At 39.4% G+C, this 121,093-nt stretch overlaps 12 protein-coding genes and 2 pseudogenes across 16 annotated transcripts in view; 7 read left to right on the forward strand and 7 right to left on the reverse strand.

The window, feature by feature from the left end:
* LOC116298211 (N-alpha-acetyltransferase 20) overlaps positions 1 to 3,195 on the forward strand; it is a 4,869-nt gene extending 1,674 nt beyond the window's left edge. The window contains exons 3-6 of the mRNA XM_089034718.1: positions 82 to 172; positions 1,756 to 1,891; positions 2,328 to 2,464; positions 2,987 to 3,195. Of these exons, the coding sequence (XP_088890844.1) occupies positions 82 to 172; positions 1,756 to 1,891; positions 2,328 to 2,464; positions 2,987 to 3,072 (450 nt within the window). The 3' untranslated portion in view covers positions 3,073 to 3,195. The remainder of the gene's footprint in view (positions 1 to 81; positions 173 to 1,755; positions 1,892 to 2,327; positions 2,465 to 2,986) is intronic.
* Positions 3,196 to 15,712: 12,517 nt separating this feature from the next.
* On the reverse strand, positions 15,713 to 17,760 carry LOC116297842 (uncharacterized). The gene is made up of 3 exons (XM_031706149.2): positions 17,673 to 17,760; positions 16,637 to 16,804; positions 15,713 to 16,327 (listed from the first exon to the last, which is right to left on the reverse strand). The coding sequence occupies exons 2-3, from the start codon at positions 16,751 to 16,753 to the stop codon at positions 16,133 to 16,135; spliced, it is 312 nt and encodes a 103-aa protein (XP_031562009.1). The 5' UTR covers positions 16,754 to 16,804; positions 17,673 to 17,760; the 3' UTR covers positions 15,713 to 16,132.
* LOC116297839 (copine-3-like) lies at positions 16,976 to 24,498 on the forward strand (annotated as a pseudogene). The gene is made up of 16 exons (XR_016120413.1): positions 16,976 to 17,363; positions 18,156 to 18,335; positions 18,814 to 18,882; positions 19,256 to 19,330; positions 19,463 to 19,546; positions 19,665 to 19,754; positions 19,897 to 19,989; positions 20,329 to 20,415; positions 21,037 to 21,096; positions 21,240 to 21,373; positions 21,843 to 21,897; positions 22,020 to 22,071; positions 22,473 to 22,606; positions 22,822 to 22,985; positions 23,532 to 23,601; positions 23,852 to 24,498. The product of XR_016120413.1 is annotated as a copine-3-like (transcript).
* A 503-nt stretch (positions 24,499 to 25,001) lies between these two features.
* Positions 25,002 to 29,920, reverse strand: LOC116297841 (1-acylglycerol-3-phosphate O-acyltransferase ABHD5). Its single transcript, XM_031706148.1, has 5 exons — positions 29,777 to 29,920; positions 29,547 to 29,647; positions 28,051 to 28,578; positions 27,340 to 27,454; positions 25,002 to 27,115 (listed from the first exon to the last, which is right to left on the reverse strand). Exons 1-5 carry the CDS (start codon positions 29,821 to 29,823, stop codon positions 26,800 to 26,802), a joined length of 1,107 nt encoding a protein of 368 aa, XP_031562008.1. The 5' UTR covers positions 29,824 to 29,920; the 3' UTR covers positions 25,002 to 26,799.
* A 596-nt stretch (positions 29,921 to 30,516) lies between these two features.
* Positions 30,517 to 32,422, forward strand: LOC116297844 (guanine nucleotide exchange factor MSS4). Its single transcript, XM_031706152.1, has 2 exons — positions 30,517 to 30,803; positions 31,842 to 32,422. Exons 1-2 carry the CDS (start codon positions 30,630 to 30,632, stop codon positions 32,082 to 32,084), a joined length of 417 nt encoding a protein of 138 aa, XP_031562012.1. The 5' UTR covers positions 30,517 to 30,629; the 3' UTR covers positions 32,085 to 32,422.
* Positions 32,423 to 35,615: 3,193 nt separating this feature from the next.
* On the forward strand, positions 35,616 to 36,486 carry LOC148909411 (uncharacterized). The gene has a single exon (XM_089034565.1). It carries the CDS (start codon positions 35,764 to 35,766, stop codon positions 36,235 to 36,237), a length of 474 nt encoding a protein of 157 aa, XP_088890691.1. The 5' UTR covers positions 35,616 to 35,763; the 3' UTR covers positions 36,238 to 36,486.
* Positions 36,487 to 50,398: 13,912 nt separating this feature from the next.
* On the reverse strand, positions 50,399 to 64,342 carry LOC116297843 (rhophilin-2-B). Its single transcript, XM_031706150.2, has 19 exons — positions 64,123 to 64,342; positions 63,615 to 63,745; positions 60,505 to 60,633; positions 59,571 to 59,649; positions 59,066 to 59,143; positions 58,434 to 58,558; positions 57,847 to 57,901; positions 57,373 to 57,426; positions 57,192 to 57,249; positions 56,799 to 56,890; positions 55,960 to 56,049; positions 55,145 to 55,234; positions 54,619 to 54,685; positions 54,162 to 54,251; positions 53,611 to 53,708; positions 53,431 to 53,527; positions 52,271 to 52,347; positions 51,727 to 51,873; positions 50,399 to 51,611 (listed from the first exon to the last, which is right to left on the reverse strand). Exons 1-19 carry the CDS (start codon positions 64,231 to 64,233, stop codon positions 51,258 to 51,260), a joined length of 2,022 nt encoding a protein of 673 aa, XP_031562010.2. The 5' UTR covers positions 64,234 to 64,342; the 3' UTR covers positions 50,399 to 51,257.
* A 1,452-nt stretch (positions 64,343 to 65,794) lies between these two features.
* LOC116297845 (GEL complex subunit OPTI-like) lies at positions 65,795 to 68,350 on the reverse strand. Its single transcript, XM_031706153.2, has 4 exons — positions 68,149 to 68,350; positions 67,805 to 67,908; positions 67,012 to 67,141; positions 65,795 to 66,508 (listed from the first exon to the last, which is right to left on the reverse strand). The coding sequence occupies exons 1-4, from the start codon at positions 68,254 to 68,256 to the stop codon at positions 66,470 to 66,472; spliced, it is 381 nt and encodes a 126-aa protein (XP_031562013.1). The 5' UTR covers positions 68,257 to 68,350; the 3' UTR covers positions 65,795 to 66,469.
* Positions 68,351 to 68,384: 34 nt separating this feature from the next.
* Positions 68,385 to 71,515, forward strand: LOC116297837 (large ribosomal subunit protein eL13). Of its 2 annotated transcripts, none has more exons than XM_031706145.2 (4): positions 68,385 to 68,457; positions 69,605 to 69,873; positions 70,733 to 70,906; positions 71,263 to 71,515. In XM_031706145.2, the coding sequence occupies exons 2-4, from the start codon at positions 69,628 to 69,630 to the stop codon at positions 71,476 to 71,478; spliced, it is 636 nt and encodes a 211-aa protein (XP_031562005.1). In that variant the 5' UTR covers positions 68,385 to 68,457; positions 69,605 to 69,627; the 3' UTR covers positions 71,479 to 71,515. The 2 variants fall into 2 exon arrangements, with proteins under 2 accessions (XP_031562005.1, XP_031562006.1); XM_031706146.2 differs by having other exon boundaries at positions 68,409 to 68,542.
* A 1,099-nt stretch (positions 71,516 to 72,614) lies between these two features.
* On the reverse strand, positions 72,615 to 99,181 carry LOC116297846 (protein disulfide-isomerase TMX3). The gene is made up of 17 exons (XM_031706154.2): positions 99,115 to 99,181; positions 98,994 to 99,042; positions 97,857 to 97,896; positions 96,969 to 97,086; positions 96,219 to 96,264; positions 95,779 to 95,859; positions 95,365 to 95,473; positions 95,207 to 95,284; positions 94,446 to 94,509; positions 93,989 to 94,096; positions 93,482 to 93,542; positions 93,168 to 93,221; positions 92,492 to 92,548; positions 92,126 to 92,267; positions 91,606 to 91,644; positions 73,837 to 73,866; positions 72,615 to 73,700 (listed from the first exon to the last, which is right to left on the reverse strand). The coding sequence occupies exons 1-17, from the start codon at positions 99,164 to 99,166 to the stop codon at positions 73,461 to 73,463; spliced, it is 1,368 nt and encodes a 455-aa protein (XP_031562014.2). The 5' UTR covers positions 99,167 to 99,181; the 3' UTR covers positions 72,615 to 73,460.
* Positions 99,182 to 99,837: 656 nt separating this feature from the next.
* Positions 99,838 to 103,983, reverse strand: LOC116297862 (dermatan-sulfate epimerase-like protein). Its single transcript, XM_031706177.2, has one exon. The coding sequence runs from the start codon at positions 103,760 to 103,762 to the stop codon at positions 100,256 to 100,258; it is 3,507 nt and encodes a 1,168-aa protein (XP_031562037.1). The 5' UTR covers positions 103,763 to 103,983; the 3' UTR covers positions 99,838 to 100,255.
* A 1,355-nt stretch (positions 103,984 to 105,338) lies between these two features.
* Positions 105,339 to 117,296, forward strand: LOC116297827 (E3 ubiquitin-protein ligase ZNRF2). 2 transcript variants are annotated; one of them, XM_031706133.2, is made up of 6 exons: positions 105,339 to 105,813; positions 105,991 to 106,086; positions 113,446 to 113,505; positions 113,856 to 113,901; positions 114,907 to 114,975; positions 115,058 to 117,296. In XM_031706133.2, the coding sequence occupies exons 1-5, from the start codon at positions 105,516 to 105,518 to the stop codon at positions 114,959 to 114,961; spliced, it is 555 nt and encodes a 184-aa protein (XP_031561993.1). In that variant the 5' UTR covers positions 105,339 to 105,515; the 3' UTR covers positions 114,962 to 114,975; positions 115,058 to 117,296. The 2 variants fall into 2 exon arrangements, with proteins under 2 accessions (XP_031561993.1, XP_031561994.1); XM_031706134.2 differs by having other exon boundaries at positions 115,639 to 117,296.
* LOC148909412 (uncharacterized) lies at positions 107,037 to 109,599 on the forward strand. Its single transcript, XM_089033881.1, has 2 exons — positions 107,037 to 107,975; positions 108,299 to 109,599. The coding sequence occupies exons 1-2, from the start codon at positions 107,761 to 107,763 to the stop codon at positions 108,714 to 108,716; spliced, it is 633 nt and encodes a 210-aa protein (XP_088890007.1). The 5' UTR covers positions 107,037 to 107,760; the 3' UTR covers positions 108,717 to 109,599.
* On the reverse strand, positions 108,861 to 112,656 carry LOC148909413 (uncharacterized; annotated as a pseudogene). Its single transcript, XR_016120372.1, has 2 exons — positions 112,288 to 112,656; positions 108,861 to 111,877 (listed from the first exon to the last, which is right to left on the reverse strand). The product of XR_016120372.1 is annotated as an uncharacterized LOC148909413 (transcript).
* Positions 117,297 to 121,093: the final 3,797 nt, after the last annotated feature.

Here is a 121,093-nt window from a genome sequence, read left to right on the forward strand (position 1 = left end):
CAGGTCGCACATCAACTATTTAATAGTATTAATTACAGCAATAATACTTCTTGATAAGTAAAAAACCTTGACTTATTCAAGTATGGCTTAGCATTTTACCTTCAGTACATGGCACACTGGCCAGAATACTTCCAAGTTATTGAATCACCATCTGGAAAAATCATGGGATATAGTAAGTGTACGAGACTCTTGTCTAGAATCATGATATGATGGATGATCATTCTTGACCCAAAGCCTTCTCAGCTTTCTAACAAAAAATTTAAGGCTCTGGTAACACACAAATCAACCGTTAATTTTATTGGTTTGAATTTTTTGCATAATCATCAGTTTCGGATTTGCTGATTTTACAGTCAACGGTTGATAATGGTAATTGAACTGAGTGGAGTGCAATTTGGTCTGAAATCAAACGCGCGATTACAAAATCGCACGACCGCGTAGCGGGAGTGCGATTTGTAATTGCAAGTTTGATTTCAGACCAAAATTGCACGACACGAAGTTCAATTACCACTTTATTATATCCATTTTGAAATCTTTTTTGAAAAAGACGTTTTTTCCAGTTAAACCGACATGACTTACAATCTATAAGCAGTCGATTCAAACATGCTGTCAAGAGAACTTGTTTATACTGATCGAGCAATGATTCTCATTTTGAAAACCAACACTTTCAATCCAAAACTAAAATGAATTTATATCGGACCAAAAGGCATTACATGTATTAAGAATCTCTTACTTACATTAAATAACAAGACAATCCTGCCCAAAAGGGTTGTAATGAACTGGCTGTTGTCCATATTACAGCCAATGCTCACTGCTTGTGTTTTTACGATTTCTGTTCAACATGTTAAGATCACACTTTTGTGCCGAGAAAACAGCAAAAATCAAAGGTTGTTTAGTCCTTCGGTTGTCCTTAAGAAGTCACTTAGCTCAGCAAAAATCTTCTTCTTAAGAAAAACTTCTTTTAATGACTGTATTTTCGATGTGTTGTTATGCTTTACAGATTGAAAAGGAAACCACTTTCCACGATCAATCGCCAAGAAGTCACATTCAAAAGATGCCGATTGCATTTTCTCCCACTGCTTTTCGCTGTAATATCTTCAACTTACTTAAGCAGTTACTTTACGAAGATGCTTTTGACGATTTTAAGTGATCAGTTGGTCTTTTTAAGTCCTTTTTACGGCTTTTTAATTCTTTTTTTAAGACTTTTGACGGTAAAATCGTTCTTCAGAAAAAATTATTTGAGCCGTGGCTCTTTTTTTTCGCAAGAAGCGGTGAGCTCAACACTAAGATGGATTCCTTGACATAATTGGCTAGAAAATGACATGTCTCTCTTGTGATTGGTTCATATCAGTTGATGTGCAAAATCGTGCAATTTAGAGCTCAAAATCGTGCAATTTATGCTGAAATCACTGCTGCAGGGAACCAATCAGATTGCAGGATTTGCTTGTGATTTCAAAATGGATGTAATAAATGCTGAAATCACTGCTGTAGGGAACCAATCAGATTGCAGGATTTGCTTGTGATTTCAAAATGGATGTAATAAAAATTTAAATACTTTACCACACATGTGAGGGTCTCACTAAATTGCTAATTTTTTCAGAATGTTAATCAAAGACAAATAAACTGTTCCATAAACAATGAATAAATAAGCTTGATTGTTTTTCTTTTGAAGAAAAATAACGGTTTGAATTCATACCAGAAGTCAGAATAAGTGGAGCATGCGTATATCTGATTCCTTAACTATATTCTCTTATACAGTCATGGGTAAAGCAGAAGGCGACAGCTCTAAAGACCAATGGCATGGTCATGTGACTGCACTCAGTGTGGAACCAGAATCAAGAAGACTAGGGATAGCAGCAAAATTGATGTCAAGCCTGGAAAACATATCTGAAAAGTAAGTCTGAAATGAGATGGAAGTGGCATGATTAATAGGTTTTAATTGGGAGAATGTCCCATTCATATTATCTTCCCATTTGCATCTAGTTGGTGGGAAGAAGAGGACACAGATATCTTCCAGTTCTTTCTGTTCTTGCTTGCTTGCCTTCTTCCTTCCTTCCTTCCTCCCTCCCTCCCTCCCTCCCTCCCTCCCTCCCTCCCTTCCTTATTTTCTTGCTGTTCTGTTCATCCCTCTGTCTATATTTTCTCTTCTTTCTCTCTTTCACTTAATTTATTTCCATTCATTAACAACGAACCTCAGTTCTCTGAGATATTGAACATGATGCATTGTGGTCTAGCTTGGGTACAAACATCATTATTTTGTTCATCAATGTCACAATGCATCGTCTTTGTAAAAGGGCTATACACTTAATTAACTATACATATTATTTCAGGAAAGAAGCCTTCTTTGTGGATCTTTTTGTTCGAGTGTCTAACCATGTAGCAGTAGATATGTACAAAAAGTTAGGTTACATTGTATACCGTACCGTACTGGACTACTACTCAGGGGACCCAGATGAGAATGCTTATGGTAAGATTAATTCACTTGTGTTGTGAACAACAGGGCACAGTTGTACGAAGGGTGGATAGCTCTATCTGATGGATAAATCCTGCCATCCAATAAATTTATCTAACCAAAAACCAACAAAAATAGAAGACCCAAAAAATAAAAAGCAAGAAAAAATAGGAATAATGGGTGAGTGATTCTTAAAAATGCTACAATATGCAGATGACAAGTGGTCTTCATTTAATCAAAAAACATTTACACGCAGTTTTAAAGCGAAAGGAGATAGATGAGCGGACCTTAAGCTTTTATGTGCTCCCCCCTGGTTACGGCCCTGCGACCAACGTAGTTTCATTTTAATATTGGGATGTAAAGCACAAGCTTTGAGTTAGAAATGTGATTTTTCGCATATTTGAGCCATAAAACATAACAGCTCAAAAATTCCTTTTAGTCTCATATCGCCTGTTTCAGATCTCTGACCGACAGCGTCTTTTTAAATAGGTAACGGTGTATATGTATTTATTAAGACTTGGCTTTTGTGTTCCACAGATATGAGGAAAGCTCTTTCAAGAGACAGAGACAAAAAGTCAGTGATACCGCTAAAGGACCCTGTTAGACCAGAAGACATTGAATGATAACCATCATAATAGACATTGTGATAAATATTTTGTTTATGAATAAAAAAATAAATATTAATAAACCTTGACAAAAAGTTTTTCTGATATATTTTACTAGTCATTAAAGAATTCATTGTTGTAGATGGAAGTAATTTTTTTTGCTGATTATAAGTTTTTCCCAGCCATTCTCTTTTCTTTTCCTTTCCTTTCCTTTTCGTTTCGTTTCGCAACGCGCTTGGGCCATAAGGCAGTGAGGGAAAAACTCGGTACACAAGGGCGGATCCAGGGTTTTTTTGAAGGGGGGTCTCATGGGTAAATTTTGTGGGCAAAGGAATCCCAGTCGCATTTTTACCACAGGAAGCCCATTTGACCTCAGGAATGACAGGGGGGTCGCGACCCCCCCGACCCTCCCCCTGGATCCGCCCTTGGTACATAACTTACGGTATGGCCCTCGCTTGATTCGCTTGCGCACTTAGGACCACCTTTCTTCATTCAAATTTACCCGATAAAAAAACTAGTTAGTTTTATTATTCGTAAATTTAGGACCATACTTCCAGACATCGAATGCTGAACCGTCGTATGGCAGCGCGAAGCATTTACGGCTAGGCCGGAGATTTCGACCCCGACACCGCTATCCCTGGATTTACAGACTGATCAGGAAGCTCGGCCGAAGCCTAAGGGAGAGGTTAGTCGGCCCCTAGACCGTAGATGATTAACCCCTTGCTATGACCAGCAGACCCAAAATTCAGACTTATGTTGCTGATGACTTAGCCTTCATGACCATGTCTTTCCATGTGGGATGCCTTTTAAAAGCCTAGACGCGACCTGTATTTACACGCAGACTCAGTTGAGGTCAGTGACAATCAAAATTGAGGCTTTATATGACTGGGATCTTGTCGATGAAGCTCAGGATAGGTATAATTTTTTCTCCCGACTTCAAAACAGAGGTGTGTATATCCAAGCAACGGCGGATCGGTGGGTCTTACCGACCGAATAAGCCTTTTCATAGTTTAACAATCGATTCCACTGCGCATGCGATTTTATCCCGAATTTCTCACCTTCTTTTGTTTAATTAAGAACAAAAGAAGGTTTAGACAAAAGAAGGTAGAAATTTGGGATAAAATCGCATGCGCAGTGGAATCGATTCTTAAACTGTGAAAAGGCTTATTGATTATGATTTTGACTTGATTTTCGAGCGTGGTTTATTACGATCCATTGACGGCATAACTTCAATTCATATAGGATTTGATTATGATTTTGATTCAGGGCCGTAACTGGGGGGGAGCACAGGGTGCACGTGCAACCCCCCCATAAAAGCTTAAAGTCCGCTCATCCATCTCCTTTTTTTTTCTTTTGGTTCTGCTTTCTTAAAAGAAACGATCAATGGTCCGATTTTATTCGATGTGCACCCTCCCTGTAAAAGTTCTGGTTACAGCCCTGTGACTTGATTTTCGAGCGTGGTTTATTACGATCCATTGACGGCATAACTTCAATTCATATAGGATTTGATTATGATTTTGATTCAGGGCCGTAACTGGGGGGGAGCACAGGGTGCACGTGCAACCCCCCCATAAAAGCTTAAAGTCCGCTCATCCATCTCCCTTTTTTTTTCTTTTGGTTCTGCTTTCTTAAAAGAAACGATCAATGGTCCGATTTTATTCGATGTGCACCCTCCCTGTAAAAGTTCTGGTTACGGCCCTGTGACTTGATTTTCGAGCGTAGTTTATTACGATCCATTGACTTTTGATAACGGCAATTCATATAGGATTTGATTAAGATTTTGACTTGATTTTCGAGCGTGGTTTATTACGATCCATTGACTTTTGATAACGGCAATTCATATAGGATTTGATTATGATTTTGACTTGTGATTACGAATCGTACGAACGGATAATTGGATTGAAAGTCTTGTTGGTGGTGACTGACGTTTCGACGACTTGATCGAGCAGAAGTCATCTTCAGAGTCCATTGAGAAAACGAGAGACAGTGTATGGTATTTATTCCTCTCATGGTCGTAACCACGGGGAGCACAGGGTGCACGTGCACCCCCATAAATTAAAGCTTAAGGTCCGCTCATTAATATTATCTCCTTTTGCTTTAAAATTGCATGTAAATCAGTGTCTCTTGATTAAATTAAGACCACATTGCAGCTGCATACTGTAGGATATTTAAGAACCACCCACATTTTGGTTCTGCTTTTTTGGTTACCTTTTTTTTTTGGTTCTGCAAATCTGTGCCTGTGCACCTCCCCAGCAAGATCCCTGGTTACGCCACTACCTCTGGTTCGGTTCATAATGTAAACGGTAATTAGTCGGTATTGTTATGTAAAGATGCGTGGGTGTTATCACAAGTCACAGTCTTTTGTTTGAGGTAGTAAATGAGTCTTTTGTAAGTTGCCGGTAATTGTTGACTTCTGTTAATCGGTTTTTATTCTAAGTTTGCATACAAGCTTTCAAGTGTAAGGCGCAGGGGCGTAGCGAGGACCTAGGAGCTGGGGGGGGGGGGGGGGGGGGGGGTACTGATCCAAAATAAGAAAAAAATTCAAATTCCCACGTGCAGATTCCAGGCTCTGACCGGGTTCGCAGTGCACAGGTAGCCCGTCCGGATAACTTCATATAAATTCGCACTTTTGTAGGTTGTAATAATTTATTTTCCTCTTTCGTTTCGGTTTAATATGTTTTATTTGTTGTTATTCTTTTTTCAAAAATTTTTTTTTTAAATTTTGGGGGGCACGTGCCCCCCCGTGCCCCCCCCCCTCGCTACGCTACTGGTAAGGCGTTGATGGTAGTTGGTGCTATACGTAATACATGCATGCAGCAGAGTACCAGTCAATGTCGTGTCCAGTATTCTTGTGATGTTCAGCGATGTGACCGTGTCCGCGCCGTGTTTGTGTCCGCGCCATGTTTGTGTCCGCGCCGTGTTTGTGTTCGTGCTGTGTTTTGGGTAATTGATTAGATGGAGAGTAAATTCTCGCTCAATGTGATTGGACTGGAAGAGCCGTGACCTTGGCATGACCATGACCGTGTTAAAAGATTGTGATACGAGAAGCACAACCTTTAAGTTAGAAATGTAATTTTTGGCATTTTATGGTAGTGGTAGTGGTTGGGTGGTAGTGGTAGTGGTAGTGATGGTGGTAGTGGTTGGGTGTCAGTGGTAGTCATGGTGGTAGTGGTTGGGTGTCAGTGGTAGTGATGGTGGTAGTGGTTGGGTGGTCAGTGGTAGTGATGGTGGTAGTGGTTGGGTGATAGTGGTTGGGTGGGCAATGGTAGTGATGGTGGTAGTGGTTGGGTGGTAGTGGTTGGGTGATAGTGGTTGGGTGGTAGTGGTTGGGTGGTAGTGTTGGGTGGTAGTGGTTGGGTGGTAGTGGTTGGGTGGTAAGTGGTTGGGTGGTAGTGGTTGGGTGGTCAGTGGTAGTTGATGGTGGTAGTGGGTTGGGTGGTAGTGATGTGGTAGTGTTGGTTGGTAGTGGTGGTGGTAGTGGTTGGGTGGTAGTTGGTTGTGTGGTAGGGGTTGGGTGGGTAGTGGTTGGGTGGTCGTGGTTGGGTGGTAGTGGTTGGGTGGGTAAGTGGTTGGGTGGTAGTGGGTTGGGGTGGTAAGTGGTTGGGTGGTCAGTGGTAGTGATGGTGGTAGTGATGGTGGTAGTGGTTGGGTGGTAGTGGTATTGGGTGGCAGTGGTTGGGTGGTAGGGGTTGGGTGGTAGTGGTTGGGGGTGGTCATTGGGTGGTATGATGTTGTATGGTGTTGGTGGTAGTGTCATTGGGTTGGTAAGTGGTTGGGTGGCAAGTGGTTGGGTGGTAGTGGTGGGGTGGTCAATGGTAGTGATGGTGGTAGTGGTTGGGTGGCAGTGGTTGGCGTGGGGTAAGTGGTGGGTGGTCAATGGTAGTGATGGTGGTTGGGTGGTCAAGTGGTTACGTGAGTTTGTGTAGTGGTTGGTGGTAGTGGTTGGGTGGTACTGTTTGGGTGGTAGTCTCATATCGACTTTTTCAGAATAACAGGTATTGTAAGTTGGTCAATCTTTGGACCCTCTCCCCCTTATCCCCTCCCCCCCTTTCCCTCCGCTCGGTCCATGTCCGTCCATGGATAACTTATAACTTACCGTCGGCTCGCTTAATTCGCATGCGCACTTAGGACTACCTTTCTTCAAAATTTATTTTCATAAACGTTTACCCGATAAGAAAACTGCAGTCACACCTGTCTATAACAGTCACCCTTGGGAAATGGCAAATGACCGTTATAGACAGGTGACCGTTACATAAAGGTTTTCCTTCAATACTAATGACAGTTGATGAATAACGTTTTTATTGGGTGATATCAGTTCTATTAACAAAAACAAATAAAAGAACACAACATTGTGACAAAATTTCCCAAGGGATGCTCGTGGAATACATTTACAGTGTGATTTGTAAAAGTAGACAAAAGTACAATTGAATAAAGTTTTTTTTATGATTTTCTAATGGATTGGTCGTTAACTCAATATGGTGACCGTTACACAGGTAAGATTTACAGTGAATGTATGGCAAGATTTTCGGGGGAATTGCCAAGTGACCGTAATATACAGGGTGACCGCTATATACAAGTTTGACTGTAGTTAGTTTTTATTATTAATTAATTAAGGACCATACTTCCAGACATCGAGTGCTGAACCGTCGTATGGCAGCGCGACGCATTTAAGGCTACGCCGGAGATTTCGACCCCGACACCGCTATCCCTGGATTTACAGACTGATCAGGAAGCTCGGCCGAAGCCTAAGGGAGAGGTTAGTCGGCCCCTAGACCGCAGATGATTAACCCCTTTTTGTTTTAGCTTTGCACCAGTGTCCCAAGATGTGCAAAAGGGACAGCATGGTGGTCTTTAGCAAGGGGGGGTCCTACACGGACGCCAGAGACACGCCGGGGTAATGAGCCCCGCCCCCCATGTAGACCTACACACTACAGATTACTACAATAAACACTAATACAAAAAGATAATCAAAACATCATTTACATATAGAGTATCATCCTGGTCTACCTAGGATTATACTCATCAAAACACTTCATAGGTATATTCAAACGAACACAACGTTTTCCCTTGCATAAACGTTACACAAGTACAAGTGAAAAGAAGACAAAGAAAACTACTTTTAGGCTGACCAGGTTATAACAGTAATATCCGGAGAAAACTTTCCCAAAACATTCCAGGATCTGTTGAAAAAAACGCCTTGATTTTCGACTAACCGAACGTTTAGAGTAACAGAGCAGATGGATATTAAGTCGTTTCACAACCTTTGCTTTAACCACAGAGGCAACAGGGAGAGTACCTTCAAAGCAATACTCATTCCTAGCCAACCACACAAAGTACTTCAACAGATTAAGAAAATAGGAAAAAACAGGTGGAATAATCTGCCGTTCATGATTGTCATATCCAAATAGCATATGACGAGATTGAAGGGATGACGCCAAGGGAGTAACACGCAGAAATAAGGTCTGAGCCCATAGCAACAGTTCTTGCATGAGGTTACATTCAAAGAATAAATGAACTGGAGTTTCCAAAGGATGTCCACAAAAGCATGAAGGATCAGCAATGTTCATACCAAACTTGACAAGTCGATCACAGGTATAGAGCACTCCATGGCAAATCTTCCACGATAGATCACGAACTTGACGATCCAAAGGCATAATGTTCACTTGTGACCATGTGTCTGTCCAATAGAGCTCGCCAAAGATTGGGCGAAATTTCAGAACGCAATTAGGAAGCATAACATTCCTTTCAATGATATTTGAATAAACAGATTTTGTAGTAAGAGATGAGATAGACAATGCACTACCATCAGAGGACCGCAGAATAGCAAAAGTTTTCAATTGAACTGAGAAATGGCCACCGACGTATGCCCAAGCATCTAAAAGTGAGGCATAAAAATCCGGTAGTAAATGAGAAGGATAATATGCAGGATATGAAAGAACAGAACGTAAATCATCACCAAATACTTTCTCCACAAAAAAGGAGAAGAAAGCACACCATTTCGATGGGGACAGGGCCCACCGCTTTATCCACTGACAATGAAGTGCGCGCACCTTTGATTGTATATCAATTAAACCAAACCCACCTTGAGTGGTGGATTGGAAAAGAACGTTTTGTGACACCAAATGCTTTTTCCCCCGACCAAAAAAAAATCCAAAGTACACTTGGAAGCTTGCGCCAAGACCCAGTTTGGCATGGCTAGTACTGAGGCACAAAAGAATAGACCTGCCATGCCAAGTGCATTCAGGACAAGAGCCTTACCAGAATAGGAAAGATTACGATGTTTCCAAGAATCTAGTACACTAGAAAGTTTGTTTAAGCGACCATCCCAATTTGGATGAGAGACATCATCATTTCCTAAACATGTGCCAAGACAAGGAATACTGTCTGAAGACCACTGCAAGTCAATGGGAGGATCACTACGACCTCTCCAAGAGCCTGCCCAAAGCCCTTTAGATTTCTCTTTATTAATCTTAGCCCCAGATGCCTTTTCATATTCCTCATAGATGGAGCAAGACAGTGGATATTTCATCGTCATCTGTACATAACAGGGTCGTGTCATCAGCGTATTGGGAAATAAGTGCTGGTTCATAATCAGGGTGCGGAAGAACCAAACCTCTTAAATAGATTGACGCACGGATACGACACGCTAAAGATTCGGCAATCAGTACGTAAAGGGGCGCTGACAGTGGACAACCTTGTCTTACACCCCTCGATAAATTTATAAAAGGTGTAAAGAAGCCATTTACCAATACCGAAGACTGAGGTCCAGTATAGAACAAGCGTACCCACGAGCAAAAGGAAGGTCCAAACCCCATGCCTTCAAGGACTCTGAGCATGTAGGACCATTCCACCCTGTCAAAAGCTTTTTCCTGATCCAAAGACAATAAGGCCAGAGGTGAATTAGTTATTTTGCCATATGTAACAGCATCTTGAAGAAGCCTGATGTTTTCACCAATAAATCTGCCAGGTACCGAACAGGTCTGGTCAGGAGATACAACATAAGCGAATCACTTTTCGTAGACGGCCCGCGATTGATCTTGAAGCTACCTTGTAGTCTGTACATAATAGGGAGATGGGACGCCAGTTTTTCATCAAAAATCTATCTCCCTTTTTATATGAGAGCGTTATAATCCCTCTCCTCTGAGAAACTGATAGTACACCACACCTAAAGGCATGATTAAGTACAGCTACCAGGTCCTTTCCAATGAGATCCCAAAACTTTAGATAAAATTCTTTGGGAAGACCATCAAAACCAGGCGTTTTACCTGACGGCATCCCCTCAAGAGCCTCAAGACATTCCTTCATGGTCAAAGGACCCTCACACACATCTTTCACTTCTAAAGGAATTCTACGTTCCAAGTTAGAAATAAAATCATCTGCAATGGTTTCATCAGTTTCTTGTGAAGTAAATAAACCCTTGTAAAAAGAGAACCAAGCCTGCCTCAAATTCTCAGGATCAGAAACGTATTGATCATTGCTATCTAGAATAAGATCAATCATTTTGTTGGCCCTATTCTTCTTTCCCATACGGAAGAAAAAGGAAGTGGATCTCTCACCCTCTTCAGTCCATTTGGTACGAGCTCTTATTTCTGCCGCCTTGGCTGCCTCTCGATCAAACAATTCTAATTCATTGAGTACACTATGGTATTGATTTAGAACAGAGAGATCTCCCCCATCTACCAGAACTTTTAATGATCTTGCTTGAGCTTCCAAGGAATGCCTGGATGCCCGTCGTTTGAAAGATAACTTGGAACAAAACCTAGTGGTGGCTTGTTGGATCTTTCTTTTACCTATATCCCACCAAACAAGCAATGACGTACATGACTCTTTCTGAGGTTGCCAGGACTTCCATAAGTCCCTTACGAGCTCCACGTATGCATCGTTATCCAAAATACTAACATTGAGTTTCCAAAAATAAGGGCCTCTGGGTGGAACTTCAGGCAATATGAAATCAAGGAAAACAGCAGAGTGATCAGAATGCGGACAAGGTAAAATACTACACTCAGAAACATGAGGAACAAAACGCAATGGAAGTCCGATCATATCAATGCGGGACGCAGCCATGCCATTAGTACTGATATAAGTAAATTCTTGGGTTCTAGGATGACAGTGCCTCCAAATGTCAATCAAGCGATTTTCATGGAATAAGATGGGAAGGACAGTAACACTGTCATAACTAGCAGGTAGTACAGAATTAAAGATCGACGATCCAGAATAGGTGTAAAAACCGTATTGAAATCCCCTAAGAGGAGAATGTCAGACGTAGGATCAAGCCTATCATTTACTTGTGTCAAAAAACCATCTCTTTCAGGATTGTGATTGGGAGCATACAGGGAGACGATAGAAACTTTGCAAGAGTCATATTGGACATCTAAATAAGTGAAGCGGCCATTGATACCCGAGTACTGTTTAAGTACAGAAAAGGGAGAGGCACGCTTTAACAAAATTGCAGTACCACCAGAATGCTTTGTGTTGAAATCTCCAAAAGCTAGATAAGGAGAATTATCAAACCAAAACAATATCAGGCGGGCGAGATAAGGAAGACAGCCAAAAAAATAAATGTTGTTCTTTTCACATACTCTCGCAGACCATTTATGTTTATAGTGAGAGCCCTCATTTTAAACAAAAATCAACAAGCATTTATGATAGTTTCAATATTCTGAATAACTGCTTATTAATAAACCATCAATTTCAACATTTTCAATAATCATAACATTATTTGTAACATTATTCATATAACACATGACATTACGTAAACAATTCATACTTCAATACAAATCCTTCAATATATGATTAGAAATATAGATAACTATATAAATACGCAAGAAAAATTAGGGTTTCTTTTTAGAACGTTGAGTAATAACCTCCTTTGGATCCACAGATCTTTTGAGGTTACGTAAATTAGTAAAGCAAATGTCCATCCCTTCAGCAGGTTTTCCTTCGTCGTGTTTTGTTTGACCATATGACTAAATGAAGGAGAGGACAAAGATGTTCCCAAGGAAATTGAAGAGTTAGAATCACACGACAGAGATAGTACTTCAACATTTTGAAGAGAATCCTGAGAAGAAGGATTAGGAAAAAGCGGTTGCGAAGAAATAACTTCTGAGGAGGAATCCTTTTGCAAAGAAGAACGCAAATCTGTAGGTTCCTGTACAACTTCAGTGATCACACCTGACTGAGATATATTTTCTGTCAACTCTTGAGACTCCTCTGGGAGAGAAAGAGCAGGATGTTGCGGAAAGTCCTGTCCTTCTGGACGATCTATAGCGAACGAGGGGGTTCAATAAGATCCTTCGAGCAAGCATAAGAATGGTGACCTTGCGCACCACAGCGGTTGCAGACACCTTTTAGGGGACATCTTGTATTTGAATGTCCCCACCAGTTGCATGAGAAGCAACATAATGGTTGACTACGGTATCTAATGTGAGCAATAAACGGGTCCAAAAGAACACTCGTAGGAATATGCTCATTTAATGTCACAAAAAGCCGTCTATCTCCAGTTTCGAAGCCAAACTTGTCTAAATTTCTCACCACTTGATTTACGCTCCCATATTTTTCAAAGTATTCCTTGATGTCGTCATCCTCCACCTCACAAGGGAGGTTTGAAACCGTCACAACTTGTTGAGGTGATTCAACCCCATTGAAAAAGCAAAAACAGCCCCTAATATAGATTCCTTTCGTAATAACTGTTCCCTTTGTCTATGAGATTCCTCCTTAAACGTTACTCTACAAGAATAACCTGTATTAGACACCTGAACACATTTTATGGCAGTACGCAATTCATTCCCAAGAACTTTTCCAATGGCCGCAATAATTTCATCCCTGGTAACCGGCTGTCTAAGCCTCTGTAATTGACGTGGAAGCCCTAATTCTAATGTATTTGGCCTATGTACAGAGAACATATTTGACCAAAAAATAATATACCAAAATATTAATAATCAGTGCCCTTGAAGGAAATATTCCTAGGTTGTCGAAGTAGGACAAACCTAGTGAATAATCCAACAGGGGGAGGAGGATACAACTCCAGCTCTTGACTTCAGAAATCTTGATTCTTGAGTCTTGAGAATCTTGAGCCTTGAATCTTGAACTGTGAATCTCAGATCTTGGACTTGAATTTCTACACCGACTTGTAAAGAAAAACTTCACCAACTATCGGCAATCGTGAGCTTACTTGCAAAAGATGATTAACCCCTTGCTATGACCAGCAAACTCAAAGTTTCGATTGTGACGCTGATGGGTTTGAGTGCATACTCATTCCTTTCCATGTGGGATGCGATCAATAAACTGTAGACGTTTTGAGTCTTACCGTTTTGCAATCATACGTAATCTACTCTAACGAAATGAACTATTTTGGTGAAATTTAGAATGAAATCCTTGTGCGCCACTACACAGGCAAAAAGAAAAGGCGAAAGACAAATGAAGGCAACAGTAGTCGAAAGAAGCAGGAAGTTAGTATTCTGTTCGGTTTGTGCAAGACGAAGTTTGGGTAGGTAAACACGAAATGTCCCACCGCCAGAGAACAAACGCGGCTGGATGAGGGGATATTGGGAGTATGGTGAGTATGGTAAGTATGGTGAGGTGGGGAGCCAAATATGGAATAAATGACTTACTTGTTTATCGTGAAGAGAAACGAACGTTTTCCAATGGCTACGCTGAAATTCGTACACCTTCAGGAATCAAGGTCAGACCGTTTTATCATACAATATGACAAAAATACATAAATGATAAGTTGTCTTATAGTTAATTAAAGTTAATTAAAGTTGGAGGTCACGGTTCGCTGAAATTTGGTTGGTTTAAACAATAGACCCTTTTCAAGTTCCAAATTACTGCTGTGTTTCTTGATTACAGATTCATTTGCTCAGGCTAAGCCTTGATTTTGTGAAGAATATTCACGTTTTCCAGTCAAGGTCCGTCAACTTTCAAAGCGTTCGTATTGTTGAACTTGTGCTTTCTTTACTTTACCGTTGGTATTTGCGAGTAATTAGACACTGATTCGAGGCTTAGTCTGAGCAAATGAGTCTGTAATCAAGAAACACAGCGGTAATTTGGAACTCGAAAAGGGTCTATTGTAAATCATTAAAAAGGTGGTCCTTTTTAATTTCGTGAACCGCCATACTCAAAATCGTAGATCGGCCCATGGGTTTATGACATGGTACTGATGGTTTTCAACCATTCCCAAGAGAATTAAATAACAAAAGACACGGCGGCCATGCTGGAGGATATGACAATAGAATTAATTGACAATTCTTTTGTTAAGTTCCTCCAACATGGCCGCCGTGAAAACCATCAATTGAAATACTTAATTATTTGGGAAATTATACACTGTTTTCTACTTTTTACTAACCTGTAATAACTTTTTTTGCTGTCGATTCAAGAGTGTAGGAATGTCCATAAAATACTCTTCAACTTCAGGTTTCATCTAAAAGACATGCGAATCGATCATAAAATTTAGTATTCTTTTGAAAATGATATCAACCAATCTTGACGCCATTTAAAAATGGTCTAAAGAACGCATCTATAGGCACTGTATATATCGTATGTAAGCAAGGGCCAACGATTTTTGTCGATGTTACTAATGTACAAATCTGCTTCCAATGATCCCACCCAATATAAATCCAATCCTCATATATATGGGTATACACAGGCATCCCGGAGAAGAGATTTTAGATTGAGCTGGGAAAGGGGTGAGTTATTACACTGATTGAGGAAACAGCGATGTCCAACGTTATTGCCCCAGTTTCGAATTATTTTTGTGAATAGGGAAGACTGAAATTCATGGTATCAAGCAAGCGAAGAAATCAATACCTACCTGAGATGTTAGCATAATCGATTTGCAGGGATTCTTACAAAGCTTGCAGGTTTCGGGGTTTTCTGGAAAATATGTAAGTATAACATAACTTTCGTAAATGTGTAAGTTGTGCACGTAAACGACACTAGTATTCACAAACCTTTTATGCATTCTTCACAAAATAAGTGTCCACAATTTGTTAGGTAAAACCTCCTATTACCGGGCTTGGAACAGCAAGAGTTACATCGAACCCAACCAGACATGTTATCTGATTATTTCAAATACTTGCTGTACTAGAAGGAGAAGAATGCTTTGTATGGAAGAACAAAAATAAAGTAGCTTGTCTTCGAAAAATGAAATGAACTCTTAACCACCAACTTTTTCAACTCAAAGCTTAATACCTTGTACACTTTAGTGTTTTCTACGTTGACACGGCTTACTTGGCGTAAGAAAACTACGGCCACGGTGAAAGAATCCAGCTTCAATTCATGGCAAAATTCCTTCACTATTCACAATAAATTCTTATAATATATAACGTTAAATATTTAGGTTTTTAGTATATATTTTTCAGCTTACAAATCATAACCTGCCGAGGATGGCTTCCCGAAGGAAAAACATGGCGGAATTTGAACCAAGGAACGCGCGCGCGTCTAGAAAATCAAGAAATGGCGGGAAAACGACTCCTATATCACGTGCCTTAAATTACACAGGCAACCCAATCATTTTTATAGCGTGAAATTGTACAAAATATTTTTGCACAAAATTATCTAGGATTTTTGATGTTTCTTAATTAATTAAGATTTATTCTTCATTATATGTTCCACTTTATATTTTATTCTATATTGCTACATTATTAAGAATGTGATACGATTTATGTCAGAGAAAATGCTTTATTTTGTACAAAACTCAAATATAATAATAATAAGCCATTCATTTTTGCAGAGCAGATATTTAATCCTATTTCGTGTATGATTAATCATAACCATGCATGCTGTGTGCAACAGATGTATTCAGTTGTATAATGACTAAGTATTTATCCAGAAAGATCTTAATGTGTCTGTAAACATCTTCCAAAAACACGCAAGTCTTTTAGGGCAGAGGGAATTAATTACATTATGGAAAATCCTGCATATATCCTTGATTACAGTCAATGCCATGCCTTGCAAATCTTCACTGACTTGTATAAAATCGGTGCTATCTCAGAACATTGTTTATCATATTGTTTCCTTTTCTTTTCTTCATCAAGTCAGGCATTAAGTATGTCTCTTTAATGATAAACATCTTGGCAAGTTATTCTCTATTATCTTGGATTTTAACCTCTCCTGTTTCTGGATCAACAACTTTTTGTGCTTTTTCCACAATTTCTTCAACATGAAATGACTTCATCTTGCTCAAGGGTCTACATTCTTTGATTCTAACAAGATCTCCTCTTGTGCATTCATTTTCCTCGTCATGTGCAAAGTAGACCTTCCTTTTATTCCAATACTGCAAAATGAATAAAAGCATTACTAGGTAAAAAAACCTAAGACCGTTTAGCTGTAGTGTGGGTTTCCTGTGGTAATGCTGTTTTGTGATCAGCTGTGGATGACTGCAAAATATCTCCTCTTAGTAGAATCTCCTAAGAACATGAAAATCATACTAGCTAAATCTTATAAAGATGACTCAAATATTTGAGTTAACTTATTATGCACGTGTGAACCAAGACTGGTTTAAAGAGTTTGACATTCAAAAAATAATAACAATAAACATTTCAAATTAAATATAACCATTAGAATACGAAATATAGACTCTTACCTTTTTAATAACGGGATGTAAGACCATCCTAGTGACCAAAACCTTAGCAGTTTTGTCCATTTTTGTTCCGATCACTGTCCCCAAGAACTGCGCCATCTTGGATTCCTTTATACTCATGGGATTCACCGCAGCCCTGTGTCATGTGGGCTCAGCTCAAGTAGTTTCGATCTAAAAAAATTTTTTCCCGCAAAATCAAGTACTTGAGATTCAACCTTTTATTAACAGCTCTGATTTTAAAGTGCTTTTTTCCAAAAGACTTTCTATAACATTTCTTTAAAAATTATTGGGAAATATTTTAATGTAAGTCCGCTGAAAAGAGGAACCGTGGACCCACATCACAGTGCCTTCCTTTCCAAAACATATTCGTTTTCTGTTTCGAAAACTGACAGCCTTTTTTTAAAGATTACTCTCATTTTCAAAACACTAAACACCCTCTAAGTGGTTGATTTAGAGCTGGACAAGGAAGTCTCTCCCAGATCGATCCTTGTCAAGTCTGTGTCTGCTCTTGTATGAGGTTTAAACTTTCATAAATCAGTCAAGCACTTCCTTTTCCAAGATGCAAGCAACACCTCCTTATCCAGTTACGCCTTCAGCACCAACTGAAACACAGTGCGTCTCTCAAGTACAGCTTAATATATCTTGTAAGAATCTGCTCGACAAGGATGTTATGTCGAAATCTGATCCAATGTGTGTCGTGATGCTCTTCAAGGACAACAGATGGGAGGAGGTGCGTACTTAACACTTATGGCTTATTATGTAAACTTAAGGTTAAATGAATTTTTGCAGCTCGATTGTACTTCAAAACTATTTAAAAAAAGATTTTATCCCTAATATTTTTTGTTTTTATCATTTTTAATTTGAAGATGAATACCTCCTATTATCAACTGATGGACGAATCCAAATTACTATATCTTATTAGAAACTAATATTTTACAACCACCACCACTCCCCGTAAGGGCTCTCCCTTATTAGGTTCCCTCCCCATGCACTATCACTATATTCTATATTTACAACATACAATACTTGATCAACTCACATGTTGATTTTTAAGGAGGGAGGAAACTGGAGAACCTGGAGAAACTCCTTGTAGCAAGGGAAAGAACAACACATGAAACAAACTCAACTCACATGTGATCTGGTCTGAGCCAATTAGGCTTGAACCAGGACCACAGCAGTGAGAGGCAAGGGATAAACCCCTATGCCACCCCTGCTACCATTTAAAAAAAAATCAACAACCCTCCCTTTATTCAAAGGAATAAAATATCAAAGCCCTATCTGTCATTTGTCAGTTTTCTTCGGTGACATGAGAACATTGGATAATTTGAATGAAAATACTGATGACCCTCCCTTTTATGCTGTGTAAAAACTTGATGGCCCTTGTGTGAATTCCTTTCCCCACCCTTTTAACAGTTCTGCTAAAAATTATGCTGCTAAAAAATATTCTACTACGGTTATATACAAAATTACAGATTAAAAAAAAAAAATTAATTAAGGATCTTTGTATGATGATCCACTGCAGATTGGAAGGACTGAAAGAGTGGAAAATTCTCTAAACCCTAATTTCTCCAAAGCTGTTTTGGTAGATTATTTATTTGAAGAGCTGCAGAAGTTAAAGTTTAAGATGTATGACATTGATAGTCCAAAAGGTAGTTTAAAAAATGCTGATTTCTTGGGTGAAATGGACTGTACTTTGGGACAGGTAAGCCATGCATGGTTTCCCATGCACACTTGATTAATCTGAAATCACATTAAAATCATTAATTTCATTTTCGAGCATGTTTTTTTAATGTAATTATGCCATATTTTATTATATAGTCCCTTGCTAATTAGTGCTCTCTATACCATCTGCATAGTATGCTACAGCTGTTCCTCTCTCCGCGTGCTACAGTACCTCAAATTATCCAGGTTTTTGTTAGTCCAAGACATCCCAGCCCCACTTACTTTACTTGCTTTCAACTTATGACTTCTGGCGACTCATATATATCCATGTACAAAGGGCTCAAAATAACTGCAAGCCAAAATTGGTACTTGTCTGGTCAGAAGCTCCTAAGGCTGGTCCTCTTGAAAGGTCATCATGTCCACCTATTGAGCAGCTGTGATTTTTGGCCCTACGTGTACAGTATAGAAGTTTTCCTCCAAATTTCATTCACCTAATTGTCAGTCTTTGATATTTCTAGTTAGTTTCATCTGCTACATACACTCAACTTTTAAAGATTCCTTCAGGAAAACCAGCTGGATCCATAACTGTGAGTACGACCACTGTTATATTACTGTTATATTTACTTTACATGTTTCTGTTACCTAGACAACCATTGGGATATACAAAGGCACTTGGGTTTTCACCCATCATTTATACTTATTCCATATTCATCAATGTTTTTTTGGATTGATGGAAATGACAAGAAACCACTTCTTTTCTAGGTTAACGTTGCAGAAACTTATTTTATAAACTGAGATAGTTTTTAGCCATATGCAACTTAATAGTCATTGTTAATCTTATAATGGGACCCATTTTAAGGGTAATTAAGGGTTACCTGCTACCCTAAACTCCCGCCATCTTGTTTTACAATATCAGTACTAATAATATTAATGATATTAATGATTAAACATCATCTATAGATAACAGCAGAAGAGGTTTCTGGGAGTGCTGATGAAGTCCAAATGACATTTAGGGCAAGCAAGTTGGATAAAAAAGTAAATGTTTATCTATATTTCATATAATTATATAGCATACTTGTCACATTATGACTTATAAATTAGATAAAATGAACATATACTTAACAGCTTTTTTTTAAAAAAGGATCTACAATGTGTTAATTTTCATAGGATTTCTTTGGGAAATCAGATCCATACTTGGAGTTTTCTAGAGCCAAAGAAGATGGAAGTTTTGTTGTGGTTCACAGAACAGAGGTACAGTATATTTGTACATGTAGCTCACTACTTAAAACTACTCATTAGATTTAATTAAACTACCTTTATTATCATTACTAAACGCCTTTGCTGATGGCCACATGGTTTTAACTTTCAGGTAGTGCAAAACAATCTGAACCCAAGGTGGAGGGAAATCAAAATTCCTGTCAGACAGCTGTGCAATAATGATTATGATAGAATAATCAAGGTTTGAAACTTACAGTAAATTAATTGACATTATTAATTAAAGCTATTGATGTTGGTATGTACCCTTTTATTTTTAAGTTTTAACTAACTGGAGTACTTACCATAATTAACAAGTTCTAACTAGCTTTGTTGTATAACACTAGATAACTTGCTATGACTGGGATAGTGATGGCTCACATGATCTGATAGGATCATTCACTACGAATTTGAGAGAAATGAGCAGCATGACTTCAGAGGTACTACACAATTTGTATCATTTTATATTGGGTGTCCGGTGGTTTTCTTAAGGTATCCCAACAGTATAGAGTGTTTTCATGTGATGTCACAGCGGACATTATGTGGTACCAAAACAATACACTTTCTATCCTCTGGGAATTGAACTCTATTTTTATGCAAATACTGTGCAGAAAGTTTCTATTATTTATGGCTGCCTTCTCACGTAAGTGAAAACGCTCTCTTGGGGAAAGGTTACTGTGACTACAGAAATTAAATCAATGTTATTTCTTGTGACAAGAAACAAACTTTATGTATTTTTTCTGTTCTTAATATCTTAAAACTTGGTTTTGATTTCACAGCTCCAGTGGCCTTGCATTAATGAGAATAAACAAAGGAAAAAGAAATCATACAAGAACTCTGGTATTGTTTTTCTCTCATCTTGCAAGGTAATGAAAGCATTGGAATGTCAAAATTAATGCAATTAGTATATCTAGAATCTCCCCAGAATTTCCATGAGCAGTCATCAAATTAAGGGCTTGAATCAACTAAGGAAGCCATCAATTCTCTCCAGCATAATTTAATTATGGAACTGGAAGTATATTTTATTTATTTAATAGTTCCTCATTTTCATCATTCTTCCATATTGTCGTTGTTCCACGTTCCTTAACCCTTTGCCAAAAATGTTCGCATGGGTGATGTGCACTGCTAATGCGTCGCCTCTCATCAAGCAACCTGGGTTCAATTTGCTAGCCTAAACAACAACAACACCTTCTACAATGACAACAACAACAACACCTTCTACAATGACAACAACAACAACACCTTCTACAATGACAACAACAACAACACCTTCTACAATGACAACAACAATGACAACACCTTCTGCAATGACAACAACAGCAACACATTCTACAATGACAACAACAACAACAACAACAACAACACCTTCTGCAATGATAACAACAGCAACAATGATACATTTCACAATGACACTGCTCCTTTGTTTTTGGTTATTGCACACATGTTGGTATCAATGATTTCATTGTACATGCTGTTGATGTCTATAGGTCATCAGATTACCTTCATTTCTGGATTTTATTAAAGGAGGATGTCAGCTAAATTTTACAGTGAGTAGAAATGTATTTCTTTGTATTTCATTCCAATCTGACTATTAATCAGAGTATATATCAATGTCATTCCTGCCAGGATTGGGGTAGGGGGCTAAATTTTAACCATTCATTAATTATTTGAACAACTTCATCTGAATTAGGTTGCAATAGATTTTACAGCATCAAATGGTAATCCAACACTTCCCACATCACTGCATTACATGAATCCCTATGCACCCAATGAATACATGCAAGCTCTGATGGCAGTGGGAGAGATCATACAGGATTATGACAGGTATGATTTGAGTTGGGTAGATAGGGGATGGATGGATAGATGAGTGGATGAGTGGATGGGTGGATAGGTAGATTAGATGAGTGGATGGGTGGGTGGATAGAATGATAGGTAGTTTAGATGAGTAGATGAGTGGATGGGTGGGTGGATAGAATGATAGGTAGTTTAGATGAGTGGATGGGTGGGTGGATAGAATAATAGTTAGATTAGATGTGAGTAGATGAGTGGATGGGTAAGTGGATAGAATAATAGGTAGAAAGTGTGATGGGTGGTTGCGTTATTGAAAATTGATTTATTTGTTGATGGGTGATAGTTTGGGTGGATAAATTGATTGGTGCTTGAATAAGTGGATGGGTGTAGTGGATGGGTGAGTTAAGGCATGTTAAAGCACTTATGAGTGATCAAAGAAAAATGTGGCTAAGCAAAGGACAACAATCAGTCTTATGTTTTCATCTGTTTTGTACAATTTCAGTGACAAACTATTTCCTTCTTTTGGATTTGGTGCAAAAATTCCCCCAGAAAACCAAGTATGTAAACTCGAATATTTTTGGGATAACTACCATTATGTATAGAAACAATATTGCAATTGTTTTACCTTTAAAAATAGCTATATTATCTTTAAAAATAGTATTTCCTTTTTTATAAATAGGTGTCCCATCAGTTTGCATTGAATTTCAACCACACTAACCCATATTGCCAAGGTAATCGTACTAGAGAAAATATGTTGAGACCTTTTTTAATCTCATCCCTACCTCCAACAAGATTTTCATAATTTTGCCTTTATATTAGCACCTCACAATTTTTACTTTTAAATGTGTAGTTCCAGAAATTATCCACAACCTTCCCTTCCCCCCTAGCAATTTTCAAGGGGTGGGGATGTCAGAGAAAGAACAAAATTACAAAGTTTGTATGGTAGAAGAAAATTGGAATTTCCTGGGGTAGGGGGTTCCAAAATCCTCCTTTGGGGGCATGGGGATTGATAACCATGTCAGCTGATCAAAAAGTAGTCATGATCACCCCGGCCCCCTGACTCTTTTTGCCTAAACTCTGGGACTATCTTGAACTAGTTTGCACATTCTTTGTTGCAATTTTTCTGATACAGGTCTCTAAGGTATAATTCAAGCATATCAAAGCAGCGTGTCTTGTATTACACTGTATGGACCAACCAACATCTCACCAATCATCAATAATGTCGCCTTGTTTGCAAGAACTGCTTCTCACACACCGCAAGCAACTGTGAGTAACTTAGAAACCATCACTATGTCGTTACCTTTTTTCCATATCTTACAGCCTCACTCCCCATAACAGGCTCTTCCTTGAGTTTCACTCCACATGCACTAACACTATATTATGCACAGTCACTAATTACAACACTCTACACCCAATTCATTCATTTAACTGCTACATGGTCCACTTTACTCACTCAACTCACGTGTTGATTTCATTTCCAGAATTATTATATCCTACTCATTCTTACTGATGGTGTGATAACAGACATGGATCAGGCTAAAGAAGCGATTGTCGAAGCCTCGTCGTTACCCATGTCAATCATAATAGTTGGTGTCGGAGGAGCAGACTTCCAGATGATGGAAGAACTTGATAGTGATGAAGGATTGTAAGTCATTTTTTTATCGTCTGGGATAAATAAGAGTATACCAGGTCATACATATACAATAGACCTAGTCCACTGTGTTCCCATTTTAGACAATGTGTCATTCCCTAGAGTATTTTTCTTCGTTTAACGTTTGCACATAAAAAACACCTGAATATATGGATACAACTCAAGCAAAGAATCTTATTCTCAAGAGTGACACATGGTCTTCAGGAAATGGGCAAAATATTACAAGCAAATGGATTTAGTCCATATTATGGCAGTCGCAGTGTCTTCTATGCCTGACGATATGAACTTGATGGATGGCAGCAGGTGCTTTATAGAATGTGCATGAGGTGTGGTTGTCTTGAAGCTTAACCTTCTTAAGTGATCAGCTGCCAATTTTCAGCCAAACCTTTTCCCACTTTACCAAATTTTAAAACCAATATCTTTAAAATGTAGCAAGTAACCGATACAGTGATAGTAAACAATAAATGCCCTTTTATAACAATTTTCAACATGTATACAAAGCAGTCTCAAAACCCATTTTGAATAATTTTTTTCCATCAGGTTGAGATCAAGAGGAAGGGTGGCTCAAAGGGATATTGTACAATTTGTTCCATACAGGAAGTTTAAAAATGTAAGTATCAAAACTAAGATAATCAACTAATTTATACTCATTGGAGGGTTTGTAAGGCATCAAACAATGGCTGAAGTCAAAATTGGACTTGATGTGTTCATACATTTACTGTATAACATTTATACATACAGTATTTTTTATGAAGTCCAAACTCAACTTGGAGCCATTGTTTGTGGTTTCTCAAGCGAACGCAGCAAAGGTGTAATTCCATTTCTTCAATAAAAGTTACGCATTACATATTCACTTTCAGTATTCCTCTGCACAGCTCAGCTCAGCAGCTCTCGCTAAAGAGGTCCTGGCAGAGGTGCCGCAACAGTTGACAGAATATTACAGGGCAAGAAATATCCTTCCAGGACAGGCAATGGGACCACCTCCATGAAGTGTCGTCAGAACATGACGTATATATACTTACGCCATGGTCAAATGTCTAAACACTTGGCAAAGACTTAATAAGTAGATAATTTTTTTTTACACCTAAATTTTAATGAATCCTCAGTGAAACTTTAGAGTAGGCTCAGATGTCTAACATTATTTGGGAGAGTATCACGGGAGAGTATCACGAAACCTTGAGGGCTGCAAATGTGAACATACTATTTAGGTTTCTGTTTCCATAGCAACCCAAGATGCACTATGCTAACTTCTCACGTTTTGGTTTCCATCAATCAAATGTTAAACAATCTGGGTTAGTCGTTTGATTTAAATGAGTTAAAAAACCAAGACGTTTGGTTTAAAAAACCCAAGGAAGTTGTTGAGGTCACAAACAAAGAAAAGTAAAGGAAGATTACTCATGGACTTATTGAGACTTATTGAGAAATTTTAAAAATACTGGATGTAAAATTGTAATATCAGTAGGGCTAATACGTCAAACAGTACCAAATTATTTAATTTTTGCAATAAATAGCACAAAATCATACAATCTCTATTGTTTTCTATTGTTTCATCAGTACTATTAATTTAGTACTAATTATTGCTAGTTTAGTAGAATGAAGTCACTAAACCCGTGAAATAGATATTAGACTAATACAGGTTAGTAGACCCTAATGCTCCCATTTCAAGTTCACCTTTGCTCAGTCTTAGCCTTGATTGTGTACGAATGTGTTCTTTTCTTTTACTAAGGTGCATTGTATAGTAAGCAATGTATGTACTACAGAACAATACAAGATGATTAAGATTGCACAGGTTTTGGTTGAATAGCTGAATATTTTAATGTACAACTTACTGAGACTAAGGCTGTGAGCAACGAGAACTCAAAATTGTAGTAGTCCATTGTTTTCTTTTGTGTCTGTTTGACTAATATTACACGTTGACTAACATTTTTTATTTCATGGGTTAAATGCCTTCACTCTACTATTTTATGGATTTAATGTTTCTACCCTATTATACAAACAATATACAAGACCAATAATTAAGTGGAAAATTTAATTGTTGTTAAATCTCAATATTTTAAAATCAATTACAATTCATTAATTTACAGTAAATAATTACAAACTGAATACCAATTGCATGGCTTTTGCTATAAACAATATGAGCCCCAAATTGGTTTTGGTAGGTTTTTAGCTTGGCAACAGCACACCATTAAACCTTTTATATCCTAGAGTGCAAATCATATATCAGCTGAGAAATAGTACTATTAAACTAATTAGTACATAATAGCACCAATAAAACAATTGAAAATAAAAGAAATAGATGTGTTTAGTGCTATTTAGTTTTCATGGATATATGGTTTGCACTCTACCAACAAGGGCTGTAAGTTAGATAACTCACTGGGTTAATATGTCACCCTCTTTAAATAAAGTTTATTGTAACAACCTGCCGACAACTTACCAACAACCTACCGATGCCCTACTGACACCAATTTGGGGGTCATATTGTTCATTATTATCTGTACCTTATGACCATAGAAACAAAGCCATTTCTCATCTCTCAAAGATGACATATTTAGGTAATGCTTCTAAAGTGAGGTCACTAAACCTGTGATATTAGACTAATAAACATCAGTAGACCATGTAGAATTGTTTCCTTTTGTCTAGTGACTAGTATTTATTATTTCAATGGGGTTAAATGCTTTCACACTAAAAATGAAAGCAAAAAAATAACAGTGACACTAAACTATGTATGTCTTAATGCAAATGAAAACCAAATATTATATGTTAAAATAATAAAATAAGGAATAAAATATTACTTTTCAAATCTGCAAGTTAAAGTTCATATTTTAAAAATGTTTGGAGCTGTGTAAACCCAGCAATTTCAGTATATTATGTATGCTAGTATTTAAAATCTCATTATAGTGTTTAACTTCAATACTTGACCATAAATGGGTATGATAGGAGGAGGGGAAAGGGGAGCAGAGGAATGAGTGAAGGAAGAGTAGGGTGGTACAAGGAAGAGCATGAAGGTGGAAGAAGGGGTGGTACAGGGCAGGGCAGTGGAAGGGAGGAAATGTGGGAGCATGGAAAGCAAGTACAAAGAAATGACAAGAGGAAGCTTGGGGAGGGGAGATCCCAGGATGCAACAACATTTTCTATAATGTCATATTAAGAGGAAGTTTTTTCAATAACAAGCAAAAAGTGCCAAAAACTAGTATAAACTTTCTTAATAACAAGATTTTAGCCTTGTACAACAGCCTTTCTTCAAGAGAATAGTTTTTGGCACTCGCCGCTTGAATATGAAATGAATTCTCTCTTAATAATAATTATAAAACATTTTAATATTTTCCTAATATCTTATTAATTAATACTGTTAATATATATACAAAAATCATTATCTATCTCCATAAGGAGTTTAGAATTCTGACTTATCAGAAAGGTCAGTAGAATAAAAGGTAAAATATTTTACAATTATTTAAATATGAATTACAATTATAATTACATTATAATATTCTGTGTTAGTTAAAAAAATATTAAAACAGGCTATATACATTATTTTATAGGCCTTATTACCCAAGATATAACCACCCTCGCAACCACCAGAGGGAGGGGGTCACTGGTACACTATAGCATCCCTGAGCTCACCAAGTAATTTGAGTCAAGGCTCTGGACAATGAGCTAAATTGGAAAGCATTACTCCATGTGCTTGCAGCATAACTGTAAGTGACTCACACACTTAACCAGTCGGGCGTCTGCACATAGACCACCTTAGGTCTGCATATTAAACTTATAAACAAGTAATCATTAAATAGATATTTACTTAATATATACATTACACACTACTTTCTAGCAGCACTGGGTCTTCTTGTGCTGTATCCACTAATTCAAAAACCTTGTCTACAACCTTGTTAAAATCCTCATATCTATCAGCATAAACATGGTGGCCAGCACCTTTGATTACTTGCACATCAACATAATTGTCTTGTCTTAAATGTTTAACAGAATAGGCACTTTCATTTTCTACCCAGGATCTTGCCCCATGGACAAAAGTGATTGGAATCCTTTTGTCCAGTTTTCCTATTCTGTTAATCATTGGAAATTTTGCCCATCCATATGGAATACTGAGGTGCTTGAATGCTGTCTCCCCACTAAGTAGAGAAAATTGAGGGGGGAAATAGTGTTATTGATTAATATCCAAAAAGGAACATTGTTTGCATGCAGTAAGACCACACCCTTATTGATTAATATTCAAAAGGGAACATCATTTGCGTGACATGTGTAGACAGATGCCCACCCAAATTTGTTACATTACTCATGTGAAGGGATTCAAAGGAAAGATCTCTGATTGGCTAACATATAAGCTCATTCCTACCTTGGTGTTTGTGCATTGCAGTGGTATATATAATTGACAATGGTATCATCATCATTGATTAAACTGGAGTATTTTCGTTGGAAATCTGGACGGAATCTTTGTACTAATGAAGGGCCTAAAAAATAGTAGAGAGAATTCAGTTTTTAAAATACAAAATAAGACCAAATTTATCCCCCTGCCCCTCCCCCCCAACACAAAACTAGACCTCACACACTGATGAGCTACAGAAAAACATCTACAGAAAAGCGTCAAGGACAGCAGGACTGGGACAATAACATAAGCATTTTCAAAGTAATTTTTCATACATGTGTGGCTTTATTCCTTGCTGTTACCTTTCTTTCTAGGACAACTGATGTTCTATCAAGAATGGTAACACTAATGATGATGGTGTGCACATAAAAAATGTGACAATGTCTTATCAGAGTTGCTGTCCTCTGTGCTTGTCAATGCTTATTGTCAGTCTCTATTGTCAGTTGACAAACATGTATATCACCTGGGGGCTCAAAATAGCAGCTTACCAATGGCCAAATGGCAGACCAAATTTCAGGTTTGGCAGGTGAAAATGGCCATGAACTGCCAAATGGATAATAAAATGGGAGGCAAAATTTACTGGAATGGTCTCCTTTTATCAATGCTCTTTTCTAATATGGCAGCTAGGCTATGATTTTTCTATTTTGAGCTCTGCACAAGGTAGTTTGAATCAATACGTACCCCAAGGTCCAGCAGCCCTAAGACTGGCTAGGGGGTTAAATGGACTCAGAACTGCACCAAGCACTTTGATCCAACCTGGAATCTGCCGTTTCAGATCATCTTCAGCAGGTTTTTCAGGAAAACCCCAAGGATCAACTAGGATCAGATGTTTGACTCTTTCTGGGTGTTGTATTGCATACGAACATGATAGAAACCCTCCAAGACTGTGTCCTAACAAGATAAACTTCTCTAAACCTTGTTCTTTTCTCCAGCTTTCGATTGAATCCACAAATTCTTTTTCTGCAACCTCAGCATCAGTACTAAACTGGGGCCTTGAGCTACGACCAAATCCCAAGAGATCGAATGCATAGACAGAACGATCTTTTGATAGATGGTCAAGGCTTAATACCCATAGTCCAGCTCCTCCGCCAAATCCATGGACCATCACCATGGGAACACGGTCAGCTGCTGTAGGGTTGAACTTCAAGGTCCATATGTTGTGTCCTTGCACTGTGTGCACGAATTTCTTTTCATATCTCGTTTTTAAATCTAAGTAACCAGAACAAATTAAGCTAATATTAGTAAAGGTGATCTGTATTTGTAGAAAAAGATACAGCTATTATGTAATATTTCAAACACGCGAGAGAGTTCTTCCTCCCATTTCCAAACGCCGAAAAGTGAGTTGAAAAAACGAGGCGCAGCCGAGTTTTTTAAACTGACTTTGAGGTGTTTGGAAATCGGAGGAAGAACTCTCTCAAGTGTTTGAAATTACTTCTCAAACTAATGAATATTTCTTGGAGAAAATCAAAGAAAACGTTTACGAAATTTAATGCAAATTAAGAACACATTTCCAAACCACCGTCACAGTAGAGATTTGCTTTGTTTTCTCCTCATTAAATATTCATGAGTATGAGAATATCATATGACACATATCTGCCTGGGCGCACAGTCTTAGAAAAACCTTCTTATAGCGTTAGCATGGCCGTACGGCTTTGAGTGAGCGGGGCCATACGAATCCATACGGCCCTGCTTGAATCCTGCGACCATATTGACATAATTTGCAACTTTTAAAATATCTTTTTTATTTAGGGTCATATGATAAAATGCTTATTGACTAAGTTAGGTCAGGCCATATGAGAAAATATTTGGCTTTCGGTCTTTTGTATGGACCTCACTGTGCTCGGTCCGTACTGCATCACCTCGAGCCAAATATTTTCCAGTACGGCCATCCTACTCAGTCAATAAATACATAGTATGTTGCATACTAACCCTGAAATGCATTATGGGTGATGTGTGTGCAATCGGTCAAAGGTGAAAATAACATGAATTCTAGGACATTTCTCAAACTTTGTCTGCATATTTCGCATACCATGTACCACAAAATAAAGAATGCTAATGGACAATGAAGGTTATTATAAACGTTGTTTTTAAAATAGTACAAATTGTACAAATTCCATACGATTCGAGTTGATAAGCTCAATTGTGCGTGACCGACCAAACTATACTACCAGACTCACGTTTTAAGATTCTAGCTTCAGCCAGTTCTAAAAGCTTTTCCGAAGTAGGACACCAAGAAAACCAGCTTCTTGAAGAGCCTACTTCACTCGCTGAAACTAAACTGTTAACAAAATAGAAAGAGAAATAACTTAGTAAATGTTTGTTCGCGAACGAAGCCAATTCAATATGGCGTAGAGCCGACATAAACAAATGATATGCAATCTTTTTCGAAGAAAATAAATAATTTTACCTAGAACTATCGCTGCTATCCATATTTTCACTAGTTACTGAAGCCATGAGGATTCTAAGTTCCTCTTTTTTGTGGCTCTTACTTATATTATCTACTTCCCAATCCAGGAGAAAGCCAGGATACTTCTATATCTTGATCGACGAATCGATCACTTGTGTTTATTATCATGTGATATCTCTCTGACGTCACACCATGACATGACAAAAATTTCAGCCCAAAATTCTTCAAAAAATTTCCAAATTATTTAGGTTTTTTTTAAGGAATAGCATAACATTATTTGTATTTTTGAAAAATTTTTAGTTATGACAGAGTAATGTTTGTAGTTTGTGTTTTTGTTGTTGTTTACATCATATTTATCTATTTATAGGAATGACGTCATTCATATTTACAGATGACTCGACAGATTAACAAAATGATGCAACGGTATCCCCTCCAAAAAAGTATAAGAAAGAAAGAGAAAAAGAAGATAAGAGAAGATAAAAACGGAATGAAATAAAAACAATATCAAATAGCATATCTTTTTAAGATGCGTAAAAACGCGTTTCCTTCGTTTTTTTTTTTTTTTTTTTTTTTTTTTTGTTATTTTGTGGTTTTTTCTTAAAGTGTAGCTATTTCCATAATTTATACTTTTCTTCATTTTCCTTTTTAAATTCAGTTTCTTTAGGAAAAAATTTTAAAACATTCTAAGATCAGAGTTTTTCTGGGTTGCCTGTTTCTTCTTCCTGGCGTGGTCACATAGCTGAAGGGCATTTTCTTAGATTTTCTTCCAGTTCCATTTCCTTCATCATATTTTGGTCAAAAACAAACTTTATTCGCCTATATTTTTGATTATTATCAGCAATATTTATCAGTCATGGCCAATGCAAGTGGAGGACAAGCAGAACAGCCTTCTAACTTAAACACAGATCAAGTCAGCTTGGACTTTGATTCTTTGATCGAAAATGACAAGAACTCCAAATGGATTGTTTGTAAGTTTTGTAGATCGAAAATCCTGCGACCAACCTCAGCTGAATTTATCGAAAAAGAGGTGAGATATATGATATAGGAGGGAATATATATTCCGTGTATATTAGACAAGGTGATTCAAAGTAATGCTTCACAAAGTAGAAGAAAGATGGATTTGAGAAGTGTCAATAAAGGTTTTAGTTTTATAGGTTGGGGAGGGGAGGGGAGGGGAGTGGAGTGTATAAGCCAAAAAAAAAATTTCTTTCTCTTTAGGGGTAGTATGGAGATAAGTGTGAAGTGTGATAGAGAGCAAAAGGGACATAAACCAATACTGATTGCAGGGCTGTCAACCCCCGAAATATTCAAATCTGGAGAATTGATAGGGAAGGGACATGACGTCACAGCGTGTCAAAAAGCGTGCGAAAAGATGTCTTTCGCTTTGTAACATTTGATGTGATTGGTTTATTTCTGACCAATCAGATTATCGCTTACATTACAATGGCCTGCTTGCAAGAACAGCCATGAGGAACGTTTTGATTTTGTTAGCGATGTAAAATAACACAAACAATATAAAATAATTGGAATTTTATTGTTGTGAAAGTCAAGTCTCACAAGAAATGGTCAGCTTCGGGGATTATCCGGGAGATTTGAGACTCTAATCTGGAGACCGGGAGATAAAGTCCAAAATCTGGAGACTCCTGGTTTATCCGGGAGAGTTGACAGCCCTGGATTGGAGTTTGGGGGGGGGGGGGGTCAGCTTGGGTGCTCAGTTGATTGCATATGTCTGCCACATTAGTGTAATCTGCTGTCTTTTCAAAGTATTGAAATGGCTTTTTTTGTGTTTGCTTGATTTGTTTGATATATTCTAGCTCCTTACTGCTACAAGGATTTTGTGGCTTTAATGGAAAATTGGAAAGACCCAGAAAAATTTGACTAAGTGTTTCTATAACATGACTTAGGTTTATGGACTTCCTGTGGGAATTATTATAACATAATGCACATACTGGCCCCCTGTCCCAATGACTAAACTCTGGGACTCTCACTAAACCTGCATTGACTCTAAGGTTTTTCTACCATTATTCAAATTAATGAATATTTTTCATCTGTAATTTTTATCTAGTTCTTCCTGCCAAACATGCATCAGAAGACAGAGCTTTGTGTAGAGAACCCAGAGGGGTTGACCCTAACAAAACATTGGATGGTTGAAAACATGATGACCTTTGAGAATGTTGGCTTTTCTAAGACTGTGAACTCTATTAAGTATCTAACATGTGCTGACTGTGAGATAGGACCAATAGGATGGCATGATATTCAGGACAGAAAATTGTCATATGTTTCACTGGAGCGTGTTAATTATGAATAGGAATTTTAATTTGTGGTGTGATTTGATGTGTACATATTATCCATTTGAACAATTGTGAAGGAAAATTGCTCCCCAGCGAGTACTTGCACAAGTTAAAAATAACTTGAACAGAAACAAGATTTAAAATTTTTAAAGGAATTAGACCGAAACCATACATCCATGAAATAGTACTAAATAATTAGTACAAAACAGCACCAATGAAACAATTTAAAGCAAAAGAAATGTGTTTTAGTGCTATTTAGTTTTTGTGCTATTTCACACATATATGGTTTGCACTTTGGTCTCACATTCACTAGAAATGATATGAACAGTTAGAGAATAAAAATAATCTTTTGTTATCTGTGTTTTGTTTCTAAATTAAATTAAAATGGTAATAAATTATACAATGATACATTCTTCACGTAACTTGTAAAATATGTCTTGTCAAGCCAAGCAAGTTTGCTTCGATTTTCTGTAAGAAATTTTAATGATTTTAAAATCACATCACACAACTGAAAGAGAGTTTCATTCGATATCCAAAATACCTGGATGTCAAAAGAAGACCAGTTTATGATCTTCTGAGAATGAAATGATTCATAATAAAAATGCAATTGATACCAAAGTCAATTCCCAAAGCTTTTCAAGACAAATTTCCTAAGTTGAAGTTGTAGGGTTGAGCTTGCATTGCATTAAATCCATTTAACACTTAACAGCTAACAGTCATCTTCCTATGCACACCCCAATTGGTCAAGAACTGTGCTGTATTAGTAAATCTTTTTATTTGTGCTCTGTTCAGAAATACAGCACTTAATGCGATTTTCCATACTCTGTGAACTTGGTAGTTACAAGCTGCAAGCTGAAATGTGTTTTCTTGCTACCCATCAATCAAAATAAATTAGTACCTTTTATGTTCTTGATTGGTGGCAGTAAAAAAACAATTTCACATCAAGCCGTTGAAATGTCTGGGTTCTCAGAAAATTGAAAACTGCAGTGAGAAGTCTTGAAAGCACTTTTGTGCTCCTCTTCACACCTCGTTTTTATCATTTTCTTCTTGATGTATTTATCGAAGGAAGCACTGAAAAAGCCATTTTCTTTAACAAATAAAATATCTTAGACTGAATGGAATTTTTATGTTGGTTTTTTGGATCACATTAGTAGTATAGGGAATGGGGGTTCCAGCGCAATCTCAACACGGGCAAGACCCGTGTCAAAAATCCACCTACGGAAACAACCCACTCCAAGTGTGGTTGGGGGCAACAGCGCAAATATGTTAGTCTATATATGGAGTGCGAAGATTGTAAAGAGTTTGTTTATGATTTCTGTGTAAAGTGCTTGAAACCCAAGTTTGTACCTACTAAACCAAATAAGTATATTTGTTGTGACAAGAAAATGCAAATAGAAGACGACACGTCAGCACAGTGTTACGAATGTGGTAAGAATATTCGTAATGCCGTACCAAATGCTACCAAAGAGCAGTATTACGCTAATGGAGGCCGTAAGAAGACCCCATACAAAAGAATAAAATACTTCAGAGACTGGATGAGTCACATTCAAGGTCAACGGCCGGTATATTTAGACAACGAAGTAATGGAAAGAATTATGAACCATTTAGAAGAGTCAACCCCACAAAGTCTACGGAAGACATTGAAAAAATTAAAACTAGGGAAATATTACAAAGCTATTCCCTATCTTTTGTCTGAAATTACCGGTAAGTCTATTCCCGAGGTTTCTGATATGACAAAAGCCGAGTGGATGTTTTGTCGGCTGGATAAGGATATTCCTTATTACCCTGATGTAATCTACGAAATATTTCACGAGATCGACCCCAACCACCCCCTGTTAGGATGGATTCCAAGAAGATAGTGAATCTTATGGCATAAGATGAGAAATTACGCGTAATAATTCGCCAAATAAGGTCATGCAAATAATTTATATTACGCGTAATAATTCGCTAAATAATTTATATTACGCGTAATAATTTACTAAATAAGGTCATACCGTGTATTATGGTATAAATCTTATGCCATAAGATTACGCGTAATTTCCAGACTGTCGTTCGATATGTAAACGAAATCCTGTTACGCTCTTTTCAAAGCAGATGTTTACTGAGCAAGCTTTCTTTGAAGCTCTTCTTTTGCTTCTTGGTAGATCTTTTTGCGAGATTCCTCGGAAAGATCTTTTACGACTGTTTTTTTATTCCTTATGTCCGACTTTAATTTCTCGTACTTTTCCTCTTCAGCTAAGATAAGCGAGAATTCTGCGTTGTCTATCTTTCTATCACGCAAAGCCTTTGAGACAAGGTCAATGATAGTATTTACTTTAGCCCTTGACAGAGCTATTGTCGTGTCATGCTTGGATATCTTGCTTGACAACTGTTTCATAACGCCTGTTGTAACAGCTGAAATAATACCGCAAACGGCGCCGACGCTAGCCAAAGGAACTCCAACGATTATTCCCGGTCCAGTAAGCGAAGTAGCAACGCCAGTGCCTGTTAACGCCACGGACATGGACCCGGAAGTTATCGCGATTTTATGTAGTATGCTTCGGGCTCTGGCGTACTTTTTCCTGACCTCTTCGTAGTGTTTCGCTTGCCCTTCCAAGTAAGCCAGGATTAAGTTTGCTTTGTTGAGTCTAAAGTTTTCAGCGTTTAATTCGTTAGGTCCCTCCCTAGGTAAATTAGGATAAAGTGGAGGTGCTGAAGGTATAACATCCATTATATATACTAATGTACGACGCTTTTGGGAATGATATTGAGGAGTGGCCTCATGGCAACAAACGTAACTATGCTAACTGGAGAGCCTTTAGGAAGATGTTTCCGCATGCAGACCCTAGTAAGTTCGAAAGAAGGCCCGATGGTATTTACTATAACGGCTCTAGGATGTACAGCAACGAGGATTTGAAACCCACATCGATTAACAAGATAGAGGATCAGCCGAAGCATCCACGACATGAACCCACACATGTTACACCTAAACCAACACCCGTTAAGCCCGCTTGGCCAAAGGAATTAATACTTGGTACCAGTACCTATCCTATTCCGGCCGTGGAGCTCACCGATAAGCCGCAAGACATTAAGAAGCTCCCATTTAAGATCTTCGTGACACCATCGAAGTTTTTCATAGCCAAAACGAGCGACGTTTTTCAACTAACACCGCCAGCCGTGGAAAACGTGAGTGATTACGCCAAATGGTCCGAAAGACCAAATATGAAATATTGGTCCCAGCAATTAAACTTTGCCGTGTGGTGTGCGACAAGCGGCTGCGGTATTAGCTATGACTTAATTAAACCCGATACCCAAGCCGGTTCTATTTTGAGGTTTCATGTCTTGTTTACGATTAGGAGAGTTTTAAGCGAGCTCCAAGCTGTACTGCCATGGACTAATAGCTTTGTTTGGACCGGCACCAGATATAATAAGAGTGCCTTCATTAAATTATGTAGGGAGTTTAACGTAGCGAACCCCGACTTTAGGTTTAAGGGTCGATCTGAGAGTTCAGATGAATTTAACTTTCATTACACCAGCCCCCACGAAGATTCTCTTACGGCATACTACACATCCACCCATAAGGATAGAAGTCAGTATAATTGGTTCATACCTCAGAAAGGTAAAGGATTGACAAAGGCAGGTTTGGTTCGCATAAATAGCAGTATAGAAGCACTTGTTTACTGCGTCTTAGGGGCACAGGTAAATACCCGCAGCCCAATGATTGGTGCCCAAGGTGCTTCACAGGAAACGCAACAAGAATTCCTAGCCCTGTTTGAGTCTGCAATAATAGAAAATGATATATCTAAATCGGTGCAGAGATATCAATTAGCGGTGCAGCAGTCTAAAGTGCGACTGGATTACGCTTTGTCACCTGGTTGCTGGTTAATGCCAAGTAATTTGGTTATCAACACTAATTCCGTTGTGGGTTATAACAACAAACTTCAACGAGCTACTAAGGATATGAAGTTTGGGGTGAATGACGTGAACTCTGACATGACCAAGGGCATTCCTCACTTTGTAGAGAAACCAAAAAAGGAGCACACAGAAAAACCATTAAAAAAGGCGTACGTGCTACCAAAGAAACCAGTAAAGAAGGTTATGCCTGCGATACGTGAGGAATATGACCACAACTTACTAAAGGCCGGCTTAGCAGCTGCAGGCGTTGGTCTGAGCTATTATATATGGCGATGAACAACCCTTACGTAACTGGAGTAGATTGTGTCTATACAACTTACACAGGTGAGAAAAAATATGCCCAAGCATCTTGGGTTGATGTCACCGGAATGTCCGTGAATTTGAATTACTCAGGAAAGAAGTTAATCCTTTGTAGTATTTGCATTGGCACGAGCAGCCATGCCAACGTGGGCTTCAGGTTTCTAGATGACAACGGCGTACTGCAGCCTATGCGTGCGAAGACGAACAACAGGGAGCCTACGCATTTCTCCGTAGAGCCGCCAACGAATAGCGTCGAAAATCTATCGGTTTGGACTCTTCATATGGTTGCTAACTGCCATGGGAAGGTAAAGCTGCAAATGCGTGTAGATGACACCGGGAGTGTTTGTGTGAATAGCATAGAAGATCAAAGAGATACGACTTATAATCACGAGACCATAAGCACCCTGACGGTAATAAGTCTTTAGAAGATAACCTTGTTGCCTACCCCTAAAACGAAGGGAGCCTGTTTTCCTGTAATATATGAATCCACATTTAAGTGAAATGCGCTATGTTCACTACTTAGACGTGAAGGAATACGTAGGACATGAGTGGTTCGACACGGGAATATGGGTTAAAGTTGGAGGACCTGCGTTAGTTATTTGCACCATTTGCATTAACACGGGACTTACCGCGAACGTAGGGCTTAGACTCGTTGATGAAAATGATGAGCCTTTGCTCCCCTATCGGACTTCTTCGAACAACAGAAGAGCTGCTCACTTTTCGATGGAGCCAAACAAAGGAAGCTCAGAAGACTTAACGCCGGTCACGTTTCATATGATGGTTAATTGTGAGTATGCTAAGTTACAAATATTTCCCGATGATGCTTCCAACGATGGGTCGATACTTAGCCGCGCAAGGATAAATAGCATTGGTGTGGGTAGCTTTATTACCGACGCAGCTTGGAGTCATAAGCCTATTTCTACTATAAGCGTGCTACCGCTAATACCAAATTATCAAGGCGGTGCGAATACTATCTTTACTTATCCTCAGTCGAGGACGCCTCGGACGCCCGACAACGATAAGCCCGACATAATACATAAGGATAAGATTAACCCTTCATCTTCTTCAGGAGTACCACCCCAATAGCGACAACCAAGATCCAAATGTTATTCCCCACAAACTTTAGCAGTTCTCCGCCAGCCCTAAGTGCCAAGGAAACAACCGAACCCAGCAGCCCAGGCAAGCCGGCTGCCATCTTTTTTCCCAAGTCCGTCAGCCCATTGCCTAATTTCTTTACGCCCGCGCCCGTAGCCTTAAGCGCGTTAAGGATTACCCCTACTACGCTCGAAATAGCGACCGCGAATGCCAGCGGAAGACCATACTTCATCAGAGCTCTTTTTACCTTTTCCTTGGTGGTAAGCCCCAATTCTCTTTCCAGGTTGTCCTTTTGCACCTGTAATTCCGCAACCCTCTCCTGAAGGGCTTCTACTTCCCTTCGGGCTGCCTCCCTTTCTTCTTCGGGGCGCGCCTGGTCATTGATTATTTCCTGCTTTTCGGATATGTTTTTTTCCAGGTCTTCGATGGCCTGATCTCTTTGCTGGATTTGCTCTTCTTTATTGTTGATTTCAGCAACTAACTGCCGCCGCTCCACCAAAGAACCCTCTATGGTGGTACGTAAGTCCTTGGCTTCTTCCTTGCTCATATCCAGGTCTTGCAGGGCGAGATTGAATGCCCTTTGGGCGCGGTCCCTTTCGCGAAGAGAAATGTCTCTTCGTTCTCTAAGTTCTAATATGTATCGATTCTTGTCGTCAAGTTCTCTCTTTTGAGCATCGAGGAGTAGTCGGTTTTGTCGTATGTAATCTGCTTCCCTTTCCTCCATCGCTTGCTTTAGCTCTTCTACTCCCCTTATCGCCTCAAGACCTTTTTGTTGTCGCTGCATTATGGTCTTAACTCTTTCGACGGCTTCGTCGATATTCTCACTATTTTCTCTCATTCTTTCGGGTAAGTTGGGTTCTCCTAATGCCTTTCTAAGGGTTGGAGGAATATTTTTATCTGCGTAGTATTTACCATTTATGTCCCTGATGACATATGGATGAGCATTAGACCTATTTAACCTTGCTACTACGACTTCCCTACCCCATTCGTTATCCGCGTCAAACATTACTTGTACTTTGTTTGGATCCCAGTTTGGGAATTCTTCCTTGATCCTATCAAAATCGTCTGGGGTTTCTTCCATAGATTCGTCCATTTGTTCCTGAACCCTACTAAGCCATGCAGCGCCGGGGGCTTCGGGGATGTTGCCATCCGGACCAAAGCTGCTTTCCGCGGTTTTGCTTCTAGGAGGTTTCATCATCGTGTTACTACCAAAGTCGATGTTATCGAGCTTTATGTATTCTGGTATGGGTTTACCTGGGTTCTTAGTGCGGTATTTGTCTAGGAAAGCCATCCAGCCGGCGCGGGCTCTCTTTCCAAACCGACGCACCATGTTACCTCGGAATTCCGTAGGGTCGTTGGTTTTAGGTAGTAAAGACTCGTATTCATCGTCGTTAATGTCGACTTGACCTTCTTCGGTGGTGGGGTCAAAATCCGTTCCTTCTACTTCCATTATATATGATAAGCTCAAAGTTAAACCCCAACGTATTACCTAAGCAGGTTGGCGGACTGAAAGCAGAACGCACCTTTCACCGTGTCACCTTTACCCCCAGCAGCGCTAAGCCAGGGGAAACCCTGTACGTAGGCGTGCCCCGCCTAACGGATAACCTAGTCTTAGTTCCTGGCACCCTGGCGCTAAGGTTCGACCTAGCAATACAACCAAGCACTGCGGACGCGCGTCACGTTGTCAACGACCTTGGTCGCAACATTGTCTCAAAGATGCGGGTGAAGTTCGCAGGGGAATCCCTCTTGGACTTAAATAGGTACGATCTGTATACCACGTACAAAGACTTATGGTTGACTGCATTTGACCGCGCGCAAAGGATAGAGCAGGGAATCGCCAGTGAAGCCATACGCAAGGTAAGAAGCGCAACCGCTAGCGCCTCAGGAGAAGACGAAATAAAGACGGCTTATGGTACTAAATATGTTATTCCATTAGATTTCGAAGTTATCACGAATCACGGCGTATACTACCCAAGGCAGCTAAGCGAACTGCAGTTCGAAGTGACCCTAGCAGACACTACGAACATCCTACAGGGAAAGGACGTAAGTTCCTCAGCCGTCCACCCATACTCCGTTACTAACTTAGAGCTGCAGTATGAAACGGTATACAGCGAAGACTTAGCACGTAGCGCCGGTATGGAATACAGCGCCGGGAAGGCTTTCCTTTACGATCACGTCGTGATGTACAAGACGTTCAGCTTTACAAATAACGTCGAAGAGGTCATCAACCAAAGCATTAACCTTCCCAGACGCAGCCTTACAGGGATAATGTTACTGTTTGCAAAAACATACACGGCAGGATTGCGTGACTCCGAGGCGTTCTTTAATCCTAACATCACTAACGTAGGCGTTAGCATTAACGGAGTACCTAATAAGGTCTACTCACAAGGGATAAAGCCTGCGGATATGTACCGGGAAGTCGCGCGTAAGTTTGGCGACCAAGTTGATCCAAAGAAATTCTTTAAGGATAAGTATGCGCTGTGGATCGACATGCGTACGACGAACGACGAAGATCTACATGGACAGGGCTTACGTCTGGTAAATACCCAGGACGGTATTACGTTGGAGATCAAGCGCACCAAAGACGCCAGCGACACTACTAAGATCAACGCATATATCTTCGTAGTCTCAGACGCGCAGCTAAGCGTGGAAATGAATCAGCTAAAAAGCGTTGCCTACTAGGCTCGCGTTCCTTGAGCCAAGCGAAAGGATGAAAAATATTCCTTACGTATAATATGCTCCGCGTATTCGAAAACAACGAAACTAAACTGCAATGCCTAGTGCAAAGCGACAAGCTGTACTTTAAGGCGAAAGAGGTAGCAAAGGCATTAGGTTATGCAGACACCAAAGATGCCATTAAAGCCCACGTGCGGGATAAGCATAAGAAGAGGCTCAATGAATTTAGAATAGAGGTGAATCGCCTCCCTTCGGGTTCACACCCACAATCCCTGTACGTGACGGAATCTGGTTTGTATCAATTAATATTTAGCTCCAAGCTACCGACAGCAGAGGCATTTCAAGATTGGGTCTTCGAGGATGTCCTACCTACGTTAAGGAAGACGGGGAAGTACTCGTTGGATGGTTCAAATAAGTTGGTCTTCAAGATCGAGAATGAGTTTGACTTACATAAGAAGGTCATCGATTACATACGCCGGTTTCACCCTACGCTGTTATTAGCACCTGGACTCGGGGAATTGCAAGATACCACCAGTAAAAGGATAACGTGCTGGCAAAAGGGCTACCAGGCAGGTCAACCCGACATCTTAGTTCTTAATGCACATAAAAGATACAATGGGTTATGTCTGGAACTGAAGACGCCAAAGGGTAACGGCGTATTGTCCGACAAACAAAAAGCGGCATTGACGCAATATGAAATGAATGGTTATCTTACGATGGTTTGCAACGATTACGATCTGATCTGCAGGGAAATCGACCGTTACGTCGACGGCATTCGCATACCTTGTCCTGGCTGCGTTAAGGCTTTCAAGTCACAGGAGACGCTACAAACGCACCGAAAGATATTTCATAAATATAATGATAGTTGAACAAACTCACTGGCGCGAATTAATACAAGGCATTTCATACAAAATAAAAAATTACGTTGTCTTCGAGGACATTAACCGTTTAAGGTTGGTCCTCTTAGACGGCAGCCAAGAGTACAGTTTATGGGCTCCTGACTGCGTACGGTACGTACTGCAAGGCGAAGAGTACACTCACATACGTAGCTATGGTAAAGTCAACGGTCGATGGAAGTTCGACGTTGAAAGAAAGGCGGAGGCTAATCCATTGTGTGATTAGTCGTCCTCATGGGCTTCTAGGTATTGGTCTGCTACGTCGGACCTCATTTTTTCCGACATGAAATCGATCGATATCGTAATCAAGGCTCCTCCTGCGAACGCTGCGACGTAAGGTAACATCATATATTAGACCATTCTTTTCGTATTGCAAGGTAATGGTCTAAAGGCTTGGGACCTTCGTACAGGCAACACCAAATATGTTGACCGCTGCGTTGACAACCACATTTATCGCAGATGCCGTCCCAGTGTTCTCGGTTCTCCCATCTTACTCCTTCGTAGTCGTCAAAGCATACGAAATCTTGGTCTATTTCTTTTTTACGCAGCACTAAAGCCCGGCTGGTTTCAAGGGGGCAACATCGCTCTGCTAAATCGCCGTGGGTTTCACAGACGACTTCTTCGAGGTGGTAACGTCGGCAGCGGTATTTATGCCAGTTTTCTTCGAAGAGGGGTTCATCGCATCGGCGGCAATGACCTTTAAGGCAGACTCTATGCTCGCGGTGATATCGTAGGGCCTGTACGGTGGACAATTCCTTACCGCAGTTGCCACAAACAGTGCTGATGGTCTTCTGACAGACTTTCTTGGAAAGGTGGTATTGCAGTCGCTGCTTGCTACTAAAGGCTCTATCGCATTGCATGCACTTCATTATATAGGTCTTATTTTTTATTGTTATTTTGTTAAACCCTGTAAGAGGGTTTCAGGATAGGGGCTATTATTTCTTGTTATTTTGTTAAGCCCCCATTAAAAGATGAGGTATCATTCTTTCTCATCGTTGAAACCAGCAAAAAGATAATCATGTTAACCATTCTTCGATTACGATGATTTAACAAAATAACAATAAAAAATAGACCTTACTTGAGACCTCTTCGCAGCATTTAACAAAATAACAATAAAAGAGAAAGACCTATGCTAATTCCTCTTGCTGGGGCTTAGTAAGATCTTCTTTGCGACCTCTTACTCTTCTCGAACGTCGTCTAAAGTCCTTTGTGCTTTAGTATCCGCGGGACACCAATGTCCAACGAAGTCTTCTTCAGAGAATACCTTATTACAGTGGCGGCAGGTGTATTTTTTACACGGTTTGGGTATCGGTGTTTTGGGAGGGATTATGCAGTCAGCAGGTAGTTCGCACGTAATGCAGTCCATATATCTATGGGGGATGTCGAATGAAGTCCTTAATGGACTCCTTAGCCCAGCCCGCCATTGTCAAAAGCGCACCAAACCGTTCTGCACGCTTCAGACCGCACATTTCATCGTACAATTCCTGCACGCGCTCTTTTAACCGATCTATCTCTTCCCTTTGCATTTCTATGGTATCTCTTTTATCTTTTGCGTCGGCGGCAATCCTTCTTACTGCTTCCACTGGATCCATCTATATATAAATGGGATTCATTAGATATAAATGAACCCGAATCACATACCTTGTAACGCTCTGATAGTAGGACCCACCGGCTGCGGTAAAACACAGTTCGTGGTAGAGCAGCTATTAGAACCCTTTAGATACCGCTTTGACTACATAGTGCTGCTTTGTCCCACCTACGTGAATAACCGCACCTGGACGGGTATAGGAGTGAAAGATGACGACTTCTTCGTAGATATCTTAGATCCTAACGAGTTATCCAGCCATTTGAAGTTCTGGCACAAGCAATTCCCTAAAGATACGCAGACTTTACTCATACTGGATGACATCGCCTGCGGGGACGACGTAAAAAGACGCACCTCCGAATTAGTGAAGCTCGCTTTCAGCGGCAGACACGACAATATCAGCGTTTGGTTGCTTTCCCAGCAGCTTACCAGTGTCTCTAAACCCTTTAGGGAAAACATAGGCTCTCTCGTAGTATTTTATACGCCCAGTAAGTCTGACCTGGAAACCATTTTAAGCGACTACGGCGGCGAGATAAGCAAGGAACAGCTGCACGAATACATGCGGCATTTAAAGACGCACCAACATTCCAAGATGATTTTCTCTTTGAGGTTTCCTTATGACGTTAATGTATATGGAGATTGAGCAGCTCTTAGATGAAGTCCCCACGCAGTTAGACGAAAGTAACCTCAAGGAACAACTTAACATCCTTGTGTCTTCGGGGAAGTGTAAAGAAATGATAGGCAAGGAACTTACCCATGAGCAAGTTAATAAGTTGTCAGAAGAGGAGGTTAAGAAGTTCCATAAGAGGTACGAGGCTGCCCTCGCAAGTAAGACCACGGACGCCGTAGCAGACTCCGCTATCCGACTTACCACTAAATTGCTTGGACTTGCACTGCCCATAGACGACGTGGAGCAACTACAGAAGGACATAAGAGATGACTATGTCATCACCCAAGAACTTAAGATAACCTGCGGGTGGTTGTCTTTAAAGTGCGGTAAGTTAATGGCAGTCGCCTCTGCGGTACTTCACGTAGCTCAGCATGTCGACTTGAAGGAGGTACTAGGTTCCTTCGGAACATCTTGGAAGGACTTCAAGAAGGACAGAGAAGTCGAAAAGGTCTTCCAGGCGGCACTTGCTGAGGTACCTGATCAAGCCACCTCAAGTACCTAGTCAAGTCACCTCAAGTACCTAGTCAAGTCACCTCAAGTACTTAGTCAAGTCACCTCAAGTACTTAGTCAAGTCACCTCAAGTACTTAGTCAAGTCACCTCAAGTACTTAGTCAAGTCATTGTCAAGTCATTATCAAGTCGTCATTAAGTTACTTGTCAAGTCCTTCAAGTCCCTTAATATAAGATGAGTGGTACCGAAGAACAACCTCAGGAGGAGCAGAAGATTACCAAGCCTAAATCTGCAGGCAGAGTTGCCGCGGGAAAGAAGCTCGCGGAGATGAATAAAAAGAACAAAGCAAAGAAAGAAGAAAAGGTGGGGGAAGAGGAATCCTTCATTAATCCTGGGTACGTCATTGGCGCGTTAGGAGTTGCTATAGCAGCAGGCAGCCTTTACTTACAATGGCGGGCTACGAAGCCAAGAGTAAAGTGGGAGGCCGTGCATGTGCCGCCAACATATCACGCACCTGTGGAACCGGCTGTTAGAAAAAGTAAGATCCCTGAAATGGAGTAGATTTATCACCCGCGGCGACCTAGATTTTCCTTCTCGCTTTGTAATATAATGTCAACCGCGTTGTTGAAAACTGTTGAAGAAGCAGCTATTATTACTTCCATCGTTGCGGGTATTGGTTGGGTAGGTAAGAAAGTGCTTAAAGAAGACTTTACTGAAGACCCAAGCAAGAGCTTCGCTAACTTTGCTAAGATGACCGCTGCCGTAGGCGGGGCTATCATGGTAAAGGATTACCTACGGAAGGAAAAGTACCTACCTAATGTATAATGGTTAGCTTAGTCGCAGGTGGGGTCATTGCAGCTTTAGCATTTACAGGGGCTAATTATGGTGGTCAATATTTGGATAGATTAGTCAGAGGCGACAAAAGCGGTGCCGCCGAAAGAAAGAGACACGACTTAGCGCTGGAGAAATATCAAAGGGACGTTGCAGCTTGGAATGAAAAAAGACAAGCTTACAGGGATTGGTTGGATAAGAACTACCAAGACAAAATGCAGGCGGATAAGAACTTCGAAAACACAGACTACGCCTTCAAACTTTATGCGCAAGCACACCCCGCGGCATTAACGGGGTTAAGAAAGCCTCAGTTCAAGAATTACTACCAGCCTTCTAAGAAACAAAAAGACAATGAATTAGTCTTCGTAGGAGTCGCAGGGTTGGCCGGAGGCGTGGCTTTGGCGTGGGCATTGTAAAATGCCCCTAATATAATGATCGTCTTTTTGGAAAGCGACAAGAATGACTTTACCACGTATTTGAATCCTCCCATTAAAGCCTGTAAGGTTCGGTTGGTTAGTTGCTCTTTGTATAATTCTTGGTATAATTTAATTAATGGCTTTGTCATCGGAACTTCCGGCACCAAGCCAAAAATACCAGATTCCCATTACACCCCAATAACACTGGCTAAGGAGCTAGCGAAGCATGGATACACTCTTACCACAGGATTACCCCATGAAATGACATTCAAGAAAAATAATGGGAGCGTCAATCTAAAGGACAGTTCATTGGTAGAACTCCTGGGCCTTACTAGTACCACGATAAATAGCGGTAATACATACGATGTGAAATGGAAAGTCGCATCCTCTTATGAAGTCTATTGCGACTTGGTTCATAGTTACAACAATGGAGAAAAGTCTTCTCTTATGTCCAAGTTTCTGCCCAAAGGTAATCCATTTGACCCAGTAGAATACACTCCCATTTCTTTAAGCTATGACTTGTCTAATTTGGTAGAAAGCATAAACATCACCATTAAAGTGGACGGAAAGACGGTGGATTTTAACGGACGTAAGATCAATCTCGTTTTGGAATTCATATAATGGGCCGCGTAGAGGACAAACTCAAAAGGATTTACTATGGGCCTGAAGGCTATTGGAAAGGAGCGTCAGCTATCAAGAAACTCGCGACCGCGGCCAGGGTATCAGACGAAACAGCTAAGAACTGGTTGAAAAAACAAACCCTCTGGCAGGTTTATCTTCCCGTGCCTAAGTACATTCCCAGGCCCAGCTTCACCGTAAATACCCCCAATGAAGTTCATCAGGCGGACTTGCTTTTCTTGCCGCACGATAAGGTGAGAAAAAAGACCTATAGGTACGCTTTGACCGTAGTTGATATCGCAAGCAGATACAAGGACGCCGAACCCATAATCAGCAAGGATTCTGGAGAAGTCGCAGAAGCCCTAGGTAGGATTTATAAGCGCGTCTTGAAATGGCCTAAGCTGCTGCAAGTGGATGCGGGAACGGAGTTCATGGGCGTGGTTACTAAGACCCTGAAAGACCACGACACTAAGATTAGGAGAGCCAAAGCTGAGTACCACAGGGGTCAGAGCATCGTCGAAAGATTCAATAAGACCTTGGCAGAGCGTCTCTTTGGATACCAGTATTGGAAAGAGCTGGAAGATCCCTCCAAACGCAACAGGGAATGGACTCAGAGGCTCCCCCAGGTCGTCGCGGCTTTGAACAACGAGGCGGCCAGGGCTACGGGAATAAAACCCAGAGATGCCATAAAAAAGAAACACGTGGAACACAAGTCCTTCGTCAGAAGTTCGAGGGCGGTCTTCCCCCATGAAAAGAAATTAGGTAATGTCACGGTTCGATATCTCTATGAGCCGGGTGAATTAGAAGGAGGATCCAAAAGAGCTACGGATCCTAATTGGTCTTTGGAAACTTACCAGATCCGAAGTGCGATAGCTAAGAAGGGTCAGCCCATCTTGTATTATCTTCATGATGGTCCCACGCGTGGGTTCGTCAAAGAAGAACTGCTTATCGTGTGATGTCCGAATGCTATCGTATGCACTCCGTCATCACACATCCATCGCTTACCGTCAAATGCAGACAGTGACACCTTCTCCTGCGTGACGTTATGTATCTGATGTCCGTAGCTGCGCAGGCTGTTCATCTTATGCCGCTGTTCCTTGCGTGTTCGTAATACGTTGAGGTAGGACTCGTGCGTAATGTCCTTCTTAACCACATACTTTTTTACGCCTTTAGCTTTCTTTTCTACACCGTCTAACTTTAGCACGCTGTACATCTTTGGTTTCAGACCCACGTATTCCACGATGGGTTTTCCTAACATTTCGTCTTTCATCTTCCCAATTACCTTCTTATTCTTCGCAGAGTAAAGGAAGTGCTCCTTCGGGTAACCGCTGGTGTCGTACTCATCGATGTCGGGGAGGCAGTCTTTGTAAACGTCTTCCGTTTGCACTTCTAGAATTAGGGAGTCGGTGTCTGTGTACAGGAGGCGACAGCGGTCTCCGTACTTTGGCTTAAGCTTATCGTAGTAGAACTCGTACATAAGCAGCTTCGATAGATCCAGCACCGTAAAGCCTGTGTAAACGGGCTTGTTTAGTAAGAGGTTTGCCTTTTTCATGTGAATCACGTAGAAGTTCAGCATTTCTACGTATCTAACGAAGCCTGGCTGTGACACGTATGCTTCTGCTTCCTCTTTGGTGCTGACTATTTTTACGCTTACGCGCTTGCGGATGTTCTCCATTGTCTTTCCGAACACGCTGTTGTTCATCAGTTTGAAGAGGTTTTTCTCGAAGTCATTTTTCGCTGCGGTACGCTTTTGCGTGTTAAAGTCAATGTAGGGGCGCATCCAGGGTTCCTGCGTGAATTTTAGGACTCTGTGGATCTTCTCTACGCGCATTCCGTGTCGCACGTAGAACTGCAGGTTGCGGTAATGTACCACATACTTCTTCTTATCCATCAGGTTCATAGTTAGTTTCCTGTACGGTTTGTAACCAGGGCACATTTGCTTTTGCAGCGGACTTAGCTGCTTAAATGGTATCTCTATCGCTTCTGGTGCTAAGGGGAACTCATTGTGTTCGTCGTGCAGGCGCTCTGGGTACTCCAGATCCACTTCTAAGACGTAACCCTTGTCTTCCTCCTTTCCTACCTGCATGTAGAAGTCTATCGGCTTCACTGGATCCCATTCGAAGTCTCTCACAGGTAGGTACTGTGACATTGCCCAACCATAAAGGTTATTCGCATCCAGGTAGTAAATGTATGTGGTTGGTTTCTCTGGGTCGTGCTCTACTAAGGGGTTGTTTGCGCGGGCGTAACGTCGGCTGGGTCCGCATACGCCGCCACGAATACCGTCTTCCATAAACCGATACATGTCGTACTCCGTTAGGAGATCCAACTGCGCATTTGTCTTCTTTAACAAAGCACTCCAGCTGAGCCCAGGAGCCGTGTAGAAATTAGCGGGATCCAATCCGTAATATTCCATAGCCATCTTTCTGAAGCTTTGGAAAACATCTGCGAGCAGCACTACGTCAGACCTTAGGTAGATGTCGTGGTAGTCACCCATGTTCTCACAGGAGTACTTTTCCCACACGTCTAACGCATGCTGGTACTCCTCATCCTTTATACCAGACTCGTTTAGGGTGCTGTAGAAGCGATCTTTGGGTGGTAGGGGTTCTTTGAATCGATCCCAGGAGTCCATGTATTCGTATGGGTAGACTCCTTTCCTTTCCGCGCCGTATTGACTGGAAATGGGAAAGTTGGTGTTATACTTTACGAGGTTTGCTAAGGAGTCCGCCATAAACTGCTGCGAATCTAAGAACTTTAGCTTACCCACAGTTACGGACATGTAGCGCTCTTTGTTGTTGGGTATGCATTTGACGTCGGAGCCGTCTGTTCCTTGTAGTAGCAAATGGGAGTCGTAACCGCGGAGGTTGTGAAAGAACACCGGAATCTCCATGTCTGGATTTACTTTGAAGTTTATATTGCATTTCCAATGAGCCGCTCCTCTGTATTTACCCGTGATGTGGCAGTGATCCCTAACCTTATCCACATAGAAATCCTCAACAAATGCTTTGTGACAGTGAATGCAGTGCGTGGAGGGCTTTCCCGGCTTCTCACCTTTCTTAGCATACTTCCCGCATTTAAAATGAGCTTCTCCTAGATACTTTCCATCTTCATCCCACGCTTTCTTGGCTCGTCTTCCAAACTGAAGAAGCGTATGTTGGCAAATGTAGCATTTTTTTGCCTTGGTAAAAGCCTCCTGGTTCTCTTTGGTAAATTCCATCTTCTTTGGACATCTTAATTGTTCTCTAATCTCTCCCTCCTCTTCTCGCAATGCTTCTAGAAACTCATTAGCTGCGTTCTTACCTCGGTAAATCACAGGAGGGTTTGCTTTGCCGTCTGATCTGACTACTATGTAACCAAAGGAGCAGATCTCGTGTAATCCTACCTTATTCGTGGCGCCACGTTTCTGCTCTTCCTTAGTTATCAACGCTTCGAAGTCTGCATATATCACGTAAGGCACTTGCATCTGCTTTTGATGGTCTGCGTATGAAAGCTCTTTGTTGGTGGGCATCTGGATCCGTTGCGCCACTTCTTCGACTCCGCGGCAGATCTCATCGTGTTTCTTTAGGGTATTTAAGGATGTAAATGACAGCAAGCAGCAGTCACAGAAGTACTTTTTGCCTTTGTGCTTAGTATGTCTGTAGAATAGTCTGCTAATGTGTTTAACCCATGAGTAGTGTCCACCGTGGTAGAATAAATGTACGCGCTCTCCTTTACTTTTTGACAGAACTAACGGTACTATCGTCTGCTCTCTGACTCCGTAAACGTTAATTGCTAGATCGTTTATTTCCTCAAATATGGGGATGTCTATCAACTGCATGGGAAATTCCACACCATCCCACTCTAAATCATCTGTGGGATACTTACTTGTCCTACAGGGATCCTTCTCTGCTGGATACAGTGCAGACCTGATTGCCCACATAAAGCATCGATTGTCTTCATTCTTCACGTTTACAATAGCCTTCTTCCTTTCTACCCACGTTGGTAGCGGTACGTAACTCCCCCCTCGTATGGGTACGTACCTGGCTATACTTATCTCTATTCCTTCAACCTCCTCTACTGTCCAACCCGATCCTTCTTTCGTGTAGTTAGACAGCGACTCCATTATTGCTTCTAAGGCTTCACTGAGTGACCTATCCAGATTCGTGGATTCTAATATCACTAACGACTTTGATCGCAACATTGCTGTCGTCATTACCTCGTCTTTTGATAAACTTACTTCTACCATTATGCTCGCTTTCAGGGCTCCTAATTCTTCTATACCTTTTCGGAGAGTCCTTTTAACCTTCCTTTCTGACTGACGCCAAAACTGTCTAACGTCAATCTCACCGTTACCGGGTATTGGCACCGTGCTGAAGTTGCTTTGGGATTCCATCTATATAATAGGAAATATTTTATACCTAATACCAAGCACTTTTTAGGTCGTCGTAGTCGTACTCACAGTCCTGACAATGCCAAAACAATTTAACCTTAGTCTCAAACTTCTTACCACATCCACAATCATAACTGCTCATACACTTCGTCTTCATTTTCAAATGCTTTTTCAAATCCGCTTCTTTCTTAAAAGTTCTCTTACATTCTTCACACTCCATATATAGACTAACATATTTGCGCTGTTGCCCCCAACCACACTTGGAGTGGGGATTGTCCGTAGGTGGATTTTTGACACGGGTCTTGCCCGTGTCGAGATTGCGCTGGAACCCCCATTCCCTATACTACTACATTTCTAACTCAAATTCCTTCTTCATATTCCAATCTAAAAGGGAACTATGTTGTTTAGCTGTGAAGTCTCAGATTTCAGATATCTGACCGACAACGTTTATTGAAATAGATGTATAATGGGGTTATTGTTTGCACTCTCACTGATAGATCTCAATGCCATCCCTTCAAGATGTGTTGCAGAGATATTTTTGATCATCAGATATTTATTTACTAAAAATATAAAATTATGTATAATTTATAACCAACAAAAGCTCAAACCCGTATAAAAACAAGAGGAAGTACTGTAACATTTCAATGTTGATACAGCACCATTGATACATCGCACTGCTTTGTCTTATTTTTATTAACGTTTCTACTTTGAAATCTTTACTTATCAAAATAATATAAAAATTTTTTTGAAATAATATTTATATTTAATAATTGATATGCTTGTCTTCTCTTTGGAATAAGTATACAGTGAAAATTTAATTACATTTTTTTAGTAGAATAAAAATAGTATTTACTAGAAAACTAATATAGTTAGTTTTTTTGAGTTGCATGTGCAACTTTGGTTTTCTATGTACAATTAAATAAATAATGGTAATCTTATTTGGGATTTCTTTCCCAGAGCTTTGAATATATATTTTTGGTTCTGCCAAAAGAAAAAAAAAAAGAATTCTAAAGACATGGTGCATTGTGGTCTAGCTTGGGTACAAACAAAATGAAAGGCATGATGAATGAAAGATGTTTGAACACCCAAGCTAGAGCACAATGCAAGATGCATACATAACAAGGTTATACTAAACATGCTCTATCCAAAACAATTTCCTATAGATTTGCTAACTCTATATCTATTGCATTGTAAAGACAAAAATGATTTATAAAGCTCCTGGGATAAAAATGTCTAACCTGGGTTCCAGTGACTATTTTTTTTTTTTTTTTCTCTGGTTTTTCATATTGAAAAACAACCAATAAGAACCACTGGCACCCAGGGTAAAGGATGTCTCTAATAATATTATTAATAGTAATAAAAGTTGTTCAACACATTTCTATTTAAAATCTGTCACCTTCCAAAGGGATCACTACTGTGTCGGAATATAGGTTTTCTTCTCTTAATGGGATTACTCCCCTCAGAATCATTCGATCCAGCGTCACTACTACTAGGATGGAGAGATGATGTTGATGACCCCTCACTGCTGACCGACACCTTATCATTGGTGGAGACTGAGCTGTCACTCTTGATTACTCTCAGGTTGCAGTGAGCTGCTATCTCTCTTAGGGATTGAGGGGTTCGAATTTGTAGAGTTACGTTATCTGTTAATTTTCTTATTGTGGTGACAACATCAATATGTTCACTCCATTTAACGTCAGTGCCATTCACACCAATAACAATGTCACCAACTTGTAAGCCAGCATCCTGTAATGTTACAAAAAATAGATCTTAATAACAACTTTTGGATTGTGATGAGTAAATATGTCTGTAAACATACCTTTAATTATTAATTATTTCAATGAATAGTGCAAAAACCTACCCATGCAGCACCATGCTCCTCGGCACTCTGTACAATAACAGGAGCAGAACCAATCACACTGAATCCAAAACTACCACCTCTTCTGGCTATGGTGATAGATCTTGGCGTACTCAATGTACTGTCAGCATTAAAGATATGTACTGGACCCTAGAATATAAACATAGTACTTTTGGTGATTTACTGTGAAATCCCCTTGATGGCAAGCTTGCTGACAGTTTATTGTACCATTAAGATATATATAATTATAAAATAGGTCATTTGTAACCAACAGTCACATGCATATGCTCAGAACCATGCAGGCAACAACCAATGCAAAAATTCAAGGAGTTTTGCTAAAATCTTAAATTTTAAATAAATTTTTATTTTTTTATTTTTTAAGTTTAAATTTAAATTTTTCACTTGGAAATTTGATTTATAAAATTTAAGGAGTTTTTAAAGAGTTGAAGGAGTAGCACTGTTAAGTGTACTGATTTGTACTGTTAAGTGTCACCGTCATCAATAAAGCCTGCACTGCACTCCACTGTTAGACTTTAGTTAGACTTACCAGCTTATGGAACAAGTCTTCTACAGGTGCACAGCTGAACTCAGGAGCATGAAGATGAGCCTTTTGTTCGACATGTGCTGAAAGGAAATTAAAGAATGAAGCTATTAGCAAGTGAGCAATGTATTATTTGTCAAAAACAATTTCATGAGAAAAATTCTTGCTTTTGTCATGAAGTAAGTGGTCAATACCAAATGAAGGCCAATCTTAATAACAATTTCTTTCTTACTTTCATTTTTCTCTTCATTTATTTTTCAGTCAGTCATCCACCCATCCTTTCATCCATTCAATTCATTCTTCTATGTTTTCATCTATTCATTTTTTCATGTGTATTATCCAATCTATTCAAATCATTTATTCATTTATTCATCCATTCATTTTTTTCGGAGGTTCATTACCTCCACATTATTATTTTCAAGGCTTAAAATCACAGTCAGCAAGTCCCTGTTCATGATAAGAGGCCTTATAGTACACTCAACAAAATTACTCGACTCTGATTGGTCGAGAGGAGTACAATTATAGCGTTAATTGTACTCCGTAGGAGTACTGAATTAAGTCGCTATGGCAACACGGCCAAAACAATATCAAAACAATTATTTTCTATCATTTTGTACTTAAAAAACATATAAATAAAATTTTAAAGCTGTAAGAACTAATCTTTTTTATGCATTTTAGTTGCGCAATGGACTGAAAATCGGCCGCCAAATAGACAAAGATGAACGGCGTCGAAAATTTTGTTGAGTGAACTATAAACAAAAAATCACACGATCTTCTCGTACAATTTGGAATTAATAGACACTCGTAATGTTTTGAAAGTTCTTTAATTGCACTCGCCTAAAGGCTCGTGTAATTACAAGAACTTTCAAAACATTACTCGTGTCTATTAATTTCCAAATTGTACTCGAGATCGTGCGATTTCCTATACAAATTACTTTTAGCTTAGTCATGCCTCATTTCTGGCTTAACGTTCTGGTCAAAATGACCCACAAGACAAAGATTTGACATTGTCTGATGTCAGGCCATTATTTTAAGTCCTGACTTTGTAAGACAGAACTGATTCTTACCTAAGAGGGGGTGAGGAGCTCCATGATATTAAACAGGGAGTGACTGTTACAGGGTACCTCCAACTTATACCACAGGAATCCCATAAGAGCCCTGCTTACCTTTGACAGGAGTAGGTGACATTGGGTCATCAAAATCATCCTCCTCTTCCATCGATATTAACTTACTCATTGACCGATTTCTAGACTCTGAAAGAACCTGAAATTGAAATCAATTATTCTATATATCAAATGAAATATTGGAAAAGTATACTCTAAAACTGATAACAGTTTGAGCCTTACCTTCTGTAGAGAGACCATTTTCCTGCAGAATCTACACAATTGTTTGGCTCGGATAGCTTCTTCGTGATTGCGAAGTGCTGTGTGTAAATGTGCCTTGGCTGTAAACACAAATGAGATGATTTTTTAGTTCAGCAACTATTATTGTGGAGGTTAGCTCTTGGGTGATTGAAGCTTAGAACAATTTGAAGCTCCACAGTTTAGGGGGAGAAAAACAGGAGAATCCTGTAAAACCCTGAGGAACCAAAAAACTTCCCTCAGTATAATGTAAAAATCTACCATTCTAGGCTGTTATATGACAGCGTCGCATAATCACAAATGGAACACTAAGTTCCAAGTTAGATAAAAGCCCAAAGATAAATACTGACAAAGAAATAACCATAATTTTAATAACTTCCGCTATTGCAGATGCTCCCTATTACAGACATCAAGTGATGGTCCTGAGGGTGTCTGCTGCGATGAGTGTTGACTGTACATAGACTTTTACCTTCACCACTGCTACCACTCTTCCTTTCCCCTCCCAATTAACTCTACCAATCAAGGCAATGATTTACCTTGCTTATTTTTTATATTTCCACTATTGGACTGGGGAATGTATAGTGATGGTATTATTTCATGTAAACTGGTGACATCCATCTCTGGGGCTAGATTAATAGTAAAACAAAATGTATTAGGAAATCAGGTAGTAGATGATTAATCTGACCTGTGAATGTAATATCATCATCATCATCATTATCTCTCCTCACACCAGGAGATGCATAAGGCCATTGTCAATGGAACCCAATGTTATCATAATATGTCAATTTGTAGACAGGAAGATAAATGGACAGAAAGGCAGGCAGGCAGGCAGGCAGGCAGGCAGGCAGGCAGGCAGGCAGGCAGGCAGGCAGGCAGGCAGGCAGGCAGGCAGGCAGTACACATGCCCTTATTGAACAAGAACTAAAAATCTCTATCTCATTTAATAACAACAGCAGGCTATAACTTGAACATGTGAAAGATGTCTGGACTTACTTGGACACTTGAGCAGCCCTACAGCTGTGTAGTAATGTGAAAGTGCTTTATAATAAAGGCTCATAATCTGAAACAGGTGACATAAGATACAGCTGAATGATAACCATCATCATACCCCAATAACTAATAAAAAGCTACCTAGAAAAGGAAGTTACAGTAACTGAGGTGAAGAGGCAACTAGAGGACCAAAATCATATTGAATGTATTGAGCGAATAAAAAGAAACAAATAGATGAATAAAGAAATGGAATAGAACAGTGGGATTTGATGAATGGAATGAGAAGCTTGATTGATCAATCGAAATATGGAATGGATGGATGGATGGGATGGGATTGGATTGGATGGATTGGATTGATGGATTGGAAGGATGTATGGGAAGGACAGATTGGATGGACGGTAGAATGGGATAAGATGGATGGATGCAGAAACAATCAAAATCAATCCAGAGTTTAATGTCGTTTTCACTGCTGTGAAAAAATCATTAAAATAAATGCATTTGCAAATAAAATCTATAGATTTTCACTCACTTTGACCATATTTCTCCAAGCTGAAGGGATTGCATCCATACAGATACCCATATTCATCAATAAGAATGTTCTATTATACTCTTGACTGATCTGTATTGACAAGGGTAACAAAAACATGCAGCAATACAACTTATTTAATCTGCATACACACTATATTCTTGAATACTATTCTGAACACACTTGAACACAGACTCATCTCATGTGTTGAGGGAAATTACATAACAGTAAACCCCTTGAAGCAAGGAAGAAAAAGGAAGACACCTTATAAAAAGCACCCAGGCAGACCCTGTACTTTTCAGGTAATTACAAAACTATGCTACTTCTGAGTGGTTTTGTTAACTTACGAAAGAACTCTGGCATCATAATCACAATAATCACATCAACCCCGATAGACCATTTTGGCTTGGGTGGAATGTTTTCCCATTTCAGGCTACGTGTTGTTCCCTTGAGAATAAGATTCTTTCTTTAAGTTGTATCCATATTCATGTGTCTTTTAATGCACAACCATTAAAAAAAAGATACCCTAGGGAATGACATGTGGTCTGAAATGGAAAAACATTGTGCACAAGTCAAAAAGGTCTATCGATGGGTTGCAAGCATTCCCATGAGAGTCAAAAGACAATAACTTAACAATGGATGCTAATGAGAAAACTTTTTTGTTAAATGGCACCAACACTTTACCTAGAGGCCGCAATGACATAACCTGCATTCAAAGTGCACAGTGTACCCAAATCTTTAGTTGTGGTGTACAACATGTTTGCACACAACTAGCATCATCCAAGAATAGCTAAAGGTATAGTTATCACCTTTCTTACCTCTGCACACTCTTGACCTGCTTGTATGTTATCTTGAAAGCCATCTTGGATTTGCATTCTCTTTTCCCATAGGCAAGCCTGTGCCTGCGCCTGAAAAACAAAACAAAACATTTGGAATAAAGTAATGATGAAGGCTAGGGCCGGTCATTTTGTTGGATCATGCTTTGTCGCTCAGCTGTCTGATATGGATGTAACTCATTGCAAAATTTACACAACCACAAATCCTATTTTGAATCAGCAAGTAACACATGCTAAGCTTTCTTTATCTTTGTAATTAGATTGACTATTTATTACTCTAAGCATATACATGTGCTATTCACTGTATTTAAGCATTTGTAAGGACTATATTGTCACACTGATGTTGGCGTAAGGACGCCAAAACATGTCTGGTGGAAATAAATCAGTACGGTTAAAACTTTACTATGTCGTTTTTGATTATCAAAATCTTATTTTCAAGAGATGACATATTTTGTAATGGGATTACATTAGAAAGTATTCTAGTCTCATTGATCTTACTGTACTTATACATGAAATATCGGGGCAACCTGGCGGAGCTATCTAAAGAACTACAGCATCAAAAGGGAGGTAGGGTGGGAAAATAAGAGAACAAGGAAAGCAACTGCAGGTTGGGGGAAGTACAGAGAGACCACTAAATAATTGAAGTGCACAGCATACCATTCAGCCTTTGCAAGTTAGAAGTAAAGTGAACAGATATACTAATCAATTGTCATATATTCACACTAGCAACTCCTGACGATAGCCAACCCATCCTTTTAATGTCCTTACAAATAAATCAGTTTCTTCAGATCTTCTGTATTTTTATTGTATTCTGTACCTACCAGCATCAATGACATAAGAGCCTCTAATGTATCCTGTGTCATGTCTACACTGGGAGAGTTGATGAAGTTATCTCTGGTATAGCTGAACACACCTATGATAGATAATTCATTAGTAATCTGATTATTCCAGGATAGTTTCATGATTATCTTATTAAATTGTATTCAGGAGTAATGTTTATGATTTTTAACAGTTTTCTATGACTTTCTAAATGTTAAACACAATATTAAATGTAAGATTACAGATAAAACACACAGATTTTTTAAAAATATGACGTTTTGGCTATGTTATACTTTTTGTAATCTATACACAAACCTAGGGCATTGCTGAAACCATTATTATGGCAAAGGGACAATAAAGTCTTAATATAAAGATATTATCACTTTGCAATATACCTGCTGCTTTTTGAAAACAAGAGAATGCCACCCTTACTCCTTCTTCTGTGTTTCTATCCTAATAACACCAAAAATTTGCATTGATTTTAAAGAATGGTTTTGTAGTCGGCAACATTCAGCTGTCATTTTTTGTATGTTATCTTTACACCACCAAGTCCATACTATTATCTAGGTATTTTACCTGTTTTGTCCCTATTTGAGATAATAGGGCTCCAATATTGAAAAGAACACTGGCCTGTGAAACAAAACACCACTAAAGTAACTGGAGGTATACAAAAAATGGATGGGTGGATGGGTGGGTGGGTGGATGGATGGATGGATGGGTGGATGGGTGGACGGATGGATGGATGGGTGGACGGACGGATGAATGGATGGATGGATGGATGGGTGGGTGGGTGGATGGATGGATGGATGGATGGACGGATGGATGGGTGGATGGGTGGACGGACGGACGGATGAATGGATGGATGGATGGATGGGTGGGTGGATGGATGGATGGGTGGATGGATGGGTGGGTGGATGGATGGATGGATGGATGGGTGGGTGGGTGGGTGGATGGATGGATGGATGGATGGATGGATGGATGGATGGATGGATGGATGGATGGATGGATGGATTGGTGGATGTGGTGTGGTGTGGTGAGTGAGTGTTTTACCTTCTCAAAAGCAACAGATCTTTGTATTTTTGGAAGTCCTGACAAAGCATCATACCTGCCAAGAAAATAAACAAAAAGGTATTCAATATTTTGCTTTGAGATTCTTTAAATAAAAGTGACCTTCCTTGAGACAAGGATACAATATATCCTTTCAATATGCAATATATATATATTATTATCAAAGTCATGAATAATTCAGGAGGAAAACACAACAGAAATCACGACCGTGAAGAGTGTTGTAAATCTGATACAGAATCGTGTTCATTTGCATAAACTTTAAGTTGGATTTTCTTGGCCAAATTCACTTTAATTTTGAAAATTTTAGTGAAACACAAAGAAACTAACCTAGACGTTTGATAAGTCATATACAGTATTCATGTCCATGTTGTATCAGATATACAATCACTTGGCTACGCCTCATGGTTGAATATCTGATACAACACGGCCACTTATACTGTATATATTACTTATAATAATTTTTTATTTCATATCTGTTTTCCCCTATCTGGACCGGCTTTAGGTTGGTTAATACCTTATTTATTTATTTCTTATGTATTTCTTACGAAATACTATCATTTGAAACCTACCAGTGAAAGTAGACGGGCATGGTAGTTTTCTTGGAAAAGAACTTCTTCTCTATAAAGTGTAACTGATTGAAATATTGATAGAGCTTTTGGATGCCTTTTTCATCTCGGTTGGGGTTGCATATACCCTTCAAGAAATAGCATAATAAATTATTATTATCATTTTAGCAAAACGTTTGATAAGCCAGAGTTTAGTTTAGAAGACAGTGTCTGGTATCATCCCTTAGCCTCCTCATAATAGGTCATCCTTGCCTTCAATCTTGGGCATATTTCATGAGACAAATAATAATTTGGTTTCATTTTACAACTAAAATTAAGAATGACAGTTTTTCTCTTCCTTTTTTTTTCTCCTTTTCCTCCCCTGTCCCCCAATGTTCAATGTTGATTTTTCTAGCTTTTATTTCCAGTTGGATCCATCCTGTTTGGAACAACATTGATTTTGAGGGAAGTGGGAGCGAAAAGAATGAAGTGTGCTCAGAAAGAATGCTTCGTTCAAAAGTGATTTGTTCAGGATTGCAGTACTTGTGCTACTTTCAGAATTTTTTCTTTGCTTCTGTCACTTCCTTTCATCCTGTATTACGAAATGAAGCATGAAAAAAAGCTGTTTTCTTTCTTTTAAATAAAACAACTTTTACCTTTCTCATGTCACTGAATTTTTGAAGCTCCATTTCATATTGTTCTGGGTCCTCAGAATAATGCTCTGCAATGAAATCCTAAAATAAAAAGAATATAGGAATGTTAAAATGAACATTTGGCTAGAATAATTGTATCATATTGTTTTATTTAGTTTCAGAAAATATCCAATAGGGGGGATAGAATTGGTGTGGAGTTATCTGTACCAAGAAGTTCTTAAACACGAGGTGCATTTAGATTTGCAAATGATATAATATGCAAAACACAAGGTTGACTATAATCATCAATCACAAAAATTTCGATGTGTTTAAAGAATCAATGGTCTCAGATTTTTTGTAAATCTCAGTCCAACAGCACATAGAATGTAGGAATCAATTAATTCATGATTGTAAACCTTACAAGCCTGTAAATTAGTGTAATAAATAATATTTATGTAATAATTTAATGTGCTAAATTTTTAAGAAAAATTTCAACTAAAACTTGAAGTTGAATTTCAATTATACCTACCATGAATGGAACCTTAAAATTTAATTCTGTTGTTTCTCTTAAGCCAAGAGAGATCATTGGTATTTGTTTTTCCATGCTCCTAAAGAGATAAGTACAAATATTATAACCCTGGTACCTCTTTGATTATTGCAAGGCAGTGCTACATAATGTACGTGAGTGTGTGCAAATAATTCTGTCTGGTTTCTATCTCTTAAGCGAACTTGTAAGAGATCAAGTAGACAGGTACAAAAAGATATAACCCCGGTACCGGTACTTTGATGGAATATTGCAAGTTTGGGCAGAAAGGTATGAGAAAATGAAGAAATACTTTCATTCAACTTTGGATATGCTACACTAATATTGAAGTGGCAGAGATTCAAGTGTCTTTGAATAACACTTGAAAACAATATTGACTGTATGAATATTATTAGTGGGAAATTTATAGTGGACTATTATTTGTACTGGACTGCAGTATTTTACAGCCTATACAGTACGACTATTCCTCGTAAAAGGATGATTTACACAAACAAATTGGGAATGCTTTGCAGTGTCATAGCCTGTATTACCATGCATGGGCCGTTAGTTGATATTGTGTATTCCACAATCATTTGAAAACCGCTGTCTGTGACATACGTAATAAGAGACATGGATGCACTTAACTTTAGAGCAATATTATGCGTCATGTCTAGTAATTAGGATCACAAAGCCTTGTCTACTGGTTTTTTTTTCCTGTTTCATCCTCATGGTTTCCGCGATGCGTTACATTCCAATCATAATGAACCACTTAATAAGAAAGAGTCGAACTTGAAAATGATGTCATGTTGACATAAAAACTTCATTTACTAATATCTATGGTTTGGTTTTTCTAATTATTATATATATTTAGGACTAAGATGTTGAATCATAATAAATTTTCTAAAAATGTAGGAAGGTCTTAGTTTTAATCGAGACTCACTCATCAAACTGGTAAACATCAAAGGCAGAGTTGATCCCCTCAAGCTCCTCTCTTAGCTGATTAAGTTGTGTACTGGCAAAGTTGAGTTCCATCTTTGCAGCTTTTTTAAGCCTGCGGTCATTGGTTGCCCTGCAAGAGGTGAGCAAATAACCTCAATGATAACATAAATAGCAACTTTCATAATTGTTTTAAAAAAAGATAAGGAACTTAAGAAACCTAGAGGAGGCTAGGGATGGGGAAAGTGACCCTGCGCAGCTACAGCTAGTCATCATTTTTACAACAAAAACTTTATAGGGATTAAAATATGAGAGCAAAATGAATCAAGCCTATTTTACATCATAGAGCATTTCAATTGGCTAGACATAATCAGGGCTTGAATTTAACTTTTTTCCTCTATAGACATATGGCTAAATGGTTTTACAGAAAAGGAAAATATATTTGGACAAAACAGATTAGCACAAAAAATCTTAATAATGGTACATAGTAAAGTTATGACATTAGTGAATTTCGCCAGCCAAAACAAAATTCACCTTTGACTAGCAAATTACTGTCAAGCTAAAGACCTAACAATATAGTATACCTGGTTTAATGACATTTACAAGCTTTTGAATAATAATACAATCTAAAGTATACTAAAATGCTAAGATACTGGCAACATCTAGACAATGCATTTTCTCTCAAAATTTCTGAAACCTTTCGTGTTATCATGAAAATGAAGTTCAACACTGGACAACATTATCTTCCTTGATTATGCAAAAGTGGTGCTAGTGTGTTGCGGACAAGAACAGATTCACCTAGTAGATTTATTACTGTAAGGTCTAAAAAGCAAGATAGATTCCTACCATCCTCCCTTTAAAAAAATGAAGGCTATGGAATTTGTCATGCCAATAGTGATCAAGTGATAACCTTACAATGTTTTCTAAATAAAGTTTTTAGGTTATTAACAACAGTTTTCACTCATACCCACACATAAGATTTCTTTTAAAAAAACCTAACCCATGAAATTCCAATTTTTGTTCCTTACAAACTCTTTAATTAATATTATTGTTCTTTCTCTACCCCCCACCCCACAGAAATTCAATCTCTCTTATGGAGAGGAGGATGGATGATTTCTGGAACTACACAATATCTCTATTTACATTTCTTCATTTGGGACACCCCCCCCCCCCCCCCCTCCAAACAAATACCTTGATCCACCCCTGATCACCTTGAATAAGTAAAGTGAGAGTTTACAGTCATCCAAAAGAAAATGAACTAACAAAAGATGTGGTAGCCATGCTCAAAGATACGACTAAATACAATGAGAATTAGCCTTTTATCAAATTCTTCCTACATGACAGCTCTGTCCATGGTATGAAAACCAATATACTTAAAAGTGATATTGTGTAGTTCCAGAAAATATACATAGTAACCCCACCATGTAGGGAATTTGTAAAAGGACCCCCCTACCATCAGGAACTTCCAATTTTCTTCCAAACAAACTTTGTAATTTTGTTCTGTCCCTGACCCCTTCCCCTCTAGAATTTCCAAATTACTCCATGGTGAGGTATGGATCTTTTCTTGAACTATATATCATAAATATATTCATGATCTGGAGCACTCTGAAGTACCTCAATGATATAAATCAAGTTAGTAGCCACAATATTATGAATAATCTTCAAAAATTATGCTCAAAATATATAGTACATGTATTCTCTTCGTGAGATTCCTGGTAGTGGGAGTCTAGAAAGTTTAAGAAAATAAGTATTTTGGATATCAAAGTTCATCACAATGTTCTATCCTATCAAGACTATCTTGCTGAAGTTGATGACGGATGATTAATATCAGCAGGGTATTGATCATGACCGATCATGACCTACGCATTGGTCTTGAGCAGCATGGCTATAGATAAAGCATGGCTAAAGCTATAAATACCTTACAACAGAGCACTGATGGAGAGGGGGTGCACCAGCTGCTAGGTGATGAAACTACCAATGTAATACAAAGCATTTATTTTTACCTTACTACTAAAAATATTGAACAAAACATTTACTTCAGAGAAGATAAAGAGTTCCTTAAATTTGAAGAAAAGCATTGATAGTGAAAATGCAGGATTAATGAACTTTTAGGTTATTAAAACAACAAATTAATGTGCACAGTACAGGTGGGATTCCATCTTCCTATTAGCCAACAGATATTGGAACTGCTCAGATCAAGAACACTGTCCTTTAAAATTAATTTATCTCGTAGTTTAAATGCTAATATCGTACCTAACGAGTTGGACAAGAAAAATCTTAACATCTATAAATCTTAGATTTATTTTCTTTCTCCTGGACTACCTACTGCCATTATTTCGTATTTAATAGGATTTTGATACACTGTTCTATAATTTTCACTGCACAGTTAGAGATATTTAAAATCCATACCTTTCTACAGCATATTCTTTTTCAACATTCTTTTTAGAAAAAGAATGGGTCCAATATTATTGTGAATAAATCTACAGTTTAATATTCATCTCTAGAGCCAAGCTTTTACTTTTCAAGATGAAATGGTACGCTCTCTCATAACAAAAGCATAACATAATATCACAATCTTATCTCTCCACAACAATAGATAAGCTTATCGATAAACACAGGGCAAACAAAGAGTTAAGGTACGAAAATTATTATTAAACAGGGTATGAGAAAGAATTTATTAAAAAAAGTTATGGAAGATATGATTGACGGAACTAATGAATCGTGAACTTCTTAGTCAAAACAAAGTTTTCGAAATCTTGTTTTTTTTTTGACAACGAATTTGTTTCTGGACAATTTTGATTGAACGTGTTAAATCGAATTATCACATATAATACGCTATAAAGTTCGAAATAATAAATGCAGTAAAAATCAATTAGGAAAATACTTTGGAACTAAACTAGGTAGCTTTTCAAAATTGCCGCAAGTTTATTCTGAAGAGGGTTATTTTGTCTTATTTTTAGATTTAGATCAAATATTTGGTAAGCAGTCTGTAGACAGTAGTCATTCATATGAGAAGGTGAAACAACAAATCATGATAAAGTTGCTAGTATTCACGGAATCGTGTGCTTTACGGTATCTCTACCAACTTAACTATAAACATTCATTCTTACTTACCTGAGAGCTTTCAATAAGTTTTCAGCGCCATCTCTTAACTTCATTTGTTTATATATTTTTTGGTTCAAGTCTTGTCTCTTGTGTTGCAGTCGCCAGCGAGCTGACTTTCTGAACGCAAATTCTGCGTCGTCCTGAGCGTTAAGAAAGAAGCCGGTTATGAAAGATTACTTGAAGTCACAGAAAAACTTACTAATGAGTTTATCAGCCTTGTGAAGTTTCCTATTTACAGCTCAATATTAACTTAAACACATCCTTGTCAATAAACTATTTTGGGAATTATTTTTGGGCAATACAACAATTTGACGTGGGTTTAGTTACTTTACTGTTTTGCGAAGTCCCGTCAAGAATAAACATTTGACCGGCGTGGAAGCATTTCCAACTAAAAAATACGTGGAATATCGAGTGTTTGGTTACTCCAAAATTAGTAAGTGTCATTTTAAAAGGTTTTAAAGCTGTTTTTAACCACGAATAGCCTGCCAAATTTAAGCCCGTGACCCGACTTGCTTACCAAAGCGCGTGTTAGTTCTTTGACGTCGTCATTTGAGGATTTTTGCGCCAAATTTTCCATCTCAGTATTTTCCGTCCCTTCCATTTGTGGATCTTCACATTCATGACTCATTGATAGAATTTGGTAAAGATTGCTTTGAAGTTGAAGACTTAAATCAGCTCATTCCAGTAGCGGACTCTTTAACCTTTCATTTTCAAGTTTTTCGAAGATGACTTTTCAAACACACACACAACAATCACTTGACACGTGATTGGCAAACAGAAATCCCGCGGGCGAGCACGCGACCCGCGTGACATGTCTCTAGGGGTCAATCGCGCTATCGGAAGTCTTCAATAGATTAATCTTACTGGAAAATTTTATTGAAACCTTTTGTATCATTTACAACCGAAAAGAAGCCCCATTCATTCTCTTTTGCTTGATTGTCTTAGAGGAAATACAATTTTGAATTTGATTTTCATTCTATTCAGTATGCTTTTTTTGCGGCCTCAAGGCTAACAGCTGTCACTATCTCAGAAAAAATCTACCTGTTTGGGATCCTTGTATAGAGGGAAAAAAACAATGATTGCATGGACAGATGATAAATAAAAAGCCTTCATGAACGGTCATCTTAGAGATCGAGCATATATCACTTCATCGGTCAAATCCCAGAAATATGAAGCCTGAAGTTTTAAGAAAAATACATTATATCAAGGAACAATTATAAGTTTTTTAGAAATAACATTGCATTTTCGTTGTTATTGTCAATGCTTTGCCGTTAATGTTAAATTCTATTCAATATATTAGGAAACTTTTGTGTGGGCGGCCATTCCTCTTCTTCCTTTAAAAGAAATTAAAATTTTCCAGATCACCTGCTCCGAGTCTATATAAGTAGTTGTCATTCAAAAGAAAGAATATTGGAAAAAAACAAGAGGAAACTGCCCTCAATTGTGATCATGTAGATAAAATATAATTAATTTTGTAGACTATGAATGATAGGTGTGGATCCCTTATGTTTCCACATTAAAAACAAGATAAATCCATCTTTTTTTTTTTTCAATTAGACTAAAGAAAGTTACATAAGACCAGGCATGTATTGAAAATGACCAATTTTCTTGGGAAAAAGGGATATCATATTAATTTTCCTGAAACGACTTAAAAGAGAACAATTATCACAAGGTTATATGATTTTGAAAATGGCTGGTAATTTTAGTAAAAGTTAGAGTGCTAAGTGAAAGTTCTTTCCAATTTCTACAGAATTTGTTTTAAGTGGTCTGCAAAAAGCCCTAAGGGTTGGAACAAAATAATGACCAACCATAGCAGAAAACAACATAACTATCATGCGAAACTGAGATATGCATATGTCTCCCAACCAAGACATGTTACTACTCTTCCCAGTAATCTGAGGCAGTCGTGATTTTATGACTGCCTTGGTCTACTTGGAAGAGTAGTACTGTCATTCACTAGAAATCCAGTCTCTTGGAATCCATAGGCACTAAAATACAAATGTTTAGTTCCAGAAATTATCCATACCCACCCTACAGAGGAATTTGGAATTTCCAAAGAGAAAAAACGAAAATTACAGAAATTGTATGGAAGAAAAATGGAATTTCCGGGGGATAGGGGTGTCTTAAAAAAATTCCTTCGTGAGGGGAGTATGGATAATTTTTGGAACCACACAATATAAGCATAGTCATTTCTGAACCAAAACCTTCAAATTTTATTAAATCCTTAAACCAAGTCAGCTTGCAGCTAATTCACAGATCAAATTGGAATTTAGCATGCACATTTTGAGGAAGTAATAAAACTGAAGCATGAGGAAAAAACCCTTGAATCAAGGGAAATATCTAAACTCACTCTCATGTGATGGTGTGTCCAGGAATCAAACCCAAGATCCCAAAGGTGAGAGGCAGTTGCACTACCACTACATCACCCTTAATTGAGCTAAAAGAATCATATCACTACTCCTTAACTCTGGAATTAATGCCATAGATCTTTTTTCATGCCATGTGCTGTAGATTGAAGAATTTTAAGACCCCAAAACTGATGTTGATATGCTGATCAGTATTTAGGTGATCTGTGGGTTGACGGTAGGCTGACACCCTTTCCATCATTGTTTGGGGTGCTATTCTTAATGACATTCAAGATTCAGAGATTGGAGATTGGAGATGGAGAGACAAGTGCACTTTACAAAGTACACAACCATGTCTTTTAACTGGAAGCTTTCTTTATGGCTATACTATGTTCATAGCCACTCACAAAGAGCAGCAAGGCAGTAGAATTATCATAATATAATTTTTACAAAGTTAACTATTATGAAAAATAATGCAAATAATAATGGAGAATTTTCTCTAGATTAAGATTCCCATCACTAAGAGAAGAGGGATGAGTAGACAATTATCCAAAATACCTGAAATGGAAAACAAATCATCATTTTAATATTTCCTCAAGGGTGAAGAAAGTGGAGATAAAAATTCTTTAATTTCTTTTTCCATTCCCTTTGGGATCAGTAAAAGGACATCTTGGGATTATTTTCAGTATGAATTTTTTTTAAATCAATATTTTTTGTGCATTGTTTTTGTTGACTCAGATTTGCAGATTGTTAAGTTGATTTACTTACACCAAATTTAGAAATGGTTTTCACGTTAAAAAAGGTTAAATCATAGCTCATGGCTAAGACTTACATGCATTCTGGGTAAACAATAATATTATTAGAGCTAATATTGTGCATATTGAAATCTTGCAACGGCTATTAAACTTGGATTCAACTTAACAAAAAGCATTTTGTCACTCTTCCTATAGAATGGCCTTCAGTCTTAGCTTCAACGATTTAACCTTTTGAATCCGACAATGGCTTTCAAATTTGGTGTAACAAATCTTTGCAGTGGATTCATGTTGCTATGACAACCTTACCAAAAAAACTGCAAATGATGTCATAAAGCCTTCTTTTGTTAGTTCCCACGCACCACCATACTCCTCCTCATCAATCTTTTGAAAGTTATTAAAGTATACATAAGCAACACCTGCATTTATTAAACAAAACCTAGAAAAAAATTAGACATATATTAATTTCAATAAACATGTTTCAAAAATCTCAATGCTTTTAAAATAATCACATATCAATATAAAAGAAAACAAACAAAGTTAAAAAGTCTTAAGATAAAACTATGCAAACTTTATAAAGGTTAGGGGATTTACACTAAAAGTTTGTTTTGAACAAAGTGTTCATTTTAAGCTATATTGTATAATAACATACCCATACCCTTAGTACGAATTCCCCTTTATTGCTATAGTGTCTAACCACAAGACCTAGCAACTCTAATAAGAGACCATTATTATTATTTATCAGAGTGGGGAGCTGGCCAGTTGGTTCAAAATGGGGGAATGTTTTGTCATTCAATTCTTGGGGTTGAATTGCTGAGGAAGGTTATGGTTGGTTAAGATGCCCAAGGTAATTAATCATTCCCTAGAGTATCATTTCTTTGTTTAACAAGCCAGTTGTGGATGAGATAACATATGAATATGGATACACTTCAAACAAGGAATCTTATTTTCAAGAAAATGACACAGGGTCTGAAATGGGGTGAATGTTGTGTCAGGGATAAAGAGGTCTATTCCTTAATACCTAAATGTGACTGGTGGGTTAAACCAGTGAGGTGGTTAAACATGGCCATTAAACAAAGCAGTAATGATAAACAATACTTACAGTCCAATAGCTAAAATTCCTTTTAATGGGATAAGACCCCAAATAATACCAATTATCACAGCTAAAATCTGTCGTAACCAGTATATTACGTCCAAAAACTCTTCCTGAAATAAATAAAAAGATTATTCTTAAGTTTCTTAAATAAAAAATTAAATTAAATTAAAAAAACATAGGTAAACCTGATAAAATGAAAACACAAAAATCGGTAGACGATGTCAATAATTGAAAAGATGGTATTCCATATTTTAACATAGTAGTCTGACTGCCAAAAAATAAAAAAAAACAAAGCCATTTTCACGTTATTTTTTTAGTAAACTTATTGGGACATATTGTTCACTATTCACCTTGTCTTCCCAAGTAGAGCCAGATTTCAACGCCTTGTGAAAGGTCTCAGAGACAGAAACTTCACCATTGGATTCATGAGTAGTCTTTTTTCTTTGCTGTGTCGACATTATTCGGTAAAAAGAAGGGAAAAAACGTAAATTTTTATGATAAAGTTAAAGGAATTGTTACCTCATGGTTTAGAATAGTAAAAGAGGACTAATGGAGGTAGCCGCTGGTTGATATCACGCAGGCGCACGTACTATCCACAATACCGTGCGCGCCGCTCGTTCGTTCTCTTTCTCTCAATCTGGTGGAAATTTAGGAAGAAGGTTGGTATTACCAAAATAATCAGCCAAAATCTCATTCATCCTAAATAATATCCGACTCAAATGAAGCTAGAATGAAAGAATAAAGGTGAATTAATAATGCTGAGATGATATTTTTGTTCTGAAGAGCATTTGAAGTTGCAAGCCTACGATAGTACTAGAAGCTATCTTGTATGTAGTTTCATGTGACTTTCAGACTTGAATGATTTTTGTACGAAAAATTATAATTTTCGTTTGCCAAGAGTAAAGGAAAGGGATAGATTTCTATGATTTTATCATCTTTTTCCATTAGTTTATTTTTCACGATAAGAAAACTGATATATGCTTCTAAACTATCCTTGGATTGTTGTTTCTTAGTTATTTTTCTCGGTCTTCTTATTTTTGATATTCTAGTTATGTCGAAATATAAAATAAGAATGTTCTAAAGTTTAATGTAAAGAAATATGTTGTATATTATCGTGCCGTTGAAAACTTTGTTAATCGAGTTGGGTGTTTGTCCTAATCTTTACTGATACGTTGTTGGAAGCTGCAATGCGTTTTTTGATGATGCAATGTTCTATAGTGATTCACAACGCACGTTAATTGTGTACAGTCCTTTATAATCAATATGCAGAGCTCAAATTATTAGATTTTCATTAATACTTACTAGTTTCGTTGCTGTTATTAGCAGATATTAGAGTTTACACTATATGGCCTTTAAACGATTGTTGCATTTGGTCAGTTTCTATATATGTTATTGTATTGATTTCTATACATGTTATTGTATTGAACCAACTGCCTCAGCTTGAAACAATTGATTGAGGGTAATAGAGTGTAACATCAATATCTACCATGTAGTAGGTTTTGCAGAAGTATAGTGAATGAATGTCACAGAATTAGCACTAATCAACATTTTAACAGATGTCATGATAGGATAAAAATATCTGTTGGAGAGCTAAAAATAATGACTTGCCAATGGGCAAATGACCAAATGCCTCTCAATAGGCCTGTTCTCTTGACTGAACCATATTGATTGGTGCGATATGCTCAGTGATTATGTCTGTCTATTGAGCAGCCGTTATTTTTAGCCTCATAAATTCTACTCAAACCCTTTTGGCTTTTGTCTACACTCAAGCTTTTCAGCTAATACATACCTTTTCTTTAACAACAGGGCAATCCCTTAACTAAACCACCATGGCTCCCAAGCGAAATAATGTAATTCCTAATGCCCATTTTCACAAAGACTGGCAAAGGTATGTCAAGACCTGGTTCAATCAACCTGGACGCAAGAAGCGCAGACGTACAGCTCGCAAAGAAAAAGCCATAAAGATTGCTCCCCGCCCAGTGGCTGGTGCCATCAGGCCCATTGTACGATGTCCTACATTCAAGTACAATACTAAAATCAGAGCTGGTAGAGGTTTCACTCTTGATGAACTGAAGGTATTGTGATTATATTGTATTGTGCTGTGGGTTGCCACAGGAAGTGAAAGCAAAGCCATAGATATCCACTGGCTTCTTATTCTTAACTTTAAGGAGCACTTAACATAAGTACAATGGTTTGTCATCATTCCACATAGATTCATCATATGGAAATGATCAATTATTGTACCCTCTCAAGTTTGTAAGCTTATAAGAAACGATACATAAATAAATAAAATGGGATTAACAGTGGATTCCACAGAGTAGCTCTTCTTCCACTGGATTTCAAGAAGTTAGAAGTTGATTTTTACTGAGGGAGGAAAACCAGAGAGCCCGGAAAACCCTCAAAGCGCAGGAGAGAATCAAGGTTTATTATATCGAATGGGAGGCATAACAAAACATTTATGACTGGTTCCTTTTGAAACACTGGGGATATTTTCCACTGACTCAGAGTTTTAATTAGAACCACTCACCAGCTGTTAATAATTGCTAAATATAGGTTACAAGAAGGTAGATGCTTTAAGATTAATTTACATGACTCCATTGCAGCTGGAAAGCTGTTTGTGTGTTTTTTGTGGCAGCTCAATATCTGTTGTTTTTGACTTGAATCAAAGCATTCCCAAAATATACTGCTATGATGGGTTGTAAGCATTCCAAAGAGAGTTAAAAGACAAAAACATGGCGGCCATTGTGGTACCGTTAACAATGGATGCTAATGAGAAATCTTTTGTTAAATGGTACCAACATGGCCGCGATGACGTAACGTGCAAACAACGAATACAGAAGCCACAACACCAAAAAAAAGCTAGATATGGCAATGTCAATACCCTACAATAGCTTATTTAAGTTTAAGTATAAACATTACCATGTTGTATTCTAGGCTGCTGGTATTCCTCGCAAGGTTGCCCAAACTATTGGAATCGCTGTAGACCACAGAAGGAAAAACAGATCCACCGAGTCTCTACAGGCCAATGTTCAGAGACTTAAGGAGTACAAGAGCAAACTGATTATCTTCCCCAGGAAGGCTGGCAAACCCAAGCAGGGAGATAGTGAGGTATGGTTTAAATTCATGCTATTTTATAATGATTTTGCAATCATCAGAGGATGGCACAAATGCACATTGACTCATGGAAACTATTTCACATACTCACATAGTTGTAAATTTGAATGATAGAAGCCATTGAAAAGCATGCGCATTTGAAGATATCAGGGTTTAGAAATATGAAAAAGAGGATGATAAAGGAAGTTTTAAGATATATTGTAAAATGTATTTTTACATAATAATTATTAGATTTACTTGACAGGTGTCTAAAACTGTCCTAGATTCATAGATTTGATTCCTAGATTCATAAACTCAATGATTATCACATTTTCAAAACCATGGGATAAAACATATTTTCAATTTTTCAGGCTGCTGACTTGGAAAATGCTGTACAGCTTCAAGGAGAAGTCATGCCGATCCAACAACCAAGCGTACAGATTAAGGCTCGTCCAATCACTGATGAGGAGAAGAAATTCAGCGTGTTCAAGACCATGCGTATTGAGCGTTCTAATGCTCGTCTGATTGGTATCAGGGAAAAGAGAGCTAAGGAAAAGGCCGAGGCTGAAGCCATGAAGAAGAAGTAAACTTGAGAGCAAAATAATAAAAATGTACATTTACAGAGTTTGGTGTGTGTGTGTTTTATCAGTGCCAGGTTTTTGCTTCAAATAATGGCCCAAAATGTCTGCATAGTTCCAAACATTTTTTACAACTTCTTATTCAACACATCAACACAGCCCAGGGGGGGTACTCCCATATATGGACTATACGGGGATGATCCGCTGAACAGGGTATGGTTTTTCGAGCTTCTTGTCATAAACAGGGTATGCAATTTCACTCGACTTCCAAGTTCTTCCTGAGTTTCCTGTCATATTCAGGGCTTCTACTTTCGTATTGACTGAAACTGGTTACTATGGTCTTAAAAAAATGATACGCGAGATGACATGATAATTGGAACAGGAACTCGGTGCAATAAATTATATCTTTTGTCATAAACTGGGTCTACAAATTTGAGTGTTTTTGTCATAAACAGGGTACCCCTTTCAGAATCCCAGTGGAACACCCCTACCCAAATTCTGGCGGAGTACCCCCCCCCCCCCCCCCCCGGCAACACAGTCCCAACTAGTAACTGGAAATATTTTGACAGCTGATCTTTCCCATGCTCAATCAGACATTGAAGTTTCCATGTACTATTACATTAGAAAAACATGAAACAAAGTTGCCAATTAATAAACATTGAAGTCACAGGTCTTAAAATAATGGCTGGTGGCTGACCAGCTGTTATTTTTAGCCCAGAAGTCGTAAAAATTATTTGAAGTTTCTTTGCTTTCATTGACCATGCATGATTGTGCATGCTTCATCATAACAAAGTACGTGCCATTTTTATCTTGTGCAAATTGAAGGCCTATCTTTTTGGTATGAAAATTATATTACAACAGTGAATGGCAAATCACCCAGTTTTCAACCTTGATAATTAAATCTGAAAAGATACCAGTCAGGTCATCTTGGTCCTGGAGAGGTAAGTGTCTGGATTTGTATTTTAAAACAATACAAGTTTTGAGATGCCTACTGCATAGCTTCTTCTTCAGGTGTTTGTATCTTCTCATGGTGGGGTGTATATTAATGTGATGGAGAGAGACTAAGAGATCTAGCTACCAAGGGTCCACTGCTTCCCCTCAAGCCTCCTTCACACACTTACTTGGACAAACTAATTACAGCAAACTTTTTGTTTTATTTTCAGTTTATTAAATATTCATAATTATATAAGGTATAAGTTTCTATTGTGTAGCCTTTCAGTCATATTTGTTTTCTCTCTGATTTGTGAGGTGTAAAATACATACAATACTGCATGTACTGAGTGCACTATTGATTAGGAATGGCAGGGAAGCCAAATGACATGTTCGTATTGCGAGTTTGTACTACAGTCGTACGGAATTTGCTGTAAAATAACTTATGAATCTCGCATTCTGATTGGATGGAAGCATGTGCTCTATGAGAGCACACAGGATGCGCGCGCATTTTTTATTTTGTCACTCGTGTCCAAAATAGCGGTTATTCTAATTTGCATTTCATAAAAGAAATAAAAAACTTGCTTGCTTTGCAGTGTGTAGTTAGAAAGCATTTGGGAATTAGCAGAAAAGTTGAGTGTTGAGAAGCACTCCGCTACGCGCCATGCTTCTCCTAACCCTTCTTTCGTTGGTTCTGCCAATCCCCACGTACTTCATAACTACACACAGCACACGCGCGCGATTCTATTTCTTCAAAGCTATAACGTTCCGCATGCCAGAACTTCACTCAAAATGTACTCCTATAGTCCGAGAGAGCTTGCACGTTGTGTTGGGTGGCACAGCTCATGCAAAAGCGAAAATAATAGAAATAAGCATGTACCTTGACCATAAAATCTTGTGATAAAATAACATCAATATATCAAAGAAAAATTATACATCTTTGCACTCAGTTCTAGCTCTTATTTTCAGGATGATTCCTGCATATTCTCCCTCCAAGGAAATAGGACAGCGCTCCTTACAGCAGATTTGGACTTCGCTCCCATCTATCTTTAAATCTAATCTCACTCAGTCTTAGGCTTTCCCGGTTGCTTGTCAGTAGCCTCCTGTTCTTGTGTTCCTGGGGGCGAGTCTAGTGTGTCTCTGTGCTCTACTTCACCATCCTCGTCATCGAACTCGTCTTCGTTGTATTCCTGCTCCTCTCCTTCTTCGGCAGTACACAACATGTAACCAATGAACAAGAACAAAAACAAAGGGAGCCCAAACATAATGCTGGCGATGATTGGTTGAGATGTCCAGATTTCCTGAAAATATTTTTAAAAAAACCGGGTTTGTTGGTATTATTCTTTATTTCTGCGTTCCAAAATAAAATATTTATCAGTGAATTATTTACTTACATTTTGTGAAAACAATTAGATTAAAAAGCCGAAAGTTACTTACATAAGCTGAGGTGACAAATGAGTAAACTCCCTAAAAAAGAAATAAAGAATGTAAAAAGTGGTTTGGTAAGCCTCTAGCCTGCAGAGCAGGCGTTCTTTTGATGGGTTTGAGGAAGAATGGGGTTTTGGGGTTCCTGTTTCGACCAAGGGACCGCGAGAAAAATGGGACCTAGCAAAAAAAGGGAACAATTTTCGCTCATTCCAAAGCTCCCCCAAAACCCCGGTTTTCCCCCAAACCCACAAGAACGCCTGCTGTGCTGGCTACTTAGCCTCCTCAGCAGGCTACCCCATATACCTCCGTTGGGAGCCCTGTGTTAAATCTTATGGCAGAGAAGAACCACAGGAAGCCCAAGGAATAAAAAGAGCCAAGGAGACGCCTGCAGAGTACGCTATGGTTTGGTAAAAAATATCATCAATGTAACGATGATTATGATGATGGTGTTGATGATGTTGATGGTGAAGGTAGTTGTGCTAATAGTTATTTTATTGATGACTAAGATGAGGATAACGGCGACCGCGTTGCTGTAAATTGACGATGTTCAAGACGTTCTTTTTTTACTAAGCTGTAAATTTCGCTCTACACTAGTATAGGGAATGGGGGTTCCAGCGCAATCTCAACACGGGCAAGACCCGTGTCAAAAATCCACCTACGGACAATCCCCACTCCAAGTGTGGTTGGGGGCAACAACGCAAATATGTTAGTCTATATATGGAGTGCGAAGAATGTAAAGAGTTTGTTTATGATTTCTGTGTAAAGTGCTTGAAACCCAAGTTTGTACCTACTAAACCAAATAAGTATATTTGTTGTGGTAAGAAAATGCAAATAGAAGACGACACGTCAGCACAGTGTTACGAGTGCGGTAAAAATATTCGTAATGCCGTGCCTTGTGCTACCAGAGAGCAGTATTACGCCAATGGAGGTCGTACGAAAACACCTTATAAGAGAATAAAATACTTCAGAGACTGGATGAGTCACATTCAAGGTCAACGGCCGGTATATTTAGACGACGAAGTAATGGAAAGAATCATAGACCATTTAGAAGAGCCAACCCCACAAAGTCTACGGAAGACATTGAAAAAATTAAAACTAGGGAAATATTACAAAGCTATTCCCTATCTTTTGTCTGAAATTACCGGTAAGTCTATTCCCGAGGTTTCTGATATGACAAAAGCCGAGTGGATGTTTTGTCGGCTGGATAAGGATATTCCTTATTACCCTGACGTAATCTACGAAATATTTCACGAAATCGACCCCAACCACCCCCTCTTAGGATGGATTCCAAGAAGATAGTGAATCTTATGGCATAAGATGAGAAATTACGCGTAATAATTCGCCAAATAAGGTCATGCAAATAATTTATATTACGCGTAATAATTCGCTAAATAATTTATATTACGCGTAATAATTTACTAAATAAGGTCATGCCGTGTATTATGGTATAAATCTTATGCCATAAGATTACGCGTAATTTCCAGACTGTCGTTCGATATGTAAACGAAATCCTGTCACGCTCTTTTCAAAGCAGATGTTTACTGAGCAAGCTTTCTTTGAAGCTCTTCTTTCGCTTCTTGATAGATCTTTTTGCGAGATTCCTCGGAAAGATCTTTCACGATGGTTTTTTTATTCCTTATGTCCGACTTTAGTTTCTCGTATTTGTCTTCTTCAGCTAAGATAAGCGAGAATTCTGCGTTGTCTATCTTTCTGTCACGCAAAGCCTTTGAGACAAGGTCAATGATCGTATTTACTTTAGCCCTTGACAGAGCTATTGTCGTGTCATGCTTGGATATTTTGCTTGACAACTGTTTCATAACGCCTGTTGTAACAGCCGAAATAATACCGCAGACGGCGCCGACGCTAGCCAAAGGAACTCCAACGATTATTCCCGGTCCAGTAAGCGAAGTAGCAACGCCAGAGCCTGTTAACGCCACGGACATGGAGCCGGAAGTTATCGCGATTTTATGTAATATGCTTCGGGCTCTAGCATACTTTTTCCTGACCTCCTCATAGTGCTTCGTTTGACCCTCTAAGTAAGCGAGGATTAGATTTGCCTTATTCAAGCGGAAGTTCTCGGCATTCAATTCATTGGGTTTTGTAGGTAAATCAGGATAGAGTGGAGGCGCTGATGGTATAACATCCATTATATATACTAATGTACGACGCTTTTGGGAATGATATACAGGAGCAGCCACATCACGACAATAGGGATTACTGGAATTGGAGGGCCTTCAGGAAGATGTTTCCGCACGCGGATGCTAGTAAGTTCGAAAGAAGGCCCGATGGTATTTACTATAACGGCTCCAGAATGTACAGTAATGAGGATTTGAAACCTACGCTGGTTAATCAGATAGACGATCAACTGAAGAATTCTGGTTATGTTGAACATAAGCCTAAGCCAACATATGTTGAACATAAGCCCGTGCAAGGTTGGTCAAAGGAATTATTGCTGGGTACCAGTACTTATCCGATACCCGCAGTTTCATTTGATAAACACCCAAGCTTGGACCTAACGCTGAACATGCGGGTCTCTAACAAGCATTCCTTTCCGTTAAAGGTGCGGGATATCTTCAAAGACGTACCCATTATTCATACCACCGCTAAGGAATCTCATGAATGGTTAAGTGGTCCTAACATGCGTTATTGGCCGCAGCAACTAAACTTTGCAGTTTGGTGTGCCACTAGCGGCTGTGGTGTAAGCGCAAGCTTGATGAAGAATTCAATATTTATGTTTCATTTTCACTTCACGGTTAGGAGAATACTGCATGAGATGGGTGTTATTGCGCTGCCGGGAGATGCTGCGTTTTATCCTAGAGATAACAAATACGACGTTCCAGCCTATAACAGGCTTTGTAAGGAGTTCGGTGTTGTAGGGAAGGATTTCCGATGCACTGCCGGCGCTAACAATGGTCTGGGGCATATTTGGGCTTATTGGGGGATTGGTGGACACGAGCTAAGTGATAAGGAAGTTCATGCATTGAATCTACGATGGAATACTGGGTATCATAAGGAAACTCACGACAGTAGCACCTTCTTTGAACCAAACGCTAAGACCACTAAGGAAGTCAGAGACGGACCTCTATTCAAAGATGAGGGCGGTAAGTATGCAGGGGCTAATCCACTGATTATCAAAATTACCAACGACGAGCAAACGAAGCAATATCTTAATTTCATACCCCCAGAAGGTAAAGGACTAACCAAAGCCGGCCTTGCCCGTTTGAACCGCAGCATAGAAGCTTACGTGTATTCCATCCTTGGAGCTCAGGTAAACACCCGATCGAGTATAGTGGGGAATACTGGCGCCGCAGAAGAGACGCGAGCCGAAGCTTTGATTCTATTCGAAAGTTCGATCTTGGAGGGCGACATTAGCAAGGGCGTACAGCGTTACCAACTAGCTATACAAAATTCTAAGGCGAGGTTGGACTATGCAGTAGCCCCGGGTTGTTGGTTAATGCCTAGTAATTTATCTATAAATACTGGTTCTGTAGTAGGATACAACAACAAACTGCAGCGAGCTACTAAGGATATGAAGTTTGGGGTGAATGACGTGAACTCTGACACTCTTAGGAACATTCCTCACTTCGTAGAGAAGCCAAAAAAGTCACACGAAACGAAGCTACCCGTAGTTAAGGTATCAAAGAAGGTCCTACCTGCGATACCTGAGGAATATGACCATAACTTATTAAAAGCCGGTCTAGCAGCTGCAAGCATTGGTCTGAGCTATTATATATGGCGATGAACAACCCCTACGTAACTGGAGTAGATTGTGTCTATACGACTTACACAGGCGAGAAAAAATACACCCAGGCGTCTTGGGTTGATGTCACGGGGATGTCCGTGGATTTGAACTACTCCGGAAAGAAATTGATATTATGCAGCATTTCTTTGGGGGCCGTTAGCAGTGCGAATGTAGGATTTCGTTTCTGTGACGACAATGGAGTATTGCAACCCATGCGCGCGAAGACGAACAACAGAGAGCCCACGCATTTCTCAGTAGAGCCGCCAACGAATAGCGCCGAGAATCTTTCCGTTTGGACTTTCCACATGGTTGCTGATTGCCACGGAAAGGTAAAGCTGCAGATAAGAGTAGATGACACCGGGAGTGTTTGCATAAATAGCATAGAAAATCAAAGGAATACTGTCTATAACCACATGACCATCAGCACTTTGACGGTAATGAGCCTCTAGAAGGGAACTTGTTCCCTGTAATATATGAATCCATACGTGAGGGAAACGCGTTATACCCACCGCTTAGATGAAGAGGGATATGACAACGGCGCTTGGCATGACGTTGGACTGTGGGTTGAGGTTGGGGGCACTGCATTGGTCATTTGCACTATTAGCATTAATGCAAATACGCATGCGAATGTGGGGTTTAGGCTTATCGATGAGAATAATAAGCCCCTGCTTCCTTATCGAACTTCAACGAACACCAGGAAAGTTACCCCTTTTTCGATGGAGCCCTACACTAGGTCCACTGAAGACCTAACGCCAGTGACTTTTCATATGCTAGCCAATTGTAAATATGCTAAGTTGCAAGTCACTTCTGATGACGGCAAGTTTGGGATAAATCGCATAGGTCGCAGGCCCGCTAATGCAGCCTGGAGTCATAAGCCCATTTCTACCATGAGTGTGTTGCCGTTGGTTCCAAATTACCAGGGCGGTGCTAATACCGTCTTTCATTATCCTCAAAGCAGGACACCGTCCAATGAGAAGATCAAGCCTTCATCTTCTTCATGAGGACCACCCCAATAGCTACGACTAATATCCAGATGTTATTCCCTACAAACTTCAACAGTTCTCCGCCAGCCCTAAGTGCCAAGGAAACAACTGAACCCAGCAGCCCAGGAAGACCGGCTGCCATCTTTTTTCCCAAGTCCGTTAGTCCATTGCCTAATTTCTTTACGCCTGCACCTGTAGCCTTAAGCGCGGATAGGATAACTCCTACTACGCTTGAAATAGCGACCGCAAATGCCAGCGGAATGCCATACTTCAAAAGGGCTCTTTTTACCTTTTCCTTGGTGGTAAGCCCCAATTCTCTTTCCAGGTTGTCCTTTTGCGCTTGTAATTCCGCGACTCTTTCCTGAAGGGCTTCTAATTCCCTTTGTGCTGCCTCCCTTTCCTCTTCGGGACGAGTTTGGTCATTAATTATTTCCTGCTGCCGCTCTATTTGCCCCTCCAGGTCTTCGATGGCCTGATCTCTTTGCCGGATTTGCTCCTCTTTAGTGTTGATTTCGGTAATCAACTGCCGCCGTTCCTCCAAAGAGCCGGTTATGATAGTTTGCAAGTTTTTGGCTTCCTCCTTGCTCATATCCAGGTTTTGCAGGGCAAGCTCGAAGGCCTTTTGGGCTTGGTCTCTTTCGCGAAGAGAAATGTCTCTTTGTTCTCTAAGTTCTAATATGCGTTGATTCTTGTCGTCAAGTTCTCTCTTTTGAGCATCAAGGAGTAGTCGGTTTTGCCGCATGTAATCTGCTTCCCTTTCCTCCATCGCTTGCTTTAGCTCTTCTACTTCCCTTATCGCCTCAAGACCTTTTTGTTGCCGCTGCATTATGGTCCTAACTCTTTCGACGGCTTCGTCAATATTCTCACTATTTTCTCTCATTCTTTCGGGTAAGTTGGGTTCTCCTAATGCCTTTCTAAGGGTTGGAGGAATATTTTTATCTGCGTAGTATTTACCATTTATGTCCCTGATGACATATGGATGAGCATTAGACCTATTTAACCTTGCTACTACGACTTCCCTGCCCCATTCGTTATCCGCGTCAAACATTACTTGGACTTTGTTTGGATCCCAGTTTGGGAATTCTTCCTTGATCCTATCGAAATCGTCCGGGGTTTCTTCCATGGATTCGTTCATTTGTTCCTGAACCCTACTAAGCCATGCAGCGCTGGGGGCTTCAGGAATGTCGCCGCCTGGACCTACTACGTAATCCATTTGCAAAAATTCTGGAACGGGTTTGTATGGATTTTTTCGTGTGAACATACGATTTAATGTGGCCTTGACCCTCCTCCACCTACTACCAAACTTGTCTCTTAAGGCTGCGTCGTAGATCAGGGGGTCTTCCTTGCCTTTAGTCCATGCGTCGTATTCGTCGTCGTTAATATCTGCTTGACCTTCCTCAGTAAGGGGGTCGAAATCCGTTCCTTCTGCTTCCATTATATATGATAAGCTCAAAGTTAAATCCCAACATATTACCTAAGCAGGTTGGCGGACTGAAAGCAGAACGCACCTTTCACCGGGTCACCTTTACCCCCAGCAGCGCTAAGCCAGGGGAAACCCTGTACGTAGGCGTGCCCCGCCTAACGGATAACCTAGTGTTGGTTCCTGGCACCCTGGCGCTAAGGTTTGACCTAGCAATACAACCAAACACTGCGGACGTGCGTTACGTCGTCAATAACGTGGGTAGAAACCTCGTTTCCAAAATACGCGTAAAGTTCGCCGGGGAATCCTTGCTGGACTTGAACAGGTATGATTTGTATACCACGTACAAAGACTTATGGTTGACTGCATTTGACCGCGCGCAAAGGATAGAGCAGGGAATCGCCAGTGATGCCATACGCAAGGTAAGAAGCGCAACCTCTGGCGCCTCAGGAGAAGACGAAATAAAGACGGCTTATGGTACTAAGCATGTAGTTCCATTAGATTTCGAAGTTATCACGAACCACGGTGCATACTACCCAAGGCAGCTAAGCGAGCTGCAGTTCGAAGTAACCCTAGCAGACACTACGAACATCCTACAGGGAAAGGACGTAAGTTCCTCAGCCGTCCACCCATACTCCGTTACTAACTTAGAGCTGCAGTACGAAACGGTATACAGCGAAGACTTAGCACGTAGCGCCGGTATGGAATACAGCTCCGGGAAGGCTTTCCTTTACGATCACGTCGTGATGTACAAGACGTTCAGCTTTACAAATAACGTCGAAGAGGTCATCAACCAAAGCATTAACCTTCCCAGGCGCAGCCTCACAGGGATAATGTTGCTGTTCGCAAAGACATACACGGCAGGAGTGCGTGACTCTGAGGCGTTCTTTAATCCTAACATCACTAACGTAGGCGTTAGCATTAACGGAGTGCCTAATAAGGTTTACTCACAAGGGATAAAGCCCGCGGATATGTACCGGGAAGTCGCACGTAAGTTTGGCGACCAAATTAGCCCCGAGGAATTCTTTAAGGATAAGTATGCGCTGTGGATCGACATGCGCACGACGAACGACGAAGACCTACATGGACAGGGATTGCGGCTGGTAAATACCCAGGACGGTATTACGTTGGAGATCAAGCGCACCAAAGACGCCAGCGACACTACTAAGATCAACGCATATATCTTCGTAGTCTCAGACGCGCAACTGAGTGTAGAAATGAATCAGCTAAAGAGCGTTGCATATTGATGACTCATCCTTTTGATAAAAAATATCGTTGGTATATAATGCTTCGCGTATTTGAAAACAACGAAACTAAACTGCAATGCCTAGTGCAAGGCGACCAATTGTATTTCAAAGCAAAGGAGGTGGCTGCGGCGTTAGATTACGAGAACACCAAGAAGGCCATCAGGGATCATGTCTCCGAAAAATACCAGAAAAGATGGGTTGACATGCAAGGGGTCCCAAACCGTTCCCCTTCTACTATCCACCCACAATCCGTGTTCATTTCGGAACCTGGGTTGTATGAGTTGATATTTAGCTCCAAGCTACCTAAAGCAGTGGAGCTGCGTAGCTGGGTCTTCGAGGAAGTCCTACCTGCGCTTAGAAAGAATGGTAACTACGAGCTGGAGAAGCGCTTCAATAGCCCAAATAAGATGAAGTTTAAAATAGAGACCGAGTCTGACCTACATAATCGGGTCGTATACAACGTTCGCAGGTTCTACCCATATGCAATCATAGTCCCTGGCTTAGGAGAACTGCAAGACACCTCAAATAAGCGCATTAAATGCTGGCAGAAGGGCTACCAGGCAGGGCAACCCGACCTGTTGATTCTCAACAGTCATAAAAAATATAATGGGCTGTGCATCGAACTGAAAACACCTAAAGGCAACGGAGTCCTGTCCGACAAACAAAAGGTGATGTTAGAAAGATTCGAAGAGAATGGTTACCTGACCATCGTAAGCAATGATTACGATATGCTGACCAGGGAAATAGCCGAGTACATGGCCGACGTACGTACCCCTTGTCCTTGGTGCGTAAAGGCCTTCAAAGGCCCCAACACCTTAAGCACGCACCTTAAGATATTCCATAGGTATAATGATTCTTAAACAAACATACTGGCGAGATCTGCTGCAAGGCGTTTCATACCGAATAAAAAATTACGTCGCATTCGAAGACATCGACCGTTTGAGGTTGGTCTTAGAACGCGACGGTCAGGAATACAGCCTTTGGGCGCCTGACTGCGTGAGATACATACTGCAGGGTGAAGAATATACACACCTACGCAGTCATGGTAAGGTAAACGGCCGATGGAAGTTTGACATCGAACGTCGAGCGGAGGATAATCCGTTGTGCGACTAATCCTCTTCATGGGCGGATAAGTAGTCATCTGCTGTGTCTGCCCTCATTTTTTCCGCCATTTCATACGCTGATAAGGTAATAGTCACACCTCCTAGGAACGCTGCGATGTAAGGTAACATTATACCTTAAGTAGATTCCACTCTTTTCTTACCAACAGATAATGATCTAAGGGCTTAGGGCCATCGTAAGGGCAGCACCAAATATGTTGACCGCTACGTATACAGCCACATCGGTCGCAGATGCCATCCCAGTGTTCCCTATTCTCCCACCTTACACCCTCATAGTCGTCGAAGCATACGAAGTCTTCGTCGATCTCCTTCTTACGTCGCGTGAGCACCCGGCCGGTTTCAAGGGGGCAACATCGCTCTGCTAAATCGCCGTGGGTCTCGCAGACCACATCTGTGAGGTCATAGCGACGGCAGCGGTACTTATGCCAGTTTTCTTCGAAGAGGGGTTCATCGCATCGGCGGCAATGACCTTTAAGGCAGACTCTATGCTCGCGGTGATATCGTAGGGCCTGTACTGTGGACAGTTCCTTACCGCAGTCACCGCAAACAGTGCTGATGGTCTTCTGACAGACTTTCTTGGAAAGATGGTATTGTAATCGTTGCTTGGAGCTGAAAGTTCTATCACATTGCAGGCACTTCATTATATTTACCTTATTTTTTATTGTTATTTTGTCAAATGCTGCAAGAGACAATTACGTAGATCTCATTTTTTATTGTTAAATTGTTAAGATACGTAGGTTTTATTAGTAGGAATGATGAAAGACATAAACCATTCTTTGCAGCATTTTAACAATAATGAAAAATAGACCCTTACTTGAGACCTCTTTACAGCATTTAACAAAATAACGATAATTATTAAGACCTACCTTTAGAGCATCCTGCAGCCGCCTTAACAAAATAACAATAAAAAATAGACTATCCTTAATGTTATCTTTGCAGCATTTAACAAAAATAAGGTCTATGCTAATTCCTTTGGTGGAAATCAGTAAGACCTTCTTTACAACCTTTTCATCGAGCATCTTCTAAAGTCCTTCGTGCTTTAGTATCCGCAAAACACCAATGTCCAACGAAGGATCCTTCGACGAATACCTCGTTACAATGACGACAGGTGTATTCTTTACGTGGCGTTGCGACTATACAGTCATCGGATGGTTCAGTAGGCTCCTTAGGAGGGAAAATGCAGTCGGTAGGTATTTCACACGTAATGCAGTCCATATATTGAAGGTCTTACAGCCAATCTAAGTGATGGTTTAACTCACTTTGGGTTTCGAATGCTTGTCCACACTCCATGCAAACGTAATCCATATACTTACGGGGGATATCGAATGAAGTCCTTAACGGACTCCTTAGCCCACGTTGCCATCGTCAAAAGCGCGCCAAACCGTTCTGCACGCTTCAGACTACACATCTCATCGTACAATTCCTGTACGCGCTCCTTTAACCGGTCTATCTCCTCCCTTTGTATTTCTATGGTGTCTCTTTTATCCTTTGCGTCGGCGATGATCTTTTGCACTGCTTCCACTGGTTCCATCTATATATGAACCCAGATCACATACCTTGTAACGCTCTGATAGTAGGACCCACCGGCTGCGGAAAGACCCAGTTCATCGTGGAGCAGCTATTAGGACCCTTTAGATACCGTTTCGACTACATAGTGCTGCTTTGCCCCACCTACGTGAATAACCGCACCTGGACGGGCATAGGAGTGAAAGACGACGACTTCTTTGTAGATATCTTAGATCCTAACGAGTTATCCAGCCATTTGAAGTTCTGGCACAAGCAATTCCCTAAAGGTACACAGACTTTGCTCATACTGGATGACATCGCCTGCGGGGACGACGTAAAAAAGCGCACCTCCGAATTAGTGAAGCTCGCTTTCAGCGGTAGACACGACAATATCAGCGTTTGGTTGCTTTCCCAGCAGCTTACCAGTGTCTCTAAACCCTTCAGGGAAAACATAGGCTCCCTGGTCGTATTTTATACTCCAAGTAAGTCTGACCTGGAAACCATCTTAAGCGACTACGGCGGTGAGATATCCAAGGAACAGTTACACGAATACATGCGGCATTTAAAAACGCACCAACATTCCAAGATGATCTTCTCTTTGAGGTTTCCGTATTCAATAAAGATCTCAGATCTTTAACTCCTAATGTATATGGAGATTGAGCAGCTCTTAGATGAAGTCCCCACACAGTTAGACGAAAGTAACCTCAAGGAACAACTTAACATCCTTGTGTCTTCGGGAAAGTGTAAAGAAATGATAGGCAGGGAACTTACCCATGAGCAGGTTAATAAGCTGTCGGAAGAGGAAGTCAAGAAGTTCCATAAGAGGTATGAGGCTGCCCTTGCAAGTAAGACCACGGACGCCGTAGCATACTCAGCCATTAAGTTCGCGACTAAATTGCTTGGACTTGCGCTGCCCATAGACGACGTGGAGCAACTACAGAAGGACATAAGCGAGGACTATGTTATCGCCCAAGAACTTAAGATAACCTGCGGCTGGTTGTCCTTGAAGTGCGGTAAGTTAATGGCAGTCGCCTCTGCGGCACTTCACGTAGCTCAGCATGTCGACTTGAAGGAGGTACTAGGTTCCTTCGGAACATCTTGGAAGGACTTCAAGAAGGACAGAGAAGTCGAAAAGGTCTTCCAGGCGGCACTTGCTGAGGTACCTGATCAAGTCGCCTCAAGTACCTAGTCAAGTACTTAGTCAAGTCGTTGTCAAGTCACCTCAAGTACTTAGTCAAGTCGTTGTCAAGTCACCTCAAGTACTTAGTCAAGTCGTCCTTAAGTCATTCTCAAGTACTTAGTCAAGTCGTTGTCAAGTCATTGCCAAGTCATTGTCAAGTCGTCATCAAGTTACTTGTCAAGTCCTTCAAGTCCCTTAATATAAGATGAGTGACACCGAAGAACAACCACCCGTAGAAGATACCAAGATTACCAAGGCTAAATCTCCGGGCAGAGTCGCTGCCGGAAAGAAGCTCGCGGAGATGAATAAAAAGAACAAAGCAAAGAAGGAGGAAAAGGTGGAGGAAGAGGAATCCTTTATCAATCCTGGGTACGTCATTGGCGCGTTAGGAGTCGCTATAGCAGCAGGCAGCCTTTACTTACAATGGCGGGCTACGAAGCCAAAAGTAAAGTGGGAGGCCGCAACATATCACGCACCTGTAGAGACGAAAAAAAGTAAGATCCCTGAAATGGAATAACCTTCTCGCTTTGTAATATAATGTCGACCGCGTTGTTGAAAACTGTTGAAGAAGCAGCTATCATTACTTCTATTGTTGCGGGTATTGGTTGGGTAGGTAAGAAAGTGCTCAAAGAAGACTTTACTGAAGACCCAAGCAAGAGCTTCGCTAATTTCGCTAAAATGACCGCTGCCGTAGGCGGGGCTATCATGGTAAAGGATTACCTACGGAAGGAAAAGTACCTACCTAATGTATAATGGTTAGCTTAGTCGCAGGTGGAGTCATTGCAGCTTTAGCATTTACAGGGGCTAATTATGGTGGTCAATATTTGGATAGATTAGTTAGAGGCGACAAAAGCGGTGCCGCCGAAAGAAAAAGGCACGACTTAGCGCTGGAGAAATATCAGCGGGATGTGGCGGCTTGGAATGAAAAAAGACAAGCTTACAGGGATTGGTTGGATAAGAACTACCAAGACAAAATGCAGGCGGATAAGAACTTCGAAAACACAGACTACGCCTTCAAACTTTATGCGCAAGCGCACCCCACAGTGGCGTTAAAGAAGCCTGACTTTAAGAATTACTACCAGCCTTCTAAGAAACAAAAAAATAGTGAGTTGGTCTTCGTAGGAGTCGCAGGGCTGGCAGGAGGCGTGGCCTTGGCGTATCTAATATAATGATCGTCTTTTTGGAAAGCGACAAGAATGACTTTACCACTTATCTGAATCCTCCCATCCGCGCGGAAAGGGTTCGGTTGGTTAGTTGCTCTTTGTACAATTCTTGGTATAATTTAATTGATGGCTTTGTCGTTGACAATGCCGCCAAACTAAAAATACCAGATTCCCAATACACACCTATAACACTGGCTAAGGAGCTAGCAAAGCATGGATATACTCTTACCACAGGATTACCCCATGAAATGACATTCAAGAAAAATAATGGGAGCGCTAATTTGAAGGACAGTTCATTGGTAGAACTCCTGGGCCTTACTAGTACCACGATAAATAGCGGCAGTACATATGATGTAAAATGGAAAGTCGCATCCTCTTACGAAGTCTATTGCGACTTGGTCAATAGTTACAGCAATGGAAAAAAGTCTTCTCTTATGTCCAAGTTTCTGCCCAAAGGTAATCCATTTGACCTGGTAGAATACACTCCCATTTCTTTGTGCTATGATTTGTCTAATTTGGTAGAAAGCATAAACATCACCATTAAGGTGGACGGAAAGACAGTGGATTTCAACGGACGTAAGATCAATCTTGTTTTGGAATTCATATAATGGGTCGCGTAGAGGACAAACTTAAGAGGATTTACTATGGGCCTGAGGGCTATTGGAGAGGAGCGTCAGCTATTAAGAAACTCGCGACCGCAGCCAGGGTATCAGAAGAAACGGCTAAGAACTGGTTAAAAAAACAAACCCTCTGGCAGGTTTATCTTCCCGTGCCTAAGTACATTCCCAGGCCCAGCTTCACCGTAAATACCCCCAATGAAGTTCATCAGGCGGATTTGCTTTTCTTGCCGCACGATAAGGTGAGAAAGAAGACCTATAGGTACGCTTTGACCGTAGTTGATATCGCAAGCAGATACAAGGACGCCGAACCCATAACCAGCAAGGATTCTGGGGAAGTCGCAGAAGCCCTAGGTAGGGTTTATAAGCGCGTCTTGAAATGGCCTAAGCTGCTGCAAGTGGATGCGGGGACGGAGTTCATGGGCGTGGTAACTAAGACCCTGAAAGACCACGACACTAAGATTAGGAGAGCCGAAGCTGAGTACCACAGGGGTCAAAGCATTGTCGAAAGATTCAATAAGACCCTGGCCGAGCGTCTCTTTGGATACCAGTATTGGAAAGAGCTGGAAGATCCCTCCAAGCGCAACAGGGAATGGACTCAGAGGCTCCCCCAGGTCGTCGCGGCTTTGAACAACGAGGCGGCCAGGGTTACGGGAATGAAACCCAAGGATGCCATAAAAAAGAAGCACGTGGAACACAAATCCTTCGTCAGAAGTTCGAGGGCGGTCTTCCCCCATGAAAAGAAATTAGGTAATGTCACGGTTCGATATCTCTATGAGCCGGGTGAATTAGAAGGAGGATCCAAAAGAGCTACGGATCCTAATTGGTCTTTGGAAACTTACCAGATCCGAAGCGTAATAGCTAAGAAGGGTCAGCCCATCTTGTATTATCTTCATGATGGTCCCACGCGTGGGTTCGTCAAAGAAGAACTGCTTATCGTGTGATGTCCGAATGCTATCGTATGCACTCCGTCATCACACATCCATCGCTTACCGTCAAATGCAGACAGTGACACCTTCTCCTGCGTGACGTTATGTATCTGATGACCATAGCTGCGCAGGCTGTTCATCTTATGCCGCTGTTCCTTGCGTGTTCGTAATACGTTGAGGTAGGACTCGTGCGTAATGTCCTTCTTAACCACATACTTTTTTACGCCTTTAGCTTTCTTTTCTACGCCGTCTAACTTTAGCACGCTGTACATCTTTGGTTTCAGACCCACGTACTCTACTATGGGTTTTCCTAACATTTCGTCTTTCATCTTCCCAATTACCTTCTTATTCTTCGCAGAGTAAAGGAAGTGCTCCTTCGGGTAACCGCTGGTGTCGTACTCGTCTATGTCGGGGAGGCAGTCTTTGTAAACGTCTTCCGTTTGCACTTCTAGAATTAGGGAGTCGGTGTCTGTGTATAGGAGGCGACAGCGGTCTCCGTACTTTGGCTTAAGCTTATCGTAGTAGAACTCGTACATAAGCAGCTTCGATAGATCCAGCACCGTAAAGCCTGTGTAAACGGGCTTGTTTAGTAAGAGGTTTGCCCTTTTCATGTGAATCACGTAGAAGTTCAGCATTTCTACGTATCTAACGAAGCCTGGCTGTGACACGTATGCTTCTGCTTCCTCTTTGGTGCTGACTATTTTTACGCTTACGCGCTTGCGGATGTTCTCCATTGTCTTTCCGAACACGCTGTTGTTCATCAGTTTGAAGAGGTTTTTCTCGAAGTCATTTTTCGCTGCGGTACGCTTTTGCGTGTTAAAGTCAATGTAGGGGCGCATCCAGGGTTCCTGCGTGAATTTTAGGACTCTGTGGATCTTCTCTACGCGCATTCCGTGTCGCACGTAGAACTGCAGGTTGCGGTAATGTACCACATACTTCTTCTTATCCATCAGGTTCATAGTTAGTTTCCTGTACGGTTTGTAACCAGGGCACATTTGCTTTTGCAGCGGACTTAGCTGCTTAAATGGTATCTCTATCGCTTCTGGTGCTAAGGGGAACTCATTGTGTTCGTCGTGCAGGCGCTCTGGGTACTCCAGATCCACTTCTAAAACGTAACCCTTGTCTTCCTCCTTTCCTACCTGCATGTAGAAGTCTATCGGCTTCACTGGATCCCATTCGAAGTCTCTCACAGGTAGGTACTGTGACATTGCCCAACCATAAAGGTTATTCGCATCCAGGTAGTAAATGTATGTGGTTGGTTTCTCTGGGTCGTGCTCTACTAAGGGGTTGTTTGCGCGGGCGTAACGTCGGCTGGGTCCGCATACGCCGCCACGAATACCGTCTTCCATAAACCGATACATGTCGTACTCCGTTAGGAGATCCAACTGCGCATTTGTCTTCTTTAACAAAGCACTCCAGCTGAGCCCAGGAGCCGTGTAGAAATTAGCGGGATCCAATCCGTAATATTCCATAGCCATCTTTCTGAAGCTTTGGAAAACATCTGCGAGCAGCACTACGTCAGACCTTAGGTAGATGTCGTGGTAGTCACCCATGTTCTCACAGGAGTACTTTTCCCACACGTCTAACGCATGCTGGTACTCCTCATCCTTTATACCAGACTCGTTTAGGGTGCTGTAGAAGCGATCTTTGGGTGGTAGGGGTTCTTTGAATCGATCCCAGGAGTCCATGTATTCATATGGGTAGACTCCTTTCCTTTCCGCGCCGTATTGACTGGAAATGGGAAAGTTGGTGTTATACTTTACGAGGTTTGCTAAGGAGTCCGCCATGAACTGCTGCGAGTCTAAGAACTTTAGCTTACCCACAGTTACGGACATGTAGCGCTCTTTGTTGTTGGGTATGCATTTGACGTCGGAGCCGTCCGTTCCTTGTAGTAGCAAATGGGAGTCGTAACCGCGGAGGTTGTGAAAGAACACGGGTATTTCCATTTCTGGATCTACTTTGAAGTTTATATTACATTTCCAATGAGCCGCTCCTCTGTATTTACCCGTGATGTGGCAGTGATCTCTAACCTTATCCACATAGAAATCCTCAACAAATGCTTTGTGGCAGTGAATGCAGTGCGTGGAGGGCTTTCCCGGCTTCTCACCTTTCTTAGCATACTTCCCGCATTTAAAATGAGCTTCTCCTAGATACTTTCCATCTTCATCCCACGCTTTCTTGGCTCGTCTTCCAAACTGAAGAAGCGTATGTTGGCAAATGTGGCATTTTTTTGCCTTGTTAAAAGCCTCCTGGTTCTCTTTGGTAAATTCCATCTTCTTTGGACGTCTTAATTGTTTTCTAATCTCCCCCTCCTCTTCTCGCAATGCTTCTAGAAACTCATTAGCTGCGTTCTTACCTCGGTAAATCACAGGAGGGTTTGCTTTACCGTCTGATTTGACTACTATGTAACCAAAGGAGCAGATCTCGTGTAATCCTACCTTATTCGTGGCGCCACGTTTCTGCTCTTCCTTAGTTATCAACGCTTCGAAGTCTGCATATATCACGTAAGGCACTTGCATCTGCTTTTGATGGTCTGCGTATGAAAGCTCTTTGTTGGTGGGCATCTGGATCCGTTGCGCCACTTCTTCGACTCCGCGGCAGATCTCATCGTGTTTCTTTAGGGCATTTAAGGATGTAAATGACAGCAAGCAGCAGTCGCAGAAGTACTTTTTGCCTTTGTGCTTAGTATGTCTGTAGAATAGTCTGCTAATGTGTTTAACCCATGAGTAGTGTCCGCCGTGGTAGAATAAATGTACGCGCTCTCCTTTACTTTTTGACAGAACTAACGGTACTATCGTCTGCTCTCTGACTCCGTAAACGTTAATTGCTAGATCGTTTATTTCCTCAAATATGGGGATGTCTATCAACTGCATGGGAAATTCCACACCATCCCACTCTAAATCGTCCGTGGGATACTTACTTGTCCTACAGGGATCCTTCTCTGCTGGATACAGTGCAGACCTGATTGCCCACATAAAGCATCGATTGTCTTCATTCTTCACGTTTACAATAGCCTTCTTCCTTTCTACCCACGTTGGTAGCGGTACGTAACTCCCCCCTCGTATGGGTACGTACCTGGCCATACTTATCTCTATTCCTTCAACCTCCTCTACTGTCCAACCCGATCCTTCTTTCGTGTAGTTAGACAGCGACTCCATTATTGCTTCTAAGGCTTCACTGAGTGACCTATCCAGATTCGTGGATTCTAATATCACTAACGACTTTGATCGCAACATTGCTGTCGTCATTACCTCGTCTTTTGACAAACTTACTTCTACCATTATGCTCGCTTTCAGGGCTCCTAATTCTTCTATACCTTTTCGGAGAGTCCTTTTAACCTTCCTTTCTGACTGACGCCAAAACTGTCTAACGTCAATCTCACCGTTACCGGGTATTGACACCGTGCTGAAGTTGCTTTGGGATTCCATCTATATAATAGGAAATATTTTATACCTAATACCAAGCACTTTTTAGGTCGTCGTAGTCGTACTCACAGTCCTGACAATGCCAAAACAATTTAACCTTAGTCTCAAACTTCTTACCACATCCACAATCATAACTGCTCATACACTTCGTCTTCATTTTCAAATGCTTTTTCAAATCCGCTTCTTTCTTAAAAGTTCTCTTACAATCTTCGCACTCCATATATAGACTAACATATTTGCGCTGTTGCCCCCAACCACACTTGGAGTGGGGATTGTCCGTAGGTGGATTTTTGACACGGGTCTTGCCCGTGTTGAGATTGCGCTGGAACCCCCATTCCCTATACTACTCTCTACCGATGAACGCAAGGTAACGGTTTTTTCAAAAGACACTCAAATAACAAGATTTCCAAATGAATTGGAAGTTGGTGATGATGATGATACTTACGCGTATTACCCGCTGTAAGTACGAATCTCCACCGTATCCCTAAAACACAAGAAAGACAAAAATATAATAATATATAAGTAAAACTTGTCGAGTCATGGAAAATTATAAAATTATATTAGTTGTAAAAGGTAATTTATTTTTATTTCGATAACGTGGGGAGTGTTTGCCCAATTTTCGTACTAAGCGTTCGAAGGTGCGCACTTATCTCCCCTCAGACTATCAGTGCTTCTCATTACGATTATTCAAAGCTTGAGCTAGTGAGAAGTCGAAACAGACGTGGAGATCCTGAGGATTGAACCGTGGGCCTTTAGTTTTGAAGGCCGCGTACGAACCAATTGAGCTTCACCCGCTCCTTGGTCATGAGCAGCAAGCTAGAAAACCAAACTCAACTGAACTTAAGCTCACATTTCCAGCACCACACACACACCACACCTTCGTTGTATGTAATAGTCATGTTATATGAATCTCTTCTTTCCTCCTTCCATTCCTCCATTTTCTTTCCTTTCCTTTCATATCTTACCCTCTCTTTTCCAGACAGTACATTGTCCAGAAAGGTTACCATCTTTTCTTCGGTAAAACCGTCCTTGATATCATTGTAAGGTAATAGATAATAAACTAGAGTGGTTGTATTGTACACCATGATGTATGGAGAAGCCATTGAACTAAAGAGTAACAAAAATCATATCAATAATACAGCCTCTGGGCTGATCTAAGTCAGGGCACACCTAACTCACAGATTGAACCCTGAAACAACCTCTGGTGTTATCTTCTTCAGCTTTACTGACAAACGAAAACAATAACACTCAAGGGAATGGAACATGCATGGTTTGACATGGGGGAAAAAGGAAGAGTCAAAAATTAATAAGCTCAAATATTTTCAACTTACCTCATCATTATGTTAGTCGTTATTTCATCTCCTAATGTCCAGCCGAACTGCAACAGCCTACAGAAATAGAAGAGTTAACTAGCTAAAAACTAGTGTGAGCTGCGTCCGTGTTTCTAATGAAATAGTAATGATAAAAAGGTAAATTATACACCGTGAAAAGATGAAAAAACTGACGTTTCGGACGCTAGTCCTTCGTCCCTCTTTTGATCTGACGAAGGACTAGCGTCCGAAACGTCAGTAAGTTTTTTTCATCTTTTCACGGTGTATAATTTACCTTTTTATTATTACAGAAATAGAACATAAAAACATACAGTATCATGAGAGAAAAGTTGTTGTGAATCCAAGACAATGTAAATTCTTCTTATTAAAGGTTTAGTACAAAAGCTTGGTTCCATCACTAGCGAAGCAATCACAAACGCAAACACAAGTGAGCACAATAGCAGGGAATTCAGCAGGTACAAGTACAAGAACCAAGTTTTCCTTGTGATTGCGTTAGTGCTTCCATCACTAGTGAAAACCAAGCTTTTTTTTGCTTTTTTAATTTTGTTTATTTTTTGAGATTTCGCCCACAGGCACGTGCTACACAATGGTTTCTACACAATAGGACACAAGGTTTCCTTAAATATGTAATCTTGGTGAAGAATATAAGTACTCTCAAGCATAATTTATTATATACCTGTGATATTTGTTCCTGTGATGGAAAGCAGTCTGCTTTACAATCTTGCCCGCTCTAGAAATATGCACATCATAAAATAAAAAATCACAAATTAAACACTGAAATAAACTTAGACATACTACTCAACTTGTAATGTGACAGTGTGAACCATTAACAAAAATGAAGGAATGAATGAACCGAACGAACAAAGGTGGGAAGGTGGGAAGGAAGGAAGGAATGAATGAACGAAGGAGGGGAAAGCAGCCAAGAAATGGAGGAAAAAGTAAAAAAGTCAGAATAGAAAAGGAAGGAATGAAAGAAAAAATTATTACTACCTTTCATTTTCTTTCTTCTTGCTAATATCTTCAGCAAACACAGTGAACAAAATAGATTTTCCTAAAAAAGAGTATGAAATATCATTTCTATATTATTCAATTGACCACTGTCTTCTGGATACTATTGTACTTTCTATAATGATCACTATCTGAAAAAAATTAGTTCTACCTTTTTATGCTATTGACACACTTTTTTATCAACCCTGAACTTTTTTTGGTTTGATCTACCTCTGTGCAGCACTTAGTAAGCTCTCACATCAAATAGGAATCAAAGGAGATGTAGTAATAGCGTAATGGGGTCTCAGGTGTGTTTTTCATGGATGTGGCATCACATGTGAGTAGAGTTTGTTAGGTCTCTCTTGATTCAAGAATCAAGCAAGCTTACCTTCCAATTAAATCTGTGAGTTAAATATGCCGGACTTACATCAGTCAATTTCAATGTTGTTTCAGGGTTTGATAAAATTGGTGTTGGATGTCACTGAGGTATTTTGTGAGCAAGTCACTTACCAGTTTCTGAGATGTCATGAATATTTGACCTTGTGATCTGGATAAAAGCACTATACTTTTCCTGGTCTATCCAAGTAGTAACATTGTCTACCATTACCATCGATTCCACTGTCAAAAATAGGAAAAGATAGTAAAGAAATGCAAGGATGGATATTGGATTGAAATTATGTGTATATGGGTGGCTTACCATTATAACATATGGACATGTGACAAACAATTGCATTTTATTATGCAAAAATAGGTGATACAATGCACATATGTGAACAAGTTTCAGTATAAAAAACAACCAAATAACCAAAGAATAGATAGAATGAAGTGAAATAAAAAATACTGGTCAAAGTATAATAGTCAAATAGACACAAAAGAAAACAATGGAATTAAGGTCTACTAAAGTGTATTAGTCTAATATCTATTTCATGGGTTCAGTGACTTCACTCTAGGTAAAGGCTGCCCTTACTTTGAAATGGAAAATTGGAGCCATCTTTGAATACCGAAATCACAGGAGCTGTTAGTTTCACAGCCTGTGGGAAAATAAAAAAAGGATTTCTTTGAATGCAAATTAACATTATATCAATGCATGGATATAGATTGATTGGTGGAAGAATATGAAAGGGTCGCATGGATAGAATGGTTGATTGGCTTGGCGGATAAATGAAACTTGGGTGGATGAATAGATGAATAGATGGATGAATGGATGAATGGGTGAATGGGTGGTTGGATAGGTGGGTGGGTAGGTGGTGTGAGGGACAGATGGATGGATGGTTGATGGATGAACAGAAGGACGGACAGATGAGTGGATGGATAGATGGATGGATAGAATGAGATGGATGGATGGACAGAATGAGATGGATGGATGGACAGATGGACAGACAGATGAGTGAATGGATGGATAGATAGAATGAGATGGATGGATGGATGGAATGAGATGGATGGATGGATGGATGGATGGAATGAGATGGATGGACAGATGATTGGATGGAGGGATGGATAAAATGAGTTGTGGGTATATGAATACCAATGGTTAGAATTTCCAGATGAATTAACAAATTTGAGGATGTATAGCACAATGGGTGGATACAAGGGAGTGAGTGAGGGGATAGATGGGATAGAAAAAATAAAATAAGATAGATGTAAAGAATGGTTAGTTAGATGAATAGACAGGACTGATGTTTAAATAGAAGGAAAAATGAATAAAAAAGTAGACAAATGGCCATCTACCTTTGGAAGTTCATTTTCTGAAATACTGTAAAAATAAGCCTCTGTAACTCTCTTCTCTGCTGCATTCCTGAAAACTTCCTGAAGTTTTGAAAAACAGCATTAATGCACAAACCCAGAGGCTCTTGAAGCAACTCTTTATTGTTTCATGGCTTTCATACCTTCAAATCATCATTTCCTTGGCTGCTTGTAACCAACAAGAAAAATACTGTTCTATCTTTCTGGACATTGCGTAGCTGTTCCCCACTAGTAAGTTCTGTGACAGCTGGTCTAAAATCATGTAATGTATACCTTCAATATCCAGGAGCAGATCTAGGGGAGGGGTCCATTAGGTGTGCACCCCCCCCCCCCTTCCCCCTCCAGATGAGCTGATATCTACTGCATTATTAATGTGCAAATATAGTAATTTCATATTGTTTCTTTGCCCAAACTTCAATGATCAAATTTTTAATCTTACTCATTTTTATGCAGTCTTTCTCATGTTGGGGTCGTTTGTGAATCAAGTATGAGAAACTCAGTGTAGTCCTTTATTTATTTTCAAGACTCAAGATTCAATAAGTATTGTCACATCTTACCCGCCAGCTTTATTAGCAAACTGTACAATGTCTTCAGTAGTACGGTCACCTTGATAAGTTAGTACAAGCCCTCCTTTGATACTAAAACAATAAAGTATGAAAATTAGTCTTTCACAATCTATATAGCCAGTATACAATAATGAATTATAATGGTTTTTCAAATACAATATTGTCTAAAAGTATACAATAAAGCATTTCTAAAAGGGTTGTACAAATAATTTCATGGAGAAATATCCACACACAGAGGGGAAATATAGGTGTCAAAATGGTGAAAAAAGAGTGCTTCCCCTGGCCCTTCCAATCGGAGGATTGATTCCCAAACTTAAAATCATGTAAGTTGCAGGTGCTTGTTGATACTTTCCTGTAACACAATCACTTGAACAAGAGCTTTGTGGAACCATAAGATTGCTATTAATTCCATTTATTCATTTTGTACTTACAACTTTATGGTTGGAAAACCCCTAACATTATATTCCTTTGCAATACCTGATAAAAAGAAAAAACAACAAATGTCATCAAGGCTTTAAAAAGTTTTATAAACCATTTGTGTAAATAAAAGCATTTTAGATTAATTCTCGGCAATCAATTACAAGATACGGCCAATCAAACAAAGATCCAGTTATCATGGGACGACTGAACCATATAAATTAAGGGCCAGTGAATCACAACTATGGATAAGTTTGGTTTTGGTGACTTCACTGTAATTCATGTTAGATGTTATATTTCAATAGTCAAGACCCTTCTTAATATTGTCTTGCATGCAAATTTCCCATGAAAATACAAAACATTTCACATCAAATTCCATTGCAAGAATGTGTGATTTCTTTTGTATTTTCATGTTAGCCTTGTATCCAAGATAATTTTGAGAGGGACTATCTAGTCTGCATAGCAGTGCAGTCCCCCTGTCCTTACTCCTCCCCTCCCCCCTCCCCAAGTGCCACAATGCTGACTAGGAACATCGATTTTGTTCACACAGACAAAATATTTTTTTATATAATATATAAATATTTTTTATATCTTTTGTATTTTCATCTTAGATTTACATCCAAGATAATATTTCAAGAGGGGTCTTGACTATCGAAATATAACAAAGTGGCTCTTGTTGACAGAGCAGACATGCTAGTTGGTAAATAAAGTTTCCTACTTTTTAAATTTCATTTTGCTAGCGCAAACATTTCTTTCATACTCACCAGTATATATAGTAGCATCTACTTTAGCAACATTAATAGAAGTTCCATATAAAACCTTGCCTACTTCCTCCCATATTGGTTCTAACTTTCGGCAATAGCCACACCAAGGTGCATAAAACTAAATTGATTATAGATACAAGCTATTAACAGAATTAATCAAACCTTTAACTTTTATCAATACCCTTCAACAACTTTTGGGCTGATTGATTATTAAGTCAAAGCATGGCTAACTCACATATTGAACTGGAACTTAATGAGCTAAGTTTAAGTGGAGAGAGGAAAACCAAAGAACCCAGAGAAATACCCGGGGGGGGGGGGGGGGGGGGACTCCAGGAAAAAAGTACCGGGGATGCTCGTCCAAAATTTTCAAAAAGACCCCTTAAAGAAACCGGAAGCCCCCTAAGAGATACGACAAGCATCCCCGGTACTTTTTTCCCGGATTCTCCATCCCAAAGAAATACCCTTGAACCAAGGAAGAGACCCAAAAACCTGTTCTCACACAAGATTCTCAATCCAGGAATAAAACCTGAGACCCCAGAAGTGAGAGGGCTCATGCACTGTCACTATGCCACCCTTTAGAGGTTTAGTTTCTTTGGAGGCATTATTCATCTCTACCAATCCCTCCCTCTAGTATCCTTAACAGAAATGATCACTCTTTCTGTATTTTCTTCTCTGGGCTTTCTGTCATTCATGTAGCTGCTAGAAAATGGACTGAGAATAGAGTAAAGTACTGGAAATGCATAGTTCCTCCTTTCTTGTTTTCTCACTTTTTTGCTCCCAGTCCATCTTAGCCAAATTCAGGTAGCCTACAGGAAAATTCAGAAACCTGCAAAAGAGGGCAACCTTTCTCATGCATGATTACATGAATTGAGAAATTAGCAAACTTACTTCAACAAGCCAACTGCCTTGGTTCTTAAGTTCTAAAAATCTACAAATATAAAATGTTGTATTTATATGTTTAATATAGAGAATATTACACAGTGGTGTGAGGTTATATAGAAGTTTATCTTTGAGTGGTAAAATATTCTTCATCACGAGAAGATAAAATTCCTATCTTCTAGTCAATGCGTAATTTATTTTCTTTTTATGAGTATAGACCCATTCACAAATAAAAAACTTGTTGCAGCCCACATTAAAGTGGAAAGGAAAACATCTGATGTGAGATCATCAATATCTTCACATGTTATATGAAAAAATATGTCACTAAAGTGCTGGATGTAGTTCATACATAGTTCATATGAAAACACAAGTGGCATATTGCCCAGGGCCCAGTCGTACGAAGCCTGGATAGTGCCAACTGGCAGATAAATCCTTATCCAGTCGATGCTGTTATCCAATAAATTTATCCACTAGATAAGATTTATCTGTTGGATGGCACTTTCCAGGCTTGGTGCAACCAGGCCCTGTAAAATACTATTGTCTATATGACAAGGTATATTATTTCATCAACAACTGTATTTGTCAACCCACATATTTGTACCATACATGAAGTACCATACGACCAAAACATTGCAATCAAGTCTGACTTAAAATTATTAATTGTGGCCTATCCCTGGTTTGTTGCAAAACAAGCCGCATAATTTTATTGCCCATATTACGATTCCTCACGGTAGGGTTGCCAGTGTCAAGATTAAATTAACAAGACTATTTGCTGTACCATTGCAAGCCTATCTAAGTTACCATCTATATTTTTAATGTCTTTATTTTAGAGGAATATAAATTTATCATTGCATAACATAAAGATTTTGATCTTTCGGCTCTCGGAACTCGTTCCCATAAAAAAAAGGCTTCATAGAAAAGAACAAAAAATGAAAGTTGAATAAAAACCAAGAATTTTTTGAATTTTTTGTTCTCAAGATGAGTCACTTGTTCGATTAAAACTCACACCAAAATCGAATGTCCAATGTCAAATATAATTCCAACTACATAACAAGCGTAACGCTATACTTATTACAGGGATAAAAAGGGATGAAAGATGAATAAAAATGAAAAGAAGGACAAAAGAGAATTATGAAAGTACTTTACCTATTGTCTAGCTCTTGCACATAAGAACCGTCCACACTTGATATGCACGCTAAAATAACACAAATGGATAAAAGGTTAGACATATAATAGAATGGATGGCTTTGTTTTATTCATTTCTTACCGAAGAATAGCAGAAAAAACACTGAAAATTGAGACATGGTTTTGACTGCCATTTTAAGTTGAAAACACCTGGCTGTCACAGGACTGCGCGGACAGATCTATAAAGGGATCCCATCGCTCCGATTACAAAACTGAGACGAACAGTTTTTAACGGACCAATTCAAAAAGTACTGAAGTTCTAGTAACTGGCTTATTGAGTGGCGACTTTATTCCCACGAAAAGGTTAAAAGATTAATCGATGATATGCAGAAAATGATATCTAGAAAATCTTTAAGACGCAGGTAGCCCAACTACAGATACTACAGGTAGCCCAAATAGGACTGTACGCGCGCGTGTGCAATGAATACAACAATTGGGGGTTTGTTTTCCCATTTCAGACAACGTGTCGTTCCTTTAAGAATAGCATTCTATGTTTCATTTGCATCAGCGCTATTTGCATCCAAACAAAGAAATGATACTCAAGGGAATGACACGTGGTCTGAAATGGGCAAAACATGACGCCCAAGTTGTTGTATTCATGGAATACATAGAAAAGAGATATATCTGTATTGACAATTTGGACGCTAGTCTTTTGTAAAAAGCAAATATATCATGATGTTGATGAACAATATAATCACAGGCTTCACTGACTGGCATCGTGTACATTTTTTTCTTAATAAATTAACTAACTTTATTGAAATATCATTCATATTATCTTCTAATTTTAATTACAGTATGACTTCGCACTAAATTTCTAGCAATTTCTCATTACTATTAAATCAACTGGATTTTTTTGACATTATTATTTCAAGATATTGAAATGAACTATCTCATTTTCTCTAGAATATATTAAAGATGCATAACAAAATTAATATTCAAATCCTATCATTATATCCAGTACTCTAATCTAAAAGTTTCCATGATTTCACCTTTTTGGAGTGCGAAGGTTTAAAGTCATGATATGGAAACCAGTGATGGCGACACCTGCGAGACAACTGAGGGGTCAGTTAGATCGATCTTGTTTCGTTGTTCCGCGCGCATTGAACCCCTCTCATTGCTCCTGCCTTCGCAGCTCGTTTGCCTCGGTAAACAATTGGACCTCGCTATGGCCCTGCAATGTTATTGAGGAATTTTGGTATGATATATTTAGACTGTACACGATTTCACTTCTGTTTATATCGTAACTGCGACATGACCAAAGAACATATGCTTTCTATTTCTCGGATTTCGTTCGATTTTAAACTCTTTTTCCACGAATTTAACATTCCCGGACCAACATTTTCGTGTGTAGTGCTGAATTTGAACTGTCCAGTCCGCGTTATTTGCTGAAACTGGTTCTCCATGGAGGGTGAAGGCGGGAGAGAAAGAAACTGAAACACTCTTTGGGTAGTTTTCTTGGGTCTCAGTACGAGGTCCTCAAGCCGAATAACCCGTATGTAGATTTTTGGTACAGTTTTGGCCATGCGCAAGACAGCATTTGTATGAGCGGCCCATAAATGAGCCAATAGCTTGATTCCTAACATATCTCGTTGTTCTTCATGTTCTGATAAAAATAGTTCTTGGATAGCTCCAAGCTCAGAGGCATAGCCATTGCCATCTTGATTCGCACAACGCGCCTTTGCTAGTTTCATTACGAAGTTTTTAGTATTCGTAAGTAAAATAGGATTGATTCTCAGTTCGTTTAACCAAGTATTAACCCAGCTTCTCGGATCACGAACAACGATGATAGCCTTCATCCGGTACCCTAAAACTCTGCGCAACCAATGAAAGCGCAGTCCCCATCCTGGATCTTTCATGTGTACAGCTGGAAGAGACGTCTGTGCTCTTTGAGGGAAATTTGGATTGAGGGACTTAGGATCTCTATGGTAACGACGAAACCAATTGGAAACGTTGATGGATTCGTGGTCTTCTTGGCGTATTTGGAACATGCTACAAGGATCTAGATTCTCGGTTGAAGAATGTACGCGTCGAGTTTTCGTCTCGTTTTTCACTCCAAATGATTGACCAAAATCTTGGTTGTTCATCTCAAGATGAAAAAAGTCGTCGTTGCTTTTGAAAAGTTCGCCCAAAATCTCCCCACCAGCCCAGGGTAAAGACGTGTAGACTACGAATGGAGGACTTTGCTTGTCAACTGTAAGATAACCATTTCGGTATCCGTTATTTAGTACAATCTTTGATGGAGTAAGGTTCCATAAGCAGCTACTCAGACCAGTACAACCATGTAAAAACTCGACAATTGCGATCAAAACATACGCTACGAGAAGGAACACAATAACAATCTTGAAATAAAAACGAGATGTTAGTTTTCTGACAACTTTTAAGTAGCAAAAGAGAAGAGACAAAAAAGACAATGTAGGCACCAACAGAAGTAGTATAGAATGGCCGTGTTCTGGGGCTTCGTGTTGATGGCCCTTGCGTCTGATGAACGCCTTGTTAGTTTCGTTAGCTGCGCCAACCACGAATCGGATGGTTTTCGCTTTCATCCCTGAACCACTTTGACCTGTCTTTTCAATATTGACTTTAGCAAACCCGCCAAAACCCAACCAATCAAAACGAACAGTTGTAAGGGCGTGTTTGGTAACCAAGGCAACCGTATACCTTACGTCATTGATTACTGTAGAAATGTGCACGCCATGATCCTGCGCACTAGAAATGCGCAGTAACTTAATGTCGTTCCTAGGCCCTGCAAACAGGTATGCCATGCGAGTGTACTTGTCATGAAGCGGTGTCGTGATGTTAACAAAATTTGTCTTCCCGTTTTTAAACTGAGAGTAATCGTAGTGTCCAACAAGCGCAGCGCTCCTAGTTCCGTGCGAGTTCACCCAGATTGTTCTGAAAGTCTTATTACCGATGTTCATTCCCGCGCAAGAGTATTGATGGCTATCCCAGCATTCCTCAAGGTGGAACTCATGTTTAACATTATGAAAGAACGCGCTCATGTGATTGGTCGTGCTTTCTTTCTTTCTCTCCACGTGATCTACAACAAGGAGAACACCAGGCGACAACAAGACCAGACATCGATACACGCTAGCTAGTCCCAGGCTGCCTCGATACCACGACGCCATTTCACCACACATTAGAACCAGTCCCTTCTCGCTTGAAGACGTGACAATCTTACCGCGCGCTCTCCAGGGTACAATGGACCTATAATCGAACCACTTCAAACACTCCCCTATCTGTCCCTCAAGGGGCTTAGAGCAGGGCGATGCGAAAGAGGGACCAAAAAGTAAAGCATTGTTGAGCCATGTATATTTAGGCCCATAGTAAGTCTCCGTTATAAAAGGTATTCCATATGGCGCGAACACGAAGGAACCCTGGTCTAAATGCTCGTGCCCTGGATTAAAGTTTCGCCAGCTTTTAATCCAAGGAACTGGAGGTCTGGCTAACACCATTTGATTGACAGCCCGGCCATGTAAAACACCGCACTTGAATGACAGATACACAGCCTCTTCGCTAGTGGACTCGACACCAGGTCGAGGGTAAGTAGACATTCCACTGCGATACACAGCCACACCCCAGTCATTAAAGACATGCATATGTTCCTTGGTGAAATAGGGTGGTGCTTTTGGTAAGATTCTTGGGTCATAGAAGATAAACTCAGTATGCACAGTGGATGTAAGACCTGACATTGAGCTCACAAATCCAGATTCCTGTATTTTCGACGCAAGCCAATTCGCGTAACCATTTTTTAATATGAATCTATCAAGAAAGTATAACTGACTTTGAGGGCCGTAATACCAACCCAGCCCAGAATCTCCGATTCCTATTGTTTCTCTAAAGCCAGGGAGAATAGTGTAATACATAAACCAGAAATGTTCCTGCAGCCAAATATGCTTAGGGAACGTCATTTTTAAGTGTCGTACAGCAAAGCAAAGGTATTGCGTGAGCGAACGAGTCGTGTACGAACCGTACGACACTCCCTCGTTCATTGAACCATCTACTACGTAATTCAGAATGTCCATATTCCTGGCTAGCATTTGGTTGGCTCTTAGTTTCCACTTAGTGGCAAGTTTGGAGTATCTCACTTGTTTTGAAGCCACGAGGGATCCAGTTAATATGGCCATGTAATTAGTAGCGACATGATTCTGAATGTAACACTTTCCCCACCATACGCTCCGATCTAACGATTTCACATACAGCTCTGCAGTTACGTTAACGATTTTTTCCATGTATCTAATCCTCTGTTCTTTGGTCATGTATTGGTAAAGAAAGTCGTAGGCAGTTGCCATTCCTGTAAGGGAGTGTGCAACAGGGACATCGTCACGCAAGCTGGCCTTTACCCTCCAATTAGGAAGCGCAGACAAGATATCCATTGATCGAAAAACCATGTTCCTAGCTTCTTTGTCGTCCTCGTATAAAACACAATATATCGCCAGAGCGCAAAGATTGTTGCCGTAAATTTCGTTCCATTTGGAAGAAAATTCATTCCAGTCAGCTGGAGGTAGATTCCCCTTGGGAAACTGCTTGATGTGGTTGACAACCTTGACGATTCTCGCTGCCATTGTTCTGTGTGTGGTATTAGCCTGTCGTCTCATTCGTGGAATATCCCCTTCGTTGAAATAAAGAAAAGGATGGAGAGAACGCGAAGGCTTGGGCATTTTCTTCACGCTGGAAACAAGCGAACAGATCGACAGCAAAAGAACGCCTCTGAGTATAACAACCAGCTGCATGATCGGTCTTTAACTTATTGCTATTATGAAGCTTGGTTCAGGTCACTTCAGGCCACTGAAATATGATCTTTGACAAATCCTTATTTGTGCTTGCGCCGAGCGCCTCGAGGGAAAATCTGTACAACACCAAATTCATTTATTGTACGAACACTGTTCTGGTATTTCTGGCGCAAATGACGCGAAGTATTTTATATCAGTATGGTATTATAAGTTAAATAATAGCTAACCTGGTAATCAAATGCGATTCGCTGGCTCGCCAGACTATATTTGAAATCTGATAGGCCGCAATTAAAAATTTAAGCCACAAATCTGATATCATTTCCTTCAACGACCGCAGGAAAAATACAGAATAACGATATATGGGGACAAAAACAAGGGCTTCTATCTAAGGTGAAGAGATATAGCCGCAGTCGATCACTTCCTTTTGATATTTTCTCCACTCCCTCATACGTAACCGCAAGCTCTTGGTAACCGGTAACCGCGTGATTTTCTTTACTGCGGTTTTCGGTATTCTGCGAAAGCTGCACTCTGGATTAGTTTTTTTGCTGCCGTCGACCAAACATAATCAGTCGGTACCTTATATATTTATGACTGGCGGCAATTTCTTCACAACAAGCCGTATAGCTGAAATGTCTGAGTTCACAAAATATCGAAGAGCCCTCTTTTCCAATCCGTCATTAAAAACATTTATTTCTTCCTGTTTTTTTCGTCTTTTTTGTTTTGTTTTTGCAGTTTTCCTTGTTGTCATTTTGTCTTTTTTGCTTGTACTGTACAGTCACTCTAACCGAGACCACTCTTTACCAAGCTGCGTTTAAAACTTAATTATAAGTTGTGTGTAATATTATTTCTGACCAATCATTTCATTCAAAAATAATCGCATGGTACCGGGGGAAAAAATCACGTGCTACATATTTGCCACTTTACTGGTTGCCATTATGTTTTGACCCTGAAATAAGGCTAGGATACTTTCACCCTGAGTAAATGACTCTGTAATCAAAAAAGACGCCGCAGACAGCGGTATTTTCTAACAGGAAGTCCGACATGAGGGACAGGAAGCCCACGCCAAATCAAGAACAAGAATGATCATCATTTTCTTTTTTCCTTTGATAATTAATGTTCACGTTGCCAATGCATTAATTTTTGATAACAAGCCAAAGATGACGATTTGAGACAAGTGGCAAAAAAATTATGCACGATCAGATTAGTCTGGAAAGGTCTTCCAGCTAATAATCATCCATGGGTAACTGAAAATATAACAACAGCTGGAAACCGTTGCTGTGCAGTGGGATACTAATAACGCGCCATCATTTCTATTCTTAATAGGATTGAAATGGAAAACTTATAAAATGGGAAATTAACCTTATGCCCATTTATTAATTCTCTTCCTCTCCACCCTCCCTCAAAACAAAGAGGGAGTGAGATTGGGATGGCATGAAACTAAAAAAGAGCACAGTTTATTTCGTATCTTCAGTGAAACATTTAGACATAAGGTGTGATACGATTCTCGATATCATTTGATTGACAGCAGGAACACAATTGAACATTGACGTCATGTCTTCCCAGGGGCCCTGGCGAACGTGTGCCGTCTGGTAAGATACAAAACAAAAACAGAAAGTAGAAAATGGCGATGAGATATCCAACTCCTTCTCTTTTAACCCTTATATTCGCTCCAAATTAGTCTTCAAACCTACTCTTCGAATGTCCGTGAAGTAGTTTAGCTATTCGATAACGGAACTGTTACATTTGGCCAGGAATGGGAGCCAAACAGTCGTCTGCGAGTACCGTTAGTAGTCGAAGTAATAATCGTCATTCTGGACCAGTGGTTAATGGCGAGCACAGTAGAGTCGTTTCTCTAGATTCTAGGACTCGAACACGTTCTCTGAACAGTGTAGAACATTCTTTGTCGATACCTTCGCATCAGGACTCGTTTCAGGAGTCGGATTTGTCTTCATCGAACGATGATAGTTCTTCTCAACTTCGTAATCTTGGTTACTCAATGCAAGGAGCTCATTCTCTACCGGCGCAGCTCTTTGCTACGTCTTTTTTCACAGGCAAGACAAACCATGTTATAAAGCTTTATTTCTTTTTCTCCTATATTACACCCTCGAATGACTAAACAAAGCGGTTCGCTTGTCGCGAAGAGATTTAGTAGCGTTTTCTGTTGTTTGAGGACTGCATGTCGAGACAGCGTGGTGACCTTACAGTATTTTGTCTTTTTTCCCACATAGGAGTGAAGTGCCCTGTGTGCTCTAAAGTCGTTATGTCCGAGGATATAGAGCTACATCTAGTTCTTTGCCTTACCAAACCAAGATTGTCTTATAACGGTAAGATATTCTCTTTTAGTGGATATATATTTACTCAGTGATCAAGGTAAGTATAGATAGACTCCCCGTATTTGATCCCCACAAAAGAAACCGAAAGACGAGATATTTTGTTGCCTTGGATCAAAAATCAATAGTTTCGGCCCTCTATCTAACTAGTACACATCTGATTACATCATAGAATCTATTCAACTTTCCTTCTCAATGGAATCCTATTATCAACGTTGCCTTCCAATTACGTCCAATTTGGACACATGGCGTTCTGCGGTGAACTCTTCACTGTCATACAAAATGAAAACAAAATAAGCTTACTCCAATATCAAACATCCGATTCATATTTTTATACAAAAATTTAAACGCAACAAACTCACTACGGTTTTGATCCTCTGGTAAAAAGTATCTTAACCATTTTTTTGGCAGTCATCAGCTTTGTAGTGCTTTAATTTTGCATCTTAGCAAAATAGAAAGTAGAAAGATTAGTATTTAATCCTTGCAGAAAAATATTTCTATCAATATTTAATAAGTTTTGCTAAGTGGCGGTAAAATTATACTCGATTTTTCTTATCCGCTAACTAGTTTTCCAAGTCATTATATCATATAATTTTCTTATCGAAATTGAAATCTAGCTCAGAACTTAGCATCTGCAATCCTTTGACTTCACAATCAAATTTATTTAAGCGTTTGTTCTGACCTTTTAAGCATAGAAAATTAGTTGACAGGTATTTACGAAACCATCTAATTTTGAAATTTAGATTCACAAAAGACTTGTGTTTTGTTTTTCTCAGTCTGCAAGGAAATAGCTGTCAAAATTGATCTTATTGACAAGTGGTTGTCATAGATACTAGAATTTCTTAAGGGTTTTAGTCTTGTCTTAGACTGGGATTTTTATTAAGGATTATTATCAATCACAAGCTTTTTAGATAAGAGATTATGGTATTTAAGAGAGCTATTATATATCATTTTGGTGAACTGTTTTAATTGCTCTGTTTAAGGTATATGTACACATTCTAGATTGTCATGGTGACCAGCTACATAGTAACTTCCATTTAGCAATCTTAACAGAATGATTCAGATAGGACTTAACAGATAGTTACTCTCCATTATACCTGGTTTTCTCTTCAGCTTATCATTTTTTCAGCACAGAAGTGTCTTGTCATCATGAGTCCATTATAGCTGCCTGCCTAAATCAATATATGTCAACTATTTGGGCAAGGTCGCAGCTATAAGAAGTTCAAACCCAATTGGATGAATACAACAGAATGAGAAATAACATAAACAAAACAACAGGACAAAGCAACAATGAAACTATTGGTTTTTTTTGGCCAATCTTGAAAGCTCCTCCTTGTTTTGGGTTTCAATAATATTTTAAAGGACAACTGACCCTCCAAAATGACCCATTTTTAAGAGGAACTACATCATTTGAGAAGTCCAAAAATCCAGTTTTTAAAGGGGATAGAGCATCCATTTTTCTAAAACAATTTTTTGAAAACATCGCATATATCGCTCTGGTGGCCGCCATCTTGCGCTTTTATCGCGGGCTCAGAAAAATAGCGTAATGACGTCACAACGTCACAAGAGTTCAAGCTTCCAGTTGTTTGCCTGACTTCTTCCTCAGTTTCTTATACGTTTTACTCAATATTTTGCGAAAAAATACAACTTGGTCATCAAATTAAAGGCATGTCAGAATCTAATTCTTCTTCCGAAGGCTCGGACAGCTCGGGAGACGATTTCGCTCAAGAATTTTTCGGAATGGACGACGAATTTGGTTTACGGCCATATCAGTTTGAACCAGAAATAGAAATCTCCTCAGATGAAGAGTTCAGAGAAGGATCTGACAGTGACATTATTGAAGACGATGAACAAGTGAACAATCGACTTACAAATTCAGATTGGTAAGTCGTACTTCTGTCTTATCACAAAACTGAACTACATATCCATTTTATATAAAATCGTATCTTGCCACTCGTGTTCTTGCAATCTGTTCTTTAGATATTGGTATGCATGAATCCAGTTTGCAACCAAAAGCAATACCAACTTTCACAGTTTTAATTAAAAACATGTTTAAAAACATCGCTTGATAGTCAATAAGTTATATACTGCAGGATATAGATACAGGGATATAGTTGTGTCACAAGTTGTGTATGTATATTCTCACTTGGGACAATCGTTGATAATGTTCAAAGATACTAAGAATTGTTTTATTTCTGTTAAATAGGTGTACCTGTGGTAGCTGCCAAATTATGGATTCAATATCTGAATGCATTTGTTGCCAAGAAATCGAAAAAGTGGTTGCAACATGCCAGTCTGTTGTTGAAGATGGAGATGCTGATGAACCACCACCATGCATTACTCAACATCCTGGATTCTTACCTGTTTGTGCCAATAAGTATGTTCTTCGAACCGCATGGGCTCAGTACAAACAGCAGTACAGTAATGCGTATGAAGGCCCAGAGCAGAAGCAGTACAGACACATTGCATATAGGCAACTAGCAAGATGGTGCTGGGGAGTTCTTGGAAAGGAAGTTTGGGTTGTTCTGCCCTCTTGTGCTGTCATGTGCATCAGAGCACACTTCCCTCCCCCTGGACTAGAGGAGGACTTTGAATTTGAAGGTTTTCACTATGCAGATGATTAGCTTGGCCTAAAGTTACATGGAGTTATTATATACATTTTATTTATTCCTTACTTCATTTCATATACACAGAGTGGATTTTTTTCTATCAGGATTTCTGAATTGATAAATTGAAAAGGAAAACATGGAAAGGCTGAGACCAAAATGTATAAGAGTAGTCATGAATTTATTTTTAGATGAAGTACATATAGAAAGTTGTTTATATAAATGTTTTGTAGGTTTTGCATATTTTATTATTTAAAAACAACTACACCTAGACAAAATATCCAGCTGAATAGAGAACCTAGTGTACAAAGCACTAGTGGACAAAATCATGAGCTAACCAAGCAAATTTTGCAGTTATACTAGACATGGATAACCAATATTTCCTGGGCACCAATTTGTCTTAAAACAAGGCTAGTCAGTATTGTTTATAAAGAATTTGCCTTGAAGTAGCATGCTATAATGGATTCAAAAATTGTGCTAAATGAAAAAAATATTCTCTTGGTGATAGAATCCCACCCCATCTTAGAATCTCGGTACTGACTAGTCTCATTGTCAGACAAATTGGCACTAGGAAATCTTGGCATCCAGGCTTGTCAGCCATTTATGGTTCATATATTTTTTTTCCAGGCAAATAGGCCCTTTGCAGCTCAGTAATCATGTGCTGATTAATTCACTGAGAGCAAATGAATGAACATCTTGATTCCCATGAGTGAAAGCGAAAGTCACTATTCAGCTGGAATTTTTTCTATACTACATTCATACTGGGAGAGACCCCATATATAATGGAGCGTAGATAGTTAAAGAAAAGACCTCTTTTAAGATTTCATTTAAAAGTCAATCGTTTCCTAAGTGGTAATGATATTTTAATAAAATTTTCATCAGAAAATCTAAAAACTGCAAACTTATCTACCACTTTAATCAGGTCCCCTTCACATTAATTACATATTTTGTTTATAGCAGTTTTACTTGGGTCTGTCATGTACCTTCCCATTTGTAGAAGCATTGTAATTATTACCAGTAATGAACACAACTGTTCAAAGATGAGGGGGATTGGGACGACAGGCTTACTTGACAGTTCTTTCAAAACAGCTATTCACTAGAGTACAATCACTAAAAGAGTGCCAATGATGCTTTGCATTATTTTCTACTAAATAGTGTTAATTAAAAATAGGAAATGGTTAGAATTAGCATCACTTAACACTACACATTTTAGTGTTTGTAGTCTCTACTACTTTCCATTTAAATTAATTACCTAGAAAATCTTGACCGGTGTCGTTCAATCAATTCCTGTTTGTCTGGGGCAGGAACACTAGCAATGTTTCTTGGTAATTCAACCTCTTCAATTGGGTCAACCCCTGCAGCCTCCATGCCACCCTCACAAATTTCAAGTACTTTCAGTTGTAGCTCAGGGAGGAAAGCATAGCTTTTTCTTTGTAAGACTGGCTTAACAACCCAGCGCTTGTGCATCTTAGGGAAGCACTTGCGATAACGAGCTTCTCCACTCCTTGGGCCTTTTTGAACAATTGCTTGAATTCTAGCTGTATTGAAATTGTTGTCAATGGCAGCAAGTTGAGTACGAGCAACCATTCCCTTGTAAGAGAAGTGCTCTCTTTTTGAGCAATACTTCAGCATCATCGAATGATAAACTTCAAGCCCTCCTGTGTGACAAAAGTCGGTCAATCTTGCCAAGTCATTAAGTAACTTTGGTTGAAGGACAACCTCTTCTAGGGCCACATGAGCTGGTGACCCCGGCTTGATCCAGTGTGTGGTGCGCACTTGTCTGCGGGTTAGGGGAGGATGGGCACACTTTTTGAATACCTCTGCATCCTTCCAGGAATGCTTGTTCACGCAATGGTGAACAACAGATTTCCACTTCTCTCTCAAAAGTTGTACATCCCCATTACATGTAGCAGCACACCACCAAAGATGGTTTGAAATGGATTGTATCCAGGGTGCCAGCTCTTGGTTTTTCTTCAATTTTGCTTTCTTGTTCAGCTTTTTTACAATTGACTTGGAAAGATGCCACACATCATACTGGTGTTTGATGTGGCTAAAATCTTTTGCCATAGTGCTGGTGATGGATGTGTGTCTGTCAGTTGTGATACATTTTATACTGACCATGTCTTCTAAAGTGTTCAAACACCTTAGAAACCCCTCTTTCTCCATAGCATTGGAGCTGGTTACTTCAGAGACTTGAACAATGCTGAAGGTGGCAATTTTCCCTGTGCTTGTCTCCATCATAGTATATGTGCCATATTTAGCACTATGGCCAGGACTGTCACTTCGGCCATCACCATTGAGATTACTATGTCCTTATTTGACAGCTCTTCAATTACAGCAGCCTCCTCTCTCTTCCAAGCATCATTAACAACAGGAAATAGGTAACGTTCCTGATGTCTGTAAAAGACCCTCTCACTCAGAAATTTTAGGCCAAGACAGGATGCAAAGTTTTGAAGTCTGGTAAAAGTATTACCAGTAAATAATATTGATGAGGAAATCAACAAGTTCCCAATAGCTAAGCGATTTAACATTGGCTGTGAGTACCATGTCAAAGCATGATGTTTCATACATGTAGTTGTCACAATAAGTAGGCTGCCTTGACATACAAAGTTGACATCAGCGACAGGTGCTCCACAGCTTCTACAAAACTTGAATAACTGCTGCAAACAAGAGTTAAATACCAAATATTTAGGTTCTTTGATATGGTTTTCAAGAGTTTTATTGCAGTCTTTGTTTTCTGGCTCTAATTCACTGTCCGTTGTTGAAACTGTCTCTTGCGATGAAACAATGAAACCATCATCATCGTCACTTAGTGGGAGTCCCTCTTCCTCTGAAAACAAAGACTTTTCTGACTTTTGTGGAGACACTGTTGGCATTGACTTTACTGGTGAAGGGTGATAGCTAGTACTGTAGCTGTGGTCGTGGAAGCTCACACTGAGTATTTCATCTCTACTGATGTTTGGCGAAGGGGAGGGATTGTAAACTGTTGTTGTGTCGGCATCTTTATAGTATCCAGGCTCTGTCTGAGTTGATGCAGTGGATGTTACAACATATCTACAACCAAGGCAACACTGAACACCAATCTCCTTACAAAGTGGTTCAGGAGAGAACTCTGGTGTTTCCATACTTGGTGGATCTTCACACGAGGGATTTATTGTGGCACATAGCTGCTCCACATTCTTTGAAAATACAAAAATAAACAATGTTTTCAACAATACTATAAACCATTCTTCGAGGCCTACTTTACCTTAAATAATACAAAATAAACATATTAACCAACAATGCTATAAATTATTCTTCCGTGGTCATTTATCCAAGCAAATTTGGAATATTACGGCAACATTGTTATGGTTTACGAATAAATATCAAATGTAAACTAAACACGTGCAAATAACCATTTTGAAAATTTCAAGTATCGATCAAATATTACTAGCTATACTTATGATTTTAAGCAACATTTCATCTATGAAAGCATAAATAGCTAATGATTGATGACTCGCTTCGGTATGCATTAATAAGTCTTTTTCATGAGTGATTATTTCGAAAAACAATGTAAACTATGTTATGTATAAATGACATTTTATCTCACCTCTTCGTTTTGTTTGCGTTTGAGCCGGTTCTCTGATGTAGCTCTTCTTTTAGCTGGCTTGCAAAAATTGAATACTGACGGAACAGCATCGCTCTTTAATCTCCTCTTCCTCTTTATCCCGGTTAACTGCTCCATCAGATCCACTTCAAAGCATGAATCCTCGAAGTGATCGCTGCAAACGTAGCAGTTCTTCAAAGGCGGCAGGTTCTCTCTCTTTATCCGCGCTATCCATGCCTTCTGAAGAGCTATTTTGTTAGGAATTTTGTGGTAGCTAACAGACTCAGTTTTGGAAGAATGGTTGGTGCATTCTGGCACACAACAGTGGACCATCTGGATTAAGAAACTTACTCTAACTTAGACTATTAAAAGATCGACTAGCACTCGAAATATACAAACTCAACAAGTTTGGAATGCAAGCTTCACGTTGTGACGTCACGGCATTAATGCGGTAATTTATTGCGGGCTCAAATATGGCGCTCTTCTATTGCTATTTTTCGCGAATTGATTATTTCTTTTCGGCGACATAGAAGCTGTATCAGAGTTCAAAGTTGAATTTATGTGATCTATGTACGTTGTAGTTTTATATGAAAAACGGCAATTTTTGGGGTCAGTTGTCCTTTAAGTTTTTTTAGGTGGTCAACAATTTCTCGATATCAAAGAGTTCATCTATTATTTTCCATGGAGACTAAATAGCAAGTCAAAATAGCAAGTCAAAATAGCACTACAAAAATAATTATTTTATAAGTTCCTTGGTCTACCAGAGATTATCACAGGGTTTAATAAAAATGTTTAGTCAGCCAACTTCCAATGAAGTCGTCACGGATTTGTTGTCTGTCAGTCTCATTGTTTCTTTAATAACTATTTTTTCTCTTTTATGGTTTTAATATTTTTAGATTCTCTATATTAGTTACAATTTTAAGTTTTCAGTTTATTATATATTATTTTTTAATGAGGTCCTTTTTGAAAATCATGATTATGAAAAAGTTATCTCAATAAAGATTATTATTATTAGACACACAAAGCTCTAGTGAATATGGTTGGACGCAGCACTACAATACTATGATGGCTTGGCATCTTTCCATTCTGTGAGTTATCACAGACAGGCTACCATACAAATTTTGTTTTAAATATCATTAACTTCAAGTCTTTTTTCTTCAGAGGATGTTTTACAAATGAATTCTGAAGAGTGTGCAATATGTTTGGACGAGCTAAAAAAAGGTAGGTAATGAATTCTTGTGAGCATAATAAAGTTAAGGAATGGTCAATGCCTGGCATGAAGATAAATTCATTTCAATATTATTAATCATTGTTGGGTTAAAAACATAGAAGATGAAACCAAAATGTATTCTGGGAAATGACATTTTTGTCCTCTGATGTATTTATTGAAGATACACAGTCAATATGTGTTATAAGCCTCCATGGTTCTGTCAGTGCAACAATTTAAAAACATTCCACAAATTGTATCACTAGATACATCTACATAACCATTTCAGTGTCAGCTTCATAAATGTGGACCTCATGCGGGGTTAATAAATTATTGTGTTTCATACTTTTTTTTGTTCCTGCAGGTGACACAATTGCCAGGCTTCCTTGCCTTTGTATATATCATAAAAAGTAAGTTGAACAAATCCATTCTTAAAGAAATGAAATGAAGAAATCGTTGTCTAGATCTAGACTTGAAACCATCTAATGTATCCGGAGTCAATTGTAAGGGTACTAGCTACATAAGGGTGGGTAGGCTACAAATGGGCAGGATCCTTATTTTAAAAGAGGAAAAAGGTGGGATTCTTATAAAGCCAACTTTGGAAATAGTATTTGTGAGAAACATTATTGGTACAAAATTACTAGGTTTCAGTGACATCTTGTCAGCATTATCAAGTAAAGTGAAAAGAGTGAACATGAATAGAAATAAACCAGTCATGAATTAACATAGTGATAATGATGTGAAGCTAAAAACAATTGTGCTCCACACAGAGCAAGTTAGGGAAACCTGGGGGTTCAACCTGGGTATAGCAGGCCTCAAACTTCACCAGCCCTGTCAGGTAATCATTGCTTGTAGCCTAACAAATCATTTCAAAATAGCTACAAGGCTGACAACCACTAATTTACTAGTATTTAGCTGTAGACTTTTCATTACAATGTTCAATACAGTTACTACCACCACTTTTACGAATTCCTACCCACTTGTCTTGCTAAATCGGACCAACACTCAGGGTCTTAAAAAACTGAGGAGAAAGTGCTGCACTTGTAAATACATCTGCAAATGGTTAGACTTTCAAGTGGCTCAGATGACCACTTTAAATTGCAGTCCTGTCTCTCGACACTCATCATTACTAACCAACATCGGAGGAACGTAAAAGAACCACTGAGGACATAAAAAATCCTGGCAGTGACCACCCTCAGTGCCTACACTTCATACTAACCATCTCTCATGCTTGTAAATTGCATAAAAACAATCTGTCATTCACAACTCAATGTAAAGCACCTTTGGTTATATCCATTTAGAAAGGGCACTATACAAATCATAAATCATCATCATTACAAATCATTAATTCATGGCAAAAACCATTGAATCATTTTGTATAAAGATTAATCAAACATATCTTTTTTGTTTAAAAGGTGCTTAGATAAATGGTTCCAGAAGAGTAGGACATGTCCAGAGCATCCATCCTAGTCACTAATTAACAGGTACACAAGAATATCCTGATTAGAGCAGGGAGGGTATTGGGCACAGGAATTCTCTCTGATTGTGAATACTTATATGTTATAGTCACTACTCTAACTACAATGGTGAATGGCTGATAGACAATGAAGACACAGAGACCCTGGGCACACTCTTTCTAGTAATGCACATTAGAAATTCCAGACATCCACAAGAACAGTACAAAAACGCTTGAACAAATGCATGGATGCTAACAAAATGGTGATGCTAACAAAATGCTTCCATTGGAACAAAACAATTTATTGCTTTTTATTAATTTTGAATGTCCCAGAAAATATCCAAGCCTCCCCTACAATAGCAGAGATTAAGGAGAGTATATAGTAGTATATATAGCTCCTAATGCACAGTGCTTTTATGTGGAAATTATGTGGTATGTGAAGGTCGGGAGAATAAGAAAAGAGTTTTCATCCCATGCCTCCCCTTCAGGGGGAGGTGTGGATATTTTCTAGGTATATTTGCTATCCAAACTATACTGAAAAATGATAAAACCAGGAAAATTGTCCTGGGTCAGTTACCAGTAATAATAATAATATTATTACAAAAATGGGAATATTAAATAATATTTTAAAGAAAATACGGATATAGTAAAATAATTGAAATTATAGAAATAGATCATGTATTTTTTCCAGTCTAGAATCTAAAGAAATTACATACACTGATTGGTCGCTTGCCAGTGAAGTTTTTTCTCGGTATGAGACAGTTCACTCTGACATTCTAAAACAGTGAAATTTCAATTGGAAAAAATGATGCTCTTTACTGGATCTCCACTCCATCGAACTGTGCCACTACTGTACTTTTGGGAGTGAATAGTGATAACGAGCTGTTTTGTATTAGTTTGGTCTGTATTGAGAAAAAAGTTTGTCTTGAATCTTAACTCATAGCCTTGATTTTTGCCTGTGTAGTGGCGCAATGACAGGTAGGCACTTCCTTGCCTCCTCTCCCCTGGACCACAGAAAGGGGCAGGCTAATTTGGTCTGTACAAGATTTATGGAAAGTTTTTTCTCAATGCAGATCTTCCAGGCAGTAAAGAACATGTATATTATATAGTGTAACATAAAACTGTTTTTGTAAAAATTTGGGATAGGTTTTTATTTTACCTCAGTCAATATAATAACTCTGAATACATACAGCAGCTTTTATATCAGTAGGAAATGATATGGCAAATTCATAGCAATACAGTAACTACTGTATATGTTGTGGTTGGATGAATCAATGGTAGACAACAGAATGTTAAAACAAGTTGAACTGCGTCTTTGCTGTAAGTCAGTGGGTATCCAGTCATGTCGCCCCCTTGATATGACGCCCCTGGCCACGTATACCATGACACCTTCAGTCTGTACTACCATGACGCCCAAGCATAAACCATGACGCCCCTCAGTACAGTGTATTTCCTATTGATACTAAAACTGCTCAAGCAATTTTTGAATGTCTGTGAAGGTATATCTAATGGCTCATAGTTATAACACTTGTCTCTGATTGGATGAACACATTTAAACCATACAAACATGGTTACATTTTGGCTGAAATAGGTTGAATATTGAAAGAAAAAGCCTTTGATCAAAAATCTTTTAAGATTTTTAAAAGTTGTTACTAAATGGAACCAATGTATTTTTTCAATACCTGAAAAATCATGCAATCAGAGGCAATTTATACAGTTGCCCTCGTCAGTAGCATCACTTTCTTTTGTCAAATAATTGCAAATTACTAGATTAATTTTATCATACCCAACACAGAGTAACACTAGCGTCAGGACCTTTCGTATTTCCAATTTTTTTGATGCAGTGCATTGACTAACACATTTAGAATATATTTACTTAAATATTTTATTTTTTAACCCTTTATGCCCCATGGGGAATCTTGCTTACGTTGTGCACTAATCCCAAGGGTCATTAACATTCATTGTGCAGTATTGAGTATGCCTTAGATTTTGCCTTATAATGCCAAAGCAAGCTAAGGTACTGCATTACAATAGAAAGAAAAATTATAGATCTAATATCAAACTTTATTTTTAAACATCATAAGGTAGTAAATACATAAAATCTGATGAGAATATACTACTGAAAATCCTAGAACCTAAAACATACTTGCTCAGCCATTTTGTTCTAGGTTTGATATTGCAAACACATGGATTAGATTTACTATAAATCATCTCCTAGATCAATAATTCAATATAGAAATGATAAAAATGTATATTGAGACATGCAGCTAAAGAATAAGCTAGTTATCTATCATGAAAGTCAAGTGGTTTTCACAAATATGAAATAATTAAAGTTAAGTTAATTTTGAATTTGGCGCGTCCAAAGTCGGTCCAATCAAGCTAGGTCACTAGCGGTATGGTTGCGAAAGCACTTCAAACACACTCGCTTTCCACACAGTTCACACTGTAATCTGCACCAGCTCTTTTCTTTTTTCCTTAGGCATCTTTTGCAGAGGCCTTTTGTGCAGGGAATAGGCCAGTGGCCACCCTGCAAAGATCCAGAAACACAGGATAATTTGCGGCAACTGAATTCGCCGATCAAGTCCTTTGCAAGTTCTAATCTAAATTGAAGCTGTGTTCGTGAGCGATGATTTGGCGCCAGCATTTCTAAAATGTGGGCATTTACAATGCTCAAGTCAATGAGAAACCAAAATAGGTATCTCCACCACTTTCTGGACTTGAGTCCGACAGCATAGTAGCCGCGAGATTGATCACTGCGATCAACAGCACCCATGTTGGCGTTGTAGCTCTTCACTACAGGAGCGCTAGGCACATCGATAATGGTTCCATCGCGTTGTTTTCGTTTTACAGTGTCGTCTCCAACAGGATTCGACTGGCTGCTTAAAAAGTTGACAAGCCTCTTGTCCTTCCAAACCGTTGCCACGAGATTGTTCTTTCGTTTGAACAAGGATTCGCCTTGTTTTAAGCGCTTCACGTCGGGGTTTTTTTTCCCTAACTCCTTCGGATAACCCGAACTGCTAGCTTTTATCGTGCCACATAAATAGACTTGGTCTTTTAATAAATCTTCGGCTAGACGAACTGATGTGAAATAATTATCACAGAAGACATGATGGTTTTTGCCTGTGATTGTCCGTGTTAAATCATGTACGACACGGTAGCCAAGGCCATGTTCGACTCCGCCATCTTGCTTCTTCCCCGTGTAAACTTGGAAGTCCAACACGTAGCCATTTGAGGAATCGGCACACTCCCAGACCTTTATTCCTCTCTTGATGGGTTTGTTGGGCATGTATTGCTTCATCCCAAGCCTGCCTTTGTACTTAACCATAGCTTCATCTACAGCAACGTTCTTTGTTGGCATGTACTCTTCGCGGCATTGCTGTAAAACACGATCAACAACAGTTCGAACTTTGTAAAGTCTGTCGTGTTGCCGATCTTCTCTCGGAAGAGCTTTAGATTTGTCATTGAGATGTAGATATTGATTTAGTTTATCATAACGATTTCTTGGCATGACTTTTTTGATCTCTGGGACTCCAAGGAGAGGTTCTTTAGACCAATACAGTCGAGTTGAAGGGAGCTTTTTTATTCCAAACACGACGTGAAGACCAAGGAACGCTTTGATCTCTTCGGCTGTTGTATCACGCCACTTTGGATCGGGCTTCACAGCGATGCATTGCTGGGCATACAGGTTAGTTTCTCTGACAATAAGTTCGATTAAGTCCTCGGGAAACAATAAATGAAAGAAGTCCAGTGCAGTTCCATCTTCTGCAACTCCAGAGACAGGACCAGAGCGAGATACAAATGGCGCGACATTCACAACTCCATTGCCATTTCCCCAAGTGTTTACATCTTCTTGTGGCTCAGTTTCTTCGTCATCTGAGACGGAAAAATCAGACAAATCTTCTGTGTTCACTGTTGAAACAGAAATATCTGATTCAGAAGAGTCTGAAGCAGAGTCTGAGTCGTTCAAGGCTTGAATATCGTCGTTCGTAAATCCTAAAAAATCTTCCGAGTCGCTATCGCTCTCCATTTCCAAACGTGTTTCTTCAACTATAATTTTCACTGCGAACTTGTGTGACAACCTATGCCATATTTGGTATGAAAATAAATGTAAACTCTTCTCCTATTGGTTAGAATACGATAGAGCATCAAAACAAAGATATAACATGTCTTTTGATTGGCTAGAAGAGGTCACGGTCTGAGAGAGCCATATGGCTCACTTGGGAATTGGAGCCAGTTACGGAAGTGAGCCATATGGCTCACTTGGGGCATAAAGGGTTAAAGGATCCAAGTGATAAGTAATACCTCATTTATTTGGGATTAACCAAAAGTATTCAACATTGTAAGGGAAGGTACATCTTTTATTGGAGGGAGGGCTTGGGCTTAAAAGGGGAATATCATGACAAAAGTTTAATAAGAGAGTCATGAATTTCTTTCTGTATGAGTGTAAGGCCTAGGGCAAACATCGAACTTTCCATGCACCGAACTTAACTACATGAAAGAATGTCGCCTCATTATCACCTGATATCCATTGTTTTTATTGAGTTCAGTGCATAGAAAGTCCGACGTTTGCCAGAGGCCTAAGAGGGGAGAAATACAACCATTTTAAAAAGAGTTTACCGTGAATCCCCGCCCCTCACTTTCCATAAAAAAATACCTTCCCTATGTATATATATATATATATATGTTGGACCATCTTGATAGTTAGAAGCCACAATGGGTCATTATAATTATGATGCTTTTCCTTATGCAGCCTATCTCCAGTGTAATATAATTCAAACAGCACAGCTGACATTGCAATGCAAAAAAAACGAGACCAGCTTTACAATCTATAGAAAATGTTACAATAGATAAAACAAAAGAGTAGCATAAATTGTATTACACTGGAGATAACCTGCCTATGTAAACACTGCATATGCCTTAAAATCCTGCTGTCGAGAGGACTGCAGAGACACTTAACAGCAGTACAAAGGCATCCGAGTCAAGTTCAAAAGGTTTAATTATTGAATATGTTATTTAAGCTCCATTTATATATTTTCATTCTTTTTTTTTCTTTTATTCTGTTTCTGTGACCTAGAGAGCTATGAAAGTCAAGTGTTTTGGAATTCATTGATTTTAAACAAGTTATTGATACATAGTTATTTTTTTGTTTATCCCTTGGCAATGCAATTTATTTGTTGCGGTTCTGTAGTCCTTACTGTCATTGGCGAACTATCAGAGTAAACTTAAGTTTTTCTTACATTGAAAGCAGTATAGCTATACTGCAAGAAAAGGTATAAAAGGGTTAGCCATATCTTCAAAAATGACAAAGCTCTAGACACTTTATATCTCTCAGGTTGCCTTCATATCAGGGAAAAAGCTGTACAAAATTTTATAATTCATAATTATGATGACCACACAGTTTTTCATTTACCAAGAGACACTGAACAAACCCATATGTTTAGTTGGATTGTTTAGGTCATAGTTGAAAATAATGATTTGCATGATCATTCAAGAATGTTTTAATAGAGCAAGTAATTTATATTGTATGGCAATTAACTAACACTGACTTACATGTAAAGAGTTTGAATTGCAATTATTGCTTATTGTGCTTTGCTTACACCATGAATTGTTTGCCACCATTTGCATTGCTGTGCGGCCACCCCAGACAAAAATTGCGACGTGCACTTTGCAATAGACTGCCGTCAATCAAACATGTTGACATCATTTACATGCGTTTGGATCGGCCCGATAGGCGAGTGTGGCTCATACTTGTAAACAATCAACAAGTTTTGGCACCTTTTGAATCACACACGTGTAAATGATGTCAACATGTTTCATTGACAGCAGTCTATTGCAAAGTGATTTTTGTCTGGCGTGGCCGCGTAGCAATGCAAATGGCGGTAATTGTGTAGATCACCAGGGAACAGTTACGACTGTTTTCATTACTAAAAATCAAACTCTGAAATATTGACCTCTGGCCTGATTTGAGTCAGGGCATGGAAACTCACAGTTCGAATTGGAATTTAGCATGGCAACTCACAGATCGAATTGGAACTTAAAGAAAAACCGGAGAACTCTGACAAAAGCTTTCAAATAATCAAACTTTACTTGAAGTGGTTAGAACTTCCTAGGTGCTGTCAACTTCATCTGCTTCAATAGCAGATGGA

This window comes from Actinia tenebrosa, unplaced genomic scaffold, assembly GCF_029948245.1.
Source record: "Actinia tenebrosa isolate PJP-AT-01 unplaced genomic scaffold, QUT_ActTen_1.0 PGA_scaffold2__45_contigs__length_23673736, whole genome shotgun sequence".
Classification (NCBI taxonomy): domain Eukaryota; kingdom Metazoa; phylum Cnidaria; class Anthozoa; order Actiniaria; family Actiniidae; genus Actinia; species Actinia tenebrosa.

Coding starts and splice junctions, on each gene's coding strand:
- LOC116297843 (XM_031706150.2), bottom strand. CDS start 64,233: ATGAGTCATGAATGTGAAGATCCACAAATGGAAGGGACGGAAAATACT. Junction 60,634..63,614: donor AACTTATTGAAAGCTCTCAG/GTAAGTAAGAAT, acceptor CACCTCTTGCAG/GGCAACCAATGACCGCAGGC. Junction 51,612..51,726: donor AGGAGCATGGTGCTGCATGG/GTAGGTTTTTGC, acceptor GTAACATTACAG/GATGCTGGCTTACAAGTTGG.
- LOC148909411 (XM_089034565.1), top strand. CDS start 35,764: ATGATTGGTGCCCAAGGTGCTTCACAGGAAACGCAACAAGAATTCCTA.
- LOC148909412 (XM_089033881.1), top strand. CDS start 107,761: ATGTCAGAATCTAATTCTTCTTCCGAAGGCTCGGACAGCTCGGGAGAC. Junction 107,976..108,298: donor CGACTTACAAATTCAGATTG/GTAAGTCGTACT, acceptor TCTGTTAAATAG/GTGTACCTGTGGTAGCTGCC.
- LOC116297845 (XM_031706153.2), bottom strand. CDS start 68,256: ATGTCGACACAGCAAAGAAAAAAGACTACTCATGAATCCAATGGTGAA. Junction 67,909..68,148: donor GCTCTACTTGGGAAGACAAG/GTGAATAGTGAA, acceptor TATTTATTTCAG/GAAGAGTTTTTGGACGTAAT. Junction 66,509..67,011: donor CATCATTTGCAGTTTTTTTG/GTAAGGTTGTCA, acceptor TTTCCATTTCAG/GTATTTTGGATAATTGTCTA.
- LOC116297846 (XM_031706154.2), bottom strand. CDS start 99,166: ATGGCAGTCAAAACCATGTCTCAATTTTCAGTGTTTTTTCTGCTATTC. Junction 96,265..96,968: donor AGATGCTACTATATATACTG/GTGAGTATGAAA, acceptor TCTTTTTATCAG/GTATTGCAAAGGAATATAAT. Junction 91,645..92,125: donor TACTGTCTGGAAAAGAGAGG/GTAAGATATGAA, acceptor CTTGTGTTTTAG/GGATACGGTGGAGATTCGTA.
- LOC116297844 (XM_031706152.1), top strand. CDS start 30,630: ATGGCCAATGCAAGTGGAGGACAAGCAGAACAGCCTTCTAACTTAAAC. Junction 30,804..31,841: donor CTGAATTTATCGAAAAAGAG/GTGAGATATATG, acceptor ATTTTTATCTAG/TTCTTCCTGCCAAACATGCA.
- LOC116297862 (XM_031706177.2), bottom strand. CDS start 103,762: ATGCAGCTGGTTGTTATACTCAGAGGCGTTCTTTTGCTGTCGATCTGT.
- LOC116297837 (XM_031706145.2), top strand. CDS start 69,628: ATGGCTCCCAAGCGAAATAATGTAATTCCTAATGCCCATTTTCACAAA. Junction 69,874..70,732: donor TCACTCTTGATGAACTGAAG/GTATTGTGATTA, acceptor GTTGTATTCTAG/GCTGCTGGTATTCCTCGCAA. Junction 70,907..71,262: donor CCAAGCAGGGAGATAGTGAG/GTATGGTTTAAA, acceptor TCAATTTTTCAG/GCTGCTGACTTGGAAAATGC.
- LOC116297841 (XM_031706148.1), bottom strand. CDS start 29,823: ATGGCTTCAGTAACTAGTGAAAATATGGATAGCAGCGATAGTTCTAG. Junction 29,648..29,776: donor GATAGCAGCGATAGTTCTAG/GTAAAATTATTT, acceptor TTTTGTTAACAG/TTTAGTTTCAGCGAGTGAAG. Junction 28,579..29,546: donor TGAAGCTAGAATCTTAAAAC/GTGAGTCTGGTA, acceptor CTGGTTACTTAG/ATTTAAAAACGAGATATGAA.
- LOC116297842 (XM_031706149.2), bottom strand. CDS start 16,753: ATGAGTATAAAGGAATCCAAGATGGCGCAGTTCTTGGGGACAGTGATC. Junction 16,328..16,636: donor TACATCCCGTTATTAAAAAG/GTAAGAGTCTAT, acceptor TTCATTTTGCAG/TATTGGAATAAAAGGAAGGT.
- LOC116297827 (XM_031706133.2), top strand. CDS start 105,516: ATGGGAGCCAAACAGTCGTCTGCGAGTACCGTTAGTAGTCGAAGTAAT. Junction 113,506..113,855: donor TTTGGACGAGCTAAAAAAAG/GTAGGTAATGAA, acceptor TTGTTCCTGCAG/GTGACACAATTGCCAGGCTT. Junction 113,902..114,906: donor CTTTGTATATATCATAAAAA/GTAAGTTGAACA, acceptor TTTGTTTAAAAG/GTGCTTAGATAAATGGTTCC.